The 128,525-nt window shown below is 57.6% G+C and overlaps 1 protein-coding gene across 1 annotated transcript; it reads left to right on the top strand.

Annotated features, from left to right (window-relative positions):
• Positions 1 to 21,700: 21,700 nt before the first annotated feature.
• On the top strand, positions 21,701 to 118,907 carry COL7A1 (collagen type VII alpha 1 chain). The gene is made up of 108 exons (XM_065408257.1): positions 21,701 to 21,755; positions 22,802 to 23,038; positions 25,136 to 25,316; positions 25,918 to 26,077; positions 26,562 to 26,655; positions 27,198 to 27,353; positions 28,000 to 28,163; positions 28,553 to 28,682; positions 29,519 to 29,638; positions 31,318 to 31,467; positions 31,829 to 31,948; positions 33,695 to 33,841; positions 36,502 to 36,618; positions 36,898 to 37,047; positions 37,629 to 37,761; positions 39,185 to 39,324; positions 39,816 to 39,938; positions 40,567 to 40,713; positions 40,991 to 41,116; positions 41,820 to 41,963; positions 42,070 to 42,195; positions 42,596 to 42,742; positions 43,203 to 43,331; positions 43,410 to 43,556; positions 43,970 to 44,089; positions 44,687 to 44,833; positions 45,320 to 45,456; positions 45,698 to 45,824; positions 46,202 to 46,345; positions 47,467 to 47,639; positions 49,360 to 49,386; positions 50,387 to 50,479; positions 50,683 to 50,786; positions 51,883 to 51,954; positions 52,351 to 52,386; positions 54,220 to 54,333; positions 55,429 to 55,455; positions 56,178 to 56,249; positions 56,588 to 56,647; positions 58,172 to 58,216; positions 58,917 to 58,952; positions 59,509 to 59,553; positions 61,327 to 61,362; positions 61,831 to 61,863; positions 62,972 to 63,043; positions 63,673 to 63,732; positions 64,763 to 64,781; positions 65,564 to 65,599; positions 65,700 to 65,744; positions 66,344 to 66,415; positions 66,509 to 66,553; positions 67,553 to 67,597; positions 67,982 to 68,062; positions 68,562 to 68,597; positions 68,734 to 68,769; positions 69,228 to 69,308; positions 70,209 to 70,244; positions 70,707 to 70,778; positions 71,802 to 71,846; positions 72,496 to 72,531; positions 72,963 to 72,998; positions 73,876 to 73,980; positions 75,103 to 75,138; positions 75,785 to 75,820; positions 76,988 to 77,035; positions 77,271 to 77,306; positions 78,076 to 78,207; positions 79,398 to 79,607; positions 80,091 to 80,126; positions 80,918 to 80,962; positions 82,029 to 82,100; positions 83,039 to 83,083; positions 83,958 to 84,020; positions 86,017 to 86,061; positions 86,818 to 86,853; positions 88,422 to 88,466; positions 90,157 to 90,189; positions 90,481 to 90,543; positions 91,087 to 91,167; positions 92,506 to 92,541; positions 93,040 to 93,081; positions 93,170 to 93,214; positions 93,359 to 93,403; positions 93,811 to 93,846; positions 94,644 to 94,703; positions 95,842 to 95,967; positions 97,813 to 97,848; positions 98,857 to 98,916; positions 99,439 to 99,483; positions 99,578 to 99,613; positions 100,160 to 100,195; positions 100,762 to 100,818; positions 101,574 to 101,645; positions 102,340 to 102,411; positions 102,598 to 102,633; positions 102,719 to 102,799; positions 103,220 to 103,273; positions 104,103 to 104,156; positions 104,242 to 104,304; positions 105,091 to 105,153; positions 106,170 to 106,286; positions 107,477 to 107,554; positions 107,774 to 107,827; positions 108,163 to 108,211; positions 108,563 to 108,595; positions 112,792 to 112,908; positions 118,487 to 118,666; positions 118,858 to 118,907. The coding sequence occupies exons 1-108, from the start codon at positions 21,701 to 21,703 to the stop codon at positions 118,905 to 118,907; spliced, it is 8,844 nt and encodes a 2,947-aa protein (XP_065264329.1).
• The last annotated feature ends 9,618 nt before the right edge of the window (positions 118,908 to 128,525 follow it).

The raw sequence follows: 128,525 nt of genomic DNA on the forward strand, positions 1-128,525 counted from the left end.
ACATCCACAAACAAACAAGCACGAGAACCAAAGACACGTGCATTTTCATAGAAGAGCACGGCCGCCCCACGTGTGCGCTCCAACCCATCTGTGCTCTAAATCTGGGCTGAGGAGGGGCCAGTCTCCAGACCCCACTGTTGCAGTGGAAGGGTGCAGCTTGGTTGGCAGAAACAGAGCAGTGCCAGGCCTGGATGTTTCCAGTGAAGATGGCTTGTTACCTAGGAGACCCAAACATCTGCCTGAGAACAGCCCCCAAGTCCCTATGCTGTGCTGGCTGCAGTCAGGCCAGGACGGAGGAAGGAGCATTTCCAGGCTCAAGGGAAGGAGAAGGGAGGCTCCCGACAAGGGAGAGGGAGGCCTGGCAGCACCCATCACAGGTATGTGAGTCCACCCTCCGTTCCCTCCCCCCGCGTGCTCTGAGGGGCTGGCAAGCTCTGGCCACAGGACTGGGGTGAGGTTCACAGCCGGGGCAGGAGAGGGTACTGGCTGCTGGAGCCTGCTAAATGGGAGGTGCCCAGAGCCAGGCACAAACCCTGCCTTGCACAGGCCTTTAGTGGGGTTGTCACTTGGATTCTGTGGAATGGAGTTTTGGGAAACGCCTGCCCAAACAATCCCTGTTTCTATTCTTGCTCTGCCAGGCCTTTGCCAAGCGCTGGCTCCTCTCCCCCTTGCTGGCTGGCAGAGCTTCTGAGGGATCTGAAAAACTGCAGTGAGCAGCCCAGCTGTTCTGAGCTGGGACCCCAGCCTCAAGCACTTGCCAGGTCCTCGATAGACTCCCAACTGACTCACTCAAGAGCTGTCACCTGGCACGGGGAGGATGTGTGCTCTTCTTGGGGGGTGGGGAGACCCTCATTTGCACGCCCCCTCTCTGTCGCCCATGATTCAGCGGTAGCGGTCAGTGATGGATTGTGTCTGCCCACCCAGCTGGCAAAGGGTCAGTATTTCCCAGGAACACACTGGCAGCAGCTTGCAGCACCCCTGCGGTGCTGTCGCCTGAGTTCATTCCCTGCATGCGGATTCCTGGCAGTGGATAGGGCTCGGAAGACTCCTGCAGCAGCATTTCTCTTCTTATTGTTCCTTTCAAGTGCCCGCCACAGTGTAAGCGCTTGCAGCGGGAATCTAGTAGCTAATGCTTAAGTGGGCCTGTGCTCCTGGCAGTCCCAGGTTTGCTGACCTCAAACAGCAGTTGATGTACCCTGGGAAATGTCGGCTCCCAAAGAGCTGGGTTTTCACTGTGCTTCTCCACCTGACCTGTAGCTACCCACCCTCACTGGTAGTGCAGCCCAGAGGGTTGTAGGCCTGCTTAGCCCCGCCTGGCACCCGGTTTAGGCAGGGTGGGTGTAAAACATGCCCAGATCAGCACGGCAGCATCCAGCCCTCACTCTGCACAGGTGGGAATGACTCCAGCGGCTGCACGGCCGTGGAACCAGGCCCACGATTCCTGGTCCTGGCTCCCATTTCCATCATGACAGGCAGTGACAGATCGAGGCCTGAAGCACCCTCCAACGCACAGAAGCAGCCCCCTAACTATTGCCATCAGTACTGACCCTCCTGCTGCTCTTTCCTCCCCAGAGAGCGGGGGGGGGGGAGGGGCTGCGTCTTTGGCCAACCCAGGCCCACATTGAACTTGAGCTGGCTTGTCTGACTGAGGTTGGGCTAGGTTCCTCAGCCTTGTTTTATAGCTCTCAGTGCTGAGCTCAGTAAACATCTTCTGGGGGAGAGGAGGGCCTGGGCAGTGAGGCCTGGAGGAGGTTCTTTAGGTGTCCAGGGAGAAGCCGGTCTGGAGCCACAGGCCAATGTTTTGCCTGTCTGGGATGTCAGTTTGGCTGCCTTTGGAACTCCAGACTCAACCGTTGATGAGAGGAAAAGCTGCTTTGCAGCAGCTTCCAGCCCCCTGGGAAGTGTGGGCTGGTGAGGGAATGTCCAAGGGCCCCTGGCGGGCTGGGCCTGCCAGGAAATGCCCCAGTGGGCTTAAAACTCCCCCAGCCCTGAACGGAGCACTGAGCCCTCTTACCCAGCACGGGCCCCAGGCACAGAAATGCATCAGCAGAGCGCTGGCCTTGATTCTCAGAGGGAGAGAGCTCCTAGCATGTTGCATTGACCTGGTTAGTCGCTGAAATAGACCAGACAGGCTTCTTGGGAGAAGGTGAGTGGGAAAATGCCAGTTCAGGCCCCCAGATGCTTGGCAACAGGCTGCGGACAGTGCCAGGTGCCTCACTTCCAATGGGCGGTGTGCCATGTGCTAGAATGCACCCTCTGTGGCTGCTTCCTGGCAGTAGCGTTTATTGCCTTATGGGATGTCTCTTTCCCTGGCTTAGATCATGATGCACTCGTGGCCGGAGAGGAGACTGCCTGTGCTCCAGCTGGGCTGAGGCACACTGCTGGGGAACGACACACGGCAGCCATGCAGTTTCCCCGCCATGCTTCAGGGATAGGAGAGGGTTCTGCCTGCGGGGCACTTGGCCCAGCTGGCAATTCTTAGCGTGGGAGCTTTACCAGTGGAGCAGGGAAGAGCTATGACCCTGAGGCTGGTTGCAGGCCCTTTGCTTTGTCCTACAGCCCAGTGCACGGAGCGACCCTTAGGGATGTCTAGGGGATTCTTCCCTTCCCACTGGGCGCAGCTCCGAGCCCTTGGGCCCGCAGCCTGTGCCCTCACTGCCAGGCCCTGGGCACATGACTTGCATTCTCTCGCTCTCCACCAGCGTACTGCAGGCTGCTTGGGGAGCGCCCGGTTTGTGAATCCAGGGTCTTTTCTGGAGTGGCTCCCCCGCATTCTAAGCTGGCTGCAGCTGGAGTGACTCCTTCATTCTGGGAGAGTGTGACTCTCCTGCGGGGCCTGCTCTGAGCAGAGCAAGCGAGTGAGGTAGCCCTGCTGGGGAAGCTCCAGGGGCTGGGAAGCGCTCTGGAGACATTCCTGGAGCATGTCCCAACGAGCCCCTGAGGCAAAGCAGAGATTCCGCAGCTCCCTTCTCGGCCATCTCTGTCCCGGCCCAGCGGCTCGCTTCACTTCCTCCGCTCCCTGAGCTTTGACGAGGTCACTTTGTTTCCCCTCTGATAGACTCTGCTGCCAAGGGGCATCTAAGCCCAGCCAGGAAGATGTGAGGTGCCGTGTCAGAGCAGGTCACTGGCCCATCAGCCCGGTCTCCTGTCGGAGCCAATACCATCTGCTTCAGAGCATCAGAGAGAGCAGGGAATAGCCTCCCTATTGGATTTTCCCACCTGCCCCAGGGTCTCGAACGCCCCTGCTGGAGCACTTCCCCTTTCATCCACAGCCTCTCCGTTATGGTCACCATCCTTCTGGAACAGGCAGATGAGACAAGATTCAGGGGCTGCCCACCCCCTGTTCTGGAGAAGCTGCAGTGCTGGGAAGTTCTGCCCTGCTCTGTACCAGGCAATGCTGGAGCTGCCCCACCCGGGAGCTCAAGGAGTCCAGGACCCTCCTGTGCTAGGGCTGGGGTTCCTAGATCGCTGGCTCTGCCCCACTGCCCCCACACCTGCAAACCTGGCATGCAGGGTAGCTCCAGGCCCCTTTGTCTCAGGTGTGCGGCCTCACAGTGTGCTGGGGACTGCCTGAAGGGCGGGCAGGCAGGGAGAGCACTGTGGGGGCTCCCTGCTTTGTTCTGTCCCATAGCATTACTGCCATCAGGGGCACCCTAGTGATGGGAGGGGAAAGGAGGCACTTCCCCCTGCACTCCCACTCCCCACAGCTCTGACAGCTGGTCTCTATCTTCACTGCAGCTGGCCAGCTGGGGGAAGGGATCTCAAGGTAATAGAGCATGTGGAACTAGGGGCTGAGTAAGGGCTCTCTGGGTATCATAACAGAGCTGCAGCATGGGGCTGGGCACTGGCTCCGAGCGTCCAGGGGCTTGTTTCCCATTCAGCCTGTGCCAGTCAGGCCATAGTTTCCCAGGTGCTATTGAGCCCAGAGCTATTTCTGTGGCTGCTTTTGGTTCCTCCCATATGCAGTGTCAGCCATTGGCAAGGCTTGGAGCCCTGCTGGGGGTTAACGAGGCTGTTCCCAGCCTGGGGCTCAGCAGCTGCGTCTGTGTTTGCCCGACAGTGGGAATCCCAAGCCGAGGGCTGCCCTGGCGCAGTGTCCGAACATGATCCCCACTGCCTGGCGTGAGTCATTGTCTGGGCCTCCCTCATACCAGCCTTGGTGAGTCTCTTGGAATCAGTGCAAGCTCCAAGGGGGCGCGGCTGCCTGGCAAGGGGCTAGCTGCCTTCCCCGCCCGCCGCAGTCGGCGTGCAGCTGCTAGCTGTGCCAAGCTGCAGCTGGGGGGGCTGGGCTAAGGGCAGCAGGGGGCTGGGCCTGGGGAGAGCTCCATGGTGGTGAGGCAAAGAGGAGCCCGGGGGGGCTGGACAGTAAGTGTGTTTGTAGTGCTAATGCCCAGGCCAGGGAAAGGGAAATGAAGAGCCCAGGGGAACTCTGGGCTGCAGGTGAGAGCCCAAAGTGTTAACACCACCCACCAGCTCAGCTCGCACCAAGCCAGTGTCTGGGGTTGTACCTGTTGCTGAGGTGACCCTGCCGCCCCTCCTCTGAGCCAGCAGTAGGAAGGCAAGGACCCAGGATGCCGTTACATTCACTGGCAAGGATTCATCTCAGCCAGCCTGGCCCTAACTGTCCCAGCTTGGCCTGGGCCGCCATTGTTCTGGGTGCTGTACACACAGGGCACCTCGCCTGGACAGCCCCCTGGTCGTGCAGTAGGGTGACCAGACAGCAAATGTGAAAAATCGGGATGGGGGTGGGGGGTAATAGGAGCCTATATAAGAAAAAGTCCCAAAAATCGGGACATCTGGTCACCCTATCGTGGAGGTGGAAGGTGACCACTCTACCCACTGAGCTCCTCCACCTGGAGACAGATGTTCTCACTGTGAAGATCACAGCTCAGCTCAGGCATGGCTGGGGCGAGCAGGAGCATTGCTGCTGTCCCTTCCCTCTCGCTGCACAGATGCCATTATTGCCACTTGTTGCTGTAGGGCCAGCATCTTTGCATCCTGCCAGTCTGGACCCCCCGAGTCCCACCAGCCAGCCCCAAGAGGCTCCCCCGCTCCCCCACGGAGAGCTGGGCCTAAGGTGCAGACACGTGTGACAGGCTCTCGCTCTCTCTCTCTCGCTGGTGCTCTGGGTGCAGAGGGAAAACTCCGATTGGTTTCAGTGAGGGCAGAGATCAGCCAGCGCTGTGCACTTTAGAAAGTCCCCCCTCCTCGCAAGGGAGCCCTCTGGTACAGGCCATAAGGACTCTCCTTCGTGGGGGCTGTTAGCCCTCCTGAGAGAGGCAGGACACTGTGTGACCTGTAGTGGGAATGTGGTCAGCTCTGTGCTTTGGGGCTGAGGGGATCTGAGCTGACTGTTATCTGCCTGTCTGAAATAGGGGCAAAGTTTTGCTGCAGGCTGGATATGAGGAAGGAGCAAAGGACCCAGTATCTGAGGTCAGACCAAACCCATGTCCTGCTATTGTCCCCACTCTAGCTCTGAGCAAGCTCCCACTTCCCCGCTGGGAACCATTCCGCTGTAGGTCGCTAGCCACCTTCCCTGTAGAAAATTGGGCCTCTTGCCTGATTTTGCTCAACCCTGGGTGGGAGGGGGGGTCTTTTCTCTGGGGGGTGAGTGGGTGGGAAGGTTGGCTGCTGCTGCAGGAAGAATGTGCTGGAAAGCTGGGGCATGACTGCACACGACCTCTGGCGCTGTTTGTAAAGGCCAGTGCTAGGGAAATTGCATGGCGTTAACCCCGTAGGCTTTGTTCTGTAAGCACCCTAAGGGCAGTGTGGGGAGGGGTTTGTCCTGGAATTATCCTCCCTGGCATTTCTACCAGGAGCCCTCTACCCTTATAGCGAGGTGGGGGAAAGAGGAGCTTTTCCCTCTGTCCTCTTCTGTCCTGTCCTCTCCAGTGTCCCCAGGGCGGGGAGCAGTCCCCTGACCTCCAAGAGCACTGGTGGCGAGACACAGGAAGTGGGCCTGATTTGTCTTATCAGTGTGCATGTGCCTGATGGGCACATGTGGTTATTGTCATTGCACACACAATCTTAGAAATTGCAACTAGTTATGTCTCAATGGCCATTTGTAGATGCAATTACTAGGGCTGTAGGCCCGATTTCCAAAACCAGGTGTGCAATAATGTGCCCAAATCAGGTAGCTGTGTGTACAAATGGCCCTAATTAACCAGCTGTAAGTGCAAGGGCATGATTTGCATGTGCAGTTACAGTAATTGCTCATGCACATGGGGCGCAGACATTTGATGATCTGGCCTGTTACCACCAGTTCTTTGGAGCAGATATACAGACCCTCATTGAGACTTTAATGGCTGTGTCACAGACAAGTTGGAAGGCAGCAGACCTGCCCGGCAGAAAGTAACTGGTAGGTAGTTATTTTTTTAGTACCTGTCTGGTTGCTGCTGGATTTTCCTACCTAGCTTTGGCTCCTGCCCCGCCAGGGAGGCTGTTAGCAGGGAAGGGGACTCGCCCAGCCTGTTCACAGCTGTGGGTAAAGCTGGTAATGTGTCTAACTCACAACAGGGTTGGCAGGACCCCCAGCCTTACTGGCCCTGCGGAGCCACCACTGCCTACCCTCTTCTCCGCTGCAGGATGGAGAGATCCCATCAGCAGCCTGAATATGGTAGGGGTCCCTGCCTGCTGCTGCGCTGCAAACTGGGGCAGGTTTGGACCAAACGAGCTGGGGGTGGTGGAGGGTGAGGCCTGTGGATTCTAAGCAGAGGTGCAATTAGGTGAGCAGCCCCTGCAGAAAGGGAGGTGGCATCTCTGCTGTGCCCTTTAATTTTCTCACCTTGTTCCTCGCTCTGCGGTAATTACCACTGCAGAAGCTTTCTGGCACCGGCGTGAGCTGAGCTGTGGGCCCCTTTCCACCTGGCACATTCTGTGCACCCTCCTCCTCCTGTGTCCCACTCTGGCAGTGTAGCGCCTTCCTGTCATTGCTTGTGTGAGAGAATTAGTGTCCCTCCTGCCCTGCCCGGAGCTGCTCCTGCGTAGTTCCCAGAGCAACTGCAGCCTGCACAGCCTTGCTTGGAGGGTGCAACGTGGCTCAGCTGAGCCCACCCCCAGCCAGGAGGCCTTAACCCTGGCCTAGAAGGGGCTGTCTGAAACCTCCCTTCCCCAAGGCTCTGGGCCCACAGGCACAGCATGGAAACCAGTCCAGTCCACTCAGTGAGCGTGGCCAGCCCAGGATCCTCACCCAGCCCAGCCCTCACCTCACCTCACGCCCATTACTGCGATACCCAAGGGTCTGAGTGTACGGCCTTAGGCCGAGCCCCACATTTGCAGTGCCCAGGCCGTGCCAGGTGCTACCCCTCTAATTAGAGAAGTGACACAGTGGGGGGAGGGATAAAATCCAGCAGTTCAAGCCCCCAGGCCTGGCGTAGGCACCTGCATGGCTCGATTCTATCTGCTAGCCCACTGGTGGTTGGGGACTCGAGGGACTGCAGTGGGGAGGAGCTAACTGTAGGCATGGCGGGAAGCGGGACTGCCTGGCCCAGCCATCGGTGGTGGCCCCGCGGGCACAGTCCTGGGTTTGCTCTGTTCCCCTGGGCAGGGGAATAGACAGAAGAATTGCGAGAGGGAACCGCCGGGTGAACAGAAGGAAACAAGGTGTTGAAGGGAAGCAGCAGGGCCAGGCTGGGGTTGGTGAAGTGAGCAGGCGGACGCAGACTGACGGAGAAGGGCCCTTTTCTGACTAAACTGAGCATGAGAGTCACGCCCCCCCCCCCCCGATCTCAGACAGCCGCATGGAACGCCTTAGCCCCCCTGCTCCCTGTGTGAGGGTCCTGCAGCCAAGGCTTACCCCTGGCTCTTCATGAGGGCTATGGGCAGCCGCTGGGCCAGACAGGAGCCCCTGCTTTGTAACGGGGGGGGTCTCTGGATAATAGATGGTGCAGTGGGTGAGCTAGCTATGCATCTCTGGGAGCTCTGCATGGCTGCTCTCTGGGGGGGCTGCTGCCCTGCCTGCCCCGAGGCCTTTCCCAGCTCAGATGTGGGGAACGTAGACTGGAGCCCGGGGGAAGTTGTTGCCTTGAGGCCTGAGCAGGGGGCACATCAGGGGCTTTTCCTTCCACTTGATATTAGCAGGGAAAGGCTAATCCTGTGCAGCAGGCAGTACCCCTGGGCTAGTGGGAGGTAGCTTGGGTGAGTTCCTTCCAAAGACGATACAGGCCAAAGGCCTCAGGTCCCCCACAGCTGAGAGCTTCCATCTCAGCCACTGCCCAGCTGGCTTCCCTGCTCTGCTCAGTGACACGCCAAGGGGGATGGGGGGGAGCACATGCCATGCTCAGCTCCTTGGGACACAGCAGCTGGAGTCCAGCTCACCCTCCTGCCCCCTATCCAGTAGAACTTTGACCAGCATTCCCTGAGCATGCGCCAGTCCCCGTCCAGCCCCATGTGCATGGGATAGGAGGGTCAGAACCGACAGAGCTGCATGGCAAGATTGGGGCTGGGATAGCCAGGGGCATGCTGTGGGTGTGGACAGAGAGGCACTGGCAGACCTGAGTGGGGTTCCAGGGCTAGAATAACTGGGGGGGGGGAGCTGGCAGAGCTGTGTGAGGTCCCAGGGCTAGAATAACTGGGGGTGTGAATGGAGGGGCACTGGCAGAACTGTGTGAGGTCCCAGGGCTAGAATAGCTGGGGGGTGGGGGGGAGCTGGCAGAGCTGTGTGAGGTCCCAGGGCTAGAATAGCTGGGGGTGTGAATGGAGGGGCACTGGCAGAACTGTGTGAGGTCCCAGGGCTAGAATAGCTGGGGGTGTGAATGGAGGGGCACTGGCAGAACTGTGTGAGGTCCCAGGGCTAGAATAGCTGGGGGGGGGGGTTGAGGGTGTGAATGGAGGGATACTGGGCACTGGCAGAGCTGTGTGGGGTCCCAGGGCTAGAATAGCTGGGGGGGGGCGTTGGGGGTGTGATGGAGGGGCACTAGGCACTGGCAGAGCTGTGTGAGGTCCCAGGGCTAGAATAGTGGGGCGGGTGGGGGCTGACCTAACCCAAAGGAGCTCCAAGGGCTGATGAAGGGAGGGTCTGATGCCAGCGCCACCTGCCCAGTAGTCGCCCTGCTCCGCCGGGCCCATTGCTGAGTGCCTATGGAGCAGGGAGGAGTGCAAGCTGCCTGCAGGCAGATTCCTCGAGTTCCTCTCCCGGTGAGGTATCCGGGCCCCAGAGCAACTGCGCCTCAACTGACACTCCTGGCAGGAGGGGAGGATGTGGAGGGGCAAAGGGGAGAGACGGGGCAAGTTGATGATGACGCATACCCTTCCCTTCATGGCTTTGGCAGTTGGAGGAACGCTAGGCATAGGAGGGGGGCAGGGAAAGGAGGAGCCTGGTGAGTCATTCACACCTGGTGCTCTCCCTCTGCAGAAGGGAGCCATTGGGCCTGGAGGCCACATGCAGGATTCCTTTCCTGGCACCTCGGGGGGGCATGAAGCATCTGAGCTGGTGACTAGGAAAGCAGCACGGGCTGCCTGTTACAGCCCCCCATCTCCTGTGGCCCTGATGGAGCTGGACAGGGTGGGGGCACTCAGCTCTCTGGGGTTTGCCCTGTGATCCTCACAGCTCAGAGCCCTGCTATCCCCCTTCTGACTTTCTGTCGTCAGCCCCTGCTGCTAGCAGAGATGGCTCCCCAGTCTGTCCTAGCACTGCAGGACACTGGCCAGAGGGGCTGCTGGGCTGCTCCCGCACTGAAACTGGGATGCCACTGGCACAGAGCGGCTGCTGGGGCGATGTGTCCTGGGCTGGGGGCCTCTGTCCACTCTGCATGGGGTCTGAGTCAGTCGTGATGCAGCACCTGTGCAGGCCCATGCCCCTTCTCTTTTAGGCTGTGTGGCTTGTGCTGCGCTCTGCAGTGATGCCATCCAGATGCTGCGAGGCCTCTTCCCTCTCTACAAAGCCCCTGCTGTTCGTGGGCGCCTGGCCATGCCTTGCCATGACAGCAGGTTTCTTGGAGCCCATGGCGGCTGGCAGAGCCCAGGGTGACTCTGAGAGCAGCCAGGAGCAGCGCTTCCACAGTGGCAGGCCCTCAGCCAGGGCTCCCTTCCACTGGGAGCTGGGATGCCCTTGGCTCTGGGCAGCTTCTGAGAAGAGCATGAGGCCCATCTCTTGGCACACACCTTCCCCCAGCCGCGGCGCCACATTTCCCAGCAGTGCTTCTCCTGAGCCTGCAGGCTCCGTGTCTCCAAGCGGGCCCGTGAGGACACGGGTAAATGCCATGCTGTGGAGATGCGCACTGCTGCCAGGTGCTGAACCCTTTACTGCGGCTGCCCCATGGACGTTGACGATGGGGGGGTGTCAAATTCTGAGCTGTTTCAGCCATCGCATCCAGGCAATCCTCCTCTCAAAGAATCTGCCACTCCTGCTCTGGGCCTGGGGCCAGCTACAGAGCTCTTGGCAGCCGCCTCTGCTCCTTGTTTAATGAAGCCCCTCTTCTAATTGGGACAGGCTGCCCTGCCTTCATTGGACAGGCTGCTGAATGGATGGCAGATGGGAGGAGGGCACAGGGGTCACCCCGATTACAGAGCATGGTGCAGTGTATGTGTATGTGCAGTTAGCCACCTCAACACCCAGAGCCAGGCCCACCAAGAGCTTAGTCAACAAGGGAAGCTAAAGGCCACCAGCCCTGGAGCTACTGACTGTCTAGGGGAGGGGACTGAACACAGGTCTATATGCAAAGAAATGCTAATGAGGTGGCATGGGATGCTCTTGATGCTGTGCCTTTAAGAGGGAGCTGGGAGATGGCAGCCTCTCCCCTGCCTTTGAAACTGTGTGTCTGGAAAAGTGCTTCAGGAGCCCAGGGCAGCCTGCATCTCTGTGGGGGATCTACGTGGGCAGAAGGCCCCAAGTGGGTGGCACCGATCCATGGACACAGCTTTGAAGGTGCATTGGGTGTGGGGTTGTGTGGTGCTGCTCAGGGCAAGGGGCCTCCACTCCCTGCTGGAAGATGCACCTGGACCTGCTTATCACTCTTGAAGGAGTGGAAAGGGGAGCTCCTGAGCCTGCAGGATCTGTCTCTCCAAGTGAGGAGGCAAGGACACAGATATACCAAATACCTGGAGAAGGAGGAGGGAGGTGGCTCGGTACCTGCTGGGATTGGGAAGGTGTGGCACCAATGCAGCTGTTTCTGAGGTGCAGCCTACCCTGAGCTGCCGTAGTGTGGAGAGAAGCCACTGGGTTCTTGCCATGCTGGGGTGGGACCCACGATAGAGGAGACGAGCAACTAAGACAGAGAGAAGCCATGGGGAGGGGGAGGTAACAGGACTGGGAACATGACGTGGCATTTGGGGGTGCCCTGAAACCCACTGTGAGGGGAGGGAGATTGACTAGAGGGATACCCTTTGGGGTGGGGAGGATCCCCAAAAGGAACTGACATTTATCAGGCGATGAGAATGTTCCCAGTTATGCTAGAGAAGAGATGCAAGCCCTCCTGCCCCAGGGCACAGCCCAGCCACTAACTGCCTGGTGCTGGGAAGAGACTGCCCTGTGGGCAGGGTGTCCCAGAGCTGCCTGCTGCTGGGTTCTTGCACCTATTTCTGGAGCAGACAGTGCTGGCACTGTAGGAGGCAGGATACATGCTCACTGGATCACTAGTCCAGCCTAGTAGGGAATTCCATAGCCATCTCCTCTCAGTTTGGCTCCCTATGAGACTAACACAAGCCCAACAGCCAGGAAAACTGAGCATGCCCTCTGGGGTCCCAAGGTCAGTGATGTTCCCCATAACAGCTCCACAATGCCCCTCGTCATGGGCTAATCTCGATCATTGGTCTCCCTCCACACCTGGCCTTTCCGAAAGCTAAGATTCCTGGACTCGCATGTCTATGGCTGGTTGCAGAGTAACCCAGCACCATTCTCCATAGGAGTCGCCATGTGGGAACCATCTAGTCTATCTTTCTCCACCCTGCCATACAGAACCATGGGTAGCCTGTCTCTGATAGTGTTCAATCCTGTTTTGAAATGTACTCTGTGGTGTTCTGTAATATCCTGCAGCAGTGAGTTCCATAGGTTAACCACAAGTTACATAAGAAGCTGTTCCTTTGATCAGGTGTGTGACTCTTTGTCCCAGTGTTGAGGGATGCGGGGAAGAGATGGCTCTGGCTTCCCACACTGGTGGGAACTGAGCAGCTTGGGAGCCCCAGCACCTCCTGTTTGTTTTCTTTCCGGTGGTCATTCTGGATAATCTAATTAAATGCTGGAGCCGGTCCACCGTCTGTTTGTTTGTTGAAGACATTTCTCTGGTGACTCTAGTGGCTGAACCGATCTGAGCATGGGAGTGGGGCTGCAGCCGAGGTTCCCGGAACTCCCCAGACTCCCTTGACAGGATGGGAACAGCAAAGCCACTTGGGCCAATGCCACTCAGCCCAGCATGGCTGTTGTCTCTAGCTCCTGCTGGACTTTGCCAGGCTCGCAAAGTCACAGCTAGGACCAGCGCAGGAGGATGGGACTTACCCAGTCCAGCCCTTCTGTTTCTCCAGTCCCTCTTGCAGCCTGGTTCAGCCCTGCCCAGACTGCCCTCTGGAGCATGCCAGGCTCAGGAGAGGGCTCTTAGGCCTTGTCTACACCCAGCCGCTAGTTCGGCGGCTGGGAATCGAAGTTCCGGGTTCGATTTATCGCGTCTGGTCTGGACGCGATAAATCGATCCCGGAAGCGCTCGCCGTCGACTGCGGTACTCCAGCTCGGCAAGAGGAGTACCGCGGAGTCGACGGGGAGCCTGCCTGCTGCGTGTGGACCGCGTCTGAACCGCGGTAAGTTCGAACTAAGGTATGTCGACTTCAGCTACGTTATTCACGTAGCTGAAGTTGCGTACCTTAGTTCGAAGTTGGGGGTTAGTGTAGACCAGGCCTTAGTCACGCAGTGCTCTCTGTACAGAGAGCCCTGCAGAATGGGAGCAGTCAGGGGTTAGTCAAATGGTCCAATGAAAGTTCAGTGGAGAATTAACCTTCAGTGCTGCTGGAGTGATCGAAGTAGCCTGTCCTGTCTGGTGGGGTCCTGGGCCCTTTAGTCGCCTTCGTGGAAACTCCCAAGGCAGAGGTGCTTTAAAAGGGACCATGGGAATTGCTTTGAAACCAAGTGGGGCCTTTCTAGCCTTCTCATGAACTGGACACAGAGCCCCTACGGGAGCCCTGGGGGGCAGGGAATGGCCTCTTGGCCAGGTTCCTTGTAGCGTAATGGGCTCCTAGTCTTGGCCGGAGCCTCTACATAATGAATGCCAGCCCAGCAGTGTGGGCTTGGAGCCGAGTGCTGATCTCCAGCTGGTAGGGGCTGGGGGTCTGCTAATTCTCCATGTTAGGTGGTGGCTGGTGGCTGGGGAGGCGGAGCGCGAACTGACTGGGGGCCCAGAGTCAGGTGACTGGTAATTCTCTGCTTGTGAGGAGAGCAGGATGATACCTGGTCACCTCATGCTGCAGTGAGATGTCACACACCGGTGTCTGTGTGAGCCCCGTCGCTTTCTGCTGGTTAGCCTGCCTCAAACCTGCCTGTTTGTGGGTCAGTCCCCTCTCCCACAGCTGAGCTTCCCTCTAGTTCACCAGGCAGAAGCTGAGAGTGCTGGAGTCAAAGGGCAACGTGCATGGAGTGTGCCTGCTGCCCTAGAGAGCCATGGGTGGGGGAGCTAGCATTGGGATGTCTCAGGTTGAATCATGCCTTACAGCAATAGTTTTGAAAAGTGCCTTATTCCTTATAGGACTGGTCATGTGGAACTGTGATGGACAGACAAACCAATGCAAAATCACCAGGGGCGCAAAGTGAACTGGCTTTAAAAGCAGATAATGCACATTCCCCAGACAGCTCCCAGTCCCCTGCCTGGCTCAGAGCATTAGCTGACCACACTCTCCGGTCTCCCTGTAGGAAAGGATAGTACATATAGTGGCATTGTATGGATTCTTGCACCTTCCTCTGAAGCATCTGGTACTGGCTTTTGCTGGAGACAGAAAGCTGGCCTAGGTGGGCTAATCAGTCTGATCTAACATGCCCAGGAGCATAGAATACTTGATGCTCCTAGTTGTGAGTACCTGAAGTGCTTAAGTGCTGCGGGAGTGGGAGCACCATGGAAGTACCTAGTGAAGTAGATGCTGGTCTGGACAAACTGTTGTTCTGACTGGGTATGGGAGGGAGGGAGAGACAGGATTGTTCTGGTGGGGTAACTTTGATTACATTTTATTTTAGCATTAGCCCAAGAGGCCCCAGGCTGGGTTAGCTCCTGAGAGCCAGGGATTTACACCAGGAGCAGAACGGATTCAGTCTCTCTTGTTGGGAGCTGTCTTAGAAAAGTTGCTGGTTGTGTCTCACTGAGTGACTTCCCTGTGCCTGGATTGAAAATGCAGCTGGATAATGTAATCGTCATACACAAGATTTGTAACTAAAATGAGAGAAGAATCAATCTTCATGCTCTAAGACATAAACTGCTGATAGCAGGGGTCAGGAAGACCCCCCTCCCCACCCCCACCCCCACCCCCATGTACAGCTTTACACAATTAGCCAGCTGCATAATGGGCAGGTTACACATTCCTCAGGAACATCAGCTACTGGCTTCTTCCAGGCAGGGCACAGAGCTGATGGAGCCAGTGGCCTCTGGTTTCTCAGTCTGTTGTTTCAAATGTGGCCAGTGTCGATTCTGTCGGTTAACTCCATTTGTGTGGCCAAATGGGCTGGCTTCTCTGGACAGACAGAACTATCCCGTTATCCTTAGTGAGGTTATATGGTGGGGGTGGGCCCATGCCATACCACACAGCCCTCCTGCCCAACACTGGAACACTCCCCCCCAATTTCCTATGGCCAGAGCCCCCCCAGACCTGCTGTGCCCAGGACCCCCCCCCCAGGACAGTGCCACAAATGCACAGTGCCCTGCTCTCAACCACACCTGCCCAGCCCCCCCTGCCCACAGCCCCCTCCCACTCCCTAGTGCCCCAACACACAGAGATCTTCCCCGTCCCCTCACAGCCCAAAACACACACACACCCCGGCCCTCCAGAGACCCACTCCCCCAAACCCTGCCTCCTGGCTGCACTCACCAGCCCTGCTGGGAGGTGACTGTGTCTGCCGGGCTGAGGCAGCAGTGCAGCCAGGGCTGGTCCTGGGGTGGGGAATCGCTCCAGCCCCTCGGGAGTGGCACAAGCAGCCAGGCCAGGACCTGCCCCAGCCAGGCTCCCTCAGGACCCACTTGCCTGGAGGGGCTCAGCCAAGCCCCCCACACTGTCCCCCCACCCCAACTGGCTGAGACTGGCCAGGCTTCTGCACCAGTCCCAGGCGGTTCAGCTCCAGGGAGACAGGTGGGGTTCCACAGGTGGTAGGAAGCAGAGACTGCCCGGAGCTGGAGGTGCACTGGGGTCCGGCCAGGAGGCAGAGAGAAGCTGGCGAAAGGAGGTGGAGAGGAGCCCTCCTGAGAGGAGCAAGAGTGTGTGTGTGTGGGGGGGAAGCCAGCAGGCTGGTGGGGTCTTAGGGCACAGTGCAAGCAGAGCAGGCCTGGGCCCCTTCTGAGCATGGGCCCGGCTCCATGGTACCACTGGTGCCATTGTAAACCCGGTGGGGTGAAGTGGGATTTGAAAGCCTGGAGAACTCTTCCCAACTGACTATCCTAGGTCTTTGCTCTGGGATGGGGAGGAGAGGCCAGTACTGCTTAAGCACTGGAATAAATTGCCCAGGGAGGGTGTGGAATCTCCATCATTGGGGATGTTTAAGAGCAGGTTGGACAAACACCTGTCAGGGATGGTCTAGATAATACTTGGTCCTGCCATGAGTGCAGAGGACTGGACTAGATGACCTCTGGAGTACTATGATTCTATGAATCTCACCCTATCCAGATTAAAGGGGGGAGGGGGATGGACAGTGCACCTCTGCCCTGACCTGGGGGACCCTCTAGATAAAGCTGGCCCCAAATGCCAATTTTTGGTGGGAAATTTGAACAAAAAAAACCACTTTTTTTTCCAGAATTTCTAGTGAATTTTTCCAGTTATTCAACAAAAACTGAACCCAAACGCCTACATTTTTCAATTGTCAAAAACCTTTCTGGGAAGAGATGCTCAGCTGTGAAAAACCCAACCCCCCAAGTGTTACCAGAACCTGGATAGTTTGACTAAAAAAGTTGGATGCTGATTTTTCATTGAGAAATCGAAACATTTCGAGCCAAGGGAAAGTTCTCTGGAAAATGTTCATTTTGTCAACCAGCCTTTTGGGGTTGGGTGGGAGGACTAGTCTATGTGGACCAGCCCTGCCTGTTGGGGGCCCGAGGTGGGTTCAGTCTCCGCAGCCCCCTGACGCACAAGGAGCCCAGCTGTGGGCTGGCTTTCCTGGTCTGGCCAAAGAAGGATCTGAGCTGAGACCCATCCGCGCTTCCCAGGGGGCTCGCCCCACGGAGGTGACCTTCGGTCTCCGCCAACGTGGGCCAGGACCCGGCCTCCAGTGGCCACCAGCTGCCCCATTCACCGCCCTGCCTCAGTTGCTCTGCTAGATCGAAGGCCACCGCTGTCCCTCAAAGGCACCTCCCCGGGGATGTCTCGTTTTCCTCGGCAGGGCAGGCCCGGTGTCCCGGTTGGAGCTGGAGGCTCCCGTCCCGGGTGTGGCCGGCTGAGCTCCACTCCCAGAGCCCTGACACGCGAGCAGGGGAGCAGCCCCTTGCACCTGGGAGGGCCGGGTGGCCATTGGCTGCCGCGGGAGCAGGGGCTGGGCCGGGGGTGCAGCCTGCAGCGCTTTGCCCAAAAGCTGGGGCCCCGGCTTAGTGGTGGAGGGGCTCTGGGGGCACGGAGGAGAGAGGCAGGAGCCGGAAGGAGGCAGGGACTAGCCCCCCCCGCAGCAGCTTCTCCTGGACTCTCTCCAGCCTCCCTCTCCGCTGCTCGGGGAGCCTCGGGAGGTTCCTCCCCAATGCGCGGCGGGGAAGGAGCGCGGCGATCTCGCTGAGGGGCCGGAGCCGAGCACTCGCCGGGTCCCAGCCCGACTTCCAGGGGCGCGAGAGGCGGGATTTGCGGAGTATGCTGGCGGGCAGCAGGTAACCCCGCGCCGCGCCGCTCCCTGGGGGAGCCCGGCCGGGCCCCGCGCGCACCGGGGGCCGGGCAGGGGCAGCAGCTGCAGGGCTGCGATGGTAACCAGGTGGCTGGGGGGCCCCGGGGAATCCCAAGGCCTCTCTGTGCAGCCGGGCTGGTCTCTCGTGCGCCTCTGGAACAGCCCCAGCAGGAGCTTGCCCAGTCCCGGAGCGCTGGACACACGGGTCCCTCTTCACCGGCGCTGGGAACTTTCCAGGGGAAACCCCTGGTCTGGTCAGTTTCATCCGCTGCGGCTGCCCCTTAACTCCAGCTACAGCTCCCCTCCCACGCGCTGCTCCTGTTGCCCATTCCCCCGCCCCCCGCGCTCGGTGAGCTCTTTGGATGCACCCAGCAGAAGGGTGGTCTTGGGTCCGAACAGAGTCCCCCCGACAAGGCCTCCCGGGCAGGAGACCAGTTCCGAGGGGAGATCGGGGGAGGTGCCCTGAGTGGGGGGCTTAGCCAGTGGGCATCGGTGCTGAGGTCCCGTCCTGTTGGAGCTCCCTGTATAAAGCTTGTCCCGGGGTATGTCAGGGGAACTGCTTAACTGGGACTGGTGAGGGAGAGGGGCCAAAAGATGGGGATGGGGAGACAGGAAGGGGCAATGCATCCTGGAACTGCTGAGCTGACTCTCCACTGTGGAGCTGGCAGGGCTTTGGGGAAAGAGGACCGGTTACAGAGCTCTTTGGAGCATCTCTCTCTCTGGGTTTGCTTTGACTTTCATTGGGGCCCCAGTACATGCGAGGCGAGAGGGATGTCAACCAGGCAACCGTTAACAAACAGCTACAGGGAGCAAAGGGGAGAAGTAAGATCGGAAGGAATCCCGGCCAAGTATTCCCACTCCTAGCAGTGCACACTACTGCACGCTCACACCGCTGTGCGTGCTTGCGCTCTCAGCTATGCACAATCACACACTTGCATTGCAACCACAACCATCCACTCATCCGCTGAGGGTCAGAACAGCACACGCACACACTGTCGCATGCTCACGGCTGCACATGTACACAGCCTGATTGGAGACAGCTGGGAATTGCTGCTGGGAAGCAGGAAGGCCTGAGGTTGGCAGGCCGGAGTGGGGCTGTTAGCTCGCTGCCTTGGTGTGAGTGTGTGCAGTGACACCTCTGCCAGGGGAACCTGCCCTGCCCATTCCCCTCTCCCTGGCGCTGGGGCATCCGTGTCCTGCTGAAATTTGGCTTCTCTCCTTCCCAGGGGGACAGAGTTGTGCCATGCTGGAGAGGTGGCCCCTCCTCATTGGGTCTGGAATCAGGGATGCTGGCTTTGCTGATTAAAAGCTCCAACAGGGGAACTGTGCCTCTACCCCTGCCACCTGTCCTTTGCCCCTCACTTTCTCTGTCCTCTTCTCCTGCATTCCTTGCCCCCCTTCCCCCCAGCTCCTGTTGGTGTCAATGGGAATACTGGGGAGACAGATCCCAGGGCTGTAAGTGAGCCTGGACTCTCTCCTGTTTGGAATCATTGGGATTGTCTCAGCTCAGTGAGGAGGAGGCATCTGATCTCCTGCCCTGGCTGTGCTGGGCAGGGTTAGTAGGTGCCCCAGAAGCTCTTACTTCCAGGTGTCTCTAGTTTGATCTGCTCTACTAGTCACTAGACCCTGCTTGGATCTGCTTGTTCTGTGGTGGCAAAGTCATGGGGGGAAGCGCCTGCTTGGTGTCGCCTAGGAGCAGAAGGGGCGTGGGGCTCCTGTGCAGCTGAAGTGAGTGAGAGGTGGAAGGTGATGGCTAGCATGTGTGGGCCCTCAGCCCTGGCAGTGCCTCTGTCCCCATTGGAAAGCTGGACTCTGCGCTGCTGAGGGTGCAGTGTGCCTCCTTAGCTGTCTCAGGGCTGCACTGCTCCAGCTACATGTTAGAGGGAGAAGCAAGAGCCCCACTCACATTGCTTGAGAGCCCTTGATTCCTCAAGCTTCTGCCAGTGCAGATTTGTGAAGTTCCCATTACTCCTGGCCTGCAGCACTGACAGCTCTTCTGCCCCAGCCATGGACCGTGGGGTAGGATCTGGTGTTCATCAGCTGTGGGGGCGAGAGGAGCGGTGCCCCCCATGGTTAATGCATGTGAGCCTGTTCGAGCTGCAGAGTTTTGATGGGCCTGGATTCCAGGCACGTGTTCAGCCCGTGTTGGAAGGGAGCCCCTAGCAGATCTGGCTGAGAGGAGTTTCCCCTTCTCTTTGGCTGGCTCTGCCAATACCTGTCCTCCCTGTTCTGGTTGGCACCATGTGTGCAGCACTCCAGGCTACTCACCAAACCACTGCAACGTGCAATACGCAGCCCAGGTACATCTGACTCATTCCCTGGGCCCTGCCAAGCAGGGCCGGCTCTAGGCACCAGCAAAACAAGCTGGTGCTTGGGGCGGCACATTTTTAGGGGCGGCATGGCCGGCACCAGAATGCCGCCCCTAAAAATGTGCCCCGGCCGCCCTAGCTCACCTCCACTGCTGCCGCTCGCGCGCCGCTGCTCGCCCTCCCTCCCAGGCTCTCAAACCTGGGAGGGAGGGGGAGATCCCGAGTGGCCGCAGCGCGCGAAACAGCTGATTCGCACGCCGCTGCTCGCCCTCCCTCCCAGGCTCTCAAACCTGGGAGGGAGGGGGAGATCCCGAGTGGCCGCGGCACGCGAAACAGCTGATTCGCGCGCCGCTGCTCACCCTCCCTCCCAGGTTTGAGAGACTGGGAGGGAGGGGGAGACTCTGAGTGGCCGCGGCGCGCGTGCCGCTTCTCCCCCTCCCTCCCTCCCTCCTAGGCTTGAGAGCCTGGGGGGAGGAGGCAGGGCTGGGGATTTGGGGAAGGGGCGGAGTTGAGGCAGGGCCGGGGGTGGGGTAAGAAAAAAACGGGGGGGGGTGGCCAAAATTGTTTTTGCTTGGGGCGGCAAAAATCCTAGAGCCGGCCCTGCTGCCAAGGCATCTCCAGAACAGCCCAAGCTGCTCCAGAGGGAAGGATCCCAGAGCCCAGGGCTGTGATGCAGAGAACAACCTCCCCTCTGCCCCCTCGAGCGGATCCCTGCATGACATGGCTGAGGCTGGGGGGGGGGAGGGAGAGTGTTGGGTAAAGCTTGCACCGCTGCTGGCTGCTCTGCGGGGAGGCAGCACAGTCCCATGGGTAGAGCACCGGGCAGTGGGAGGCCTGGGTTCCATTCCCAGCACTGCCATTGATTCGCTGTGTGTCCTTCCCCTCTGTACAATGGAGCTAACAACGCCGCTGACCCTCCGCTTGAGAGCTAGCAGTGGAAAAGTGCAGTGTGAGGCCCAAGGCTGCCAGTCAGGCCGTTCGCCAGCTCTGAACTCAAGGCGAATGAGAGAAACTACGTGCGGGGGAGAGTTTCCTCCCCAGATGGGCTGGGCTCTTGCTGCCTTCTGCGGGCCCGTGGGCAGGGCTGGCTCCAGGTACCAGCTTGCCAAGCAGGTGTGTGAGGCGGCCAGTCCGGAGAGGGGCGGCACGTCCAGCTATTCGGCGGCAATTCAGCGGACGGTCCCTCACTCCCGCTCCGAGCGAAGGACCTCCCGCCGAAGTGCCGCCGCAGATCGCAATCGCGGCTTTTTTTTTTTTGCGCCGCTTGGGGCAGCAAAAACCCTGGAGCCGGCCCTGACCCTGGGACAATTTAAACTGGGGAAGCTTTGGATGTGGCTTTCAATCTATCTGAGGTTAAATCTGGCTCAAATCAGTTAATAACGGGCTACGCCAATGGGAGTGTGTCCACACGGGGCTGCACCGGTTTATCTAAATCAGTGCAACATCCCACATTAGTCAAACCAGTGCAACACTGTGTGCAGAGCAAGCCTCAGTATCCCCTTTATGGGCATTAGTGGATGCCTGAAGCCCGAGGTGGGGGTAGGGGAGAGGATTGGTACATGCTGGGGGGGGGGGGGGTTAGCTTGCAGCTACTCTCTGCCTTTAATGATGGTTACTGCAGCCTTTCTCTATTCTCTATCTTGGGGTGAAGTGCTGGGGGAAATGGGAGCTCTTACAAACTGCCACCAAAGTTCCAGGTGTCATCCTCTCTCGCCCCTCTGTGAGTTCCCCCAGTCCGTGCGCTGCTGCCAATCGCTCTGCTCTGTTGCGGAGTCGGTTGGGTACGGGCTGTGACACGGAAGAGCTCAAACAGAGAGAAATAAGTGAAAGGGCCATAAAAACAAGCCAATTCTGGGGTGGGTCGGGCTCTTTCCTATGTTGCCATAGGGGTATGGGGAATGTTATACCAGACTGGGCCCAACAGCCTGTCGTGTCCGGTGTCTGACTGCAGGAGGGATTGAGGGTCTAGACCATTACCTGCTCTTCTCTAGAGGCCAATGGGGGATGGTGCTTTTGTAAGAAAAGAAATTGTCCCTCCCACACCCAGGCCCATGCATAAGTGCACAGCATTATCCTGGGATATAGATTTCTTCACTCGCCTACTCCAGCTGGTGATTACTCTATTTCCTGAAGCATCAGGATCAGTGGCCCTTGGGGTAGTCTTTGTCCCAGCTGGTGTCACTGCAGATGCTATTCTTATTCAGATAAATGTCTAACCCTTGGTGGAATCTTCCTAAGCTACTTTCCTCTGTAATATCCTGCATCAGCAAGTTCCACAGATTAACAGTGTATTTATTTGCAGTTAAATTTGTTACCCTTCAGCTTGAGTGAATTAATGCACACTGGAGGGAATTATTTGGATGAATCACACCTGTTGCTGGGTTCTAAATGAACTGTGATAGCTCAGGGAAAAACCATGTACGTCACTGTGGACAGCCCTGAGACGTCTATCAGAAAAAGCAAACCGAATGGTAAGGTGCATAAGGAGTGGGCTAGGAGACAATAGTGAATAATAATAATGCTGCAAGGACTAGGATGCCTCCATGTAAATGAGTACTAATGCGTCAGCTGGAATGTGTTTTCAGTTCTGGTAACCTCAGAAAGGATCCAGCAATGGGGAGAGCCTGCCCACTGAGAGGTGACATGACGGGGACACTGTAGTTCAGAGAACAGGGACGCTCTCCCCTGGTGTTTCACAGCCTTCTGAGCCGGTGACCCCATACCTGAAGTAAAAACTGTTGGTGATCCCCTTCCATCACTTACTCTTCCTTCTGTAGCCAAGGTATCAAAGGTAGCAACGCTGAGCTGCCTCAGTGTGTGCGTGTGGTCAGAGGCTGCCAGAGAAAACTTGACCATGAAGGGTCTGGATGTGCCAGGCATGGGGGAGTTTCAGACTGTAATGAAATTGGCAGCGCTGTGTGACACCCCTGCCCCCAGGGGGTCATGACCCATGGGTTGAAAAACACTGCTCTAGATGTATGCAAAATAGTGACTGGTTTAGAGATGGCAGATGAAGTATACCTGCCTCCTGGCACAAGAACATGGGGCCGGCCAATGGAAACTGAATGCCAGCTCGTTTAGAACTGACCAAAGGAAACACTTTTCAACCCACTGAACCTAGAGAACTTGCTGCCACGAGGGGTTGTTGAGGCCCAGAACTCAGCACAATTCAAACCCAGATTAGATCTTTATATAGACAATAAGAGCATCCACGGTTACTCAGACAGCTTAAAAATGCCTGCTTCAGGCCCTGAACCAACCACCTGGGGTTAGGTAGGCGCTTCCCTTGGGGGAGGTGTTCCATAAGTGTCCACTAGGGGGTTTCTTGCATCTGGCCACTGATCAGAGACAGGCCACTGGTCTAATGTGACACCCGCTGCTGTGGGGTGAGGTGCCTGGGAGGGTCCGGTGGGCTTTATCCATGAAACTCAGCTGTGTCTTTGCCCCCTTCCCCCACCCCATTGGTTTTCCTGTTCCCTGGCTGGCATCAGCTCCTCCCTCTTGTTATGTCTTGCAGGCTCCCATGATGAGAGGGTGGATCCTGCTTCTCGCTGTGCTCCTAGCTCCGGCACCAGTTACGGCACAAAAAAGAAACCAAGGTTGGTGCTGCCTGAGCTCTCCAAGGGGCAGTATGTGAGGCAAGGGCTGCGGGCTGGGCCCACTCATGGCACCATCGCTGGGTTTGCTGGAAACACCGCGTGGTCCCAGAAAAGCTGGGGGAGGGAAGATGAGGGCATTTGGCCCACAGAGCTGGGTGGGTGAATTCAGGCTGGTCCCAGCTCCTTCCCTCAAACCAGCCTGTGCCCTGTAGTCGGATACCTGGTGTCTCCTCCCAGCACAGACTCGCTGGCAGGCTGCCCAGGCAGTTCTGAGCTGTGACCACGCTGAATTGTACAGGGACTGGAGGGTGGGGTGTATGTGGGGGAGGGGATGGGACACAGACTTTGTTGAATGTTTCATGGTTCCCCAAGTCCCCACATGCCTGAAACGAGGACTGCTAGGGTTGCCAATCCTCGATCTCTCAGAGGCTATTGAAGCCAATCCGGGAGATTTTAGGCCGCTAAAAGTCTGGCGGCACAGCGGGGCTAAGGCAGGCTCCCTGCCTGCCATGGCTCTGCGCGGCTCTCGGAGTGAACGGCATGTCCAGCTCGTAGGCACAGGGGCATCCAGGGGGTCTCTGCACGCTGCCCCCAACCCAAACGCTGACTCTGCAGCTCCCATTGGCCGGGAAACGCGGCCAATGGGAGCTGCAGAGCCGGCGCTTGGGGTGGAACAGAGCAGGAAGTCGCCTGGCTGCCCCTGAGCCTAGGAGCTGGACATGCTGTCCGCTTCCTGGGAGCCGCCCAAGGTAAGCACCACCCGGACAGAGCCTGCACCCCGCACCCCCTCCTGCATGCATCCCAACCCCCTGCCCCAGCCCTGAACCCTCTCCCGCACCCAAACTCTCTCCCAGAGCTCACACCCCCTCCTGCACTCCAACCCTCTACCCCAGGCTCAGCCCAGAGCCCCCTCCCACACACCGAATCCCTCAGACCAACCCCCAGCCCAGAGCCTGCACCCCCTCCTGCACTCCAATCCCCTGCCCCAGCCTAGTGAGGGTGGGGAAGAGTGAGCAACAGGGGGTGGGGGTGGTGGAATGAGTGGGGGCAGGGCCTCAGAGAAGGGGCGGGGCAGCGGTGGAGCCTCGGGGAAGGGGCGGGGCAGGGGCAGGACAAGGGTGTTTGGGTTTGTGTGATTATTAGACAGTTGGCAACCCTCAGGACTGCGAGTGGGGGGAGTGCGGCATCTCCCTTGCTGACTTGCTGCTGCCCCTGTGCTCCTGGGATGGACCAGAGGGCTCCCTGCAGCCTTGTTCTGCTCCAGGGTGTAGACTGTGCTTCCCTGAGGCTCAGCCTGGGAGTTGCTGTCTCTCCCTTCCCCCACAGGCTTGATGATTGCCCCCTCCCCTGGGCTGGGGCATGAAGGAGCCCAGGGATTTTATCCTGGGGGAGGCTGGGAGTTGCCCTGTGCTGACACTCAGAGGAGGCTTGTGGCCAGGGACGCTGGAACAATGTGTACAGTGGGGGTGCTGAGAGCCATTGAACCAAACTGTAAACCCTGGATAGAATGGAAACCACTTCAAGCCAGGGTGTGCGGCAGCACCCCTACTTCCAGCACCTATGCTTGTGGCATGAGGGGAGGAGGAGGAAGGATCCATGGGCCAGGGTGATGGAGCTGCCTCTCTCAGCCTATGTAGGACCTGCAGCCCCAGCCGCCTCTTGGCAGGGACTTATCCCTGAAGGGATGTGGGATGTCGGGGGGCTGGAGTGATTCCCAGGGGAGGGGCAGCTGCTGCCTCGCTGGTGAGTCCCTGGCCCCTTTGCAAGGCCTGTGGTTGGCAGGGAGGAACGTGGTACTAGTCTGAGAAAATCCAGCGTGTTCTCTGCTAAGGGGGCTCCTGGTCAGTGGGCCCTGGGGGAGCTGTCAGCCCACAAGCCCTGGCTGCTGGCAGTGCTCATCCCCTGCGTATTCATGGGATATCCCCGCCCCTGCCTGGGTGCCCCTGTCTGCTCCACATCCGCTCAGCCCTGGAACTCCTTGTATTAGAGGGACAGGCGGTCATGGCCTCTGGCACTGAACCTATCTCCTTGCTGGAGAATGTGGCCCTGAGGTCTGGGCTTCCTTGCCCTGACTCATGGATTCTGGCTGTCTTGGATCTCTCTGTGGGAGGAGTGCGGGCTCCTGAGGTAAGAAGCTGGAAGGGCTAAGCCAGCGGAGGGAGCCTCCATGGCAGGGCTAGGACAGTTCCCTCTGGCCCTTGCATGCTGGAGAAAAGGGAGTTAGCCCTGAGCTGCTGATGGTTGCTTTGCAGGGACGTGCATCAATGTCTATGCGGCAGACATCGTGTTCCTGGTGGATGGATCCTCCAGTATCGGGAGGACCAACTTCCGCATGATCCGAGCCTTCATGGAGGACCTGGTTAGGCCCTTTGTCCATGTGGTCGGTGAGAGCGCGGTGCGATTCGGGGCAGTGCAGTACAGCGACGACCCCAGGTGAGTCCTGATGGTCCTGTCCCCCCATGCCAGACACACGGTGCGGGAGGCTCCTGCAGCCCTGTCCCCGGTGTAGCCACCTCTCTGTGCTCCTGGGGGTGGCTCTCAGGGTTCCAGTCGCCAAGGGAGCTCGGGGTGCTCGGTGTGGCCCCAGAGCTATCTGCTGGGGAGGGAGTGCTGCGGGTGCCTGACACCTGCTACTGACAGAGGAGGCCCAGCCTCTGCTCATGGCCGCTGTTCTCAGCGCCCCGTGGTAGCCAGTGAATCTCCTTAATTGTCCCAGGCTGGGCAGGAGTAGGGTGAGAATAAAATATCTAATTACCCCTATTGCCCCTGCAGCCCCTAGCGCACTTTCTATGGAGCCCCATTACAGAGAACCCCCTGACCACCTCTGTAGTGTCATTGCCTTGCTTCCATGGAGCTGCACCCTAGCGATCCATGGGAAATGACCCACCCCCTATAGAAACCCTGTGGGTGCCCTGGTAGCTTCCCCTAAGGAAGCATGTGGGCCATGCGGTTACTGTGTAGGGATCTTGCTCAGGCTGGAAGCTGGCTATGTTGTGGTTTCCCCCCATCCCCCTGGGATTGCGTTTGTCCCCAGGCTCGAGTTCACGTTCTCCCAGCATCCCAACGGGACGGAGGTGAAGAGGGCCATCCAGCAGCTGAGCTACAAAGGCGGGAACACACGCACAGGCGCCGGTCTCCGGTACATCGCTGACAACTTCTTTGGGCCCACTCAGATCCGGGCCGGGGTCCCAAAGGTACCTCTAGAGAGACCCTGCTTATGCCACGGCCAGGGAATGTGAGAGCAAAACGCTGGCCTGTCGGCTCTCCTCCAGTGGGGCCAGAGCGTGCTGATGGCTAGGACGGTCACTCGGATCTCTCCATGCTGGAGGGGGAGCAGAGCTGGGTGCTTGGCAGGAGCGGGTGGGTCGCTACATCCCCTTTCCTTCGAACCCCTGGGTAACATCTGTCCAGTTCCAACTCTTTCTCTGTAACGGGGAGACCGTGGGGAGGCAACACACCCCAGCCCAGTGGGACTGTCTGACTTCTGCTCCTCTTCTTCCCGCCATGGGCCCCTTCAAACTCAGCATCTGGGGGTCCCTGTCTCACATCTGATATGCTTTGGCTGAGCCGGCTGGGGGCACTAGCCTTGGGGCCCCTCCCGCCTGAGGTGGGCCCCACGGCTCGTGTTGAGTCTGATGGCCAGCCCCCTCCTGACACGCCATTGCCCCTTCCTGGCAGGTCTGCATCCTCATCACAGATGGCAAGTCTCAAGATGACACTGAGCAGCCCTCTGTGAAGCTGAAGGCTCAGGGCACTAAGGTCTTTTCTGTGGGTAAGTGATTCCAGTGCCTGACAAGAGCCCGGGGGTCTCTCCGCCTTCACCAGGCTGCTCAGGACTCCCACCCACCGCTGGCCACGGTGTCCCTTTGGTCCAGGGGAGCTCTAGGAGGAAGGCAGAGCCGGGCATCCATCCTCTGATCTTGGCCAGTGCAGCTGCTGGATGAGAGTGGAAGCACCTGGCCGGGCTTGGAATGAGCCTGATCCTCTAGCATGAGTGGGGGGAAGTGGATGGTACAGGGTGTGAGGCTAGGGAGCTCTGACTTGCAGTCCCTGTAACATCTTGCAGTGGCCAGCAAGGGGAGGTGGGAGAGGCCGAGGGGACGGGCCAAGGGCCCTGGGAACCCAGCACACCTATAATGTGCTGCAGCTAGCCATGAACGTCTGACGCTGTAGCAGTCAGCTAGGGCGAGTAAGAATGGGGGGTGCCACTGTGCCAACCGATGGGTGGAGGGGGACATGGCTCAGGGCATAGCTGGGGATTATTCCTAGGAGAGAGAACCCGGTGCCCACTCACCGGCTCTCCACCCCCTACAGGGATCAAGAACGCAGACCGCGCGGAGCTCATGCGTGTGGCCTCCACTCCCACAGAGGACTACTTCTTCTACGTCAATGACTTTAAGATCCTGGGCACCCTGCTGCCGCTGGTGTCTCAGAGGGTGTGTGCCAGCACCGGAGGGGTCCTGCAGACGGGTAAGGGGCGTGTTGCAGCTAGCGCTCTCGGCCTCCCGCTGCGATGGCTCAGCCCTGGACGTGCTTTGGAATGCTGTGTTTGATCTCCTGTTTGCAGTGCCCGTCTAACCCATGAGACAATTACAGCCGAGGGATTTTAGCAGTCCCTCCACTGGGACAATTTGGGCCCTTTCTGCACTTGGCTCTGCCTGGCAAGATACTTCTCTTTCTGAGTCTCAGGCACTGGCTGTCGCAGCTGTTTCTGGTGCTGCAATGGAAGGTTTAAATTCCACCTTCCCCTGTGTTCCTGGAGATGAGCCCCATCCTGGAAGTGCCTCTCGCTGTCTAGGGCTCAGTGCCAGTGTCACGCTGCGGCACTGTTTTGTGGTGATGGGACGCTGACTGGGGCCCTGTGTCGGTTCGCTTTGGCCCCACAGGTGCTGCCCTGCCCAGTTGATTCCCCTCCACCCAGGAAGTTTGAGTGAGAACGTTTTAATGATTCTTTTCTGATAACATTCTTTGGTGTGGCAGAGGCCATCCGTCCCCGAGCGGGCTCCCTGCCTTGGGCAGCTGGGAGTTAGAGTACGCGCCGCGGTTCTGTGCGTGTCAACCCTGGGGAAGGTGTGGTGCCATCAGGGAGCCTGACTGCTGCTTCCCTTCCCCTAAGGTCCGCGGGTGTACAGTGGCCCATCCAACCTGGTCTTCGTGGAGCAGGCGGTCGACATGCTGAGGATCCGCTGGACTGCAGCGGGCGGCCCGGTCACAGGCTACAAAGTCCACTACGTGCCGCTCACGGGCTTGGGGCAGCAAGTGACAGCAGAGATGCAAGAGGTGAGAGCTTCCCTTTCCAGCTATAGTCTGGAGATCCACCTGCTGGGCAGGCTCAGCAGAGAGGCCAGTGGGACGGAGCTGTCCTCCTTGCTGGGAAAGGGGGGCTTCTCTGGCTGAGGCACACTGGGAAGGGTGTGCGTGCAGCCTGCAGCCTGCCCTGTGGGTGAATGGAGCCTGTTGGCTTCTCGTGGCGGCAGCTCTGATCCCTGCTCCAGCACCAAACCCCTTAGGGAAGTGAATGTTGCAAAATCCCATCTGGAGCCCACCCGCTCCATGGGGCCTGGCTCAGTGGGCCGTGCCACCTGGACAGCAGGAGGAGGCTGGCAAGCAGGCAGGATGTTCGATCTCTCTGGCTGAAGAGGGGAATGCCTTTGGGTGCCTTTGAACAGGTCAGCCTGAGTCCCGGGGAGACGAGCGCCGTGCTGAGCCAGCTGACAGGAGGGACGGATTATCTGGTCACCGTCATGGCCCAGTACGCCAACAGCATCGGCGAGTCGGTCTCTGGCAAAGGACGCACTGGTGAGTAACCCGCCCAGCTCCCCATCCATGCAGCGCATTTTCCCCTGCCCCCATGCCCTGTCCGCCTGCCCAGATGCAGGAGCCAGCTTGCGCTCCCAGGCTCCCCGGTGCCCTCTGAGCCAGGGGGATTCCTGATGGAAGAGCCTGGTGAGCTTGAAGTCCAGCCTGGGGCTAGAAAGGTTGGCTACCATGTCCATGCACCATTGTCTGAGGATGGGCCCCATTACAGGGCTAGGGCCTGGTTTCTCAGGGCAGTGGCTAGAGAATGGGCTGGCTGCGAGCCCACCCAAGGATGGGACAGGGCTGCTGGACCCGCTTCCGGCTCAGTTTGGGGTGAGTGGGACTCCTCATGCTTGTGACCGTGGCAGGCTTCCCATGGGAATGGGCGACTCCCTGTGGCCCCACCATGTGCTCACTCCATCATTGCCGCCATCTTGGATTCTGTGGCTGGGATCACTAGGGTGTGAGTGCCGCTGCCAAGCCAGGCACCGGGCTCTCGTGCTGATGGTTTTTGGTGGGTCCCACAATAATGTTAGCTCTGGACATTGGTGGGCTTGGCAGGGGAGAGAGGAACAGTATATGGGGAGTCTTTGAGTCAATGTTTAGAATCCCCAGGACGCTGCCCAGTGGAGTGTAACAGTCTTAGGGCTGCTCCGCCACATGCTGGGTCTTGGCCCCAGACTGGCTAATGACCACCCCTGCCCCCTCCCGCATCGCCCCAGAGCAGCTTGCTTTCCTCCTGGCACCAAGGCACCTCTTGACCCTGCCCAAAGGGCTGGGTGCTCTCTGGGGCAGGAGTGTGTGAGGGTGATGGCCTTGCCCCCATTCTCTTTCAGGGGCCCTGTCTGGAGTGTCGAATTTCCGAGTGGTGGAGGCTGGGCCGTCCTTCCTCAGACTGGCCTGGGGAGCTGCTTTGGAGAACTTGCAGGGCTACCGGCTCACCTACGTGGCCCGAGGTGAGGGCGGAGTGCGGGCGATTGGGCCGGGGAGGCGCTGCCTCTCCTGTGGCTCTGCAATGTGGGAACGTCTCCCTGGGCTGTGTTCTCTTCCACAGGAGAACTGCCAGCCAGCCTGGCTCCAGACCCTCATCCCTCATGTGTAGGGTGTGGAGCCTGGATCCATTCCAGGAGGGCAGGGGAATTCAAGCCTGGGCAGGCCTTTCTCCACTGCCCTAGGACTCAGCTGGGTGGGAGGGTTGGAGGAGAAGCAGCTAGCCTGGATCTCTGCTCTCTGCACTCTTTGGCTGCATGACCTCCTTTCCCCCCACCCTCGGTCTGTCCAGCAACTTTATTCGCTACAAACCTCAAGAAGCAGACAGACGTGTGGACTCCCTCCGAGGCAGGCAGACACAGAGCCTGTTGAATGGCCTCTTGTTCCCTTGGGAGGCTGTGCTGTGCTGGGGTCAGTGCAGGGCAGCCGCTGTGCCTGAAGGGGCTGGGCGGTGCCACCAGGATCTCTGTGATACAGTGTGTGGCATTCATGTGCCAGAGTGACGCCCAGGCACCCCGTAGGTGAGAGCGGGTTCCTGCCCCAGCTCCCCTCTTGCTGCAGCTGTATGTGTTGTGGGGGGAATGTGTGGGCCCAGGTGCTTCTGTATATCCAGCGTGTACGTGTGTGGGGCGGTTTGGAAGGGGGTTGGGTGTGTGGGTGCTGGGGTGTGGGTGTACAGGACTGGTTTGTGTGTACGGGAGGAGGTCAGTACATGTGCTGAGGGTGTACATGTGGAGGTATGTACATAGCGGTGCAGTGTGTGCTCAGAAGAGGTTCAGTGTGTGTGTGTGTGTGTGTGTATGTACAGGGGCTCTCTGTCCATGCTGGGGTTCGGGCAGGGGTGAAGATGATTTCAAGCCCCCCCCACCCCCCGTGCTGTTTTCTGTAGGAAGCTGCACCTGGAACTGCCCCTCCCCAGCCTGCAGCCATCCCAGTGCATGTGGCCCTGGCAGCACTCCCAGCGTGCCTCGCCCTGCATGCTGCCACGCCCGGCTACCACGGCCATGCATCTCCCCAGCAGAGAATGCTGGCCCCGAAGGCACAAAAACACCGCTGAGCTCATCAGAACCACCCGTGTGCCCTGCCCAGACCAAGTGCCTGGCTGAGGGGGCCAGCTTAGAACTGAGTGTGGAGCTTTCCTTGCCATCTTCCCCTCCTTTCATGGCATCTGCAAGGCCTGGGGTGCCAGGACTTGCCTACAGCTCCCTGCCAGGGCGTGCAAGCAGGGCCCTTGCTCCCTTTGCCCAGCCCTGCCTGGTTGGCTTGAGCCCCTGATCTTTGTTTAGCTTCTTGCACTGGCTGAGCTCTGCTGCTGGGAATGGGGGCACAGAGCTGGGCTGAGCGCACATAGCGTGTCTGCTCATGCTGCTAGCCATGTGCTTGCACATGTGGGAGGGCAAGTGTGTTCTGTGCTGCATGTACCTGGGGCTCCCCCTCGCCACCCCACCTGGGCACCAGAGTGTTCCAGTCCTGACCTACTGCATGCAGGAAAGGCCTGTCTGAAGCCCCACACAGCTTGTGTTCTGCAGTCTGCCCAAGGCCAGGGGTGGTGTCCTGCAGTGCCAGAGCCCCCTGCTTTCCAATGGATAGTCCCCCCACCAGGTGCTGGGCCTCACTCATGCTTCGCTGTCTGTGCCCATCCCAGGTGAAGCTCAAGCGGAGGAGATGAGCCTGGGAGCCAACGCCGTGTCCGTCACGCTCAGCAACCTGCGCCCCAACACTGACTACGTGGTCACGCTTCAGCCTATCTCCCAGCGGCAGACGGCAGCACCGGCCCAGCTAACCGGCCGAACCCGTAAGTACCATCTGCTCAGACAGCCAGAGTCTGGGGCTGCACAGAAGGCATCTGACTGGGTTTTCTTCCTGCCCCAAATGACTTTTTTTTTCTTTTTAAAAAGGTGTACTTTTCTGAAGAGTTTGGTGGTGTATTTATATTTTGAGATTACTAGTGAAGGAACTGTGCTTATTTAGGGGCAGAGTTAAGGTTATTGTTCTTGTGTCTCTATGTGAGCTGGCAGTGCAGTGGGGGGGCTGGGCTGGGCTGGGCTGGACTCTGCAGTATCCTTTGGCTGCCTTGCGGGTTGCATGAAGGCTGATCTCTCTGGGTCTCACATTTGTGCCATGGTTGTGTTTTGTTTGATTCCCTCTCCCTCCAGTGCGTTTGGAAGGGGTGCAGCAGCTGTCAGTTCAGAACATCTCCCAGCAGAGCATGCTGGTGACCTGGCGGGGTGTGAGTGGAGCTACTGGATACCGGGTCTCCTGGGGGCTCCCCTCAGGTAGGTCTGCCTGACTCACTACAGTTCTCTCCCCTTCCCAAAAAACAGTGGCAGGGTGCTGTAGACTGAACGATGGACACGGTTCCCCAGACCTCCTGGCTGGATGGTGGGGGCCCCAGTGTGCTGAGCTGTGGTGCAGGCTCTAAGGAATGGGTGGGTGGGGGTGGGGGACTGGCATGCCTTCCAGCAGAGCAGATACACCTCTCCCATGGGATAGGACTCTTCTGTAGTCAGGTGCATTATGGGGCAGAGGGTCCCAAACCGTGTTCTCTGGAGCACCTGCTGCTGAAATGTGAAGAGACTGGAGCTTCCAGAGTGGCTGGAGGACAGGCGAGTGAGGCAGCATGCTGAGGGGAGAAGGGGACCAAGGGGCTGGGCAGGAAGCCCAAGACAGAAGGGAACCAAGTGGCAGACAAGCACGTACAGGGGGAGAAGAGGAGGGCAGGTGGCAGAGCTGGTTGAGCAGTTGGGGGTGAGAGGAAGAAAGTTGTGGGGGGAGGGATGGAATGAGCAAAGGGGGCCGGGGCGATGAACTTCTATCAAGAGGATCTTTATGACACAGAAGGCAATTCAGATCCATACCTGCTCTCCTGCTGGGCCTTGTGCCAGTCCCAGGGTCTGTGAGGCCCTGTTCTGCTGGTACTGGGGATCTCTCCTTCTGCCCCTGAGACACATGGAGAATCAGGCCCAGTCACACCAGACTGAAAGGTGTCCGTGTGTTCCTGGAAATGACCTCTCCAAGTGCTTTGGGGTTTGCGCAGCTTCTCGGCCGGGTCAGCCGTGTCGTCTGTACAGAGCCCATAGGTGCTGACTCTGTGGGTGCTCCGGGGCTGGAGCACCCACAGGGAAAAATTGGTGGGTACTGAGCACCCATCAGCAGCTCCCCGTGGCCCCACCCCCCTGCTCCAGCTCGCCTCCGCCTCTGCCTCCTCCGCGAGTGTGCCGCCGCATCCTGCTTTTCCCCCCTCCCTCCCAGCGCTTGCGCCGCCAAACAGCTGATTCGCGCAAGCCTGGGAGGGAGTGGGGAGGAGGAGGAATGCGGCGCGCTGGGGGAAGAGACGGGGCCAGGGTGGGGATTTGGGGAGAGATCCAATGGGGCAGGGAGGGGCGGAGTCAGGGTGGGGCTGGGGGGCGGGGATTTGGGGAGGGGGCGGAGTTGGGGGGGGCGCAAGCACCCACCGGCGCCAACAGAGCCCATTGCTGAATCCCTCCAGGAAGGCCCACACATCTGGGTCACAGGTGCAGGGCCCAGGCCTGCAAACCTCTGGGCATAGAACTGTGGGAGTCCTGCTTGTGGAGGATGGGTAGGATCAGGCCCTGTATGTTAGTCACCTATGTCTGAGGTGGGGTGGGGGGAGCTCTCTTGTTCAATCATCCCCCAGCTTCTCTATTAACATGAACAGTTTTTACTGACAAAGCCACATGTGGCTGGGTGTGGGAGTGGTGTCAGGATATTTGCTGGCCTTTGGCAGCCCAGAATCCAAATCCTGATGAGATGGGCCTGGGGTGTGGCCTGCTGTATGGGGGGAGGCTGGATGCCAGACTAGACTTGATCTACTGTGTCGTGGAGGCAGGGATACTGGATTAGCAGCGCAGCTCTGGCCCTGTGCAATCAGGAGATGGGATAGCAGACTGGAACGGCGGTTGGTCTGGTCTGATGTGGAGACCCTGGTGTTGCATGGGGCTGTCATTTGAACAGACGGCCTGGAATTGTGCCTTAAGCCTTTTTGCTCTGGATTATCTCAGGCCAGGACATTCGGAAATTTGATGTGGATGCCAGCAAGAATTCCTACCTGCTGACAGGGCTGCAGCCAGACACAGATTACCTGCTGACGGTCACTTCACTCTACGGGCAAGTGGAGGGGCCCCCAGCCTCCATTAGGAGAAGAACAGGTGTGTGCATGGCCATGGGAGAGGCTTCCCACTGCTGAGGGGTGGGGGGCAGGGTCTGTGCCAAGAAGCTGGTCTCTCTTTGGGATAAGTGTAGTATTTGTACTATGGTAGCACCCAGAGGCCCCAGACCGGGCTCCATTGTGCCAAGCCCTGTATAGATTGTGACACTCCCCAGGAGCGAGGCACCTCACCACCACCTGTCCTTAGCATGAGGAGGTCACGTCTGTGCGTGCTGTGGATCAGCTCCCGGCAGCCACTGGCAGCCCAAGCACTGCCTTCCAGCTCCCCCCAGGCCTTGCTCTCTGAACAGGTAGCAATCGGTGCACGCCAGTCCCTGAGTCCTCAGAGCATGCAGTGCAACGTCCAGCCCCTGATCCACCAGCCACTCCTAGAATTACCAGGCCTGCTGTTCCCAAAGGAACCGTATGCACCAGCTTGTCAGATTGAGCTCAGGAGCAGCACTTTGCTTAACACACAGCACTGAGATATATTGATAGTGAAAACTAGAATAGGTTTATCATCAAAGAACAGAGATTCCTGTGATAGTGAGTAAGGGTATCGGAAATAAATGGTTACATACAAAACAAAATCATCACCAGCTTTCTAGATAACTTCATTAACAAGGATAACTTCTCCTCCTGTCTGAAGAAGCAGATCTCGCCCAACGTGCTTACCAGTGTTTTCAGCCAAGCCTGATGGAGACCCCTCTTTCATGAAGTAATCTCACAGTCCGTTTGTTTCCTAGGTGAACGATGCCAGGGTGTCTTCTTTGCCCCCAAATATATTAGAGCAAATCTTTGATGTGCACGTCAAGTATTGTTCTCCCTGCCCACTGTTTGCTTCTTCCTATTACTTTTTCCTCTCTGAAGCCTTTGCAAAACTTTGTTAGCATTCAGTTCAGCCTGCTGAGAGGAGACCCATTGTGAAGCAGACAATACTTCATTTCCATGTAAGCAGTCAGATAGAGAAACATTTCTTGACTGGCAGAAAACCTGTTTTTTCACCTTTGCTGGTGACCAGTTCCCTAGACTTTACCTAGAAAACATAATTTTCAGTGTATGCACATAACTCCTTATGAAACCTCTGTACATGCGTTTCCCGATACTGATGATGAGTCTTTTGTTTGTGACCTTGCACGGCACTCTTTGGTGAACTAGAACATACGTACCAGATCCAGGAGATCCCAATAAGCCCTGTGCACTCCCTCTGTGCTCCTTGCCAGTTGGCAAGAAGAGATTCTTGTGTCACAGATGAACACCCATGCACATGTAATGAAGAGAGCGGTCAAGCCCCCAAGAGCTTACGCTCTGAGTATGTCCAGAGGGCCAATAGGACAAACAGCTGGGGCAGCACAAAGTACTAGCAATGCACGTGGCCCCAGGCTTGGCTGGTGTCCCTCTCATGGGAGAGTGATGCACAGGGGGACACAGCAGCTCTGCATCCTGGTCTGGTTGGGGGGGTATTGATATGGTACTGAAGGGATCCTGGCTGAGAGAGCCGTTTGTAATGTCCAGAAAGCGGGATGAGGTGGCACCTACAGTTGAGTGGGGAGGAGGCTGGGGCTGCTCCTGCAGAAACAGTCCTGACAGTACCGCTGCTGGTTGCCCCCAGCAGTACCATCCCTGGTGCCCTTGGCTGGGTCTCCAGGGGTTTAATGCTATTCTCCAGGCCAGGGCACAGTAGCCTTTCCTTTCCCACAGGTCCCTGGGGAGGGAGGCCCCTATTGTAAGGGGGGGGCTCAGCCCTGGGGGTGCCCCCATGGCACAGACATTTCTGGAGACGTTCAAAAGCAGAGGGAGATGGGGAGTTAATGTTGCCATGTCTTTTTCTGGATGGAAGCGTCAGTTGTTCCAGGCCTGGCCCGGGGCTGCTCTGTCTGGTGCCCCACCATGGTGTAGGCAGGAGGAAGAAGGAGCCCTCTGTAGGGGGCTCACGGGAGCCCTGCCGGAGCTCCTGGGCCTTTCTGGGCCTTTCCAGGCCATTGGGCTTGCGAGCCAAGAATGGTACTACAGATATTGGATACAGGCCATTTTTGTTTGATTCAAGCTCATGAAAGGCCCAGAGAGGTGGAGAACCCCAGGGGCAGAGATGCTAGGAGTGGGGAGATCACAGCACGAGGGGAGGGAGGGGGAGCAGGAGGTGGCTAGCCCAGGGCAAAGGGTCACCACTACCCACCCAGACAGGACACCAGCATGCATGTGCCGATGTCAGCCCCAGTGCGGCCTGCGGGAGGGAGTGGAGTGGCCGTCTCCCCAGCCCTGCTGTTCCTCCCTTCTCATCCCCTCTCTTGGCATAGTGGCTCTCTCGCCAGTGCAGCCCCCGGCTTGCCAGCCCTGCAGACTGAATCCCTACCCAAAGCAGGCCCCGCCGAGGCAGTGCCAGAGCTGGCTTCCCCCACGAGCTGCCAGGGAAGGACCCTCCATTGGGGGAGGGTATGCAGCCCAGCTGGGGGGTAATTAGCGACAGCTGTGGTGGTGGGCACTGGACTGAGGCCCACCACCTCACTTCCCAGAGGGCTTCTCTGGCAGGAGCCCAGCTATCGGCTCAGCTTGGGAGATGGATTTGGAAGCCTAAGTGTTTCCCTTCAGTGGGCTCCAGGCTCTGTCGAGAGCCTTCATGCTGCTGAGCTCAACCTGGCCGTCTGTCTGTCCTTCCTCTAGAAACGGGCATAGTCCAGTCCCTGAGGACCGTCATTCTGGGCCCAACATCCATCCAGGTGGCCTGGAACATCATCCGCGATGCCCGTGGCTACCGGCTGGAGTGGAGAAGAGCAACAGGTAGGCTGGCCAGGTCCCCAGGGCACGGGGCGGGGAAGGCTACTGGAGAGGCTGAAATGCCATGTCTGGTCAGGGTAGGGTGATAGATCCTCACCCTTGGTCTCCTCAGGCTCAGCTGGGCTCCAGGTCTGGCTCACAGACCGGCCAAGCGGTTCAGGGGGATCCAGCTGCCGGTGCTGGGGTCTCTGGGAGGACTAAGGGGAGGGGAGGTGCTGAGATTCGGGGCTGGGAAGCAGCAAGTGACTGCCTCATCCCTCCCCACCCCATTCTGGTTCTCAGGTGCTGAGCCCCCACAGACTGTGTCCCTGCCCACCAACATCAACAGCTACCAGCTCACCGGCCTGCAGCCGGCCACGGAATATCGCATCACCCTCTACACACTGTACGACGGGAGGGAGATGGCCACACCTGTAACCATCTCCCAGACAGGTGAGTGAAAGCCTCTGGGGCCCGCATGGGTGGAGTGGGCAGAGGAGAGGGATCCCAGAGCCTGGAGGTGCCCAGTGCACAATGCAAGTGGCTCTGTGACATCCTACCAGCCTTTTTTGGGGTGGGTGGCCCTCCAAGTGAGTGACGTCCCCAGCACAGGGCCCCTGCTCTGCTCCCAACTCACCCCGCTAGGCTCTGGCCTGGCAGCATGGGTGGGGTCATTGCTGAATGCTGGGCCCCCTGCCAGGCCCAGACTGCATGGGGATGACCAACCCGCCCCCTTCCCTGGAGCTCCTTGACTGTAGGTTTTCAAAGGTAGCAACTTGGGTGCTGGGCAAACCGTGATCAAACCGATCCCTGCCCTGCCCTTTCCCCTGCACTGGAGCCTCCGTCCAGGCAGCAGCGAGGGTGCCAGGAACCCCATGGACTGGGCGAGGGCAGGATCTCCTGGCCCTGCCAGGCCTGTTCTGACTGTGCCATAGGTCTGTGGTGCCCTGCCCTCTCCTTCCAGTGTTGCATGATGTCCCAGGCTCTGCCTGCCCAGCTCCGAGCCATGGCCCTAGCGCTGTCTTGTCTTGCAGGAGTGGAGCCCCCAGTGGGCCGCATTTCTGACCTGCGGGTCATTGATACCGTGGGGAAGAGGATTCGGCTGGCCTGGACTGGGGTCCCGGGTGCCACCGAGTACAAGATTGTGCTGCGCAACTCCCAGGGTGAGTCTCCAGCGGGCAGCCAGCGCTTGGGGGGCCGCAGGGGAGTTGTGGCTGCAGACTGGAGCTCCAGACCCATCCAGAGCTGACTCTCTGGAGTGCCACCTGCCTCCTGACCGGCATCTGAGGCCCAGTGGTGGGGGGACTGGGACAGGCCAAAGCCCTGGAGAACTCACCGTGGTGTCTAGATACCCAGTGGAGGCTAACTGCAGTCATGGGAATGACCCCCGCACACACAGTTAGAGGTCCACCCCACATCAGTGCTTCTGCAAAGCAGCCCTTCAGTCCTCCATCTCCCGATCCTGCTGAGAGGACGGGTCGGGGCTTGTTCACTGTTTAGTTGGCTGGCACTAGCCCTGTGCTGAGTGCTTGGCTGAGATTCTGAGGTAGATGCTAAATCTGAGACCGCAGGTTTTGATGGCATTAAGTCTGTGAGTGACTAAAGCCCACAGTGCAGTGCCCCCTGGCTGCCCCACTTTCTCCTCTGTGCTGTGATTTGGATATTCACTGCAGTGCATTCTGCGCTGTCCCTCTTTGTGTGCTGCACAGCCTTGTGTTGAAGCTGTGATGGGGAAGCTGGGTAGGGGCCAGCTGGGGCTTTTGGCTCTTGGGGAATTGCAGGAGGCAGCTTGGATTAGTGGCATAAACCCGTTAGCTGGATACTTTTGCCAAAATGGGCAGCACTGAAATAGTTAAGAGTTAGCATTTATGCTGTAATCATTAGGTTCCAGAGTCAACATTCCATGCTCATGTGAATAGAGCAGTTCCCACCTCTGAAATACTGTTTCAGGCTGCTGGCAGACTCAGGCAGGCACTGCTGTGTCTTGTACACTGGGGTCACATTTTGAAGGTTTGCCTTGCACTTGTCAGGCCACAGCTGAATTGTGTGACACAGAGCTGATGCCACGAACTGGGGAGCATGTGTTCACAAACTCATGCTCAGTAGGGGGGGGGGGGGGTCCCAGTTCCCAGGTCCCAGTCCCCAGTCCCCAGTCCAGCAGCTCCAGCTGCTCTAGCCACCCCAGGCCTGGCATTCCTCCAGAGCACAGTGGCCACCCTCTGCTGCGTGATCTGGGTGATCTGAAATAGCATGTGTGCTTCCAGGCCCCCCCGGCCATGCAAGTGGGCTCTGAGGGAAGTGCGCTCACCCTGCCCATCGGACCAGACATGCGCATGTGGTGGGGAAGGAGTGGTACCTGCTCCCCCTCCGCTCTCCAGCCCTGTCAGCTCCCCAGGCAAGAGATCTGTGCCCAAAGGCCGAGGAGGCAGCTGGGGTCAGCGTGGCTTGGCCTGTGGGTGAGGGTGCAGTGCTTTGTACCTGGGTCTGAGGGTAGCAGGGATGTCACATCAGCTATGTCAGAGTCCCTTGTGACATCAGAGCTGGAGGGAGCCCTGAGCCTCTTCATTCCTGTCACCCCTGCAGATGGCAGTGACAAGACCAGGCAGATCCCAGGCACCCAGACCACGCTGGAGCTCGAGGACCTGAGAGAGGAGGTCACCTATGTAGTGCGTGTGTCAGCCCTGATTGGCAGGCGCGAGGGCAGCGCTGTCCCCATCAGTGTCCGCATTGGTGAGTGCCAGCTAGCCCCGGTGGGTGGGTGGGAGCTGAGATCGGCCTGCGTCAGCCCCAGGGAGGAAAGGCTGGACTGAGTGTTCTCCTCTCGTGGAGATGGTCCCAGGCACAGTCAGATGGGATTTCATCCCAGCAACCCCGGGAGCTCTGACTGGGGCATGGGTGGGAGATGGGTTCTTGTCACTTCACACAGGGGTCAGTCCCTCTTTTTTCCTAGCTCCTTTCCCATGCTCCCTCCCCCAGCAGCAGGCTCAACTGGCAGTGTCTCTCTAGAACAGACACCCAGGGGTGCTCATGAGCCCTGAACACTGCACCCAGCCCCACTCTACGAGCCGTGCGTGCTATGTCCGGTATTACCCCCACTCCGCGGGCCTGGTCGCTGCACCTTTCCCCTGGGGTAGTCATGTCTGCTCCCCCAGCAGGCTTTGGGCCAGGCCCCTTGGGCTCGCTCTGTCTGACTGGGGGGTTCCCTTGTGTCTCTATGGCAGAGCCGTCAGTGAGCAGCGTGTCCAACCTGCAAGTGGTGCCTGTGGGCGTGGGCCGTGTGCGGCTTCTGTGGAGTGCCATACCCAGGGCCACTGAGTACAAGCTGGTGATCACCAACCGGCAGGGTAAGAGCTGGCCTGCAGAGCGTGGGCATGGGCGTTGGATAGGCTGTGGTAAGGGGGCCATGCCTGCTGGTACCCACTTCTCTGCCTGGCAGAGTTCTGCCGTGCAGGGGTGTCTGCTGAGGCACATGGAGGGATGTCAGTGGAACATGGATAAAAGGTGGGCAGAATGGGGGGCTGGGATGGGGCAGGGCAGAGGGCCTGGGTCCTGTGGGGGGAACAGGGTGGAGGGCTCGGATCTTGTGGTGGGGAGGGGGGGCTGGGTCCCATGGGGGGCAGTGGGATGGAGGGGCTGGGTCCTGTGGGGCGGTGCAGGGTGGGGCTCGTGCAGCTGTGACTGAGCAGGGGCCTGTGGGAGGCAAGGCAGGGCCTGTAGGCAGCTGTGACTGGGAAAGCGGAGGGGTTGGGAGTTATGAGGGGAGCAGGACATGGCTGTGTGTGGCTGTGACAGGGGCTTTTGTGCTGGGCGAGCCTGGCATGCACCAGTACATTAGGGCCTTCTCCCCTGGGAGCGTCGGAGTGTCTGAGAGCCCTTCCCCCAGCCGCCCCGTGCCGCAGTAGCCATGCTGTGGGAGCCTCGCTCCCTGCTGGGGCACAGAGGCCGACTCTTCTGTGCTCTCCCTTGCTGCAGATGGCTCAGAGGAGACCAGGCGCATCCCCGGCAACCGGAATTTCTTTGAGCTGCAAGATTTGAAGGAGGGAGTCACATACCTGGTGCAGGTGACAACCCTGATGGGCAGCCAGGAAAGTGACCCTGCCACTATCTCTGTCCAGCTGGGTACGTCTGCGTGGGGACCCGCGCAGGGGCACGGCTAGCCCTTGGGGGGCAGCAAGCTGGCTCAGCACTTGGGCTGAACGGTCCAGCTCTCCCAGCAAGCCTGCGGGGCTGGGTGTTACCACTGCGGGGCGTCCGGCTCTCCCAGTGAAGGCTCTGGGTATGCAGCCCTTGGTTAGCACCAGCGTCTGTTCCTGCCCTCTGGCTGGGCTGATTGCGGGGACCGGGCATGACAGACGAGTCTCTGGGGTCCGGACTGACGCTGTCTCCGGCCCTGCAGATCCCCTGTCTGTGGGCAGCGTCACCAACCTGCGGGTGGCTGAGATGAGACCCAACCAGCTGAGGGTCGCATGGAGTGGGCTTCCTGGGGCGACTGGCTACAAGTTGACGTGGCAGGCGAGTGATGGTAGGTGTACTGAATGCGTGTGCGCTGAAGTGAGACTATCCAGACTGGCTCCTTGCCTTGGGGGATGCCCCCGTTAGCCATCTGCCTCTGCTAGGAGGCACCCAACTGCAGCATGGTCTAGTGGTTAGAGCAGGGGACTGGTGTCTGTGCCTGGCTTCTTGCTTAGAGCCAGTGACAGGACCCCCTTTGCTCACTGGCAGCCCAGAGCTTGCAGTGCCTTTGGCCTGGGGTACGTTGCTGCCCCAACCTATTCTAGGGCCAGCTGGGCTGGCTGTGCCATAGCTGGGAATAAGCTGCAGCCTCACAGAGCAGATCCTGCTGCCCGAGGTTTGCAGGCCAGTGCCAGCTGCAGGCAGAGTGGGGCTTGGTTTGGCCATTCCATGCTCAATGGCCTGTGCTTGGCTAACCCATCATTCATTGTTTGAGGAGACCCCGACCCGCTGCTCCCTGGGGAGAGCACAGACTGGAATCCTGGCCCCTGCTGTTCCCAGATTGGTGGGTCACATCCAAATGGCAGCTTCTGTTGCCATTTCCTCCCCGCTGGATGGGGTGCGGCCATGACATGCTGGCCGTGGTTCTCCCTGGTTGTCACAGCATCTTGGCCTGGGGTGTCCCTCCCGCAGCAGCTTAGCCCGCCCCCGCCCTCCCAGACCTGCCCTGCCTATGAAATCCAACCCCTGCAGCTTGTGCTTCTCTTCCCCAGGCCAGGCGATCTCCCGGGTCCTGCCAGCCGACAGGACCTCCTTCAGCATCGAGGAGCTGCAGGCCGGGGCCATCTATCTTATTGGGGTCTCGGCCCTGGTTGGCAGCAGGGAAGGCAGCCCCATCACCATCACGGCTAGAACAGGTGAGGCCTCGCCTGGCCCCAGGGTGCAGCTCCTCCCTGCCCCTTGTGGCTCTGTGCGATACTGATCTCTTAGTAACCCAGGCGTCCTGTCTGCCCTCTGTCACAGCTCCGGAGCAGGTGGGGACAGTCTCCAGCCTCAAGGTCCTCTCGTCCAGGAGCAACGTTGTCCGGGTCACCTGGGTTGGAGTGCCTGGGGCGACAGCCTACAAGGTGGTGTGGAGCCGGCGAGACGGTAATGTACCCAGCCAGGCCAACACACTGCCTGTGGTGCCCACGTCCCCAAATCTCTGCCCAGCTCTGTCCTGGCTGTGCCCGTGGTTGCCCTGGCCTGCAGATCCCATCACTCCACTCCACTCCACTCCTCTCGCGCTCGAAGGACAGAGGCCCTTTGCCTCCAGCCCTGGAGTCTCCTCTCTGCTATTATCTGACTGGCACAAACCTTGGAGCTGGGCATTATGAGATGAATCTCTCCCTCCCCTGATGAGACGGGATCACTCGCCATCACCAGCTAGTGGAGGGCCTGGCTCTACCTCCCCGCCCCCCCCCCCCACTCCGGGCACCAGGAACGAGGCTGGCATCCCTGCCGGCTCTGCCCCTTCCGGGCACCATGTTAACCCTCTGTTCCTTTGCAGGAGGCTCCGAGTCGAGCAAGGTGGTTTCTGGTGACACCAGCTCCTTTGACATTCTCAACCTGGAGGGTGGGGTCAGCTACACCGTGAAGGTCACAGCACTGATTGGCAACCGCGAGGGTGACCCTGTCTCCATCGTTGTCACCACACGTAGGTGCTGATGCCTGGCCATGGGAGGCCTGGATCCCTGCTGGGCCTAGTCTGGGCTGTGGGTGGAGTTGGTGACTGCCATTGTCCAGGGTGCCCTGGGCCGGGTAGTGCCCTCCCAGTGGGGTGTGTGCAGGGAACTGGAACTCCCATCTGCTCCTTGCTCTAAGATCTGTGGCCTGAGCTGGTGGGCAGTGCCGGTGGGAGCTGGAGGTGGCGATGCCTGTGCCAGGGAATTAGCAGCAAGTCTGCCCCAGCAAGAGTCGCCCACGCAGCCCAGAGAGCTCTTCCCAGGCCTCGTGGCACAGCTCCGGCCCTGCCAGGACCTCTCCGAACCCTGACAGGAAGCTGAGGAACCCAGCCCAGTGCTCCCCAGTGGGGAGCCTCTCTGCGCACCCAGCCTGGCAGCTGCAGCAAGGACTCTACTCCCCTGACCCCATCCCTTTGTGTTGCTGATCCCCAGCGGCAGAGGTGGCCCCCCAGCCTGTGGGGAACCTGCGGGTGATTGACTCCTCGGACCAGCGCATTCGCCTCACCTGGAGCCCGGCGCCGGGCAGCACCGGGTACCGCCTGAGCTGGAGGCCAGCAGATGGTGAGCTCCTTCCCCTCCTCCCTTACATCTCTCCTGGCACGCCCTGCCCCATTTAACCCTGTCTCTCCCCTGGGGCAGGGGGGCCGGAGAGGAGCCAGCTGCTCGCCCCCAACATCAACTCCTACGACATCGAAGGCCTGGAGGCGGGAGAGCGCTACGAGATCCGGATCACCAGCCTGGTGGGCAGCCAGGAGAGCGAGACTGTGGGCATCGCTGCCAACACTGGTACGGGTGACCCTCTTGCAGGCCGGCTCTGTCCTTCCCAGCCCAGGGTCTGAGGACCTGGAAGGAAACCTCCGACCATGGCTGTTCGCTGGCATGTCATCGGGGAGCGGGATGGGACAGGTTTTGCCCTCTCTGGAGTCTGAGCCAACCTAGCAGGCTTAGAAGCCGGCTCTCTTAAGGGGAACCCAATTCTGCCCCCTAGAGACCCTGTCTGGCTGAGCCGTGTCTGGAGCCAGGGGGCCACCCTGTGGCGAAATGCAGAACTGTGCTTCCCCGACCCCTTCTCCCTTGCCTGGTGGGCTGGGTTTGCTCCCCGTGCCCCCACCATCTGTTGGTGAGGGTTGGGGTGGCACCAGGCCCTTGGGCTGGAGTGGGAGGCACACTCTACACCCTATTCTTTCCTGCCCTTCCAGCACCTCTGGGCCGAGTCACCAATTTCCGGGTGACGGAGACCCGAGACAATTCTGTGACCTTGGCCTGGACTCCAGCTCCCAGAGCCACCGGCTACCTCCTCACCTGGAAGCTGCCCAGAGGTAATGAACAGCTTTCCAGCACGGCTGCCTCTGGAGCTGCAGAGCTACAGCAGGGACCCCTAGAGCCTGCATGGAGCTGCGCCCCATGGCTGCCTGAAGAAAGGGCCCTCCTGAAGGGATAGGAACCCTGCTTCCATGCTGGGCCACAGCTAGCTCCCAACTCTGGGACCCCCTCGCTTGCCCAGAACCAGCTCTGCAGAAGTCCTGGCTAAGGCTGTGCAAAGTCCTAGAGGAAACCCAGGCTCGGGGCTAGCTCACTGAAGTGAGATTGGGGCTCAGCCCCCCCTTAATGGGCAGGAGCCCAACTCCCCCAGCTGGTAGCCTGCTCCAGACAGGCCAGGTCACTGCTGGGAATGGGGACCTGCCGGGGGGTCGCTCTGGGGCAGGGTGGATGGGGTGGAGCTGAGCCCAGTCTGGGGTTCTGGAAAAAGGGTCTCTGTTTCCGTTGCTGTGGGATCCTTGACCATCCCCTGTTCAAATACCCCTTCAAAGGGAGACAGCACTGGGCAGAGAGATGGGGGAAGAGGGGATGGGTAGCAGGGCCCACCTCCCTCGGACCCTGTCTATGCTGAGGTCCCTTGTCCCTGTTCGGGTTAGAGGGAGGCGAGACGCAGAGTACACTGCCCGGGTCAGCAACTTCCCACCAGGTGTCGGGGCTGCGGCTGGGGCACAGATACCTCTTCACCATCCGGCCGCTGTTCGGGAGCGCCAGGGGCGCGGAGTCCACCCTCACCGACCGCACAGGTAAGGGACAGCCTGGATGGCTCCCAGGGCCAGTCCGGCTCCTTTTCGGATGTGAGGGGGTGGGGACTGGGCTGTGGGGCCTTGCCCCATTGGGGCACTTAGAAGTTTGGGGCTCAGCCTGGTTGCTGCTGGGACAGGGGCTCTCGCTAGTCAGCTGGCAGCTCAGAACAGCAGTGAGGCGTCACCTGGAGCCTGACCTCTCTGCTACCGCTTGGTAGGGGCACCGTGTGGGGAAGTTCGTCTGCCACTGCCCAGGCTGGGTCTGTTTGATGGCTGTGGAGGCTTCTCCAGCACCAGCTGCCCCTGATCCTGAGCTGCGGGGCAGCAGGTGGGAGCCTGGCCTGCACACAGGGGAGTGGCCCTCCAGAGCAGAGGTGCTGGGAGCAGCTCCTTTGTCAGGCCCACCCCCAGGAGCTAAGCTGGGCTGGGCTTTTCTTCCTGTCCCACCACCCCTCAGGGGCTCCCTCATCACCTTCTCCTGTGCAGTTTGCAGGGACGCTCGCGGTGACATCATCTTCCTAGTGCATGGCACGCGGGACAGTGCCTACAGCGCCGAGACCGTCCGTGCCCTGCTCTCCAACACCGTCTCAGCGCTGGGCCCGCTGGGCCCCGATGCCTCCCAGGTACTGGGGGGCAGGGCTGGCCTGGGGGCTGGGCTCTGGTTCTCCCCATTGATGCGGGGGGTGAGGGGGAGGAACGTGCACCCTGCACACGTACCCCTTGTTCCTCTACCTGCCCTGGGGGCTGCCTCGGGCCATTTTGTGTTTCCCCTTCCCCTGCCCTTGGGCTGGTCCCACCCCGTCCTGGGACCGCATCATGGCTGTGATCTCAGTAGCCTGGCTGACCTCTTGCCTTCTTCCCCAGGTGGGCCTAGTGATCTACAGCTACCGCAGCGTCCCGTGGGTCCTGCTGAATCACTCCAGTGATCTGGGCACTGTCCTGGAGCGGATCCGCACCATGCGCTACGAGGAGCCCAGCGGCAATGCCCTGGGTAAGGGGCACTGGGCCTGCAGCCTGGGCTCCCCCGGGGTGCCCCACAGTGCCTGCTATGGGTGGGAGTGGTGCAACCTTTGGATGCCGTGTTTCTTAGATGCCATGGTGCCAGGGGATAAGGACAGAACACAGTATGGGGGAGGGGCAGGAAGGGAGGTGGTCCTGTACTCTGAGAGTCCTGTGCAGTGGCGGGTTGGACTCTGCACCCCCAGGCCATGGGAACACCTTCCCAGTTGGCTAAGGTCCCGCTCTAGAGTTAACCTTGGGTGGGGGTGAGTGGTGATGGGGGAGGGGACGGAGGTGGCGGGGCCCTATGGGGGGTGAGATGGGGGTGGCATCAAACCTGCTTTGTAGTGATACCCTTTCTCTCTGCAGGAGCTGCCATCAACTTTGCCAGGACCTACATGCTGAGCCCCAGTGCAGGGCGCCGGCCTGGTGTGCCAGGGGTGCTGGTGGTGCTGGCAGACAGCCCCTCTGGTGACGATGCCATTGGGCCGGCCAGGGAGATCAAGGCAGCAGGTGAGAGCTGGATCCCTGGAGCTGGGATGTGGCGTTTGAGCCAGGTGGAGAGGGTGGGATGGGTGTCGCAGACCCACATGATCGGTGCTACACCCCCAGCTTTGGAACCCCTTCAGCATGCCAGTCCCCCTCCGGGTCTCGCGCTTTCTCCAGGGTAAACCACTCGGCTTCACCGCCTCCTTTGACTGGTCCTCAGTACCTGCAGCTTTCCTGTTTCACACTGTTCAGCAAGTCCAGCTGAGACAGACCCCGAGGGAGACTTGCCCGCTCTTGGGGGGGATCAATGCACCTCGCCGAGCGTTTGCAGTGACACTTCCACAGTCAGGTTAATTCGCTAACTGGAGCAGGGCGTAGGAAGGCCTTAGGGTAGTCTAGAGAACTGAAGGTTAAAGCACAGACCATTCTGGTTAGTAGAGCCCAGCCAAGCTGTAGTGACCCCTTGGTTCAAGCTGTGTCTGTCTCCCTCCGTCTGATCTTCTCCATCAGACTCCAGGTGAGAGCCCAGACGCCTTCCAGTAGCTAGCTCTGATCCCCCCCACCTCACCCTTTTCCAGTCCTTTGTTCTCGCCCTGGGGAAATGCTGTTCAGCCTCCCTCTGGGTCATTGAGTGCTAAGTGCCAATGTCTGAGCAATTGGATTTGCCGTTGTCTTCTCCGATGCTCCACTGATATAGGGCATAAGTCCCAGACAGCTAGGCCTGTCCCGAGCCTGCCCCGAGAACAAACAGTCCTTTTCCACCCACTAGGTAACAATTCAGCATATGGGGGAAACCGAGGCACCAACCAGACTCATAAAAGTATTACAAAATGTTCCCACTTTGTCACATCAGGCAATAGTTGGGGGGGCTGAGGAAGGAGGAAGAGGGCAGGAGGGTAGGAAAGGAGTGGACAATGGTGGGAAAGGAGGGGTGTGTGGGGGAGGGGTGGTAAGTAGCAGGAAGGAAGGGGATTGTGGGGGCACCTTCTCCCTCTCCCCTTTACTGCTGGGTTGGTCAAAACCCCTGCTCAGGGCAGTAGTGCCGGAGCCTCTAACCCCTTTCCCTTCACTCCCCTGAGTAGTGGGTCCAGGGGGGTTAGTGCCAGGCTGGTCCCCCTGAGGCTCCTGTCTGCTGCTCTGTGCAGGGATCCAGGTGCTGGCGGTGGGCATGGACGGGGCAGATCGTGAGCAGCTGCGCCGCATTGTCACCAATGAAGACCCACGCCATGTTTTCTATGCCAAGGATTCGAGGGCCGGTCTGTCAGAGCTGGAGGACAGGCTCGCCAGCACCCTCTGCAGGGTGACTGTCACAGACAGGGTAAGAGGGGGGAGTGGCCTGCCAGGGGGAAGCTGCCTTCTGCCCCGGTAGGATTGCCAACCCTCCCGGTTTTGCCAGGAGTCTCCCAGAATTGGTCTCTAGCTCCTGGAGGCTACTGAAGCCAAACTGGGAGATTTTAGGCCGCTAAAAGTCCGGTGGCACAGCAGGACTAAGGCAGGATCTCCACGTGCTGCCCCTGCCCCGAGCATTGACTCCGCAGCAGCTGGGAACTGCGGCCAATGGGAGCTGCAGGGGCAGTGCCTGCAGGCAATGGCAGCATGCGGAGCCCCCTGCCCACCCACCCAGGGGCCGCAGGGACATGCCAGCAGGGCAGGCAGAGAGCCTGCCTTAGCCCCACTGCGCCGCCAACTGGGAGCTGCCTGAGGTAAGTGCCACCCAGCTGTAGCCTGCACCCCTCCTGCACCCCAACCCCCTGCCCCAGCCCTGAGCCCTCTCCTGCACCCAAACTCCCTCCCAGAGCCTGCACCCCTCACCCCCCCACACACTCCAACCCCCTGTCCCAGCCCTGAGTCCCCTCCTGCACCCAAATTCCTTCCCAGAGCCTGTACCCTGAGCCCCCTCCTGCATCCAAACTCCCTCCCAGAGCCTGCAACCTGAGCCCCCTCCCACACTCCAAACCCGTGCCCCATCTCTGAGTCCACTCCGGAGCCCACAGCCCGTACCAACTCCCGCACCCCAGCCCCAGCCCGGTGAAAGTGAGTGAAGGTGTGGGAGAGCAAGCGATGGAGGGAGGGGGAATGGAATGAGCGGGATATGGCCTCAGAGAAGGGGTGGGGCCTTAGGGAAGGGGCGGGGAAGGGGCAAGGGTGTCTGGGTTTGTGTGATTAGACAGTTGGCAACCCTGGCCCCGGCACTGCCCCCAACTGCAGGCCTGGGAGCTATCCCAGAGCCAGGTTGGAGCTGCTGTTGGGTGGGGGGATAGGAAGCTGCAGGTGACTGAAGCCGTGGGGCTGGGGGCAGCTCTCCCTTCCCCCTGCCCATGCAGCATCTCTGTGGCCCACGTGTATAATGTCCCCCTGCAGGTGGGGGGTGCTGCTCCCTGCCCCAGGGGCTTGGCACGGGGTCGAGCTGACTTGGCTGCCCAGGGCACTCTTTAATGCAGAACTTTTCCCCCTCAGCTGGAGCCCTGCACAGTTCAGTGTCCCAAGGTGAGTCCCACGCCAGTCAGCACCTCTGCAGCTTCCTCCCACGAGGAAGCCGGCCCTAGACGGGGCTGCAGGAGAGCGACTGCAGATAGCCGGACCCCTCCTGGAGCTGGGGGGGATGGGCCAGCATGGAGTTATTGTGGGGGATCAGTGCAGTGGGAGGGGAGGCAGCGTGAAAGGGCTGGTTGGGTTGGGGCAGCGTACTGGAGAGGGGGTGGGCGAGAGGACTCCAGGCTCTGGTAAAGTGGGGAGTCAGGAGATAGCGAGGTGCCCTTGGGAGGTGAGGGCGCTCCACCCCCAGGGGTATCTGCCACGGTGGTGGGTGTGAGAGCACGAGGCCCCGGGCCAGGAAGGTGGGGAGAGGCGGGTGGGGTGATGGCTTTTCCCTGCCAGCTCTGTGCTGACTCCTGGTGCAGCCTGGCCAGCCCCATCGCTGTCTGAGCTGCCCTGGGGAATGGCTGGGCCTAGGTGCAGGAGGTGGAGCTGCCCACGGGTGGCTCTTCCGCCTGTGGCTGCGCTGCCCACTAACTGGCCTCTTTGCTGTTTTGCTGCAGGGTGAGAAGGGGGAGCCCGGCCAGACTGTGAGTATTACAGGATTTGCTGGAGGGGTGCCGGGGTGCAGGGCGGGGGAGGGTCTGCTCCCCTCCCAGGGCCTGCGAAATCGCGTTGGTTTAGTGGCTTAGCTGATGGATTTAGAAGCTCTGACTGCTGATCAGCCTGCGTCCTGGGAGCAGGAACGGCCATTCATTCCTGTCTTTGTCTCTCTGTGCAGGGGCAGAAAGGACGTGTGGGGCAGCCTGGCCCCCCTGGAGACCCGGTAACACCCCCCTCTGTGTGTGGGCCCCTGGGTTGTGGGGTTGTGGTGCTGAGCTCTCCCTGCACTCAGTGTGGGTCGGGTGCAGACCCCGTGTTAGTGTCAGGGCCTCGCCAAGGCACCAGGCATGCCTGGAAATGGGCTGGGACTGAGCTCAGCTGAGGGGTGATGCCGCTGACAGCCCCAGAGCCTCTGCGCAGTGAGGGCTCATGTGAGGAGTAGCGTGGGGGCTTTTAGGGGGCCTTATTACAAATCCCCAGTAAGCAGGCAGGGGGAGATCAAGGGACCCCTCCCTGGGCCTCCTGCTGCGCTGAGCTCCTCGGGGGCCCTCACTGGCCTGGCCTGGGAAAGCTTCTTGTGGCAGCTAATCGTCCTGCCTCTTCTTTGGAGAGGCGCAGAGAGCAGGAGAAGGAGGTGCTGCAGGGTGATGGGCACAGAGGGGCCTCTGTGACGTTATTAATATAATCTGGGACCATATAGATCATTGTTGCAACCAAGGTCCTGTAGTGGCACCAAATCTGGTATAAAGGAGGTCAAATCAGGTGTCTAAGACAAGGTTTGGTTTGCATAGAAACCCTAGCCTTGGGCTGTAACTGCCCTGCTTTAAGCAGTTTGTCCTAAATTAATACTCTCAGTTGGGTCCCACCAGAACCAGCATCGTTACAGCCTCCCAAGGCCCCGAGCCTGCCCTTACCACTGGGGGCGCATCCCCACGTAATAACCCCGTGTCATTTCTCCATGGCTGTTTTCTCTCCTCTCCTTTCTAGGGGCTCAATGGGCTTCCGGGCCCCCCAGGACCAATGGGGCCACGGGGTGCCCCAGGCGAGATCATCGAGCGGCCAGGCCAGAAGGGGGAAAGAGTGAGTGAGTGCCCTTCACATCCCGTGCCGTGGGGGAGGGGCCAGGGCTGGATGGCTGCATTGTAGGGGCAGAACATCCACTTTGTTCAACTCTGATCTCCTTCCGAGCCGGAGCCCTGGGGTCCCTCTGGGTGCATCCCCCAGGCCCATGTCCACTATGGAGCCCCTTGGTGTCCCTATTGGTGGCACGCATGCCCTTGAAGCCCATTGGCAGTGCTGGGCACAAGGGGCATGAACAGCACCGAGTACAAGGCACTAGGCCCATTGGCGGTGCTGGGTACCAGGGCACGGACAGGCTGGGTCAGAGGTACGGGGGCCATTGGCAGTTCTGGGTACCAGGGGTACGGACAGGCTGGGTAAGAGGTACTAGAGCCATTGGCAGTGCTGGGTTCCAGGGGTACGGACAGGCTGGGTAAGAGGTACCGGGGCCATTGGCGGTTCTGGGTACCAGGGGTACGGACAGGCTGGGTAAGAGGTACCGGGGCCATTGGCGGTTCTGGGTACCAGGGATATGGACAGGCTGGGTAAGAGGTACTAGAGCCATTGGCGGTGCTGGGTTCCAGGGGTATGGACAGGCTGGGTAAGAGGTACCGGGGCCATTGGCAGTGCTGGGTACCAGGGCACAGACAACGCTGGGTCAGAGGTACTGGGGCCATTGGTGGTGCTGGGTACCAGGGCACAGACAACACTGGGTAAAAGGTACTGGGGCCATTGGCGGTGCTGGGTACCAGGGCATGGACAGGCTGAGTCAGAGGTACCGGGGCCATTGGTGGTACTGGGTGCCAGGGGCACGGATAGCGCTGGATCAGAGGTGCTAGGGCCAGTGGCGGTGCTGAGTACCAGGGGCATGGACAGGCTGGGTCAGAGGTACCGGGGCCATTGGCAGTGCTGGGTACCAGGGGCATGGACAGGCTGGGTCAGAGGTACCGGGGCCATTGGCAGTGCTGGGTACCAGGGGCATGGACAGGCTGGGTCAGAGGTACCGGGGCCATTGGCAGTGCTGGGTACCAGGGGCATGGACAGGCTGGGTCAGAGGTACCAGGGCCATTGGCAGTGCTGGGGATGCAACTAACTTTCACAACCCCCTTTCTTCTGGGGTTTCTCTGGCACTGGGACCCAGGAGAGATTCTATCCCCATGGAATCGCTTGGGGAGCTACAAGCAAGTCCAAATGGGGTTCTGCAGTAAGAGCTTTGGCCAAATCCCAGCTGATGGGACCCTCTAAGCTGAGATGCCCTGTCCCAAAAGTAGCCCCCGTGGCTGCCCCGGCATGGCTCAGCACTCTGGGATGGCTTTGAATGTAAATGGCTTTTCACTCTGGGGCGTGAATCTGCCTGGGAATGGTGGGGGCAGTGGCCAGAGCAGAGCCAGGACCTGCTGGTTTATTCCCTTCTCCATTCCCAGGGATTCCCAGGAGCGGATGGGATCCCAGGAAGCCCTGGTCGCCCTGGCAACTCTGGCTCTCCTGGCCAGCCGGTAAGTAGTTCCTCCTAGTTCCTCCTCTTGGGCCATATTTACCATTGTTCTTTGCCCCCCAGGTGATTTGCATCCCCCTTCCCGTGATACTTTGCAGCACTGGCTATTACTTGACTTCATCCCATGTAACGAGGGCTGTAGAAGTCCAGATTAAATGGGTCTCTGACCCTGTCATCTCCCGTGTCGATCCCCTTCCAGGCCCTACCTCCTGCCTGTGGTGACTGTAACTTCAGTGCCATGGACTGTAGTGATTACCCTGCTCTATTGCTTCTGTGTCTGCGTCCTGCTCCGTGCATGGCCACGTGCATACCTGATCTCTCGGCTTCAGTCGCCTGCTCCCTTGGCCGGAGGACACTCCTCATCTTGTTGTTTGATTTTTTTTTATTTTTTTTCCAGGGTAGACAAGGCATTCCCGGCCTCCGAGGGCTCCCGGTAGGTAGAGCTCCCGCTTCCCCGTTAGCCTTGCTCCCTGTTCTGGAGCACCCCTGCTCACTGTTGCCTTTGCCTTCCAGGGGGAGCAGGGCCCAGTGGGGCCTCCCGGGCAGCGGGGAGAGAAAGGCGAGCCGGTAGGTAGAAGTGCATCCCGTCCAGTGCCACCTAACGTGGCCACCATCTTGGATTCCCCACCAAGCAGGGCAATCCCAAAGGCTCCGCTTGGAAACAGCGAGCGAGTTCTGTCTGCAGCAGCCTCTGCTGGCACCTAGCCGTGGGGGGGGGGTGTGTGTCCCACAGGCCCCTCCCACCTTATGTAACCCCTAATCCCTCCAAGCTCTGTGTCCCGCAGCCCTACCAGGCAGTGCTGCCAGGAGCAGGTTCTGGCGTTGGCAAGAGGGAGGCTCTCCACCTTAGATCCAGTTAGACACCTCCCTGTAAATTACACACACTTCATACTGGGGTCACAGCAGCACTCCCAAGCTGAGCAGGGTGGAACCAGCTCAATGCTTGGAGTGGAGACGCCATTGGCTCTGGAGTGCTGTGAACAACTCAGTAGGGATTGCTCTCCTTTGATCTCGGTGCCATCTCCTGGTGCCAGGGATGCTGTGCTGCTGGATAAGTCATAAAACTGAGTTCCTGGCCACTAATGGTCCCCTGGCCCATTGCCCAAGAGTCACCTCCACGTCCTGGCCAGAGTCCAGCTCTGGTAACTCTGGGCAGCCTTCCCCGATTCCTTCTTCACTGCCCGTCCTGAACTGTGGTGCAATGTTGCTGGTACAGCTGCCATGTCTTCTCCCAGAGAAGCTGAGGCACTTGTATACGGGGCTGGGCTGGTGCGCTGAGGTTTGGACTTCTGTTTTGTGTAGGGAGATCCAGGAGTGATTGTGAACGGAGGAGGGAGGCTGCCTGGCCGGAAAGGGGAGCCTGGGAGTCCGGTACGTAGTAGAAAGCAGGTTTGGACTGTGCGGTCATTGGGGTACAGGAACGAAAGGAGAGGTCCTGTAGCCCAGGGCCCTGGCACCCCCAGTGAGACTGTGTGTGTGGGGGGCGGCTTTGTATCTCTCCACCCCATGGTGTGAACCTCTGGCATCCGTTCAGTGGCACCGAGAGCGTTCCGATGAATCTCCGATTGCACGAGGATTGGTGTCCCCAGGGCACTTCTGCTCTGAATAGATCTGTGCTCAGCTCTTATTCTATGGACCCTGCCCTCTCAGGCCTCCTCAACATGGGCATAGTTTGGGAGGGTGGTGGGGCATTGCCCCCCCGAAGTGCAAGCCTCAGGCAGGTGCGGAATTTGCCCCTGCACATGCAGTCCCGTTAGCCTGACTGGAGCTGCCCCCTCAGATATAGAAGTTATACTACACCAGTGCTTCTCAGTGCTGTCCCTGCCCTGTGGCTGGAGGTTTGAGGGACTCGCAGGCTTGCCCAGTGCCAGATGAGCAGGGATCCAGCCCTCCCAGCAGCCCTGCCTGGATCTGTCACCCTCTAGGCCTCGCACTGAGGTTCTTAGACTCCTTGCTGCTGGGCCACCAACTCTGGGGCTGCCAGCACATGGAGTGAGGAGGCCTTCTGCCATCACCCTGTTCCACAGAGACTGAGGGCCCTGCATCTAGGGCAAAGCTGTGCCAGGCTACAGCAGAGTCTGCACACAGACATGCTGGGCAGTGTGGGCAGCATATGAGCACTGGCTGGACAACACTTGGGTTTGATGGCTGCGCTGCAGACCTGCATGGCTGGCTGCAGGGGCTCATCCCAAAATCCAGGGTCCTCAGTCCGTGGTGCACTTGCTCCCCAGCACAGAGCACTGATGGAGCCTCTCTGATTCTCTAGGGAAATCCTGGCCTCCCTGGGAACCCTGGGCCTAGAGGAGCAGTCGGTGATCCAGGACCTCCTGGGCCCATTGGACCTCCAGGGCCAGCAGGACCTGCCGGAGAGTTTGTCAAGGTGCGTTCCCCCTCCTGCTTGGGAGGAGCTGTTCAGAGGCCTTGCCCCGGGCAGCTAGATGAAGAGACACATCGTGCCCCCTCCCCTGTGCATGCAAGCAAACAGCCTCCTCCACAACACCGTGCACCCGCACGGCAGCCCCCGCGCAACCCCTCCACAGCTCCTTCCATGCACGCAGGCCCTGCCATGCCTTGCCTCCCCAGGCATGCAGCTCCCCCCCACCCCGTGCATACAGCAGCCTGCCCCAGCACCTTCCACACAGCCAGGCCCTGCCTGTGGGAAGCTCGCCTGGCCTGGGGGGGCTGAGGTTTCGGGTTGGGGTGTGCACCCAGGAGCCTGGGCTGCAGAAGAAGCTCAGGCAGTGCCTGGGGCTCGGGCAGCAGCGGGGCTGGGGAAAGGTGGTGGGGCAGGCCCTCACCTGGGCGTCGGAGGCACACAGCAGGCTGAGGAAGCGGTACGGTTAGGGCAGCTGCGCTGGCACGGAATCCCTGCTCCCCTGTCCCGGGCGCCCAGAGCAGCCACCCGCCTGGCTCCTTCCTCCCCTTCCTGGCTGCTGCTCTTATGCAACTGCTAGGGGGTCCTGTCCTCGAAGGGAAACAGCCCTTCTCTGTCCCCTAAACGATGTGGCTCTGCCTAGCCGTCCTTTCCCCGCCCAGCTCGGCTCCAGCCCCCGCATCCAGGCGTTCCCCCTCCCCAGGCTGCTCCATCTTGCACCCTCCCTGGCTACAGGGGTGGAAACAGATCAACCCCCACAATGGAAATTAGCCCCCATTGCCCCCCTGATTCTGCTGCCTCCTGCTGTACGTGCATTATCCCCCCCCCATGTGTGCGCACTGTGTGTTCCCGTGGGTCTCTCACCCATGCACACGTGGCCCCTGGCCAGGTGTGCGCACACGAGCCAGATACTCATGTGGCTGCTTCTGGTGGGTGGGCATCATGCTGAGCTGTATCTTTGCTTGTGGTTTCCCCGCCAGGTGCCTTGGGCTGTGACTGCACCAAACCCACTGAGCATTGCGTGCCCAGGGCTGCCCAGGGGGCGCTAGGATGCCAGGTGCAGGGAGCTCTCCCTTTAACCCTGTGTATTTCCTCTTGCAGGGGGCGAAAGGCGAGCGAGGGGAGCGGGTAAGTGACCTGCCTCTTCCCCTGCGTGCTGCGCTCTGGCCTGGGAGAGGCTGACAGGCTGTGATGCTCGGCAGCACTTGCCCCTTCACGCCAGCGGGTGGGGTCCCGCAATGCTGTGACAGGACAGGAGTGGGCTCTGCTCCCTGCATTGTGGAGCTGGCCTGTGGGAGCTGCAGCCAGTTAGCCACAGGGCTGAGCCAAGACACGCTCCCCTGGGTGGGTGGGCTGTGTTTGGGTGCAGAGCGAGCTCGTGGGGCCGTCAGGGCATAGCCGGGTGAGAGGGGTAGGAGGAGTGTGACGTGATATCTGAGCTCCCTGTGATTGTCTCCCTAGGGCCCCCCCGGGCTGATTGATGGGGTATCTCCCGGAGGAGAGCCAGGCATCCCGGTGAGTACCTCCCCCTGCCATGCCAGGGCCAGGAGTGGAGATGCATGGCAGGTGGGGATGGGGGGAGGGTGACTCTGTTGGGAGGGTGTGTGGGGGGGAAGTTGGGTGAGGAGGACTGGGATGGGGGGGGTATGAGTTAGGGAAGGGGCAGAATAAGGCTCCATAGAAAGGGAAATTCCCCTTGCTAGATGTGGGCAGTGTTAACCTTGTGCTGAGGCTGGCTTCCCATCAACGCCGTGGCTGGGCTGAGGAGGCCGCTGCCCCCGTGTCACTCAGGGCTGGTCTCTGTGCTGCTCAGGTTGGTCTCAGCTCTTTCTTTCTCTCTTGTTCCTCAGGGCTTGCCTGGCGACCCTGGTTCCCCTGGGCCCCGGGGACCTGCTGGGCCCCCAGGACAGAAAGGAGACAAGGTAAGAGGAGGGGCTGTGGTGAGAGGCAGGGGCCGCAGGAAAGCCCAAGTTGTGCTAGTGCAGGATCTGCTGCCGTCCCTCGCCCCCCCAATCCACCGTGGGATTGTGCTCTGGTCTCCCTTCTGCACAAAGGCATTTGATGCCATGACCGGGGCAATGCACACATGGTAGGAGGCTTTGCTGTGGCTTGTAGTGGCCTCGTTTCCCTGGATCCCACCCTGCTAACCTGGAGGAGCAGGGGCTCAAAGAGCCGACCTTGTTGGCTCCTGTCCCCTCGAGTTCCCTGAGATATGTTGCCTTTGTCTTTTCTGGGCACTTCCTTTGCTCTTTGTCCCCAGGGTGATGGGGAAGAAGGTTTTCCAGGACCGCCGGGTCGCCAAGGGGACCCAGGAGATCGGGTGAGTCCCATAAGAGGAGGTAAGCCATGCCCTGGTGGAATGAACCCAGCTGGCGTGGAGCACCCTGCAGGCCTGTGGAGCCTTGAACAGCAGGTCCCCTGAGTGGGGAACAGCGAACCGCTCTAGGGCTCTGTGGTCAGAGCTGGGAAAGGCCAATTAGACCCGTGAGCCCATGCCCCAAGCAGGGCAGGAGAAAGCCTCTGGATCAGAGGCTGCATGAGACCCACTGGGCCAGCGCTCTGCTGGTGGTCTCCCTAGAGCCAGCCCTGCCTCTCCCCAGCTGGATGGCAGCTTGGCAAGCCCTGCCCCAGGGGTGGAGGAGCTCATGTACTTGGCTGGCTGCTCTTGGGGCAGCCGGATGGCAGTCCTAAAAGCCACCTCAGCCAGGAGCCTCCCCACTCTCCGCTCTGGTAAAGCAGCCTTCCAACTGGGGTCTGCACAGAGCAGGCGCAGTGCTGGGGGGCTGCTCATGCCCTGGCTCAGACCGCGGGCAATGAGGCCTGCGCAGGAGCAAGAAATAGCCCTGTGTTCACAGGTATCCTGAGGAAGTCGGAGGCTGAGCCTGCAGGAGTGGGTCCTGGATTCCAACCTCCTCAGCCACTGACCCACCGGGCTGCCCCCTGGACAACCCAGCTCACGCTTCGCTCTGATCAAGTGGGGAGATAGGTCCAGGCTTCCCTGAAAACACACCTCAGCAGGCTTTGCCAGGGATTCCCTGGTGGAGAGATGTAACATTCTTGCTTTGCTTTCCTAGGGCCCGAGAGGACCTCCAGGTGAACAGGGAAGCAAGGTGGGTCTTGGAAGACCTCCCTGCTGGCAGGCTGTTCCAGGTGGAGACAGGGAGTTGGGATTCGTGGGTGGTGTACCCAGTTCTGCGAGTCCTGTGCTCTGTGACCTTGGGACGGCCCCTTCTCCTCCCTTCTGCACCTGTTTCCTCATCTGTAAATGGGGGGAGGCTGTCTGTGTCCCTGGAGCCGTGGGGATAACATGCCTTGAGATCCCCAGAAGGAGGTGCTGAGTGTGAATTGTTATTACGCAGGTGGCCTGCCTGCTGTACTGGGTCACTGCCCTGTAACAGGGACGCCTGTCTGAGCCTTTCCCCACTGGACTCTCTGGGGAAGCTGGGTGTGATGGGGCACCGCCCCCAGGCCCTGCTCTTTGGTGCGTGGGCTTCTGGCCAGAAACCTTCTGCCTGTGATGGCCAAGGGACAGTCTGAGACAGCACTGCAGCCTCAAGTGGGGAAAGTCAGCGGGAGCCATGAGCCTGTTCTGTGTTCCTGTGCCGGGGTGCGAAGGCAGGGCCACGCAGATGGGGAGTTGCTACAGTCCACTCTGCTCATGGGATCCCCCCAGGAGGCATCTGCTGGCCACTCGCCCAGTGGTGCCTGCCTCTTGGAAACTCTGCAGGATGAAATGGGCCGAAGGCCTCCGCTGTTGCCCCAGGGGCTCCTCCCAGCTAGGTCCTATCCCCAGGCGTGGTCCCTGTGCCCTCCAGCACTGATGCACTTGTCTCTTTTGTGACAGGGAGACCGTGGGCAGCCGGGAGAACTTGGAGAAGCAGGGGAGAAGGTGAGAGTTTGCTGGAGCACAGGGTTACGCTGTGGGGACCGGGAGTATCGGGCACTGGCTCACCTCTGCCCTTGGGACAGTGCTGTTGAGTCACGACATCCCGTCCAACCAAGAGGAGAGTTTGGGACCAAGCAGGTGACCTGTCACTATTGGAGCAGGCACCACACTCAGGGCTGCTGATCTGAGGCTGAGTGCTGTTGGCTGCTGCTCTCACCTCCCGAGGGTATGCCCTTTGCACAGGGAACAGGGGTCTCCACTTACACCCCTGGGACTTTCCACCCCCTGCCTGTTACTGCTGCTCCAAACCAAAGCTCTGCCCCAGAAGTGATGGAGAAAACCGGAGCCTTGAACAGGGGAGAGGCTGGGATTTCCCTGTGACCATCCCTGTCTGCCGGCAGTCTCCCCAGTGACAGACTGGCTCACAGTCTGCAGGTGTGCTAGAGACATGGACAAACTGGATGTGGATTTCTGGGCCCCCGGATGGGCATGACCATGCTCCGTGCTATGGCTGTGTAGCTTGGAACCCCTGCAGGAGACTGTATAGAAGATGGATGCTCTGCCCTAGTCTGTTTCGACTGGGTCTCCAAAGAGGCTGCCTGTTGGCTGCTAGGGAGCTGCTGCAGGGGGCAGGGTTATCTGAGGGGCCCTGGCGAGTATGAGCCCGGTTGAAATTCCCTTTCTCTTTCCATTTCCTCTGCAGGGCGATCGCGGACCCCCTGGGCTGGAAGGGAAGAAGGTAGGTTCACTCTGGGTTAACCTTTCCCAGCCAAGGGCCTGCGATTGCTGGGGGTGGGTAGTAGGCAGGACAGCTCTTGCCAGGGAAGCTGGGTCAGTCCCGTCCCTGGCCCTGGGTCATTCTGTTCAGCCTTGTGGCCCCCTCTGTGGCCCTGATCAGAACATGAGGGACAGCAGCTGGTTGGGGAGAGTGGCTCTTCTATTGTGCCAATGCAGCGGGTCAGTGCGCCTGCTCTCTGTGCTTCCCTCATGACGCCGGGAGCTTCTGCACAACCAAAAGGTCCCCTTCCCCCAAACCCACCCTCGTCCTGCAGCTCAGGAGAGCAGGAGCGCTGGCCAGAGGCTTAGATCAAGCAGTGCTGTGTGATCCCAGCCGGGGAATGGTTGGGGGAGGAGCAGAGAACTGGGTGAGGTGGGGAGGCTGAGCAACGAGTGTGCTCTGGGTGGAGGTTGGCTCCTGCTGGGCTGTGGGGGTGTGATGGTCCTTCCTCACTTCTAAATGCCAAGTGTGCACCGATCCTGTCCTGCTTCCACTCACGCCTTCTCTCCTGTTTCAGGGGGAGCTGGGAGCTCCAGGCCGCCTGGGCCCAGCAGGCAGAGAGGTGAGTGTGGGAGTGTGCCTAGCCCAGGTGGAACGTGGCAGTGCCAGCCCCACACTGTTGCACAGCCTGGGCAGGAATGCTCCTGTGCTGAGATGTGTCTGCTGCGGCGCCCCCTGCTGATCTGGCACCGTGTTTTTTCTCCCCAACCCCTCCGCTGAGCTTGACGGGCCCAGGGGATGCATGGAAGGGACATGACTATTGGAACCTCCTGTAACTGCCCTGCCTAGGCCTTGGCTTAGTACACTGAGTCAGTGGGAGAGTTCGGCAGGCGGGGATCCTCCCTCCAGCTTCTAAGCAATGGGCCCCAGCACAAATTGGGCTGGAGTCTCCATCCATGGTTTTTGGGCAGTCTGGCTCTGGCCTGGGGTGTGAGTCTCTGGGGCGGCTGGTATTCCCTGCATGGATAAACGAATGTACCGCCAGTTCTCTCATGGGCTTCTCTTGTCTCTCTAATCTCTGGAACAGGGATTGCCAGGACCGTCCGGCCCCCGAGGGGAAAAGGTAGGGACCCTTCGGTATGGCCTGTGTCCGTCCTGCTTGCTGGGCCCCTCAGCCAGCTCTTGGGGTGAGCAGAGCATTTGTGGGGCATCCATGAAGTGAGAGATGACAGCGCCCGCCCCTGAGCTGCACTGATTTTCCACCCATGTCCCCAACATTGCTCCTAACGTGGAGAGTTCTCTTCCTCCGCGTGTCTTCTCTGGGCCGGCGCACCCCTAGTGTTGCCTTCGTCAATGTCCCTCCCACAGGTCTGGGCCTCAGGGGCCAGGAACCCTGGGCCTAAGTGCAGAAAATACTCAGACTGTCCTTAATGCAACAGACAAGGGGTCAGCTGCCACACTGCTGCCCCTTTGCATTCATCACTGACATTTGGTGGGTGCCTGGAGACTAAGTGAGGAGTGGAGGAGGAGTCCAGGTAGGAAGGGCAGGGCTCTAGGTCTCTGGGGAGAGAAGCGCTGGGAATCCCCCTTGATAGGTGAGACTTGTGGGCAGGGCTGTTGGACCTTGGAGAAGCTCTTAGAAGAAATAAAATTCCCCAGGTGGCTCTTTCTAGAGAGGAGGTGTCTCCCCTGTGCTGGGATTGCCCTGCAGAGGGAGGTGGCACCATGTGCAGTCCGCTTGGCTTATCACATCAATGCCAGCCTGTCATCTCCAGCCAGGGGTGCTGGTAGGGCAGAAAGCAGGTGTCCTCCCTTTGTGACTTGTGCCATCTGTGCTCACTGGGTACAGAGAATGGGACCACTGATGCTCTGTCACTCAGCTGGGGCAGTAGCACTCTGCTGGCCGAGTCACTGTCTGGGTCTCTGGCACTAGCCCCAGTGCCCCTGGGCTTGGGTTCCGAGCACTGCAGGGGAAGGGGAATCCTTGCGCTCTTTGGATCTGTGCGTTTAAAGTCTGTGGTGTGGGGGAATAGCGAGATCAATAACGCAATCTTCCGGTCTGGCCCCAAGCCCCACAGGAATCTCCTTGTCGATAAGTAACGCCCAAGGAATGGCAGCTGGGTCCCTTACTGTCCGATGGGGACCTTGGCCTGCAGCGCTCAGCCAGGTGCAGAGGGCTGGCGTGCTCACCACCAGCGGGAGTGAGCCACGCTGGCAGATAAGCTGATGGGCCGTGGCTCTCAAAGGAAATCGAACTAGTCCTGAGACCCTCGGCACGTGGAGCTCTCTGGTGGCTTCCTCACGCTCCCAGGGCAGGGTGGGCTGCTGCCCCTCGGGAAGGCTCTGCCCCCTGGGCGGGGTGCTGACCCCTGGCCTTTGTCATTCTCTCCCTTAGGGGGATCAAGGTGCTCCTGGGGAACCTGGAAAGCCGGTAAGTGGCCGCCTCTCTGCCAGGCAGGAACTGCATTCTCGAGGGCCGGGAAGGGTGTTACTGGGCTCCCAGCACCCAGGGTGGGAACTGACCCTCAAAGGGGCAGGAGAGGCACCACGGGACCATGTTCTGCTGGGACAGTGGCCCCCAGCGTTGGTGCTGGGGGGAAGGTCGGTGCAGAGATAACTCACTGCAGGAGTAGGGCGTTGCCTATGGGGTCTTACTGCACCCCCAGCAGTTGAGGTTCTTCCTTTGTACCCCATCACTCTTCTCTTGAGTGCTGACCTTAGTCAGGGATAGGAAGAAGGCTGCTACTGTGGATACCCGGCCAAGGAGAAGTGCTCTCCCTGGTGGCTGTGAGAGGTAGCAATTCCCATGAAGGGTAGGCAGAGCTCTCTCCAGGTGGCCTTGCCAGCAGGGAGCAGTGCACGGATTTCAGCAGTTTCTCTCCTTGTGTTTCTCCTCCAGGCTTCCAGCGTCTCCGGGATCAAAGGAGAGAAGGTAACTGAAAATGATCCTGTCCCCAGAAGTGGGGCGCTGGCGTGGGAGGGGCCTCTCTTAGTTCTTTTGCAAATGTACAGTTTGTAAGATGCACTCCGAGCTGGCACTGTGTGTTAGGGTAGGGCAGAATGCAGCCATGGGGCTTGGGCCTGCGGCGTAGTGATGGCTGATGTGACCCAGGAAGGGGGCAGTTACCCAGCAGGGCTAGCGAGCTCAACTACATGTTGATTCTGCTCCGTGGGCCAGGGTTTCTGGTTAGGATGGCACACTGCCACAGTGCCCAGGAGATGCCCCCAGAGGTTGAGGGGAGAGGCCAGTCTCTGTGTAGTAGCTTAGGGTTGGTCCGTTATCTGCTCATTGCCTTATTGCTGCGGTCCGCCCTGGGTGAGAGAACACACCTCCTTTAGGCCGCCATATTCCTGCCCTGTGTTCCCCTCCTTCAGCCACTCTGTTCTGTGTCTCTCTTCTTCCCACTGCCTTGCCTGTCCTGCAGCAACTCTCAGGACCCGAGGGTGTCACTCCTACTCCCGTCCCCTTCTGTCTGTTCAAATCAGCAGCAGTGAAAGAGTTAGAGTTGACACTCACGTGAGGACATTGGGCTTGAGAGTTGCTGCTCCAGTCGGATCGGCAGGGGCGCTCACCCCACTGGGTCATCGCATCAGGCTCTCTGCAGACGCGGGCAGCCATCGCTGCAGTGGCTATGCTCAGCTCCTAACTGGAAGGCTCTCTGCAGCTGGGAGGGCTGGAAACATATTTCTTGTAATGAAAGCTGAGGCCAAGCAGGCTGGAGTCCCCATGCTTGGGAGCAGGGGGGCTTTGGCTTCGCTGGGGGCAGCGTGGAAACGTCACCTGCACAGAGGCAGCTTTGGCGCTGCTCGCACCAGCATCCCATGCACATTCCTTCCACCCCCTGCCACTCCCGGCTCCATGTCACCTGGGGTCAGTCCAGCCGGCTCCTTTCAGTGTCATCCTATCCTGAGCCCAGCCTGCCCCCGTTGCCTTGGGAAGCAAGTGAGCGGCTCTGTCTCACCTGTGGGGGGAGGGCCAGTGTTGGGGTCCAGAGGGGATCAGCTCAGTGTGGCTGATGGTGCTGTTTCCTCCGTTCCAGGGTGACAGAGGCCCTGCAGGAGCAGAGGGGGCCCCGGGTTCCAGGGGAGACGCAGGAGATAAAGGAGACCGCGTGAGTATCATTTGGGCCGTCAGAGGCATCGCTCCAGCGCCCAGCACAGCCAGGAGCTCTGGCAGAGGCAGGCAGCTCAGCGGGGGCCCAGGGCCTAAAGCCATCTCTCCTGTCCCCTCTGAGACCCGGGCCCAGGGCCAGCTTGCTGAAGTGAGTTTGGGACTCAGCTCCCCGCTTAGTGGGCAGGAGCCCAAGTCCCACAGCCAGCAGCCTGCTCAGGACGGGCAGGGATGTTGCTGGGAGTGGAGACCGGAGTAGCTCTTGGTGCTGGAGAGGGTGATCGCTCTGGGACAGGGGCGTACAGCTCTGGTAGCTGGGTAGGAAAGAGGGTCTCTGCCTCCGGTGCTGCATCCCACAAGGTGGCTCCTCAGTGCACCGTGGCTTAGGGGCTCTTCAGGAGTGAGTCTGAAATCTGGGCCTGTGCTTGGGGCTCCCCGACACACCTGTGTAGCTCCCTGCCCTGGGAGTTGGAATCCATCCCTCCCTGAGGGCAGGCCAGGCTCCACCATCTTCTCTGGGTGTAATGTCGCTAGGGGGAGGCAGTGAGGACCACAGCTTGGCCAGGTGAGGAGCCTGGAAAGGGCTTGTCCTGCCCGCCTTGCTCTGACCTGCTTTTCTTTTTGTTGCAGGGCCCCCCTGGATTCAGTGTCGCTGGCCCACCTGGCCCCAAAGGAGAACAGGGCGACAGGGTGAGGCTTGCCTGCCTGCCTTGTGGCTGGCATCCCCCAGCTGGCTGTGCCCTGCATCCCAGGCCAGGTGCCATCAGGGCCATGGGGCCGTGCTCCCACTCGTGTCTGTCCCTGGGATTATGTCTGACTCTGAGCTCTCTCTGAGGAGGGAGTTGCTCAGTCTGTGCCCTTTGGGCCAGGGTGGCATCGATCAGCCTGGGGCTGTGCCCCTCTCTCCCTCATAGTGGTGGGTAAAGGGCCAGAGAGCCAAAAGCAGCTGGTGTGAGCACAAGTGGGAGCCCATCTATGCACACGTGGGGGGCCCTGGCTCACCTGCATTTGGGGTGGGGGAAGGATTTGGGGACTTGCACCCCCACCCCCCATGTGCAAGAAGGGCTCTATCAGGCGTCTGGCTGGAGGGGCCCTGGGGCCACTCCTATTGCCCTGGCCTATGGGAAGGCCCAGGAGCAGTCCCCAAGGCCCTGCGAGTGCTGCTCCATGTCCTGCAGCCTCCCCTGAGACCACATCCAGTGGGGGCGGCACAGACTCTGCAGGAAGCCAGGTCACCAATAACAGCCTCTCTCTTTCAGGGGATTGTCGGCCTCACTGGCAAGAGTGGCCCAAAGGTAATGGCTCCGTGGGGTGAGGGGGGTGTGGGGAGGGCTCCTCTGCCTGGCTGCCCTGGGGGCTGGGTTGTGTGTGTGCACTGGACTCCTCTCCGCAGGTGCTGTCCTGTGGGGGGAGGGGTTCCTTTCTTCTTGTGCCATTTGCATGGATGCTCTGTTTGGGGGACGGGGGGACTCTCCCTACCCTGCATGTGTGGGTGCTGTGTTGTGTGAGGGGGAGGGAAGGTGCCTCTGGGTATTCACTGTTTATGTGGGGGGGGGCTCACTGGTTGCTGTTGGCTGTGTTGGGGGGGCTCCTCTTGTTCTACACTGTTCACATGGGTGCTGTGGGTTGGGTCTCTCTTAGCTGGGTGCTGGGTTGTAACCAACTGGCTGTACATTGACCCAGCCTCTCCTCTCTCTGCTATGATTTTTCTCTTGTCTAGGGTGACCCAGGGGAACCCGGTGAGAAGGGGGAGCTGGGGAGACCAGGAGCTGCGGGGCAGATGGGCCTGCGAGGGAAGGAGGTAATGTAGAGGTGCTCTGGATGAGGAGGGCATGACCTGGGTGCATTCCAGGGTGCCCATGAGCAGGCAGATGGGGCTCTTGGTCCTACAGTTCTGACTGTTGCCTCAGACAGTTCCTGCTGGTGGAGAGCCTGTTTCTGGCCACAGTGATTATACAACATCCTGGAGTTTCCATGGAGACCCTGTGCCAGATTGTCATGACAACATCAACAGGCTATTTTTAACAGGGGATCCAAGAGGTATTTGAGGGGGCTGTGTGGAGTGGAGGTGTATCCAGTGGAGGTTCGTTTGAGGGACTGGTGGGGGTGGGTTATGTGGAGGCATATGCCTGGGGAGGAAGCTGTGTGGAGTGGAGGAGTGTTCAGGGTGATGGCAGGGGCTGTGTGGAGTGGAGGCGTGTTCCTGGGGGTGTATCCAGGGGAGTGTAGAGAGTAGAGGTCTGTTCAGGGTGATGGTGGGGGCAGTGTGGAGTGGAAGCATGTTCCTGGGGATTTATCGAGTGGAGGCATGTTCCTGGGGGTGTATCGAGGGGAGGTGTGTTCCGGGTGATGGTGGGGGCTGTGTGGAGTGGAGGTATGTTCCAGGGAGGTGGGGGACTTGTGGATCTGGAGGTATTTAGGGTGCTGAGTTTGCACACAGGGTGCACTGAATGGGTGGCTCTATGTTTTGTTGGTCAGGGAAGATTACTGGTGACTTTTTTTTCTCTTGTGTGTGCTGCAGGGTGAACGTGGTGAGAAGGGTGACGAGGGGACCCAAGTAAGTGATCACTCTGTTGCTTTGTGGCAATGCCCCTCCCCCGCTTGACCACACTTGGCTTTTCCCACCATTCTCTTACTTCCCTCTCTTTCCCTCTCAGGGAGAGTCGGGTCAGCCCGGAAAACCTGGCGACCGGGGCCCCCGGGTAAGTGAGGGGGATGTGAGGGGTGTATGCCGTGGGGTGGCGGGGGGAGGAGATCATGGGATGGCTGCATGTGGGATGCACAGGGGGCCGGAGTTGCTGGGACCAAATGGGGACATGGGGATGGACAAAGTGCTGCCCCCCCATGGGACTCCGTGCTGTCACGCTCCCCTGAGCTCATGTGAGTGGGGAGCTGCAGAATGGGCCCAGCTGAGCCCTGTGTGCTGCCTGGGGGCGAGACAGCAGCCGAGATACTGGCTGGGGTGAGCTCCAGAAGGCGGAGCCTGGGAGAATGATGTTACAGTGGGGTTTGGAAAGGCGACTGTCCCTTTTCCCCACCCTGGCAGCTGGGTACCCTCCACTCTTGGGGAGCCTGGTGAATTCCAGCTTCTGTAGGGGCAGCAGCAGCACCATCGCTGCGTGTCCCATGGGCCTCTTGGAGGGGCTTCTGCCTGGCCCCTGCTCCATAACTGCTTGGACCTGAGTGCCCGTGCTCCTCCCCAGCCCTGTTCCTTGGGTCTGGGCTCCCCAGCCTCTCACTCCAGCATGGGGGTCACCATGGTGCTGTGGACCCGCTGCCTCACCTGCTGTCTCTCCACCAGGGCCTACCAGGAAACCGTGGTCTCCCCGGGGAGAAGGGTGACCAGGGAGACTCTGGCGATGATGGCAGAAATGTAAGTTCCCGACTTGCAGCCCACCCCCTCCTTCCCCAGCAGCCAGCTCCCTGACTCTCCCCTCCCCTCACTGTGCCCCTTCTCTCCTTGCAGGGCAGTCCTGGAGTACCAGGGGCCAAGGGCGACCGCGGGGAACCGGTGAGTAGCTGCACCCCCTTCAGCCACGCTTGGAATGAAGCGTTTAGTGCCCAACCTTGGGGTGCTCCACCCCCATAGGGACCCTTCTCCTTGGGGCACTGCAGTAGAGTGAGGCTGGGGCCCCCAGTGTCACACCTAGAGAGCTGCAGACAGGGCACGGGGCACCACCATGACCCACGCACAATGGAAATCCTCTGAGAGGAGCCGCTGCAGGCTCAGGGTGTCCATTGCATGCACTGTGCACACACCCCTGCTCCTGTTGCACGCTCACCCCACAGAGACACAGGCTTAGTTGTACACTTGCTGATTTGCCCTGGCCCATGTGATGCTGCCCGGGCCTGCACGTGTCCTCCCTCATGCTCGCCCAGGCCCTGCACAAGTATCCCAAGCTCAGGCGATGGCAGCTGGGTTTGATGATCTTTCCCTTCCACGTCTCTGGTTTGGAGCCAGCCCAGGATAGCAGTGCTGGCAGCTAAGCCAATGTGCTAAGCCTGATGTCTTGCCCAGTCTCTAGTTGGCAATCTCAGCAGAGTACCCAAAGGCTAGCTGGTCCCCAGAGATGGGCCAGATCCGGGCAAGGGGGCAGCGTGGAGAAGCTTGCACCAGTGGCCATCCCTGAGCAGCTGCCCTGGCCATGGGAACCCCCCAGTGCAGCTTCTTGACTCAGGGCAAGGTTTGGAGCTCGGGCTCCATTCGGGCTCTGTGCCGGGTGGGGGCCCCCGAAGCTCTTGTTCAGTGGTATATCTAAGGTGGTTTGGAGCCCTGCAGAGCTTGTTTAGGGGGCTTCCCCCCCCTCCCCGGGTGCTGCTGTGTCTTGGGCTGTGTCTATGCAGATGTCCTGGAGGCCTCCACTAATGCTGGGCTCTCTCTCCTTCTCTGCAGGGGCTGCCTGGACCCCCAGGACGAATTGTAAGCTCAGCATTTCTTTGCCCCTGCCCTGGTTGTGTTGGGTTTGTGCTCTGGGCCCCATAGCATGTGACCCCTCTCTCTGCCCCACAGATCGATTCGGGACCTGGAGGAGGAATTGGAGAGAAAGGCGAGAAGGTAACGCTGCTACTACCTCCTGGGGGCTGCTGAGGGATGGGAGCTGTGGAGCTGCCCTCTCTCTGCAGGAGTGGGACAGCCCAGCTGAGGGCCCCAGGCCTGAGGCTGGGCTGTAGCCTACAGCGCTGCGTGTTCTGGTACCACTCAGGACTCTGCAGTATGGACCACACCTGCCCTGCAGAGAGACTGTCCTGGAGTGGAACCGCTCCCTCCCTGCCTGGCAGGGGCATGGCTCACCTGGGCTTGGCTCTGGGGGGTGCACCTGGAGGAGGATACAGTACAATCTGGTTCCAGGGGAGCGACACAGCTGGTCCACCTGCCTGAAAACACTGAACATCTGTGGTCCCGTGTCTAATCTGTTCTGATTGGCTGTTTCCATTTCAGGGAGAGCCAGGGGACCCCGGAGAGGATGGGATGAAGGGTGCGAAGGGCGAGGCTGGGGTACCTGGCCTGCTTGGAGAGAGGGTAGGTGCCAGTGCCTGGGAGTATCTGTCTCAGGAGGTGCCACTTGGAACTGAAATGCCCTTGGATTGAAAGCCTCTGCAAGCCGAGCTCTAAGGGAGGGACGGGGGGCGTGGCAGAGGGAGCTGGGGGGCTGGGTGTAGCTCCTGGGAGCATAATAAGGGCGCTGTCTCGCAGGGAAGGGATGCCCATATTGCGGGGGGTGGAAGGTGCCTGCCAGGGGAGCAGTGAGTGTGGGGAGGCTGCATGGGGGGGGTGTATTGCAGGGGTTGGGGAGTCTGTAGCACTGGGTTTGGGGCATAGGTGCACATAAGAATGGAGCATGCTGGGGGCTGGTACCTCTGGGGAACATGCACATGTGGGGAGAGCCTGCACAGGGAACTGGTTCATCTCTCAGGTATTCATGTGGTGAGGGGCAGGGTGATGAGTATATGGGGGAAAGTGGGCCCCAGCCATTTCCTCCTGACACTCCTGGAGCAGAACCATCTCCTTCCTCTTGCAGGGGATCGAAGGTCCCAGAGGCCCCCCCGGAGCTCGGGTGAGTCCCTGTTCCCTTTCCTCTCTGCTGCTTTGGATGCAGCACTTACTGCTCCTCACCCAGGTGCTGGGGAGCTTTGGCTGGCTCTGCCCCTCACCTTGTGACCAGCCGTTCTCTTCTGTTTCCTACCCTACAGGGTGACCCTGGAGACCGAGGCCAATCAGGAGACAAGGTAAGAGCCTCACTTTCATGTAACATGCCAAGTCTGCCTGGGCCCAGCATGGGGTGGGCAGGAGGGTGTAGCTGGGGTGTGTTTGAGGGGCCCCATTGGGCCGTACCATGTCTATAAGTGGAGCTCTCACCAGGACGCGCAGCCGGCAGGGCCTCTTTGCCTTGTTCGTGGGGGAGGAGGGATGCATCCCTACTGCTTGGCCTGTGCTCGCAGTCCCAAGTGAGGGGTGCAGAGTGCAGCATGCCCGTCTGCATGGGGCAGGGTGGGGGCATTCAGTCTGAGTGCCGAAGGACTGGCCTGCATCACTGTTGCAGGAAGGTCCTTCCTTCCACTGCATCCTGTGCTGCACCATCTGTTCTCCCAGCTAATGTGGCTGCCTGCCCCACTGGTGGACTCTCGGGGGAGGTAGGAATGGGGGAGCCTTGGTGCAAAGCCATCACTGCCTGGTTCTCTTTCAGGGAGACCGAGGCCCTCCGGGGCTGGATGGCCGGAACGGTTTGGATGGCAAACCTGGGCAAATGGGCCCTGCGGGGCAAAGGGTAAGTGTTGCCTGGCTGGGGGAATCCCATCCCCCTTGCGTGAGGCTGCCCCTCGGAGGGGGTCTAGGAGAGGCTCTGCTCCTTGCAAGGAGAGCCACTAACCGGAGTATCGGTGTATCGCCAGGTCCTGCTAGCCATGTAACATACGCCCGGCAGCGTGACCTGCCCCTGATAGCGCCGCCACCCGACAGCAGGGTGTGCAGGTGCCCGGGAGACCCCTTCCCCAGGCTCCAGGACCCCGCTGTAGCTGAAGGAGCTGCCTCGATATTGAGGGTTGCGGTAGGAAGGCAGGTGAAGGCGTTGCCTAGCAGGGCTGTGTGGGGCTCTCCACGTACAGGCCGACAGCTGCCCCAATGCACCAGTGCACCCTGAAGTAACACCCCCAGGGTGGAAGGGAAGTACAGTCTCTAGGGTGACCCACCCAATCCTTGACCTCTCTCTGCTGAGATGCCAACATGGGCGCCAGATAGTGCCAGCTGTAATGGTGGCTCAGTAGTGCCGGCACCTGCCCTTGAGGATGGATGGAGACCATCAGCTCGTTCACTTCAGCCATGGAGCCTGAGCTGGGTTTGAGTCGGTGCCTAGAGGGAGGCTCTGTGTCCCTGAGCCGTGCAGTGCCCTGTGCTCATTTGTGTCCGTGCTCCCTGAGTGCCTGCTGCCGGGCTAGCTCAGGGGTGCTGCTGGCTTTCCCTGGGTGGTTGCTGCTCCCTTCCAGTGAGTCTAGGGGCCCTGTTAGCAGAGGTGCCTGTATGGTGGTGACCTCTCCTGCTTTCATGCCGTGAGGTGAGCCAGGCCTCTCTGGAGCCCCCAGGGCAGCACCCTGACATGGGGTGGCCAGGCCCTAGAGTCAGGCCTGAGCCCATCCCCAATGATCACCGCCATGTTCTCTTGTTTTTCTAGGGTGACCCAGGCAAGCAGGGTGACCCCGGCCGAGATGTAAGTACAGAGCTCCTGATTCTGAGGGGTGGCGGGTCACACGAGGCAGGGGGCTTACCCACTCCCCGCTTTCCCTGGGGCACCCCGAAGTCTCATGCACAAGGCCAGTATCTGAATAACACTGCAGCAATGGGACCAGGCATCACCAGAGCAAAGCACTGGTTCAGCTTACTCTGCGCCCCACCTCCCTGACACAGGGGTCCATCCATTCCAGTATCCTTCCTCTGATCAGCAACTGATGCTTTACCCTGAGGGCCCAAGGCCTGGAGCTGTGTGTTGAAATCCTGAGCATGGTGGAGCTGTCCTGGGGGCCATCTGACCGTGCAGAGTCCCTGGCCCGAGGGCACTGCTTACCCCTGCAGTCACCACTCCTCCTCTCCCTTTGGTGCTGAGCTGCTGCCCCTCGTGTCTACCTGTGACCCAGCTGGGATCTGCCTCTCACCTGATCTTTTATTGTTGCAGGGGCTGCCAGGCCAGCGAGGGGAGCAAGGTCCTCCAGGAGCCATCGGCCCCCCGGGACCACCAGGCTTGGCTGTAAGTAGTTTGGTTGGCTGTTGTGGGCCATCCCTGCTGGCTGTTCCCTGCACCTCCTCTGGCATTGCCCTGCACTGGCAGGGCCCCAGATAACCCACCCCCTGACTTGCCTCCCTACCAGGGGTTTCCTTAGAATCATAGAATATGAGGGTTGGAAGGGACCTCAGGAGGTCATCTAGTCCAATCCCCTGCTCAAAGCAGGACCAATCCCCAACTAAATCATCCCAGCCAGGGCTTTGTCAAGCCTGACCTTCAAAACCTCTAAGGAAGGAGATTCCACCACCTCCCTAGGTAACCCATTCCAGTGCTTCACCACCCTCCTAGTGAAAAAGTTTTTCCTAATATCCAACCTAAACCTCCCCCACTGCAACTTGAGACCATTACTCCTTGTTCTGTCATTTGGTACCACTGAGAACAGCCTAGATCCATCCTCTTTGGAACCCCCTTATGAGGTCACTCCTGCTCTCCGGCTGCCTCTCATCCATGGTCTCCATTCACCCTTATGTGCTTGCCCTGTGGGGTGTGACCCTGCCTCACACCATGTCCCACATGCTCTGGGAGGCCTGTTCCCAGGACTCATGCTGCCCCCTTGGGCCATCCTTTTGCCCTGAGCAGCCTAACCCAAGTCTGATGTGAGGCCTGCTCGGGCCTGGGGCTGCTTGCCCAGAACTTCCTGATCTGTCAGGCAGGTTTGGGGCAGCCCTTTGCTCCCAGCAGCTCCATTTGGCTGGTTGCTCTGTTGGCTCGGCCCATGCTGTTACCTGGGTCTAGCTCTCTCCAGTCAGCTGCCTGCTCCTGTTGGCTGTCATGCCCTTGCTAATCACTCTCTGGGCAGGGCTCACAGCCTGGGCAGGTAGCCTGACCCAGCCTCCCCTGGGAGCTGCTGCCCTGTGGTATGACAGCATTGGACTCCAGCCACCCTGCCGGTCGGGGTGAGCCCAGAGGGGCCTGTGGAGGGGCCTGCTGCTGTCTCAGGCACGTGGAAGGCCCTTCACTCTGCTAACAACCTGCGCTTCCTTCCAGGGCAAACCCGGCGACGACGGCAAACCCGGCCTGAATGGGAAGAACGTGAGTAAGGGAGCCAGCCTCTGCTGGAGAAGGACAGCTCCTGGCTGTGGCAGGCAGGGTCTCTAGGCCTGATGTGCAAGGACCTGCCTGGGCAAGAGGGAGCTGCCCTGGCAATGGGGTGGGACAGAGGAAGAGACAGCTGCCTATAAAGCTATAGGGTCCCAGAGACTGTACTGAATGCAGGCAGAGGGCTCCCTGAGCATGGGGCAGGGAAGGGGGGGTTTCCCTTACCAGACTCTGGTGCCCCTCCTGACAGGCCAAATATTGACAACCCCTGTAGCAGGTCCTCAGCTTGCCAGGACCTTCCACTGATGGGTTGTCAAAGGGGCATAGCAAAGGGCTTCCCAAGCCCAGAGTGTGGGCCCCCCATGTGGGGCACCCACTGTGCCATGGGTAACCACCAGTGCCTGCCATCTCCCTGCTGCCCACCATTCCTCAGCTCCACTAGCCCTGAGGGAGCCTGGCTCATCTAAGGGCTGTGTGGCAGATGTCAGGAGGCCTGGGGGACCCAAGGGGATGTATTGTGCTCCCCAGTGTGGAGGTGACAGTCTGATCTGGGACCTCTCCCCCCACCTGCCCAGGGCCCAGCCCCCTAGTGTGCAGGGCCTATGTGGAACAGGGCTTTGACTAGTGGTTTCTATCCTCCTAGGGAGAAGATGGGACTCCAGGAGAAGATGGGAGGAAGGTAATGAGCTAAAGGGCCCCTCTCCCCTGGACTAGCCACCCCCCTTTGATAGCCAGGCCTGTGAGCAGCCTAGCAGGTGGCGTTCCCCTGGGGGACAGACTCCCCTGCTGCTCCATTGTCTCTGCCAGGCACCTCTTACCATGTACTTCCTATGGGAGCAGGAGCTGCCTCCTGGTGCCAGCATGCAGCTCTGGGCTGCTGCAGCTTTGCTTACCCAGCAGGAGGGGTGGGTGAGGTTACTTCCTCCCCACTAAGTAGCAGTCCTAGACCTTGCTGGCTACAGGAGAGGGGCCACTGGGAAGACAGACCCAGGCTCTGGGTGAGGGTTCCTGCCCCAGTGGCTGGGCCCTGCCCGAGTCCCCTTGGCTGTCTCATTTGGAAATGGAATGAGGCTGTAAGGTAGCCATTTTCTCTTGGCTTTTCCTGATTAGGGGGACAAAGGAGAAGCTGGCGCCCCTGGCAGAGACGTAAGTACCTGTGATTCTTCCCTACCCCCCCTTTCCTCCACCTGCCCTGGATTTACCTCAGTCACAAATTGCCCCCCAGCCTAGGGGCTCGGCGCAGGGTCTGTCTGTGTTTGGTGGCTCCACATGTGACTCTTCCATGTGCTGCCTACACAGTCACTACGGCCCCCTCTCTCTGCTCCGATAATCCATCACACTGGGGGCTGCACCGGCTGGGTGGTGCCAGTGGCAGAGACCCCATCTAGCAAACCTGGGGGTCACTCTGATGGGTCTCCCCGGCTTGCTGCCCATAGGCAGGCAGGGGTGGTCGGTAGTGATCCTCGCTCTCCAGTGCATCGGGACCTTTCCCTCCGGCAGGGGAGGGGAGTGCAGGCGGCGTCCTGAGGCCTCCCCCCACCACACACTGTATGAGGGGAGCTGCGCCCTCTGGCCTCTGCTCCCCGGCTCATAGAGGCTTGGGTTTAGATGGCAGGCTCTGCTTAGCTGGAAAGGGCAGAGGAGGCCCCAGCTCTGGCTAATGAGATGCTGATGGGGGGTGGGACTGGGGCCTCAGTGACTCCATTGCTTACAGGCCCTAGTTGTTTCTTGGGCTCCCTTTTTGGCACCTCCATTAAAGCATCACTAAAAGATGCTGGTCTGCTCCCAGTTGGTGCTCCCACCCACAGCAAGTGGTGATAGTGCCAGGGGGAGGTACATGCCTTCTGCTGGCACCCCAGGGTGCTAGCACTCTTTGACAGTGACAGGCCTTTCAGCAGTCATCTGGCTGTAGTACCTGTCTGTAGGCCCTCCCAGCTGGAAGGAGGTGAGGGTAAGAGGGTTTGGGGGGTGATGCCAAGGGGAAACAGCACCAGATGGTGATGCATCTGTTCTTCTTTGGCAGGGTCAAGAAGGCCCCAAGGGCGAGCGAGGAGACCGTGGGGTGCCAGGCCCCTTGGGACCTCCTGGTGTCCCCGGTGTACCTGGGCAGGTTGGACCCCCAGGCCAGGTGCGTAACCTCCAGAATAATACTTCTAATACCAGCTGCTTGGCACGGCTTGCTGTGCCCACGGTCATTTGGGAGTGGAGCCCCATAGCCTGCACGAGAGCTGGGGGCGGGGAGAGCACTAGTGCTGTTTACAGCTGGGAGAGTGCAGGGCCGGCTCCAGGCACCAGCTGAGCAAGCTGGTGCTTGGGGCGGCAGATTGTTGGAGGCGGCATTCCGCCCAATCCTAGGGCGGCAAGGCCGCTTTTTTGTTTTTTTTGTTTTTTGTTCTTGTTCCGCTCCGGCCGCCCTGTAGGGGGCGGTGGCGCGGAGAACCAGGGCAGTCCTCTTCCTTCCCTCCCCGCCGACCGGAGCGGAGCCCTTGCAGCAGGCGGCAGGAGGCGGCGCAGCGGGAGGGGCCACGTGGCAGCGCCCCTGCTGTAGCCCTGGCCGCCCCCTTCTCTCTCTCTCCCCCCCCCCCCCCCCTCCAGCCGGTCCCCCTGCACCCGCGCTCCGGCTGCGCCGCAGGTGGTTTTTTTTTTTTTTTTTTTTGCTTTGCCATTCTGGCCGCCCCGTTTTTTTGTTTTGCTTGGGGCGGCCAAAAAGCCAGAGCCGGCCCTGGGAGAGTGGAGAGAGAAGAGGAGACTGGCCCAAGATCACACTGAGCTCAGAGCCTAGGACTCTGGTCTCCCAGACCCTGCTCTAGACATGAGATGATCTGCCCATGGCTGAGGTGGGAGTACAGACCTGGTCAAGTCCAGCACCACCAGGGACTGAACAGCAGAGTAATGGCTCATTGTGCCATGGCATGGATACCCTGGGTCCCTCTCTGATTCCCTGGGGAAATCCTGTTCTTCTCCAGCTGCAGCTACAAGCTCCTTCCAGCCCTGCAGGACCACTTGGGATTGGACTGCTGACCATACAGCCTGCTCCCTGCCTCAGGGGGCAGACCCCAGGGCAGGGGAAGTACCCCAGCTTGAGTGGGCTCCTCCTCCCAGACTCAGTGCTCACAGACACCCCAAGCTGCGTGGCCTCCTCTCCCCAGCCCTGGGAGTGCCTGCGGACCCCACCCATTGGCAGAGAAGCTGCTCTCTCCCCTTGTTCGCAGTTCCAGGGTCTGCTCACATTCCTTCTATACCTTTTCAGGGTGCTCCAGGCCTCGCTGGGGCTGCCGGACAAAAGGTGAGTGTTTTCCCAGCCCCCATCAGGCCACTGGAAAACGAACCGAGCAGAACAGCCTCTCCTGTCAGACCCCACTGGCTTGCTGTGCCAGAGCACAGACCTCTGGGCCCTCGAGGGTTACTCCTGTGAGTTCCCTGAGCCCTGCTCCCCACTGTGCCCAGCTGGTGGGTGTGGCTTAGTGTCCTCCTGTGAGCTGTCTTCTTTGGAGGAGCTGCGGGCTAGGAGGGACTAAGGTGCTTCCTGGGGGGCCTGCGTGGAGAGCAGTGGGGCCCAGGTGTGAATGGCAAGGGAGCTCTGCCCACATTCTCTGGGGTGCCATAGGCTTTGCAATAGGCCAGTGGGGGTTCCAGCGGGTCTGGCCCAGACTTGATTCCAGGTAGAAGTTCTCAGAGGCTGCAGAGCCCATGTACTGGGCTAGCTGGGGGTGGAGCACTGGTTCATGTGTTCACCTGCCTGTCTGGGGAGGGAACTTGGGTATCCGCCCTTCCCTCAGCACCTTGGCACTGTTCCTCCCCAAGCTGTATCACTTCAGCCTAGGCGTAAGCAGGGGCTCCTCCAGAGGAGGCGAGGCTGAACTCTTCCTCCAGGGCTCTACTCTCCAATCGCTGGGCTGGAGGGGATCCTGACTCCTCTTGCTCTGTTTCAGGGCGACCGAGGAGAGGCTGGATCCAAAGGAGAACAGGTGAGTATCCAGCACCACCTGGGGCGATCCGCCAGCGCTGAGTCCTCTCCTCCCCCCAATGCAGTGCCCTTTGGGTGTGTGTGTGTGGGGGGGGGAACCCAGAGCTTGGTCAGCCCCACTGTATTCCCTCTGAATGTAGCTCCTGGGGGACCGGAGCAGCTCCATCAGCTGAGATAAACAGACCCTTGCCAGTCACTGCCACTTGGGAGCAGGAAGACCACGGTGATTCTAGGCCTACTGAGTCCACCCCTGCAGCAGAACAGTGCCCTGCAATGTTCGTTCTCATTGCCAAGGGAGCCTCCTCCTAGCCCTGGTGGCTGTGAAGAAATGCTTGGGAGTGTGACCCGAGCGTAGCTGATGCAGCAATGCCAGCCTGAAAGAACTCTGCCCCATTCATGTCAATCCTGTGTTAACTCTGGAACTTAATGAGGCCAATTTAATAGCAACATAGTAACTCTTTCCCTGCTGATCATTTTAGCAGCAAAACCTGTCTGAAGCTCTTTCTATTTCACAATTCCAGACCACCTCCTATGGTGCTAACCGCCCCAGCTGTCCCAACCTCCAACTTCCCCGACGGCTTCGCTTAGGTGGTTCTGCATTAATACAGATGCCTGCAGCCCAGTGAAAATGGGGGCAGTGTAAAATGGACTTTGGTATCCAAATAGCGAACTCAATGTGCTGTGGGCTCCCATGTGTCCCTGGGATAGAAGTCACTACTGTGCCTTTCCTCTGGCTGATGGGCTAATCCAGTCCCCTGGGTAGTTCAGGCAAGCGCTCGCTTTCTGAGTGTAAGTGACGCGGCTGCAGAATTAGCAGACTCTGGCTGCAGCAGGTAGGTCCTGCTTGCTGCAAGATATGAAGAGTTAATGCAAGTGACTGGCTACATTACAAAGGCAGTTGACCGGGGCCTGTGTGAGACCTGCAGTCCCAGGGAGAGCGCAGTAGTGACCTGTGAGTGGCGTCATCGCACTAACTGATGGGTGAGATCTCAGCCCCGTCCTCCCAGATGGGGAGGATTCTCTCTCCCCCATATTCACCAGGTCCGCCCTCCCTCCCCCCAAGCTCCTGCTGCGTCCTTCCCAGGGGTTTCCATGTGACATGGCCAGGTGGGCAGTGAGCAGAACTGTTCTAATCTGGTGTCGTTCTGCTTCTTCTCATGGTGACTAGGGCAGACCTGGGGATCCTGGACAACGTGGTGAGCCTGGGACAGTCTCGGTAAGTCACTGCATGGGGCCAGTCATATCCATCTCAGAGGGGGCGACCTACTTACACCTGCAAAATAACCTGGGCATCTGCTGGTGCAACCAGTTCAGCCCTGGCAGATGCGGGGAGGGCTAAGGCCCTGGGGTCTCACAGCTGGCAGTGATGGAGGTTGGGGTTATGCCTCGGCAACCCTGGCTGGGGGCTGCCCCTGTTTTTGTTCTCATTGTCTTTCCCTTGCTGTTCGTAGAATGTTGAACGTGCCCTGGAAGCCTATGGGATTAAGGTACGAAGCAAAGCAACAGCCAACTCTGCTCACGAGGCATCTGTTAAGAGGGAGGGGAAACATGGGACTTGGGGTGGGGATACTGTCCCTGGCCATTGGGAAACCAGCAGGAGGGAGGCCTGAGGCTGGTAAGGGTGGGTGAGGAACAAGGGGAGACTGAGATGTAGGGGGGATGCCAGAGCCCAGACTAATAGGCTCTTGGGTGGAGGAGACCAGGGCCCGGGGAGTGCACAACCGAGAGGGAAGCCAGAGCCATTGAGCATGTGATGTGGAGAAGGTTGGGATACTGGCTGGTGCACCTGGTAAGGGAGTGAAGGCCTGGGGTCCCTAGCCACTGGGCCATGGGTAATGGTGGGGAAGGCCAGGGGCTCTAGCCAGCATCTGCCTGGTATATCAGCAGCTCTGTTGCTGGCAGGCTTTTGGCAGTGGTAGGCCATGGCTGCAGGGTGTTACGATGGGATTGTTCCCATGTGTGCCGGGGGAGAAGTCATCTGAGTGTGAAGGTCAGACCTACCATTCTCTGTCCCTGCCACTGACCTTCCCCCAGCAAATCCTGGGATCCCAGCATGTCTGCCTGCATTCATCAGGAGACCCTGTTCTTGTGCAGTGGTGGGATCGAGAAGCACTTGCTCAGGGATGTGTGGACTCTCCGGGGTTGTCCCTCTGTCAGGGGGCTCAGGGCCTGGATAGATTATCCCTCCCCCAATCCAGCATCTGGGACTTCCCTCCTTTGCCCGCTGTTGTGATGACCGCGCTCTGTCTCTCTCAGATTGCCTCGCTCAGAGAGATCACTGGAGCCTATGACGGCAGCACTGATCCATTCCTGCCCTACCCTGACCGCCGGAGAGGCCCAAAGGGTGATAGGGGAGACTCAGGGGAGAGGGGACCTCCAGGCAAAGAGGTGAGGTGAAGCCACCAACAGAGGGTTGGGGCAGGTACAGAGGGGAGGGAAGAGTTCCTCTGGGGCCTCTCTGCTGCCCCTTGTGGGTGAGGGGTCCTTCAGCCAGCACCCAGGGAAATAAAACACTCCCCGTTTTAGGGGTTGCTCTGAACCTGGTCCCAATGGGCCCCACTTCAGGCCTGGGTTAAATCAAGCCTCTCTGAGTCCCTCGGTGCTCAGGGCCAAGCAAACAGCTCCCCAGGTTCGTCCTTTCCTCAGGAGAGGAGGTGTGTTGAGTCCCCAGCCCCTTCTCCTCAGGACTCTCAGGCTTGGTCTACACTTACCCCCCAATTCGAACTAAGGTACGCAACTTCAGCTACGTGAATAACATAGCTGAAGTTCGAAGTACCTTAGTTCGAACTTACCTCGGTCCACACGCGGCAGGCAGGCTCCCCCGTCGACTCCGCGGTACTCCTCTCGTCTAGCTGGAGTACCGCAGTCGACGGCGAGCACTTCCTGGTTCGACTTATCGCGTCCAGAGAAGACGCGATAAGTCGAACCCAGAACTTCGATTCCCAGCCGCCGAACTAGCGGCTGGGTGTAGACATACCCTCACACACACGGCTTTGGAGTCCCCTGTCTCCAGGGGAAGATGAAGGGGGGAAATCCCAATGGCTCCCTGGTTCTCTCTGCCTCACAGCTCAGAGATGCAATGAATCTCAGCAACATCTCCTCTGGGGAGCTGCCTCCCTCACTAGGGCTGTCCAGTTCCTGCCAATTCATAGATCTGCTCCATGCTGCTTTCCTGGGAAGGCAGTGGACTCCAGCTGCTTCTGGGCCCTGCTGGTTAACCCTTGTCTCCCCATGCACAGTCCTGCCATCACACTCCATTAGCAAGTGCAGCCCTACCCTGCCCAAGGCCGAGCGAGACTTACCTGCCTCCTGTGCCCAGTGCTCCACAGGCAGCCAGCCCTGACTTGGTCTCTCGCTGGCTAGAGACTGAACTCCCCGCTGGCCCCAAAGGGCTCCCTCCAAGCCAGGGCTGAAACCCGTTGACAGGGGCAACACATGAAGGAAGCCTGCCCATCCACTAGCAGCACTCTGTCTCCAGTGCTGTCCATCCAGCCCCAAAGCATGAGCTTCCCCATCATGTCCCCTCACCTGCTGGCGCCAGCCCTGGGACTAGCTGAGTTGTGGTGTGTTTCTTGCAGGGTGTGATGGGCTTTCCTGGAGAGAAAGGGCCCAAGGGCGACAAAGGAGACCAAGGCCCTGCTGGCCCCCAAGGCCCCATGGGACGTGCTATCGGAGAGCGAGGTCCAGAGGGGCTGCCTGGCCAGGCAGGGGAACCTGGCAAGCCTGGAATCCCAGGGGTGCCGGGGCGGGCCGGGGAGCTCGGAGAGGCTGGCAGGCATGGCGAGAAGGTGAGTGAGACCTGGGGAAGAGGGAACAAGGATTGGAAGGTCAGTGGTGGCCAGTTGTGCAGCTGGCCTAGTGCGTGAAGCTGCTAGGGGATGGGACAGGAATGGAGGGGGCTTCCCTCCCCCCTGACCCTAGGATGTGGTGACGCCTGCCTGCCATGGCTGTTCTCTCAGGCGCAACGGGTGCCTGTGTGGGTGGGAGCAGCCCATGGATTTAGGGGCCTTTTTGAGGAGGTTGTGCAGGGGGAAACGATCCTTTTGGGAGGACTCTGTGCTACACGGTGACCAGACTCTTGGTTCCCAGGCAAGGACCTCAGCTGCTTGAGGGCCCCAAGTCCTGTCTCAGGCTCCCAGTGAGACTGCTCCGAAAGCTGTCAGCTGGGGCCCTCCTGGCATTTACTGACCCTTGCTTGGGAGGGGAGGAGGGAACAGAACCAAACCCCTGAGACAGCTCTGCTGACCTGCCCCCCCCCCTTTGCTTTGCAGGGCGATCGGGGCGAGAAGGGCGATCGGGGAGAGCCGGTGAGTGAGGCCTGGACCCACCAGGCATGCAGCCTGCTGCACCTTTCCATATCATGCACTCTCCATAACTGGCAAACGTGCCATGATCTGTATCTCCGTGGGATCAGAGGCAGCTATTACTGCCCGTGTCTGCACATGCATCGAGATTGCCAATAGGGGAAACTGACCCTCTGATTTAGGGGGCTCAGGATCATTCCATGGGGGTGCAGGGGCCATCGGTTGCATGTAGCCTGTGGCCATGGGGCTAGATTCCAAATACCAGGGACAGGGGTGCTGTCTTCTGTGCCCCCCAGGCATGTCACTGATGATTCAAAGTCCAGTGGCTCCTCATGTAGCCCTATCCTAAATCCAGCAGGAATCCGCAGGGCACTCGGAGAAGCCCCCAGCTGGCTGGCACATGCACCAGCAGGGGAAGGTTTTTGACAGTGCTGCAGTACCATCGTCCACCTGTGTTGTGCTCTGGGCTTGCAGGTGGAGCCTCGGAGGGCTGGGATCAGAGATGGTGCCCACAGCCCTGCAGGGAGCACTGAATGTGGGGCACAGAATGGAAGGTCCCTGGGATCTGGGGCCCAAACTAGGGTGGGGAGAATGGGCCAAGAAGTGCATAAAGGACAGTCCTTCACCTTCTCCCCAGTCCTTCGCTCTGCCCCCTTGGGGTGTTGCTGCAGGGTCAGTGTACAGGGGCTGCCTTCTCCTGGGGTGTGGGGCTGTTTACCCCGGGGATGGCTTCTGCTCTGCCCTCTGAGGGATCATCTGGGTCTTTGATCCATGTCCTGTTTGTCTTGTCTCAGGGCAGAGACGGCGTGCAGGGTCCTCCAGGGCCCCCGGGACCCAAGGTGAGTGAGTCCCCACCTGGCAATGTTGTCCAGGTCTGCCCACTGGGACCAGAGGGTGTTTGGCTCTGGGCCATCTGCAAAGGACCTGACTCCCCTGCTCCTTGGAGTGACAGGGACTGGATAGCTGTGAAGGCCATGTGCTGAGCTGTTGGGGAAGGGAGAGCCCCATGCTTCCCCACAGCCTCCCACTTCTTGGAGATGCTTGGGTCTAGACAGCCTTGTCCATCGCTCTTTGGCCAGGACTAAGAAAGAGCCAGCAGGACACAGGGCAGATCCTATACAACCCCCACCCTCCCCAGGCCTTGGGCCTTTGAGTCCCTATTGTCCAGTGTTATCATGGGGTCCTGCTCTTCAGGCAGCTCAGACACAGGTGTCGGGAAGCCGCTGCAGGCAGCAGCCAGGTGACTAACATCACTCTGTTTAGCAGGGGCCTCACCATTGTGCAGCCCCAGTTGAACTAGGAGACAGCAGCTGGGGCAAGTTGCCCCAGGACCTGTCCTTTTAACTAGCAGGCGCCATGGGAAGACCCCTGAGGCCTGGCAGGGTTAGTCCCCCTCAGCCTGTCTAACAGGATCAGCACAGCTCTGCAGGGTCCCAGGGGAGGCCACCAGTGACACTCAGCTCTGAACTCTGGGTGTGGCCCCGAAAGGGACGTTCGAGACCCAGTGGGCCCAAGGGACACCCAGCTTCATTAGATCTAGTACAGAACATAGAGGAGATACGAGCCCTGCTGCTTCACAGCGTCAGCCAGACACTCCATGCCCATGGCTGGAAGAGGCTGGGTAGGTTCTTCCAGAGATGCCCGTTATGGGGTTTCTTGTACCTTCCTCTGAAGCAGCTGGGTCTGGCCATTGGCCCCTGGGCAAGAGGGACCCATTAGTCAGATCTGGTCTGGCAGTTCCTATGGCTCCAGGGGACAAACAGGAATCTTACGCAGGGCATGTGGGGAGAGGGGTCGGCGGGTGCCCTGTAGGAGACCAGATTCCCATGGAGGGTTCCCAGTGTTGTTGGCGGCAGAGTTGCTGGCCCTGGGCTGCTGCCTCTCACTGCGCTCTTGTGTCTCCAGGCAGATGTGGTGGAAGGGAGCCTCTCGGGTCTTCCGGGGGAGCGTGGACCCACAGGACCCAAGGGAGCCAAGGTTAGTGCCGAGGAGGAGAGGAGCCCTGTCTGTACCCCATGTCTCAGTCAGAGTTTAAGGCCCAAAGGGACCATGAGAGCATAGTCTGACCTCCTGTCTGTCACCACCACCAACTCCACCCAGCACCGCACATTAAACCCATCTCACCAGATCTCCCAGGGTGCTGCAGGAAATGGAGCTGGTAACTCTTTCCTCTCCCTGAATTTGGCCCAATGCCCCAGCGTGGTGCTAAGAGGTGCTGTGCTGCTGCGTTTCAGATGGGATGTTCGAGGTCCTTTGTGGTCATCACAGAGCTAATGGCGCTTACCACACAAGCGTGGGTTTTAATCGTTGTGTCCTGGCCAGATTCCTGAGTGGAGCAGGACATCCCTAGATTCCTCCTGTACTTCCAGTTGGCTAAGAGATTCTCCTTCATAGACTCTTGTTAGTGTGCTGTATGATATTCAGCAGCCCCCCAGCCCAGAAGTGGCTGCATTTCAGCAGTGGGTAAAATGATTCCTGCCTGTAATGTTATAGGAATCACCCTGTAAGCTCCTTATTTCCTAAACCAGGGTCTTCCTTCACCCCAGTCTGGAAACTGACACTGGTACTGTGAGCTCAGCCCACTCTGGTGACATCATTGTTGCCACAACAATCAGTGTACTTTCAAGGGGACAAAGCAGCAGGAGACTGAATGAAACACTAAGTGGGAACAAGGGTGGGGCTTAGAGCAGAGGCAGCAATGCTGTCTACTGGATTGGGGAAGGTGGTGGTGGCAGCTGCCACTCAGGAGAGATGTAAGGAGAGAGTGGTCTGGAGGTTATAGCCAGGACTCCTGGGTTCTATTCCCTGCTCTATGAGGGCGTGTCCCCGATGGTTAGAGCAGAGTGACTGTCTGGCTATGGTTTGAGCCAGGGGTTTCTGACACTAACTTCCATTTTCTTCTCCCTCTTGTGCAGGGAGAGCCTGCTGTGGATGGCGAGAGAGGACCCAAAGGAGATAAGGTCTGAGTGTAGTAAGTCTTCTGGCACCTGCACTTCACCAGCTTCCTCTCTGACTCTGTCTCGCTCACATCCGGGGATCTCCTCTGCCTGGGGCACTTGACTCTGTCTTTGATCCCTCAGCCTCTCTCTCGCTATCCTTCTGTCTGGCTGCACTGCTGCTCAGCAGGCCCAGGGCTCTGGGGCTGGCCCTCCTGTGTTGGAATCCGGGCGCCGGTGCCCTGCCAAGGCACTACTGGTGGCTCATCACCCCATTGGAATGGTTCTTTCCTGGCAATGGCAGCTCCTCAGGCTAAGTCTGAGTGGTCCATGGAGAGAGAACTTGCATCCCCCAAGGGGGGCCCTCCAGGGCAAGTGTGAAGCATGTCAGCAGGTGATGGTGTGTGGGGGAAGCTGGCCTGGCCGCTGCCTGTTCGGCTTATAAACAGGAGACCTCAGCCCCAGGGCTGTCAAGCCAGCAGCTTCCACACACAGTCACTCTGAATTTATTCTTTTAAAAAAGAAGGAAAAGTCCACATTATACCGTAGGCCCTACATATAAACAAAGCAGCACGAGCACACCCGCTCCCTGCGCTTTACTATGGCATGAGCCCTGCTTCCTGTGCAGCCATGGGAGTCCGTTCCCCTGCCGATTTCCAATAAATGCCCAAGGCTGTGCTGTGCTGAGACCTTATGTCCCCATGTGATGTCTCCCTCCCCAAAGAGCTGGGCAGCACTAGGGAGATGGGGGGACTCTGGCCTCCCCTCATGGAGCAAACAGATCAATATCCCAGCGGGTGAGCCTCCCCCTGCCCTGGACAGGAGAGGGTCTCAGGTTGGGATGGGTCACAGTGATTTCCTGCTGGTCTTTGTGACGTGCTGCATGTCCCGATTGCAGGGTGAACCTGGGCAGAAGGGGGAGAGAGGAGAAGCTGGCGAGAAAGGCAGGGATGGCAGCCCGGTGAGTACTGCTAGTGGGACCAGAACTACTGGAACAGCAGCAGGGTGTGGGTTGGGACTGAGGTTCACTGGCAGAGCTGGGAGACAAGGCTGCACTGACAGGGGCAGGGGTGCGTTGGCAGAGCTGGGGGGTGAGGCTGGACGGACGGGGGGCTGGGGTGGGTTGGCAGAGCTGGGGGGCGAGGCTGGACGGACGGGGGATGGGGTGCGTTGGCAGAGCTGGGGGCGAGGCTGCACTGACAGGGGGCTGGGGTGCGTTGGCAGAGCTGGGGGGCGAGGCTGGATGGATGGGGGGCTGGGGTGGGTTGGCAGAGCTGGGGGGCGAGGCTGGACGGATGGGGGGCTGGGGTGGGTTGGCAGAGCTGGGGGGTGAGGCTGGACGGATGGGGGGCTGGGGTGGGTTGGCAGAGCTGGGGGGGCGAGGCTGGACGGACGGGGGCTGGGGTGGGTTGGCAGAGCTGGGGGGTGAGGCTGGACGGACGGGGGGCTGGGGTGCGGTGGCAGAGCTGGGGGGGCGAGGCTGGACGGACAGGGGGCTGGGGTGCGTTGGCAGAGCTGGGGGGGCGAGGCTGGACGGACAGGGGGCTGGGGTGCGTTGGCAGAGCTGGGGGGGCGAGGCTGGACGGACGGGGGGCTGGGGTGCGTTGGCAGAGCTGGGGGGGCGAGGCTGGACGGACGGGGGGGCTGGGGTGCGTTGGCAGAGCTGGGGGGCGAGGCTGGACGGACGGGGGATGGGGTGGGTTGGCAGAGCTGAGGGGTGAGGCTGGACGGACTGGGGGCTGGGGTGGGTTGCCAGAGCTGGGTGGGGTGAGGCTGGACGGATGGGGGATGGGGTGGGTTGGCAGAGCTGGGGGGACGAGGCTGGACGGACGGGGGATGGGGTGCGTTGGCAGAGCTGAGGGGGCGAGGCTGGACGGACGGGGGATGGGGTGGGTTGCCAGAGCTGGGTGGGGTGAGGCTGGACGGATGGGGGGCTGGGGTGGGTTGGCAGAGCTGGGGGGCGAGGCTGGACGGATGGGGGGCTGGGGTGGGTTGGCAGAGCTGGGGGGCGAGGCTGGACGGATGGGGGGCTGGGGTGGGTTGGCAGAGCTGGGGGGTGAGGCTGGACGGATGGGGGGCTGGGGTGGGTTGGCAGAGCTGGGGGGGCGAGGCTGGACGGACGGGGGCTGGGGTGGGTTGGCAGAGCTGGGGGGTGAGGCTGGACGGACGGGGGGCTGGGGTGCGTTGGCAGAGCTGGGGGGGCGAGGCTGGACGGACAGGGGGCTGGGGTGCGTTGGCAGAGCTGGGGGGGCGAGGCTGGACGGACGGGGGGGCTGGGGTGCGTTGGCAGAGCTGGGGGGGCGAGGCTGGACGGACGGGGGGGCTGGGGTGCGTTGGCAGAGCTGGGGGGCGAGGCTGGACGGACGGGGGATGGGGTGGGTTGGCAGAGCTGAGGGGTGAGGCTGGACGGACGGGGGGCTGGGGTGGGTTGCCAGAGCTGGGTGGGGTGAGGCTGGACGGATGGGGGATGGGGTGGGTTGGCAGAGCTGGGGGGACGAGGCTGGACGGACGGGGGATGGGGTGCGTTGGCAGAGCTGAGGGGGCGAGGCTGGACGGACGGGGGATGGGGTGGGTTGCCAGAGCTGGGTGGGGTGAGGCTGGACGGACGGGGGATGGGGTGCGTTGGCAGAGCTGGGGGGGCGAGGCTGGACGGACGGGGGATGGGGTGGGTTGGCAGAGCTGAGGGGTGAGGCTGGACGGACGGGGGATGGGGTGGGTTGGCAGAGCTGGGGGGCGAGGATGCACTGACGGGGGCTGGGGTGGGTTAGGGTTAGGGTTGAGCTAGCACTGGGGGGTTAATGTGTATTGGCAGGGCTGGGGGTGGGATGGGGTCAAGGCTGGACCAGCAAGTGCTAGAGTGAGGTGCTTCAGCAGAGCTGGGGGCTCGGTGCTTCAAAGAGTTGTTAACCCCTTGGTGTCTGTTTTTTACTGTCTTTCCCTTGCCTTGTTTGCTTTAGGGCCTCCCAGGAGAAAGAGGCCTTGCTGGGCCGGAAGGGAAACCGGTGAGTAAAGGCGGGGAGCATCAGCCTGGGAGTGCAGGGTGCGGGAGGGGGCGCATGGAAATGGGGTGGCCGGAGGAGTGTGTGACAGGCTGGCTTGGAGGTTGCTCGGAGAGGAGTGAGCTGGTCACTTGGGGTTTTCTCAGGAGCCAGAGTCTCTGTGTTGGGGTTTAGCTGAGGTTGTCATTCCCAGCTGCAGAGACAGGGCAGCTCCCGCGAGACATGCCAGCACCCCAGTACACTGCCTGTTCCCCAATACCACCGCTGGGCTCTCTGGAATGTTTGCGGGACAATTCCCTGGGCCGGCAGGGATTCAGGACACTGAGTGGGCATGGCTGAGACCATCGCTGGCCCCCGTGCAGGCGGGTGAGGTGCCCCCAGCACAGGGGACAGGGTGTGATTCAGGCAGGGAGGAGAGACTAGGGCTCAGCATATGGCTAAGAGCCCCCAAACCAGCTGCCTTTGTTCTGTTTGTCGTGCTGTATCTGTGCTCTCGGTGCCGGGAGGGTTTGGAACAGGTACCCAGTGCTGACTGTGATCGAGCTGGTGGGGGATCCCCAGACAGCCCCCAGTTTGTTCTTGGGAACACGTCCGTCTGCATTAACCAGCGGGAGACATTAGCTGTGCAGGAAACCCTCCCGCACAAGGTGCCAGCATCGCTGTTCCAGCCCCTTCACACCCCCGTGAGCAGCATTCCCCACTGCGACATTGTGCTGCCAGCTCACGTGTTGTCGTTTTGTGTCCTTCCCTTCCATCCAGGGCCCGCAGGGCTTTAGAGGGCCTCCCGGCCCAGCTGTAAGTAACCCTTCGTGGTAGGCCTTGGTTCTGGGCCCTGGCTGAGGTTGGCTTCCCCAGCTCTCTATCTGTCCTGTGCAGCAGCTCTGTCTTGGCATCATATTGTATAGGAGGCCAGGCCTGAACTGGGGCTGCTTCAGGGGCTGCTGTGGTTTCGCTAATTCTCCGGCTTTGAATTGCCTCTTTGCAGGGTATGCCAGGCTTTCCCGGAGTTCTAGGCCGACCGGTAGGTGATTGCCTTCCCCTCCTGTCTTGCGCCCTTTCTGCATGTAGCAAGTACATCCTTCTCCTGCAGAGTCTGGGGCGTTTCTGCTTTCAGGAGCAGTCTGCATTGTAAACTTTTCACAGGGAGGCAGAGATCATGCATCTGGAGTTGAGAGCAGGGACCGGGATTCCAGAGATATGTGTTCTAGTCCTGGTTCTGACTCACAACTTTGGACAAGTCACTTACTGTCTCCTGGCCCTCAGTTTCCCCATCTGTAAAATGGGGCTAGTGACTCCTCTGAAGCTCCTCACAGGTGTAAAGAGCTCAGAGATCCTTGGATAATGGTGCTAGAGCAAGGCCCACAATGACTGTAGCGCACAGCTGGTTAATAAGTGCTGACAGCACATAAAGTGAGAGGATTAAAATCCTGTCTGTCTGTGCCTGGCCCCTGTTGTAAATCCTGTAAAGCAGGTTGGGTTTGCACTGCTGCCCCTATTGTCCCAGACACAGTGTGACATGCACAACAGCGTGTGGAGAGTATGGGTGCAACCCTGTCGCCCATTGAGTGCGACTTCCCTCCCTCTGCAGGGCCATGAGAGGGGGCTATGGTATGGTGGCAGGGACACTTCACATGAGGAGAACTCAGAGTCCAGAGCTCAGCCCTTTTTCAAGAATATTGATCCAACCAAAACTCAGTTAAACCCAAAAGCCAGTCGGCCCATCTGACCTCTGCGGTGGCAAGAGGTGATCAGTCTCCCAGAGTCCCCATCCAGCACTGACAACCTCTCTCCTGTCCTGCAGGGCAACCAGGGAGATCCAGGGCCACCAGGCTCAGCTGTAAGTAACACCAGCCTCCTGTACCTTCTGTTGTCCATGGCTGTGCGTGTATCAGAGCCACATCTCCGGTGGCATGGGGGAATCTGCTACTGCCTGAACCCCAACATTCACAGTAGTGTCCAGATGGTTCCTGGAGGCTGAAACCTGCTGGCATGAGATGTCAGCCCAGCACAGAGCTTATGCTGGGAAAGGGGAACAGAAAATGACATCCATTGGAGCTGCCAGATGCACACAAAGCATTTCCGTTCAGCATTCACCTCCCTGCCAGCCCTCCCCATGGGGCCTGCAAGAGATGATGTCCTGCACAGCTGGAGGCACAGCCCCCTGTGTTATTAGTAGGGCCAGGGCGATGCGGAGCCCTGAGCCCAGGATGGTAAACGGGGCTTTTGAGGGTGCGGCAGATTCCAAGTCAGCGAACCAAACAGGAAGCACGTCAGCGCTGTCCATGCTGTGCTCCAGAACCGGCTCAGTTGCACTGCTGGGCTCTAGCTGTACCCGGGGATAACCATCTCCTCTTTCCTTGCAGGGGCTTGTTGGACCACCAGGCGCTCAGGGCCCACCTGGAATAAAGGTGCGTCCCAGACAGCAGCTTCTTCCAACCTGCTGGAGGCTGGAACCTCTGGCCAGAGGAAGCTGGAGTCCTACTGCCTTTGCTGGGCTTAGGGACTCCAGGAGGCTGCGTTAGCTGGAGGAAGCACTGCAGATCAATGAATCGATATGGAACCCACAGGCACGGCTCATGCATCCACTGGGGGAGGCCTCCAGCTCCCGGGAGGACCAGGCTCCAGGCAGAGCCGCATGTGGGCTGAGAGAGGGCCATGCATGAGGCTTGGGTGATGGGCACATCCCTGAGCAAGCCAGAGGGTGTGGAGCTGCAGAGCATGCAGAACCCTGTGCTAGCTGGAGGGCTTTGCTGCCCCACTTAGACCCGGGATTGCAAGGGTCCGATTCCAGGTCAAGTACTGCACACCTATGGGTTACACTGTCCCCTGGCCACTGTGGTCCCAGTGTGCGTGACATGCAGGCTGTGTCCTTAAAAGGTGCCACCTGTTTGGAAGGCCCACATGGCGTTGTCCCATACTATGGAAAGAGTGAGGGGGAGGCTTGCTGGGAGACTGGCTGGAGCCTTTGGGCACCCCATAGCACAGGGGACACGGGGAAGGGGTGACAGCAGGGGAGGCTCCACTTCTCCAGCCAAGTAGGTGAGGGGAGCGTGAGTCACAGTAATGGACCAAATTCACCCCGGGACACGTCCCTGGAGTCAGCGCAGTGAGCCCAGGGCTGAGTGTAGGAAAGGAATGGCGAGGACAAAGTCCATGGAGGGGAAAGAGCAGCAACCCAGCGCTGGGAGACACTGAGTGTATCTTTGCAGAGAGCACCCTGGGGGGTACCTGTCCCCATCCGTGGGTGGACGTCTACCCTGCTCTGCCTCACTTAACCACACGCCAGTGCACACGCAGGACCCAGGCTGGTCCTCCTCTGCCAAGCATCCTCAGGCTGCGTTAGCTGTAGGAGGCCTGACGAGCTCCTACCATTGTGGTCTCTGCTTTGGTTAGTTTCCTGGAAATGTTCCAGTGAGCGAGCTGCTGAGTGGGATGAGTCGGGGAGCACTCACTGTAGTAACAGACCCCGTGTGGAGCTGGCGGTGTCAGAGCCCCGAGTGTGAAGCTCTGGCATCTCCTGGGAACTTGGGTCAGCTCAGTTCCCAGTTGCAGCTGGAATCCCCCTTGTGTGGCTGCTGGATCACTCCTGCAGGTCTGAACAGCTGGAACTCCCAGGGCTGAAACAGGAATTGGAGAGAGAACAGCACAAATACCACGTTGAACTCTCTCGTACACAGCTCCCAAATCCACCCCTCCTTTCTCCGTAGCCAGGCAGCCAGAACTTTAGGAGAGAACACCGAGCTGCAAAGGGTTAACGGAACAGGCCTGAGCCAGATCTGGTTGGCATTCCTTGGTCTGTCACCAGACCTGTGCCCTGGCACCTGTCTGGCAGGAACAATCCCCGGCACACAATCTCGAGAGGCCCATGAGTATTTGCTGTGGTCAGTCGCTGTAGAAGCTGGTATTGGAGGTCCTGTCTCTGCTGAAGTCTTGTGTAGGCTCCTGAGCTGCCAAGGGCTGGCGTGGTCATCTGAGTGGGGGGTCTGGTTCCTGATAATGTCTGGAGAGGCTGGCTTGAGGCCTCATGGACACCAGCAGCTGGATCTGGGATTGTTGTACCTGCCGTGTGGGGGTTTGTAACAGACTCTCTTATTGCAGGGAGATTCGGGTGAGCCTGGCTCCAGCATTCGGGTGAGTAGCTCTGCCATGCCCTGCCATCTGTGCCCCGTCCCTACTCAGGCTGGCTCTGGCCTGAACTTAGGCACTTGCGGGACCTTACCCAGTGGGTACACACCTGCCCTAAAGGGGGTGCTGGGCCCTTTCCTTCGGGGACAGCTGGTGTGTCCTGATTCCGTGACAGGCCAAGGCCTGGGAGCCTGCAGAGTGACTCTGCCTGGGGGGAGATGCTGTCAGTGTGGGACCCACTATCCTAGGGAGAGGCTTCCCCTGCTCTCTAACACATGCCTCTTTGTTCCGTTGCAGGGCTTGCCCGGGCCCCAGGGGAGCGTTGGCCTCCCAGGCCCCTCAGGCCCCCCCGGCCTTGTGGTAAGTAGTTGGTGTGATTTTTCTCTCATTTGGGTGCCATCAGGGAGTGGAGTTTGAATGGTCTCTGTGGTGCTGCCCAGGGTGGAAGATTAGCAGTTCCTCCTTCGTTGCCTTTGATTTCTGACTGTGTTTGTTTTCCATCAGGGACCGCAGGGCGCCCCAGGATTGCCAGGACCAGTGGTGAGCATTGCTTGTGCACAGTGACCGATAGCCCCCTTGCTGCTATGGGGGGTATGAATTGCCAAATTCCCAACTGGCCTGGCTTTGCTGATGGCCCTTCCAATGTCCTGCCACTGGCCTTTCTTCTCTTGGCAACCTTTGCCTTTGTGTACGCGTCCATTTGGCAAAGCTGGGCCTTCCTTGGCTGAGAGAGCAGGATCCAGGTGGCCCATTGCGCAGCTGATGCTCTTGTTTCCCTTCTCCGAGGCCTGGAAGTGGCGGGAGGCGTCCGATGGAGATGCTAGCTGTGGAGTGGATTGTCAGCAGTGCTGTCTACTTCTCCCTCCCCCTGATAATTCCAGCTGTTCCATTCCCGTTTTCTAGGGCGAGACTGGAAAGCCTGGAGTGCCGGGGAGAGATGGAGTGCCGGGAAAGGAGGGAGAATCAGGGCTGCCTGGGAAAATGGTATGTCCCACACAGGTGCTGGCAGTGAGCTCCAGCGGAAAGGGGAATGGCAGCATTCTCCAGATACTCGGGTGACGGAGGAGTTAGAAATGCCACAGTCCTGCTGCACTGAGCCTCTCCGGCCTTCCCTCCCATTGTGTGTCTGGCACTGGAGACCATGTGGATCAGGAGTTGTTCTACGTCTGTCTGTGCAGCTGGCTGCCCTTGTGACTCTAGCCCAGTTTGGATGACACGGGAGGTCTCATCAAACCACAAATTCCAGGGGATGTGGCACCGCTAATCGGCACTGAAAGCTTGGCTTTGAATTCAGCGTGGTTTAGATTTTCCATGGCAGCGTGGTGTGTGGAAGAGTACATTGAATTCAACCACTGGGAGTGTGTTATGCAAGAGAGCTAAGTCAGCAGCCGTGTATGATTGGCCAGGTTACCTCCGTGGTGGCCCCACCTCCTGAGAGGGAGCTGGTAGTGGCAGAACAGCCAAGGGTGCCTGGATGGGAGCATGGAGTTGGGGCACAGCAGCACCCATCATGCCCATCTCAGGCCAAGGCTAACAGTTGTGTTGATTGCATGACAGGGTGTGCCAGGACCCACAGGCCCTGCCGGACCTAAAGGAGCGCCAGGGGACGCCGGGCTCCCAGGACAGGTGTGTATGACGTTCTCCTATCTCGCTTGGCTCATTTTCTGAGCCAACTGTGGTAGGTTACTAGCTCCCTTCAGTGGATTTTCCTTCTGAAGATGGGAGTAACTCATCCAAAGCCCAGTCCTGCTGGGTGGGGTGGGCTGAGCTGGCCCCTCTCCTGGGCTGTGGAGTGAGTGTCTCCCTCATGGCCCCTGCCTCTGGGTAATAACTCTCTCTCCCTGCCACCTGGGCCCAGCTCTGATGGAGGCGGGACCCTTCAGCCTGCACTGTAAGGTTGCTCTCCTCCCATCTCAGGGTGTGTGGGGTGACCTAGGATTGACTTGTGTGGGTTGGAGGGGGGTCGTTACATCCCCTCCCCACCACCAGCCCAACATTCCCTGCTGCAGGAATTCTGAATGCGGGTCCCATACGGGGATGGTGTCGGGGCCTTTAATCACTTTATAGCTTGCCCAGTGAGGAAATGGTGACAGTAGCCAGGGTTCAGCTGGGCTGGACAGCCCTTCCACATGGGGGTAGGGAGTTAGTAGCCCCCTGCCTAAGCCATGGACCAAGCAATGGTGCTTAGCATTGTGCTCTCTTGCTGTCCTCCTTTGTGTGATTCACTCACTTCCTACCCCGGCCCTTGAAGTGAGAAACCTCCCCCCGTCCCTTGTGTCACTCATCTGTTAAATGTCCATATTTCCCCCTGCCTGTCTCTAGACGATTGTCGGTCCTCCTGGGATGAAAGGCGAGAAGGTAAGAGGCTTGGGGGTTAGCTCAAAAATCTGCACAGAAAGCTTCAGAGGGGGAGTGTGGGGACTGGGAGCCAGGACTCCTGGGTTCTTTTTCCAACTCTGGCCCAGAAATTGTATTAATAATAATGTTGTTAGAGCCCAGTAAAAACCAGAGCGGGAGAGGGTGGTGCTGGAACAGCCTGGAGTGAGTGACCAGCCCTTTGGTGCGGGGCTTTCTCAGTGCCACGCTGCCCATGTGCCTGTGTCCGTTCTGATGTCATGAGCTGCATCTGCTCTGGCTTGCCCACTGCCAGCTTCCCCGGTGTCTCTTCAGCCACTCCAGCGTCTGAGCAGGAGCCCAGGGGTCCCAGGCTGCACCAGGAGTGATGGTTTGTGGTGACCAGGATCAGTGGAAGAAGGTAGCCCAGATGTCAGCTCAGGGTGGGGAGGGGGTGGGGAGGCCTGGTGCTCGCTTTGTGGGGATGCCTGACGTGCTGAGCCTTTGTGTGTTGCTGTCTAGGGCGAATCCGGAGGGATTGAAGGGAACCTGCTGGGTGAACCGGTAAATTGGCCTTTCATGTCCCTTCCCACTGTTTTTATCTCAAACTCTGTGCCCAAAACCAAGCACTAACTCTGCTCTCTACCTGCAGGGTGCCAAGGGCGAGCGAGGCTTACCAGGCCCCAGGGGAGAGAAGGTGAGGAACTTCCCCACACCCCATTGCAGGGAGGGGCTTCCCCTCTCTGCTCTTAGTCACCTCCCTGTGATGGCTCATGGTGCCTTTGTGACCTGACCCATTTCACTCCCCATTGGTGAGTCTCACTCTCTTTCTTCCTGCCAGGGGGATCCTGGAAGACAGGGGGAACCTGGAGACCCTGGGGAAGATGTAAGTACCACATAGATGGGGTGCTGGGAATGGCTGGGATCCCCACTGTAGGAATGCTGAGTCCAGACCCAGTGTTAGAGGCTGGGGGAGGCTCTCCCCTGCCCACCTGCTCAACCCCCCATTCAGGTTCTTGTCCTGGGCCCAGCGCTGGAGTATGTGAGCGGTTTTGATTTGTTTCATTGCCCCACCTGAATGGGAAGCCCTGGCCTTTGCCATAGTAAACATCTGAGCACGGGCAGCTCCAGCGTGTCTGAGATCTGGCTCCAGGGGGAAGGCTTCCTTGGTGCGTTGTAATCTAGTTCTGAAAAATGGTATACAGCACGTGTGCATGCCCTCAAATGTGTGTGTGCAGTGAGTGTGCACAGCATGGTTTGTCCTCATTGTTTCCTGTGCTTGTATTTTAACAGGGAGCCAAAGGATCCCCTGGAGTCAAAGGGGAAAAGGTACGTAGCAGCCCCGGTACTTGGGCTCCAGTGTACTGAGCCTAGAACCTCACCGGCATGGCCTGTCAGTCACAGAACAGGATGCATTTAGCAGCACTTGGTGGCTCAAACACCCACCTGTCACTTGTTACCTTCCATATTGCACTCGGGCTCATGTCCCTGAGGTATCTCGCTTGCAGTTTGATTGTCATGTGCTGGTGGCTGAGGAGCGGGGAGGATTGTGGCAGCAGTGAGAAGGGAAGGTCTCTGAGTCAGCACGAGACAGAGAGAGCCCTTGGAAGCCGGAGCAGCTGCCAGCTGTGTGTTCAGGGTTACTGGGACGAGCTGGCCTGCTCTGATTGGTGTTTGGCTGGGTGAAAGGCTGATGTGAATGGGCTAATCAGGGCCCTTCTTGCATTGTTTAACGGTGACTGGGGTGTTCATGGCTGTGGAAATGGCTGTCACAGTGTCTGTGCCTCATTCCTGTCCTGGTGGGACCCCCCCTGGGGCTAAGAGGGGAGTTTATTCTCCAGGGACCACAAGCAGGGCCAGCTGAATGCACCCCGTTCTGTGACTGACAGGGCATGCTGGTCAGGTTCTTGTGATGTGGCCGCTTTCCCACTAGAGACTGACTGAGGCCTGCTAGTGAACAGCCATAGATTGCAACCATGCTCAGTCACCAGCTGGGGCATAGCTTACTGGAGGACAGGTCTGTCCCATTCCCATCCACTCCTAACCCCTGTATATCCCTATGTATCCAGGCCTCTGCCCCTCCATGTGGCGTGACTTACCATTTCTATTCCATCTGCACCATTCAGGGTTCGGTTGGCATTGGCCTGCAGGGACCCCCTGGACAAGATGGGCCTCAAGGTTTGAAGGTAACGTCTCCTAAGACTTTATTAGCACAGAGAACCTCTCCTTAGTCATACGGGGAGTCTGGGAATCAGAACTCCTGGGTTCTCTTCCCGCCTCTGCCTCTGGCTTGCTGAGTGACTTGGGCCAAGCCTCTTCCCTGGCTCTGTGCTTGTCTCCCTGTTTGTATAATGGGGTTAATGACACTTGGCCTCTGTTGTTAAACACCTGCTTGGAAGGTGCATATTATTATTGTTATCAACTTAAAACATGGAGTGAAACGCCACGTGCTGGCCTTGGCACTGCTCCCTGTTCAGCGTTGCTGTCTCCTGCTGTACGGGACCTGTCCAGCCCGCGGACTTACTGTCAAGCCAGGAAATACTGTGAATTTTTACAACACGAGCAAGATTCCCATAATCTCCCCCTTCATGGGAAATTGGTTATTTGGTAGATTCTCGAGGCCCTTTGAGTGAGTCACAGGACAGCTCTAGATGGGGAGGTGGCAGGAGCCACTCTAGAAGCAGGACAGAAAGGGCTGGATGCCCCCCCCCCCTCCACACCCTGCCTACCCTGCCCCTCACAGCTTCCAGGCTGAGAGAGACTGGTGCTTACAGAGCTCATGTGGCATCAGCACCACTGGTGCTGGACAGCTCCTGCTGGAGGCCCTGAAGAGCTGGGACACTCTACTCCTGGTTCCAAACCAATCCCCCAGCAGAGATCTTCAGCGCCCAGTTACCAATGAAAATTACCCCCCTCTCCCTCCGCCATGCACACCCAGGGAAAGCTACCTACTCCAGTGTTACCGCAGAGCGGGCAAGTGCTGGGATCAGGATATCTCCACTCCAATGCCAGCCATCCTCCATATACAGGCCTGACGCCCTCTCTTCTGTGCTGCCTACTTGTACAGGCCTGAGATCCTTTGCCCTGCTTCTGCCCACCCTCAGCGTGTGGGTGTTTGGCTGAGCTCACCTCCATTTCACTCCTCCCCCCGGGGCTGAGTGCTCTGCCCTGCTGGAGTACAGCATTTCCCTCCAGACTGACATTGAAGTCCCCTGAGGAGTGTGCAGCGCCACCCCACTGCTCCTCTCTCAGCAGTCTGGCATCAGGGGAGTCCTTCCCCAGCAGCAGGCTCAGCAGCACTGGCTCCTTCTGTCTCCCCTCCAGGGTGACACTGGCTTACCTGGCCCACCAGGATCCCCGGGCTTGCCAGGCATCGCAGGGACCCCCGGCCAGCCAGGTCTGAGGGCAGAAAATGGACAGCCAGGCCCATCAGGACCTCCAGGAGAGAGGGTAAGAGGTGCAGTTACCATCTGGCCCTGAGCTCTGGCCCATCTCACCCCTGCTAAAGCACAGCCACTTGGACCACATGCCCCAACCGCACATACTGCTCAGCACCAAGGGCCAGTTCAGCAGCACGACTGCCCAGCTTCTGCCCTGGGCCTGGCCCTGCAGGTGCATGCAGGGGAGCCAGATTACAAAGGGAGGCCACTGGGTCCATGAGACGTTCCAGAGCCCTGAGGCTGCCTGTCCATGGACTCCTTGGTGCCGGCAGGCAGGGCCTCCTGCTGTGGGAGTGCAAGGGGTCGATGAAAGAAGCAAGGGAAAAGACCAGGAAGGACCTTCCGGCCGCCCCCAGACCAGACTTTTCCCTGCAGCGCTTTCTCCAACCCAATGTGAAGTGTGCTCCAGCAAAGCAGCTTCCATCAGCTCCCTCCTGCGACGTGCAGAGAGTCTGCAGCGCCCCCTCAAAGGGTTAAACGTCCTTTCTCCACTCACTCCTCCCTGGTCACGTGTGGTAGTGCCTGCCCGCACTGAACAGGGCTCTCCTTCCTGGCAGGACCCAGGCGTTCACCCCGAGCTGCACAGTCCCCCTCCCACGAGAACACTTGCACTTGCCTCCGCCTGGTGCCCTGAGTGTGAGCTCTGCCATGGGGGAGCTCGGTGAAGAGAGATGCCCCAGGGCCATGGGGCTTGGCCTCTGCCCTGGAGAGGCCTTAACTGTGCTCCCTTTACAGCGAAGGCCACTCCTGGGCCTTCACTAGCTGTGAAGTGGGGCCTCACCATGGCCAAGGCCTCTCTTGATTGATGTATTTTTCCTGCTAGGGTTTGATTGGCTTCCCTGGAAGAGATGGCACCTCTGGCTCACCAGGGCCACCGGGGCCCCCAGGGCCAGCGGTGAGTGTTGGGCATCTGGGGCCAAGAGTGCTGGGTGTGTAGCCAGGAGGAGGAAGATGGTTTCAAGGGGGTGCAGCTATTGCTCCCCCTAACTCAGCGTCTCCCTGTGTCTCTCAGTAGGTGCCCTGCACAGCCTCGGGGAGGGAGAACTGGGCAGGGTGCTGGAAAGAGCCTGCTGCCCTGACAAGAGAAGTCAAACTGCCAAGCTCTCTGGGGAGCAAACGAACAGTGCAGGGGGTGACAGGCAGCTGCCCTGGGCCAGGAAAGAGGCCATTAAAACCCAAGTCAACGCCACTTTGCACAGCTCCAAAGGGAGGGATTTCAAAGGTCAAGTGCCCAAAAGCAGGCGGGCTGGGTGTCTAACGCACTTGGGCCATTGCCACAGCAGGGGCACGTTGTCTGCTTGCACACACAGCTGTGACTCTTGCTCATCACTTGCACACACAGTCCCAAGGATTGTGTGAGATCTTCCAGCCCCCACCCCCAAGCATGGGGTTCACCTTTGGGTGACAGAAAAATCTCTTGCTTATGCCAGTGCAGGCACCCTTAGGGGTTTCCCTGTGGACTGGAGCCAGAGCAGCTTTGCATCCAGATTCAGAGCTGGGTGAGAGGCTTACATGAGTATCATTGAACTACTCCCTTGAGTGGGTTGGGGTCGGGGAGGGATGGCTGGACAGATGAATATCTGCATTTCTTCAACTAAAACTCCCTCCGCCTGCTTGTTCGCTTGTGTTACCCCCCTGTTGCCACTAGTGCTGCCCAAGGCCAGACAAATGAAAGGGAAGCGAGTAGTACGAGTGACATGGCCGAGGTCTGACCCCTCTCCCTGGTGTAATTGTGGTTGGCACCTGGACCAGGGCAGCACTGATCTCTGTATCCTGTGATATAGTAAACCCCCGGGGATCGCTTCAGAGGCCCCCAGGCTGGGCCTGGTACACTGATCTGTCTCTCTGGTTTCAGGGGGCACAAGGCGTCCCAGGACTGAAGGGTGACAAGGTAGGCTCTGGTTTCACCCTTATTGCACCAGCCTCCTGCGGCTCCTGGAGTGGGGGAGAAGAGCATGTATTCTCCAAGGGCCCCAGCTAGAGTGGTTTTTTTTTTTCTTGCTTGGTGGATGTTCCGTGTTGCCTTCGAATAACACCTGTCTCCTTTGGGGGATGGGTCACTGGAGGAACCCAGACTTTTCTCTCCCAGTGCGGCTTCGGGGCTAGTGATGTTGATAGACAGAGGTACAGGGACATCTCAGAGCTACCTACAGGTGGAGCCCTTGGGGTCAAGTGCATCTCTGACCCATTTGCAAAGGCCGCTCTTTCCCTTCCTCTTGCCTCTGGTGCAGTCGCTTGTCTCTGAAGAAGCCTGTTGTGGGGAGTGACCGTGGAGCCAGGCCCCATAGGTTGATTCTGGGGCTGGCAATGCTGTTACAGTACAGGTACCGAGGAGCAAGTGAGCTCCTGCCCTGTTCGAGGGCATGTGCAAGCAGAGCCAGGCAGCCAACAGACAGCAGCACCCCTGGGGTGCAGGTGACATGAGGCTCCTGCCCCCTACATGGAAACCTCTGAGCACCAAGGGAGCAGCGAGGAGAGGCCATGGCTTTCCGGTTTTGACACATGTCTGGTTGTCAAGCCATGCAATCTCATGTATGTGCAGGGTAGGGCTGCCAGTTTTGGTTGGATGTATTCCTGGAGGTTTTATCACATGACATAATCTTTCATTAAAGATTAATCTTTATTTCCTGGAGACTCCCGGCCAATCCTGGAGGGTTGGCAACCCTAGTGCAGGGTAGTGTCCCATGGAGCATGATGCTAGAGATTCCCAGAGCTGGGACAAAGTGAGCAGCAGAGGGCGTGGAAAGGGGCAGCCAGTGGCTGGCTCCAGCAGGGCCCGGGTAGTGCCCGACTCAGGCAGCTTGGGCAAGATGTGCAGGATTGCCGTTTACCTCGGCTCATTCAGAGAATGCTGCCATTAGCTACAGGGTCACTAACATTCTGTCTCTCTGCCCTGTAGGGGAACGTGGGGGTTGGACAGCCGGGCCCTAGAGGCGAGCGAGGAGACCCAGGGTCACGGGTACGTATCTCCCCTATTGCCTCCCCCAGCTGTGAGTGCAGACCCTGCTAACCCACCCCTCTCCCCAGTACAGCACATCGATCCCACCGGGCCTGAAAGGCTTTCCAGCCTGCAGTACAGCGTTGGGGAGCATGGCATGTGCCCCTCTGCGGCACTGGGGACTCTACCAGGCCTTGTGGCTTTGGGATACTGGCACGGCTCTGCATGGGCAGGGGGTATGTGGAGCAGTCTTGGAGATTAGAGATGGAGAAGACACATTCGGACCTTTCGAGCCCATCTCCCTGAGGAGAGCCCCTCCTTGGCACACACCCTGGCTGGGGCTGAGGAAAGCCCACACGTGGGTACCCTGGAGGCATCCCATGCCCAGGACCCTCCCCAAGGCCGACGTCACTGCCCTGGGGCTTTGCCTCTCACCCCCCTCACCATGGATCAGGATGGCAGGATATGGAATTGACCCTCGGGGCCCAGCTCTCCTGTCCCTGGCCCTGTGCTCTGTCTCACTGTCCTTTTCCTCCTCGCCAGGGTGAAGATGGGCGCCCAGGGCTGGAGGGAGATCGTGGGCCTGCGGTAAATACCTTCCCCCTCCCCTTGCCTTGCCCTTTAACCAGGGGTTGGGATTGGCTCCCACTCGCCAGTGACTCCCCTTCTCTTTTCCCTTTAGGGGCCTCCCGGAAACCGAGGGGAGCGTGGCGACAAAGTAAGCAACCTACTGGGGGGGGGGGGGGAGGGGAGTCTTCTCCCACCTACCCCTCCATCAGGCCGCTATTGACGTACAAGTACCTGCCCATGGGGTACAATCCCACTCTGATGGGGTGGGGTCAGGGTATTGCCCAGAGCTGCCCCTGAATTTCACCCCGCAGCCTGCTTGGGCTGCTGCCTGACCAGGGCTGTCTCCTCTCCAGGGGAGCTCATGGCTTGTTCTCCCTCTTGCTCTCATTTCTCCCAGTTCTAATAAAGTCAGGTGTGAACCCGTTTCCCTCTGATCCTGCGCCCCCCACTCATGCCTCTCAGGACCCCATGAACTTCCCTAGGTTTGGGGTCCCCTAGGCTCTTGGGGCTCCTTCCAATCACTCTCCTCCCCTCTGAGTGTCACGGTTCTGGCTGGTCTCTTTGCTGCTCTGAGGGAGGCCCTCGGGTTTGGTAGTGGCCTGACGGGCTGTAGTGGGAATGGGGCCTGACAGTCATGAGACCCACGTGCCCCTGTGCGAGGCATGTTTCTCACCCATGCTCTCTTCCCTTCTAGGGAGACTTTGGAGCTATGGGACCCAAAGGAGACAAGGTGAGTTCCCTATTTACCCGCTGCTAGGGGCTCATTGGCTGACCACTAGCCCCAACTGCCACACCAGAAAGGCCTATTTGCCTTCAGACCTGGGAGTGTCTGGGCCACCGTCCCCAAAGGCAGGTGGGAGAGTAATTCTGCACTGGCACAGAGCGTTTCCATCTGCCATCTGCACACCAGCCGCTTGTGCCCAATTGCAACCTCGCCAAATGCTGCCACAGCACGTCCACCCCACGTGAACCTTTCCAGTGCTAGTGGCCAGCTTTGGCTATGCCCCGACCGGACTCTCCTCAGCCCTGGGGCTGCTCCAGTAACCTCTGCCTGTGTCCCTGGGTGGCAGCCCCCAGGGTTCTTGCCACTGGGCTGTATAATCCTTGGACCTCCCTTGCTGCGGTGAGACCCCCGGCGGGGTGGGAAGCTGGACTCTTGACTGGCTTGATGGCCAGCAGATGGTCCTTGGGCACATGACCCTGTTTAAACCCATAGGATTGCAAACTGCAGCATGGGTAAGTGATTTATTTTAAGCTCTCATTGGCTGCTGTGTGGTTTTTTCCCCCCGTGTGCAGGGTGATACCGTCATTGTGGAGGGGCCGGCTGGAGTCCGGGGGAGCAAGGGGGAGCCGGTAAGAGCCCTACCCCATAGAGCAGAGGTTTTCAAATTGTGGGGTGCACTCCCTAGGGGGGTGTGGAGGAACGTTTGGGAGGGTGAGCATCGACACCAGGCCAGCCCTGCACAGTGGGGCTCAAGCCAGCCCCACACCATCTCCACCCCCTCACTCACCTCAGCGGGTCACCCAGCCTGCAGGTCAGTGTCAACATCCACCGTGGCTGTGCTGATTTCTGCTCCAAGCAGCCTCTGCGCCCAGTGCTGGCTCCGCCCCCAGAGACCATCACACGCGCCTTCCCCCACCCTGAAAACCCTAGTGGGGAGGGGCATGTATTGTGTCTATTTTTGTCTGGGTTGGCAACCAAAAATTATAACTCAAAATGGGGTGGGAGGGCTCGGCTCAGAAAGTTTGAAAACTGCTGCAAGGGCCCGTTGCCCAGGGGCCAGAGTGGGCTGCTCCCAGGATGCTTTGAGATTTATCAGCCTGGAGGTGTTTCCTGCTATTGAACCTGTAGCTGCTAGGTCCGCCCCGCCCGCGACCCCCTCTTGCCTTGGGGTTCACACCCCAGATCTCATCAGACACTTCTCCTGTGTATCCCCTCACCCCAGTCCCCACGTCCCTTTAGCCAGACAGACCAGACTCCACCCCAGGAATCTCCCCTCCAGTCCCAATTCGTGCCTTGCTCTTCTCTGAATCCCAGCCCATGGGTCATCCTCCTTGTGCTGTCAGGGGACTGACACTCTGCACCCTCCGCTCTTTCCCCTGCCCAGGGAGACCGCGGTCTGAAGGGGATGGAAGGGGACAAAGGCGACAAGGGTGACCCGGGCCTCCCAGGAGAGAAGGTACGTGAGTGAGCAGCTGGAGGACAGGCAGGTGGGTATGGGAGCATGCCTGTCTGAAAGCTGTCCCAGAGGCTTGGGAGAAGCCACAGAGCACTGGAGGCTTGGCAGGACCGAGAGCAGGCGCTGTAATGACTGGGCACTGTGGAGCACAGCCAGCCCAAGGAGCTAGGAGCTGGATGTTTTGTGCCCTTTGCTTGCTGTGAGCGCAGCCATTGAGAGAGGAGGGGCTTTAGGCTGGCGTCAGTGGGAGCTGCAGGGCCCGGTTATGGAACAGAGACCGGCAAGGAGGAGGATGAGAGAGGGGCGGGTCACTGGACACTGCAAGGGAACAGGCCGAGATGTGATGGAACAGGCTCTGTCCCAGCATGCGTTATACTCTGCTGATGGCTCAGGGGCACCCCGTCCTGGCCAGTGCCAGCCCCCCTATGCCACTGGCAGTGGTGGGGGTGCTCAGCAGAGAGTGGCCCCTGGACACCTCCTTTCCCGGAGGTGCATCAGTCTGACGTGGAGGGGAGTTGGCTAGTGAGTCACTGCTGTGGGGGAAGCAAATCAGGGACATTTTGTTTCTCTCATTTGGGGAACTTTTGTTAGAACCTAATATAATTTCAGAGGCTGGTTCTGTCCCTCCAGCTGCCTGCTGGGAGCAGGGGGCGCTTTCCTCAGGCTGTGCACTGATGTGTGCTTTCACCCGCAGGGAGGCAGGGGCGAGCAAGGGGAGAAGGGCTCCACAGGCTTCCCAGGAGCACGCGGCCCCGGAGGGCAGAAGGTAAGAATAGCCACAGGTGCGCCCAGCCCTGCACGAGCTACTCGTGCTCAGATGTAGGTGTGCCTGCAGGTGCGTGTGCACACAGGCCTGCTAGACCATCTGCTGTCCCAATCCTGGCATGTACCTGTGGGCATCACTCCGGCACCCAGCCCCTCCGGCCCTGACCCAGTGTCTTTTCCTTTCCAGGGTGAAGTTGGAGAATCGGGAGACCCCGGAGAGTCGGTGAGGAACTTTCCTTTGCTGCTGTTTCTCGCCCATTGCCTGGGAGCAAAGCCCGAGAGTCACTCTGTATTTCCTCTTTCTCCAGGGCCTGCCAGGAAAGGATGGAATCCCAGGATCCAGAGGGGAGAAAGGGGACATAGGGCCACTGGGAATGCGAGGCCCTAAGGTGGGCATTTCCTTAGTCTGTCTGTCTGTCCTCCTGTGATCCTGAGAGAGCCTGCCTGTCTGGGCCAGACGTAGCCTTAGGGCAGACCAGAGGGAAGCTGAGCCCACTCACGGCAGTGTCTTGGGGCCAAGCACCTTGGGGAGAGAGGAACCCCCCCGCCCGTGTGCATTCAGGATCAGTGTCAGGGAACCCCCAAGCCACCAATTAGCCGCTGGGAATGGGCTTGGATGCAGTGTACCCTCCCAGGAATGGGTTCGGTGGCATCAGCTGCAAGACATTGGTGGCCTTGATAGCCTGAATTTCTCCCCCTTGATAACTGATACCCAGCATAGACCCTGCCTGCAAAACCAGCCCCCTGCCCCAGGGAATAGTGGCGAAGCGGGTCACAGAGCTGTGTTGTGACTTCTCTCTTCACTGCAGGGGGATCGGGGAACGAAAGGTGCCTGTGGCCAGGATGGAGATAAGGGGGAGAAGGTGAGTGTTCATGGGTGTGCACAGTTGACCCCCCTTCTCCAGCCAGTCAGCAGAGGTGGGGACACTTGGATCCAGAGGCGGCAGAGCCACCACGCTAACGGAAGGTGGGACTGCAGTCCGTTGGGATGTGCCAGTGGAGCCGCCCAAGAGCCCTGTGCTCCCCGCAGAGCTGAACGGATCCCTGGGAAAATGCCTGATGCTTAAGGGCTTCTAAGGGAATAAAGGCTGCCCTGGGGGCCAAGAGGCTTATGGGAAGTGGAGACAGTTCAGTCCCCATCTGGTAGAACCCAGTGGGGCTAACTCTGGGCCCAGTCTCGCCCCCAGGGCAGCCTGGTCACGTCACTTGGCTGGGGTGCTATGGAACTAAGCTCCGTTAGACCAGCACTGGCCCTCTGAGCCACCAGCGAGGTCTGTGTAGCGGACGAGGGAGGGGCCTTTGAGAAGCCCCAAGTATCAGCCCTGTGGCACTGGAGGGCCCCAGGGATGCTGTGGAGGCTACTGAGGAGTTTGAGAAGGCAGGGGGGACCCTCAACCCCACCCCTTTGGAGCCCTAGTGTTGTACGACGCAGCAACCCCCAACCGGAACTGAACCCCAGGAGGGGTGAGTCCATGGGCGGGCGGAGCTGTGTGGCATCGCCCCGAGCACTGCTCAGTGGACTGGCTTCCCTTGGAGTGGAGGAGGAAGCCACGGGCTAGATATAACTCCATCAGTGAAGCAGTCTGTGCTGTAGGCACGAGCCCAGCATGGAGGGGCCAGGGCATTGTCCGGGCTGGTTCCCCATTACCCTGCTGTCTCCCACTGACCCGTGTCTCCTTCTGCCTCCTCTAGGGGGAGCCGGGGATTCCAGGCCGAATGGGACTTCCAGGAAGGAAGGGCGAGCTGGTAAGTGCAGTCAGCTGGCTCCAAGGGCAATGTGACGTGAGCACACCTGGACTGGCCAGAATGAACATCTGGTTTGTTTTCCTAGGGAGAGCTGGGCATGCCTGGAACCCCAGGAATCCCGGGGAAAGAAGGTCTCATGGGACCCAAGGTAGGGATTAAGGAGCAATAATGTTTGGGGGGGTGGAGCGAAGCCTGTGGATGAGGGGCTGCTGAGGGGCTTGCTGATCGCCCTCTTCAGACCCTGGCCTTCCTTGGCCGGAGCTGCCTCGCTGACTGTTAGTTGATAGTGTGCCACGGCACGTGCCCACGATATGTGCAGACAGTGGGATTTCTCCAGTGCTGCTAATAGAGGCACCAAAGCTGCCAGTGGCTCCTCATTAAGATGACGCTACAGACCTTTCCAGTGCACTCAGTCCTGAGCGCTGGGAAGTAATTAGATGCTGGGACATGATGTTTCCGATCTAACTGCTGTTAGACTCTATACAAACCTGAAATTTGGGGCCTAAGCTCACCTGACAATGGCACCTCTACCCAGTCACAGATTAGCTACTGGGCCAACGGGGCCTGTTCCCAGGGACCCTGGTCAATTGGGGGGGGCCCTGGAAAATGGGCGACCCCGTGCCCTGACCGGCTCCTCCCGCCCAGCGCTCCTGCAGAGTGGGGCAAGCCCCCGCACCCCAACAGCACTCCCCGGCTGGGGCACCAGGCCGGCGGAGCGGGGCAAGTCCCTGAGCCCACTCCCTGGCTGGAGCGTCGGGCTGGCGGAGTGGGGCAAGCCCCTGTGCCCCAACCCTGCTCCCTGGCAGGAGCGCCGGGGCGGGGCAGGGACTGCAGGCAGAAGGGGTGGCCTGCTCTGGCTCCACAAAACTGTAATCCCCCAGTGTCCCTACCCCAAATCTCCCTAGAAAAACCACCTTGTTCTTTGCCTTCCCAGGGTGACAGGGGATTTGATGGTCAGCAGGGAGCCAAAGGAGACCAGGGAGAGAAAGGAGACCGGGTGAGTTCTGCTTCACTAAGGGCCAAACTTGAAGCTCGTGTTATTGGGATCAGGGCTTATCCCTAAGTGCTTAGGAGTTTGGTAACTTCCCCACAGGAGCCTTCTGCTGCTGCTATGGCAAACCCCAGCATGATGGCAGAGCTCTGGTGCCCCGACTTGCTAATTGCTGGACAGTTTTCAGACACTGACAGTAGCTTGTTGCCTGTTAACCAGAACCGGACACTGATGTGTCCTGTAGGGTGTAAGGATATGCCCGGCCAACTGGAGAACTGTGATTTTCTAGCCAAGACAAGGGTCCCAGCACTGACTTGAAACTCCTCAGCATCCTCCCTTCCAGAGGATTCTGGCATGGCAGAACCGGTGCGTCAGGCTGTAGCAAAAGTGGAACTAGAGCAGGGTCAGTTCACTGTTAGAACTCCCAGCTGGTGAGAGCAGTCACAGCCCTGCAGGCCTGGTGGAGAATATCTGCGATTCTCCCACTGACAACTGGTACCGTCTGGCATCTTCCCACAGATCCACTGCTGTCCTGCACCTTGGGGGGGAGAGGGGATCTATGCCGTATTGCCAACCCCAAGTGTTCACAAATCAGGAGTCAAGCCCTAAAAAAAATCCCAAGATTGGCTGAAAATTTGACTTTTTTTAAACGACTAAATGTTGGGTTCTTTACCTTCTGGTTTGGGGGCCTTAAGGATGCACTCGGGACACATTTTTCAGCTTCTCTCTGCGACCAGGAGGGTGAGACGCTCATTCTTTTAAAATGCAAGTTGAAATTCTCACGTAATCACAGAATTTCAGGAGCTGGGGTTCTAAGAAAACCCTCAGATATGCTACTGTGATGAAATTGTGAGAGTTGGCCACATGTCTGTCAATAGACGACGCCTATCTCAAATGGTACAGAGCGGGTCAGTGCTGCGGGAGATTGACTCGGTGTGGGCCAAGGTGCCAGTCTGTCACACTCCCAGTTTGTACTGCCCTGTGTGGGTCGTGCCCTTCCTAACCCCTGCCTCTTTTCTCAGGGTACTCCAGGCATTATTGGCTCCCCAGGCCCTAGGGGCAATGATGGAGCACCTGGCCCACCTGGCCCCCCAGGTAGTGTTGGCCCTAAGGGCCCTGAGGGGATTCAAGGGCAGAAGGTAAGAACCTCTTCCCTGTGCATGGCCATTTCCCTACAGCTTCTACCTACCCCTCCCGACCAAGGCAATGTTGCCCTCTGAATGGCCAGTAGGTGGCGAGCTCCTGTCTCTTGCTGCCTCTGGAATTCCACAAGGAAACAAAAACTGGACCCCAAACCCCAGTGCACTCCCAGCCCTGGCAACAAAGGGACCAGTGTCTGAGGGGGAGCAGCAGCCCCTTTTCTGTGCAGCACTCAGGAGCAAGAGACCACCTGAAGGGAGAGAGTGAGCTTGCAGGGGTCCCTTGGCAGGCGCAGGGTGGAGAAAGCAGTTCCCCTTCCCCTCCCATCTGTTTCAGTTCTGCCTGGTCATATCCCCATCCCAGGGCAGTGAGGAGGGCCCCGGACCTGGCTGCAGTTAGCAGGCAGCGAGGAGATGGTAGTTAGACTCTGTTTAAGCAGGATCGGCTCCATCCACCTTCTGAATCTATGAACGGTGCCGTGCGAGTGATGTGCAGAGGCTGTTGGAGTGACAGGCAGTGTTGCTCACTGGTTAGAGCAGGGAGCTGGGCGTCAGACTCCTGAGGCCTATTCCCAGCTCTGTCACTGGCTCACGCTTTGACTTGGGTCAGTCTCGTAACCTCTCTCTGTATCTCTGGGATCATTTCCTCGCCCTAAAGGGGCGGTGGGCTTCATTAATGAATGCTGCAGCATGCCTCTGGCCCTGAACTGGCAGGCACCCCGCAGGAGTGCAGTGTGTTCATTCTGGCTCTGTTCTGGATTACTGCTATTTCATGACCTCCCATTCACGCACAAGATCAGCTTCAGGGCTGCCCTGAACCCAGCCCGAGGGCACCGTGTGTGGTGTCTTCCCCCCAGTGCTGCATCTTTGGTCAGATCGGATTGCTCCCCTAGGGGACAGTTCTCGCCTACAAGGGCACAAGGACCCACGTTTGAGAACTTCTCACTGGGGATAGGGAGATGAAAGCAGAAGAGTCTAATGTTTTGGAAGCGGCTGAGAAATCTCTCTCGAAATAAGTGAGACTGTCAGGCGTACCAGCTCGTTTAGAGCCGCGTCTAGGGAACAGCCCCATTCCCTACAAGAGGGAGCTCTGGGGCATGGGGAGGATGGTAGATCCGGTTCTGGGATGCTGCCCAATCCTAGAACTCCCCTTGCCGGCCAGTGTCTCAGTGTGTATGTTCCTGCTGCAGGGTGAAAGAGGCCCCCCAGGGGAGTCGACTGTAGGGACCCGAGGCGTCCCTGGGATTCCAGGAGAGAGAGGAGATCAGGTTTGTAAGCATGTTTCTGACCCATTGGATGTGCATTGCCTGGTCGAATGCTTGGCTCTGCCTGTACGTATTCGCTGTACCTTGAACCCCACCCCCGTCAGGCGAAGAGGAGAGCTTTCTAGGGGGCTGCCAGGGTTCTGCGGAGGGTGGCTGTCTCCTGGCTCAGGGGTTGCTGACCCGGTAGCATGCCTCTTGATTTCCTATTTGGCTTGTTTTCAGGGGAATCCGGGACTCGAAGGCTCGAGAGGAGAGAAGGGGGACCCTGGCATGACGGTGAGAAGAGAGCTCCCTGAGGTCTTGGAGCAAAGCCCTGACCCACAATGACAACACATCAGTGCTACTGCGCAGTCAGTCAGAGCAGTGGGATACTTCCCCCTCCCAGGGGCTGGGACTGGCCCCTGAGTCCTGCCTTCCTGCATGGCAGGCTCGAGGCCTTTTCCCCTTTACAGTTTCCCTCCAGGTCTGGCTCAAGTGTTGGATTGCTGGAGTGGGGGGAGACTGCTCTTTTCCCAGTGATTCCCAGAGCAGCTGAGGCAGGCTCATGGTGGGCTGGGGGGCCCGGAAGGCATCTCTTCCCTCTCTCTTCATTCCCTTGGTTTTCTCTGCAGGAACAAGAGATCCGCGCATTTGTCAGGCAGGAAATGAGTCAGCACTGCGGTAAGTGAGGCTTCACCTTCCACTTGGGGCTGACTGACTTCTCAGCAGCACCACAGCTCTGATCGCTTATCGCTACAGAATCGTCCCCTTCGCGGTCTCCTCCTCCGCCCTCTGTCCCTTCCTCTCCCCTTCTTTTGGTGACGTTGCATGTGCCATGACTCCCACATCTGGAGGTGTTCAGAGTACAATGGGCCAACCCCATGCGAGCGTTAGGGGCCTATCAGTCTAGTCTGGCTCTCTGTCCCTTTCCTGGTACCTGGTGGCGGGGCAGGTCTGTGCCAAGTGCCAGGATGCTGGAGAAGGCTTTCCCCATGGATTAACCTCCTCTTTTCTCTCTTTCTCTCCACACAGCTTGCGGAGGGCAGCTCTCCTCTTCTGAACCACGTAAGCACTGATTTCTTGTGCACCCTGTAATCCCAGTTTGCAGTGCTGAGCAGCAGCAGCCCTGTCATTGACGAGCAGGTCCGTTCTCCCAGATATGTAGCAGGTTTCACGAAAGGGGCATGGCCCCTGCTGGAAGGTCACATGCAGCTAGCTCAGCCCTGTAGGACTGGCCAGGTTGGCAGATTGCCAACAGAAGAGGCAGCCCTGTGGAGATGCTGGCTTGGCAATGAGCCCTTGGAGACTTGGCAAGAGTGGCTGGGTTGGTAGGGGAGCTGTCACTGAGGGTGACTGGCTAAGCCAGGAGCAGGAGATAATGGAAGCTGGAGTAGCAAGGGCAGAAGAGGTGATGAGTGACATGCTGCAGTTTGAAACATTCCTCAGCAAGGTCTCAAGTCTGGCAGCACTCGGGGTGGCAGTGAGTGCAGTGGGGATTCTGAGGGGGTAGCACCAGGGAGAGAATCCCTGTAGGCAAGGAGCACTCAGTAGACGCCAAGCTTAGAACTGCCAATAGGGCAGAGGCCGGACAGGAATGCATGGCCAGGCATCTGACAGCAAAAGGCGAGTGCTGCACTGGGCGTCCCCAACCTGAGACAGCATCGGACATGCTACACCAAGATTAGCAAAGAGAGTCACAGCAGCCATCCCTTCTCTGGACCCAGCGTCCAATGCGGCTCTCCCCGACTCACTTTGGACAGACTGCCAGTGGGCACAGTAACTTATGGGTAGTCGTGCCTGGAGAAGCCAATACTTGTCATACCAAGGCACCAAATACATGGTAACAAGCTTGTAAAAGAACAGTTATTGTGCAAGCCAGGACTGAGAAATCACTGTAGCCAATACACTAGAGTAAGGAGAATAAGATGGCACAAGGACATTGACAGACTCATCCAGGGTGAGATCCGTTCCTGCACAAGGGCTAAGCCTGGTATGGATCAGGGGAGGAAGAGAGAGGTGAGTGGAGGAAGGGAAGGAAAGAGAGGGCTGGTGAGGAAAGCAAAGGGGAAGAAGGAAGGAGAGTTTCATAGCAGGTTCCCAGAAATGGTCAAAGAACAGCTGAAGATTGTAGGGAAGAGGAGGCCAGCGGGGCAGCCAGCAGCATAAGCCTGGCAAGGAGGAGCTATGACGCAGAGGTAGGTAATGTTTGGGCAAACATGAAATGAATTATTTGCCTGATTGTTCTCAAAGGAGGATGGGGGACACATGCAAGGAACAGACATAAATCTTCCAGGAGAGGAAGAAGAAATACCAGAGGAAATCAGGATCACGGCAGAACAGGTGATCGAGAAAGCAGAGCATCTTTCTAAACCACCCATGCCAAACCCGCCCAGAGCAGAGCCAAGCAGACTCCATCCTTGAATGGCGAGAGAGTGTGAGAGAGATTATCTTCTAGTAGATAATTCCACACTGTTTCCAGCCAGACCCAGCAGGCTGTACCAAGCTGGGAAAAGGCTGAGTTTAGTATCAGAGGCGTCATTCGTACAGGGCACAGTATTCAGGGGCTTCTCAGCATTCCTGTAGTACCTGCCTATTTGTGTGTAGAATCTGTGACCACATGCCTCATCCAGAGCTGTGAGTGAGCCTGCCTCATATCTGGGAAGACCTGTGCTGTGCTCGTCTGTGTCTTGTCTTGTCCTCCATTGGTGTTTGACTAGCAGCTGCCTCGTTGTTTTTGTATATCGTTCAAACTCTAACCCACCAAGGACTGTGTTCAAGAGCATGTCTGCCAGCCCCGGGAAGCCCAGTTCTACTGAGGGGATGGGGTGGATTAGGATGAAGGGAATCTGAAGAGAATATATCTCCCTTTGTGCAAGCACCCTGCCTTCAGGTCTCTTTCTGCTGGTATTTCCAGCATCTATATTGCCATCTCCTTGCAGTGGAGTAGGTAGGGTGAATTTTTCTGTATAGCTCATGTCCCAGGAGGTCCTGTCCCATCAGAGGCAGGAGGATACAACTGCAATGATTATGCCACAAGCCAGGGCTGATGCAGACAAAGTGCTGTTGTGCAGTGTCCAATGGCGGGCTGCAAGAGGTGGTCCAGACCTGCCAGTCTATGGTGCTTCTCTTCGTAATGGCTATTTCCTCCCATAGGTCTCCAACGCAATGCTAGTTTTGCACCATGTCTGACTGGCTGTTAGCAGCCCTAGAAGTGGACAGTGCTGATGCTGCTCTTGAGCATTGGCCTGTGGCTTGTCGGGGGGAGGGGAGCCATGTCAGTCATTTTCACGTCCTGTTTGATGTCTGTGCTGTGTCCTTGCCTCTCTTAGGTCTTCTCCCCAACTATCCATCCACCCAACCATTCCCATCTGTTAATGCTCATCTAGTCCCTGTGCTTAAGTTGTCACACGCTGAAGAAGAGGAGGGTGAGTCTTGTCTCTTTGTGCCCTGTCATAATACTCATTCTCCGGTGCTGTCTTTGTGAGTCCTGCATGGAAGCTTTGCCATTACAGTGTCCTTCACTTGCAGGTACCAAGTGATTGCAATACCCGCCTTCTGTAACAGTAACTCAGAGAACCTAAGGCAGCTGCAGGCCATTTAAAAGTAGAGTTCTAGCTATTTGTTACTACCTTAATGCTAAGATGCACCTAGGTATGGGCCATTGTATTATGACTTAATGAAAGGCATCTGCGTTCTCGCAATGATGTCTTTGCTATGTCTTCAACCCCCAACCACCTTTGGATCAACTGATCAGAAGGACAGGCGAGTGAGAGTGATGTGCAGAATGAAAGGAGTGTTGTTTATTGAACAGCTGGAGTGCACGAGGTGCTCAGGATGAGTGGGTAGGTTCATGGAAAGATAAACAGTGACTGAGTAGAGGAGTAAGTGTATGGGTTGGATAGATACTGCAGGATGGTCGCATGGTTTATGGAAGGGTATGTGATGTAATGGATGTGTGAATGTCCGGGACGATCGGGGCATGGATGAGTGACTATGGATGGAGAGTAGATGAATGGATGGGTTCATAGGTTGAGGGGGTAAAACGTATGGGAAGAGGGTATGTCTGAAGAATGATGGGAATGTGAAGGCAAATGTGTAGAATGACTGGAAGGATTGATTGGCCGGATGCTACAGCACAGCTGGTTGAAAGTGAACTGTAAAGCAGCATAGGTTGGTGGGTAAACATCTAAACCTGAATTGCATCCAGTAGTAAGTGAAGGTGGCACAAATCCTCCCTCTAGCTCAGGGGTGGCCAACCTGTGACTCCGGAGCCACATGCGTCTCTTCAGACGTTAATATGAGGCTCCTTGTATAGGCACCGACTCTGGGGCTGGAGCTACAGGTGCCAACTTTCCAATGTGCCAGGGGGTGCTCACTGCTCTGCCACAGGTCCTGCCCCCACTCCACCCCTTTCCCTGAGCCTGCCATGCCCTCGCTTCTCCCCCTCCGAGCCTCCTGCACGCCACGAAACAGCTGATCGGGAGGTGTGGGGAGGGAGGGGGAGGCACTGATTGGCGGGGCTGCCGGTGGGCGGGAGGCACTGGGAGCGTGTGGGGGAGCTGAGCGGGGGCTGCTGATGTATTACTGTGGCTCTTTGGCAATGTACATTGGTAAATTCTGGCTCCTTCTCAGGCTCAGGTTGGCCACCCCTGCTCTAGCTCCTTTTCCAGCTTCTCTGTTGTCCCATTGAGGTAGGGCACAGAGAGATTTGCAGAGATAAGGCTCCAGGGAGTGTGTTCATTCCCCATTTATTTAATTGTTAGCATTTTTGGTGACAACCTCTTTGCTTCTCCTGTGCCCTGCCCCCACACACCCCTTGTCTGCTCTAGAACATTTTGTATCCGTTTTCCAGCCATAGTGACCATTCCAGTAAAATGAGCACAACATTTTCTAGTGTAGCTTTAGCCACACAGTTCCCTGTGCTGTGACACTGCACCTTCAGGCAAGTGACCCCTGTGGTACAGTTAGTCACTGGGCAGTGCAGCCAACTCATCTCCCCCCGGCTACCTTTGTGCAAACAAGCCAATGCACCAGCCGGGCAATTCAGTGGCATGTTGACCAAGCCTGTTATTGAATCTGCCATTTTCAGCAGCCGCTCCCAGAATCAAAGCTGAAGGCCAATTGTCGTCATCCTAGGAAAGATGAGGGATGAATTCCCACATGGCTCGCCCAACAAGCCCAGTGACCCCATCCACCTGCCCTTCCCACCCTGCACTTCCCTGTCCCGTGGCGCTTCTCATATGGCCGGTGTTATTTTCCAGGGCACGAGGTGCGTGTTGTGAACACAAATGACCCTGAGTATGAGCATGTCTACGCAATGGAGTACTACGAAGAGGGCCTGGAAGCTGATGGGACAGAGAGCACCATGCTGAGCGATGGTGAGTTTCCTTAACCTTCCGACAGCTCTGAGGAAAATGAGACCTGCCGTGAGACTCTCGGGGGTGGAGGGGAGCGAGAAAAATCAGCAGCCTTGGTTTTATAGGGACAGTCCAGATTTTTGGGTCTTTTTCTTATATAGGCTCCTATTACCCCCACCACCACCCCCGTCCCGATTTTTCACACTTGCTCTCTGGTCCCCCTACCCACAAGTATCAGGATTGAAAGGTGGAAGATGCTGGCTCCCCTGAACTGTAACAAAGCCCTCTCCCTGGCCACACCATGCACAGGTCACCTGCCCTTTCAACTCAAGATCGGAAGTCACAAAAATGGGGTCCCAACTTGCATGGGGAGAAATGGCAACACGAAAGTAGCAGAGTTGCTTGAAAATCCTTCAGAACTTAACTATTGTACATCATTGCTATGCTATCTCCTCTCCTGGTGGCAACCTTGTGGTCCTCCTTTTTGCTGGAGCTTTCTGTTGGGATCTACTTTTTATGAGACAGGGAAGGCCAGCAATGTCTTGGAACCCTTGTGAAATACCTCCAAGGACCACTGGTTCCAAATTTCCACACCCAAATAGCCTTATAGAAAATCAGCAGCTTCAGACTTTAGAGAGAAGTCTTTTCTCTCCTGATTATCCAACACCATTCAGTGAGGTCACCATAAATGGCAATTTCAAAGTCATCATGCTTCCCATTGGATGTGGCATCTACTGTCCGTGCCAACATTATGGCTAAGTTCTGGGCTCATCTACAAGAATCTAGGCAACTAGCTCTTAAATCATATTTCTTACATTTCTCAAAGCAGGGCATAAAAGCTTCCTTTCTACCTCTTTAAGGTTACAAGGAGTTACTTTCTGCCCCATTGATACTGGAGGTGTCCACCTTGTTGCTGTATTACAAGAGTTGATTTTACTAAATAGCAATTACAATGCACATGATTTTTGAATTTTAAATGCAGGCTACGTAAGCTGAGGTTTCACATAAAATACTATCACCAAGCATATATAACAGGAGGATCCCGCCTTTTTTCCTGGAGAGGCCACTTTTGTTGTGCCTGAGAAGGAGTTCAGACTCCATAGCCCAACGAGCCGTTGGCTTCTCGGTCACAAGTGAGATCAAGTAGGGAAATGTTTGCCAGCTGTGCTGTGATTCTGTTTTGTGGGTGCTTGTCCACTAAGAACTGGACAGAGACCCACCCACTTGTTTCACATAGGCCGCCAAACAACCTTCAGATGGTAACAACTTCCACTGGGCCAGGCTGGGCACAGTGAGTGAGAGGTGAAAGGCTCCGTATCCTGTTCCCACCTCACATGCCAGGCAGCCTCACTGCAGGAAGCAGTCACGCACATTGACTTTACCAACTCCTAATGACAATGCTTCAGCCACCAATCCAGTACAAGGTTTGAAGCATATGGATGGATCACATAGGCCTTCAAGAGCTGATGGTTTATCCAGCAGATGCAAATCTTAGTATCAGGGTTCAGGACTGACAACGCTATCTAAAGTGCTGCCATAGTGCCAGCATAGGATCCAGGTACTGACCTTCAGGTTTGGGTGAGACGGTATTGTGACATACAGGGATACAATTCAGACCAGTGGGGGCCTTTGTCACCCTTGTGTGCCTTACAATGCCTTGCTGAAGTAGCTCCCACCTGGGCTGCTCACAAACAGCCAAACAGCATGCAAGCCACACCTTGCCCGTTACATCCTGGCTCTCACCAGCTTTGGTTCTACTGCAGAGTGACCCCAACTTGCCCTCAGTCCTGGATTTCCCCCCATAAATGTATGTCCTGTACTGCCCAGCCCTCTCCTGGACTGTACAAATATTTTAAGTCCGTTATTCCTTTAAGGGAATAATATATCGGCTTATTATCTTAAATAGAGTTACCCAGACACTTCAATTTAAACACACTGGATTAGATAAAACAGTAAATCAAGATTATAAACTACAAAGGGATAGATTTTAAGTGAGTACAAGTAATGAGTCATAAAAGTCAGAAACGGTTACCAGAGAAATAAAGATAAAACGCCTACTAGTGCCTAACTTAACAAACTATATTAAATTCAAGCAAAATTTCTCACCACATGCTTCCAGCAATGTTAACATGCCCCACCCCCAGAGTCCAACAGCTGTTTTTCTTTGTCATCTTAGGTGCAATGCTTGAGACAGACGGAGGGAGAGAGAAAGAGTGGGGGTGTCCTGGGGTGTTTTCCCCTTCTTTTTATAGTTTGTTCTTCTCTTGAAAAACATTTTCCAGCTGAGAAGTAGGAGACAGAGTCTGTGTGACAGGATGTTCCCTGCTGTTTTTCCTGCATGTTTGAGCTTTCTTTGTTTTCCCTTCCTGCTCGATGACTCTGTTTACTGCTTAAATGCAAATTAAGGCAAACATACACTTCTTTGTTCCAAACAGACCAGTTTGGTGCTACATGGGTCTTGAACATGCACTCTTAACGTGATACAGGGGAACCTTATTGTGATGGGTTCCCCCTGGAGTGCCACCTGGAACTGGGGTACCACTGAGCCCTCTGACTGACCAGCCTGGGCTCCCTCTCACACTTGACAAGCTCTAGACCACTCCCGGTTTACACTTCCACCAGCATTTACACAGGCAGGGACACGCCAAGCTGCAGTTACATGCAGGCTTTGACCAGCCATTGCATGAACCAACAATAGCCAAGATTACTCCCAGCCTAGAACCAAGGAGCTGTACCATCCTGCCCGGATCAAAATCCCGACCAGTATGAATTTATTACTCAGTTCGCCTCTCCCTCCGTATGGAGAGGAATATGCACACTTGTGGTAACTAAGCTGAGATTTTCCCCAGACACTTAAAGGCACCCTGGTTTAGGTTCAAATATAAAACAAGATTATTACCTACAAAAAGATAGATTTTAAGTGATAGCAAACAGATCAAAGCAGATGATCTAGTAAATTTAAAAAAAACACAAACTACGCTTAACATATGGGAAGGATAGGATTTGAATTAACAATTTCTCAGCCTGGCTGATGATACAAGCAGGCTTGCAGATTCTCAAGGCACAGGCTGCACTTGCTTTGCAGCTTGGGATCCCCACCCCCGTTCCAAGTCCTTTTCTTTCGGAGCTTCTCTCAGGTGTTGAGTTGTGGGGGAGTGAAGAACAACAGATGATGTCGCTCCCTGCCTTATATAGCATTTCCATATGGCAGGAACCATTTGTGCCAAAAACAGTTCCCAGCCCAGTTTGTGGAAAAATACAGGAACCCAAAATGGAGTCCAGAGAAATGTGGTCTGGTCACATGCCCTTGCAGAGTCATAGAAGCCATTACTTACAGGCTGGCTGAAACATCCCCAGGAAGGCTTAGCTATGCCACAGCCCATTGTCTTTGCTGACAAGCCATTAACTGTCAGGTTTCTTCATTGTTGTACCCGAAAGGCCGGCTGGGGGTGTTTTCCAGAGTAAGCCCATTTGAAATACAGATCCATAATCAATATTCATCACTTCAGATACAAAAATGATACATGCATACAAATAGGATAATCATATCCAGCAAATTATAACTTTTCCAATGACCCCTTACATGACCCATCTTGTACAAAATGCATCATAATTATGCCATAATCATATCATGATAATATTACTAGGACAAATATGGGGTGTAGTGTCACACTTACAACTTCACATACAGTATTGCCACACATATTTTATCTGGACAGTACTGACCAGCAAATTGAGTTTTGAAATGATACTTTACAAGGCATACCTTATACAAAGATTATTACAATAGTGCATAGGGTGTAAATGCAGGGGTATATTCCATCAGACCTCCACCCTTACAAACCTGCAGTAGGGTTAGCCACTGGCTGACCTGGAGGCAGCAGGTCAGGGCCCTCTTTCCTGGTCAGGGCATCTGCCACCATATTTTCTTCTCCCTTGGTTTGCACAATCTCCATATCAAGTTCTTGTAGTATAAATCTCCAGTGCAGAAGCTTGGAATTTGAGCCATAATTTTGTTTAACCAGATCAATGGATAATGATTCCTTAAAACTCTGAACTTCCTGTTAAAAAGATAGGGCCTAAACTGCTTGACTGTCCACACAATTGCATAACATTCTTTCTTTATGACAGAATAATTTTGTTCCATGTGTGTCAATTTCTTGCTTAAGAAAGCAATGGGGTGTTTCTTGTTGTTTTCCCCTGTCTGCATCAGGATAGCCCTTAACCCAGGGTCTGATGCATCTGTGCACAGTTCAAACATTTTATCAAAATCTGGACCAGCTAGAAGAGGCTTTTTCAGACAAGACTTTCTTTAGCTTATCAAAACTCTCTTATCATGCCTTGTCCATACAACTTCGTTAGGCTTTGTCTTTTTACATAGACCTGTGATTGCAGATACACAAACCTTCTGTAATAGTTTACCAGACCTATGAAAGATTGAACCTGTTTTTTGGTTTGAGGTATAGACCAATTTACTGTGCTTTCAACTTTCAAGGGTTATGGGGATATTTGACCTCTCCCTACCCAGTGTCCCAAAAAAGGAACTCTGGCTGCTCCAATTTGACACTTAAGAGGCTTTTATGGGTAGGCCTCCCTTTTTGAGCTTTGACAGCACCATTTGTAAGTGTTTTTTTGTGATCAGCACAAATGTTGCCAAACATTGCAATGTCATTGACATAGGCCCTTGCAAACCTCTGTGAACCATTTAACACTTGGCTGACCAGCCTCTGAAAGGTGGCCCCTGCATTAATTAACCCAAACGGTAACATTGTGAACTCAGAGAGCCAGGTCGGTGATAAAAGCGGCATCATTCTGTGTAGCCTCATCTAAGGGAATCTTTCAATAACCTCTACCAAATCAAAAAAGCTGAGATATTTAGCTTTGCTTAAGATATCTAGCATATCCTCTCTTTTAGACATAGGATAAGCATCTGGTACTGTGACACATTGAGTTATCTGTAATCAACACAAAACCTTACAGTGATATCTTTCTTAGGGACCAAGACCACAGGTAATGCCCAAAAGCTGTCAGACTCTTTAATTACTCCCAGGTCTAACATGCTTTGTATTTCTGTACAAATTTGTTCCTGCACCTTGCCAGTAGCCCTGTAGATCTGCTGGGAGGTGGCTGTGGTCTTTCTTTAATGATTTTGAGTCAGCCAAGTGTGTCTGCCCTAGCTTGTTAGAAAATATGTTGTGGTTTTGCAGCACAGACAACACATCTTCCCTTTCAGCTGGTATGAACGTGCTGCAGATATCAGTGCCTTCCAGAGTTGAATCAGTTTGGCATTCAGCCATTAAATCAATGAGGTGGTATGCCTCAGTTTCCCCTTCCACAGAGGTATGACCAATGCAAAATGTTTGTGTCTTCCATTCACATATAAACTGCCAACCCCATCTGGCTCCTTTCCATTTCTCTCTAGCTGTACCTTACTGGGGGTTTGCCTTGGGTTCTGAAGGGCAAGAGGCATCCTAATGTCTTCTGATGATGATGATTTCCTAGGTATGATGTCAGAGGAGATTTTTAAGCATTGATCTCTTTTCTCTCTCAGCCCCAGGGAACGTAACCAGCAAGTCTGTTCACTTTTTTCCCCTCCCAGCTGACCTATGCAGCTTGCCCCTGGACGAGGGAGATTGCAGCAGATTCACACTCAGGTGGTATTATAACCAAAAAGTGGCAGAGTGCCGGCCTTTCGTCTACAGCGGCTGCAGGGGGAACCTCAACCGTTTCTACACCAAGGAGGACTGTGATCTCCAATGCAGGCACCAGGCAGATTCAGGTAGGGGACCAGCAGTGCTGCTCCTCTCCATTGCCAATAGATCTAGGACAATAAATGTCCCTTTGTGCTGATTCAGCCCAGAATGTAGGTGAAAACGGGCAGGCTGTAACACCAGTGTGTTTAGATGCTGGGGTGTAGCGGTCCTGATTCCTAGTCGTCTGCTTTTACCGCTCTTTCCTCTTTCTCTGCAGATGCCCAAATTGCTGCTGACAACACATCAGATACGAAGAGGAATGCGTGAACTGCCCTGTTTTAGTGGGGTTTCCCTGTCCAAGGGGGAACTGACCAAAGGGAGAGAAGACCCCACCTGCCCTCTGAGTGAAAGACTCTTACAGGCTCCTACAGGGGAACCTACCCTGGGCCTGCCCCAGGTCCCAGCCACACATGGTGCGTTTGGTCTGAGACTCTCCTTGTTGCCATCTCTGCTCCCTGCAGCGCTGCCCCACATGCCAGCTTGCTGGAGCAGAGACTTGGTGCTATTTCGTAATGAGTGTTTGTGCTGCTCTTGGTTTTACTTTTTATTATTATTTTTAAATTAAGGTGAAATTTTTATCAAATGGAAAAAAATATCTGTAACCTCTTTAAAAAGCCAACAGTTCTGAATTCGAGCTTTTTAACTTATTTGATGCTGATTAAGAACACACAGAATGCGTTAGCCGGTCCAAACCTGTTCATATTGCCACTTGCTTTATTTCTGGTTCAAAGGCCTGTGGGCCCCTGCTTGTGAAATGGACTAGCCAGCTTGAATGTCTCCTCGCCAAACTGCTCCTGTGGAATTGGCGAACCACTCGCTCAGTGAGCAGAGCTGTGAATGGCAGCATTGCACAAAGCCCCTGGGTTCAGTGCCAAAGTTTGCATGATGTTAATTCTCCAAAGGGTAAAATCATCTTGGTTTCTGCGTGGAAGCTGCCCCCTTCCATCCCCCAGGCACTGGAAATGCTCCTTCGTGGCTTGTAATGCTGTGCTTTCTTTTCTCTTGCTGTTTGTCTTTTGGGGGGCTCGTTGGGCTGTTGGCAATTCCACCCTTGGGGCTGCCAAAGGAATAGAACATACAGGCTGCCTTCCTCTCCTGGCATATCCCAGGCATTTGGACTGTATCAGAGAGGAGGAAACACAACCCAGTTGGGCAGCCCTTGAATCTTAGAGATGTGATCTCACGGCTTGGAAGAGACTGGCCAGGTGTCAGTTCTCCTCAAGCCCCAGCAAGGGCCAGAGCCCAGGGACCTTCTCTATAGGCAATTCCACCATTCTCAGCCTAACTCTTCTCTTAGCTCCATGCTCAGAAGCCCTCGCAGACAAGCATGTTGCAAATAGCAAAATACGGTTTACTGCTTAGCAGTGGAGATCAGCCTCTCTCTCATGGTCCGTGCATTTCCCTCTGGATCCCCAAGCAATCTGTTCTGCTCCAAAACAGCATTTCCCTCTGGAGCCCCAAGAAACCTGTTCTGCTCCAGAACAGGATTTGCCAAAGGACCGGACCTGGTTGGTGTCTCAAACCTCCATGCTCCGGCGGGACCAGACTGTTTGCACGCTCCATTCGCCATCATCTCTGCCTTTTTTTCAAACAAACCATTTTATAGTAACTAAGGGTGGTGGGTGGGGCTTGTTAAAGGCACTTTCCTGTTGGCCTCCACCAAATCCTGGATGTTAGCTACATCTCCCATGTGCTGCTCCCCTGCACTGTGTGCTGCTTGATGTCTGCAAACATTCAGTTGGGATAAAACAGCTGGGAAATTCAATTCACACCTGACTGGACCTCCGGTGCAATTTTGTGCCCAGGCAAAGGTGATTTTACAGAGGTCCCTGGGAATATCCAAGACCTCCGATTAAAGAAAAGAAATCAGGATGTTGTAAAAATTAATTTTGGATTCCAGATAAACTCTAGTCAGGACCATTTGCAAATTTCACACCATGTAGAGACTTGGGATTTGGAAAATCATGATTTTTATTTAATTACTAATTGAATTAACCTCTCAGGTTCCAGGCGGGGGCTTCACAGGGGTTAAGGCTGTAACATCTGTGCTTGTTATGCCACTGGGGGAGGCATAGGCAGCTGTGAAAGAGCAACAAATCTGTCAAAGGAGACATTCCCCACCTCCTCCAAAATCAATTTCATTTGAAGAAGTTTCACCTTAATCCTGAACAGTAACCAACATTCTCAAGCAAGAGTGACAGTATTGGAAGAAACCCAAACAAAGGCCAGAGCGTGTTTGTGTACGTGTGTGTGTGCGCGCATGTGGATTTGTCTGTATGATGCACATTGATCCACACCCATTTTAACAATGCTTTTCTTTAACCTAGTGGTGCTGAACCATGTTATGAGAATAATCAGGGAAACACTGAGGATGGTGCTATGCTATTGTAAGTTCCTGCCATCATACGGCATTTTAAAAAGCTTTGTAAAAACTGTTTGCAACCCCGGTTTTATACCATCACCCTTTTCCCCACCCAAAACGCTGTGCCCCCGGTTGGACATGCTCGCACTCTCTTTCAGTTCTGTAAAGTGTCAATACAAACCTCCCATCTTTACACAGCTGTTCTGAAAAGGGAAACAAGTGTAACCGTCAGCTCTGAAACCATTCCAATGGGTGGGTGTATATATGATATCTATATATTGCTGCACTGTGTGTGTATATATGTATACAACATGTGTCTGTGTGTCTGAATGCAAGGGAGGTGTCATTTAAAGCTGCAGTAATTGGAATCTGATGCAGTTATTGTAATGATCGCTAACGAGGGAACACCCTGGGCTAAGACACAGGCACAGACAGATTTCACTGGCTGAACAGACGTTAGGGAGCCACAGTGTGACTTTAAAAGATTGTTTCTGTAGTCATCGGGTCATGTTCCTGTGGAGTGGCTTGAAACAGGTGTAGTTGAGGGAAATGTGACTGGTGTTTCGAGTCTAGGTACAAAGTGCCTGGCTTCGTGTGGTGGGGCAGTCTCTTGCTATTGAAAGACTGCCTGGCTGAACAGTACAGAGTAAGAACTATGTCTGGGAGGACATGCGTATGCAGCACTGTTGTGATCTCAGTGCATTTACTGTGGATCTCCATTTTGATTACAGTTCAGATCCTTACTAAAGACTACTAGTACTACTACTACTGTGTTTTCTGGTAATGGCCCAATTCTGAGGTCTTGGCTCCTGACACAGTCCTAAGTAACCAGCAATATCTTAGAGTTGCTGATGTGTCATGTCACCTGCCCAGCTGGAATTGTGCTGTGATGCTTTCAGCAACCTCCTCTGAATTTGTCAGGCTTAGATCTTCAAAGAATGGGTGTGAGTGAGAAGCCCCCTGTTACAGTAATGGGCACTAAAACATCTGACTCGGTTGAGGACAGACCTTCTCCCTGCCTGCATGGATTGCCCACTCCCGTGGGATGCCTGGGTCAGTGCCAGTGCTTTCACAGGTATCCAGCACTGTGCGATGTGCAAGAATGACAATGGAAACAATCTTTCAGCTTTTTCCATAAAGGTCTCCTGGAAATTGAGAACCACCATCCTCCTTACATCTGGGCCCATGTGACCTTGCTGTAGATCATTACTAAAGATAAACTTAACTTATCAGCATGTTCCCTGCATCTTTTGGGGGGAAGTGTTTGTCAGCATCCAGTGGTGAGTTTCACTTCAGTGTCACCTGGCAACAGCTGACAGAGGCAAAAATACCACCCTGCCTGGCAGTGACTTTAGAAGATTTGTCTGGATAGATTCAGAGACGGGTGACTACGATCCCAGCCTCTGTTGCTTTTGTAGCTGCTTGATCTGCTTGCCATGAAAGCAAAGCAGGCAGCTGGCAGCACCATCCAGAGCGTGTTACTTTGTGTCACTCCAGTTGCTCAGGTACACACTGTACAAGGCTTGTTACTACTCCTGATGTTGAACTGCTCCTGCAGAATCTAGATTCAAGTCATGTTGGGTTGTTGTTGTTTTTTCTGTCAAGTGCCTTTCATGACATATGGTGCAAAAACTCAAAATCTGGCAAATAAAAGTTTGTGATACCTCATTTCTGTTGGGCTTACCAGTCTGTCTGTTAATGCTGTGTCTCTCCCTACCCACTACAGAACCTCTTGCTCATCGCTACCTCACAGTGTTTCTTCACTCTTCACTTGCTGGAATTTGGGGGCCTTTAGAAATGTGTGTCTGTCTCTCCATCACTTTATCCAGCCCTTTTGCTTCTTGGCCTGTAATAGAGAGGAGCAAGTTGGTGCCAAGACTCGCAGCTGCCATTAAAGAGCCCCATAGAGAGTGAAACCTGTATGAGGATTGTTCCCAATTTGATGCACAAGCCTGAACTTGCTACTGCGACTGGCTGAAAAGTAGCGAGAGCCATCTGTCTGGGTCAGGAATATACACTTGTCATCAGTCAGCTGCAGTGAAATGACCGACTTAGCCTGTCATCCCTCAGAGTTCAATGGAGTATGCCCAGGCCAGGGAGTGGTAGTTACAGCACCAGACTCAATTGCCAATTGTCCCTTTTGCTGGTGAGATCCCCATTTTAAGTTAACTAAATGGGAGAGGATCTGCTTTCTTTCAAGGCCTTTCACCAAGGCTGAAATAATTATTTTTGAAAGGGTAACCATTGAAGTTTTGTTGGCCCAAAATACACCTAATCTTTGTTCTTAAGTCGGTTTACAAAGTCCATCTAATCTTTGTTGCTGTTTTTATTTCTTTGAAAAACACATTTGTTTTTTTTCCTTGTCATATAAAAAGCCATGACTCATGAGTGACCTGAGGATAGCAAACCAACATGAGTGCCTGGTGCTCACATGCAACTCTACTAAGATGATCCAACTCTTGGCAATTTGCCCTTCAATAACTAACCAGTACATGCAGTCTAGCATCTAGCAACCCTACAATAACAACCCCCTCTCATTTTCTGGTGCCCAGGGTGCAGTCAGTATTGCACCAGAAAATGTCTTCTCTTCTGAGCAAAAGCAGGGTCTTTCCCTGCCACTCCAAGAAGGCTGCATTTGGTAACCTCCTCCCTGGTGCCCACACTTTGGCCCCAAGGCTGTGAGGACATGACCCTTGTCATCTGGGGTTTATTGCTGAGGAATCCAGAGCGGGTGCCATGCCAACGGAAATTCACCCAGCAAACTGTCAAGTGGATGTGGTCATTTCTGCCCGTTTGGTGTGTCTTTACAGGTGCAGACAGCTAATTACAGAAACTAGCCCGCTAAGGTGAGTATTGTGCTCTGGCCCCACTCAGCAGTGCTGCACGCCTCACTCACATGACCAAGCATGTGACTTCTTGGGTGACACTCTGTCCACGTCAGCAACTTAGTCATCAGCGAGGGCTAGGGCATGAGAGCTACAATGCTAATGTGTTCGGCACACACTGTGTCACTGCGACTGTGGCACTGTATAACGTGTCCGATGCTTTATATGAATCAGCGCCTTCAGTCTAATTTCAGCTGCTCTGCCGAGCTGGCAGGCAGATTTCACTCAATAAGGAAGGCCTCTGTTCCCTGCATTCTCCTTCTCCTGTCCGCTTTATGGCTTCAGCTAGCAAAGCAGGACAGGCTGTTGGTACATAAATGAACCCAGCCCTCACTGAAGGCCAACAATGGAAGCCCTCAGACCGTGACAGACCCTGTAAGCAACAACACAAGATTCTCTATTACCTGCAGAGATGAGAGGCATCAAGTAGGCACGTTTTTGTGTTGGGCTCAGCACTGAGAATGGGAGGAGAGCTGGAAGGCAGACTGTGCACTCAGCTCCTTCTGAGCAAAGGATGAAGGAGGGTCCCTAGCAGTTCCTGGACACACCAAGGAAGAATCCACCCCTTGCCCTGTGCTTCCAGCAGAGTCTTTAACCCATATGGGAGCAGAGTGAGGTTCTGGTCTCTTACCCTACAGGTCCCCCAGTCCAGCCACTCCTTGGCCTCTGTACAGTGCTTACTCTGTACCCAAATGGTTGAGTCTATGGTAGACGTAATCTTCAGAGCACTTTACAGACATGAACAAATTGCCCCAACACCCGACTGTGAGGCATCCACAGGTATCTGCTGTCCCTTGTTATAGAAGAGGAAACCGAGGCATAGAAAGGGAAAGTGGCTTGCCCAGAGCCACAGAAGGAGGCAGTATCAGAGCTGGCAGTATAACACAGGAGTCTCTGCTCCCTGTCCTGTGCTCAGAGCACTTTGCACTTGTTCACCAGTAAAGGGAGACTCCACAGGACCCGAGTTAGATCCTGCTGCTTTAGCACCCACTGTACCAAAGGACCTGCCTGTCCTATGCAGCCTCAACTCATTTGAGCAGCACTGTGCTCATTCGAGCAGCTGCCATCTCCCTACTCTGCTCCTGTGCCAGGCACAGCCCCCACTCAACAAAACACAAGCTAAACCGAAAATATCTAAAAATAACCCATCTCCGCCCAGCGTGGCCTAGTGCGTGACTCTGGCGGCTGGAAATCTGAGCTCGGCACACTTCCAGCCTGGCCTGAGCGAGAGCTGGCACAGCAAGGGGTATCCCAACACATGCGTCATTGCAACCACATCAACTCCACTCCAGTCAGCCTCTGAGTGGGGAGCCCCAGGGGCCGTTCAGTGGTCCCCTAACACAGCCCGAAGCCTTCCAGGCCTAAGCCGCAGAACACGGTTATTAATAGCATCAGACAAAGACCCCCAGTGTGCGTGTGGCAGGAGTAACTGGCCAGGCAAAGCAGATCTATTCATTCACAACTGGCTTTCTCCCATTGTGCGTGAGTGTGAGTGTGACTGTGACTGCTGTCACCAGCCTCATCCCATAATTAGGGCCCTACCAAATTCACGGCCGTGAAAAATGCATCATGGACCGTGAAATCTGGTCTCCCCATGAAATCTGGTCTTTTGTGTGCTTTTACCCTATACTATACAGATTTCATGGGGGAGACCAGCATTTCTCAAACTGGGGGCCCAACCCAAAAAAGGATTGGGGGGGTCACACGGTTATTGTGGGGGGTCGCGGTATTGCCACTCTTCCTTCTGCGCCGCCTTCAGAGCTGGGTGGCCGGAGAGCGGTGGCTGCTGGCCAGGCGCTAAGCTCTGAAGGCGGTGCCCCCTGTAGCAGCGCAGCATTACCAGACCATGCCATCCTTATGCGCTGCTGCCTTCAGAGTTGGGTCAGGACCCCCACAGTTACAACATTGTGAAATTTCAGATTTAAATATCTGAAATCATGAAATTTACGATTTTTAAAATCCTATGACCCTGAAATTGGCCAAAATGGACCGTGAATTTGGTAGGGCCCTACCCCTAATTGATGCCCTGGAGCTGGATTCACCCTCTGGTGGGCTCCTGATGTTCACTGGCTGACCTCAGAGGAGGCAGAGCTGCAGGCTGAAACAGGTTGGGGCCAGGGGAGGGGGGGAGGAGATGTGAATTTCTGCTGGTGGAGTGGATGGTGCTGGCTTGATGGCGAGACTCATTCCCATGTATCAAAAGAACAGCTTACGTCCTTTGGCGGCAGCAGCAGGGCAAGCTTCCCCCATCTACCCCACCCCTGTCTGTGCGTCTCAGCCTGAACCTCGACAGGGCCCGCTCTAGTGGTGAGAGGGGAGTTCAGTCACACTGGCTCTTTGGGGTCAGATGGTGGCTGAGCCTAACAGAGATGCCAGTTCATGCCAAGTTGATGGTGGTGGTTCTGCAACACCAGTCCACCCTAGGCTGAAGACCCACCAACTCATTTCACATAAGAAGCCAGGGGCTGGCATCTAGCCACTTTCTATCATTGTCAGACTGTGGTGGTATTATTTGTAAAGTGCCCTCCTAAAGCTCATTCAGTGACTGGCAGGGAGGATCCCAGTTGTCCGTTTCTCCCCCGCCCCCAAGTTCAGAAGTGAAAGAGGCTGGTCTGAGCCTTCCTCCTCACTAAAGCTGACAAAGAGCATTTCCTAGGAGGCTAAAGAACTCGCCTTGAACGTGGGCTGACCCAGAAGGCTGCCTAGGAAATACCAGGGCTTCAGCACGCAGCCTCCTCCCCACTAGGCATAAGGGCTAGATGAGGGCACATCATGCCCAAGCTCTATGATGGCTTCCAAGTCAATTTTGTGTCGGCTCCTGACCCTTCTCTCTGAAGCTCTGATGGGCTGTACCTTGACTCAGAGACCACCTCTCCCTACATATCCAACCGTGACTGCATTGGTCTCTGGGGATGATATGTGGCTGACCACGTGCAAGTCTCACCTCATGGGAGCTTGGCGTTTTTGGTACAGGCCCCTATCTGTGAGACACTGCATCACCAATAATCAAGCTAAGCATGAGTCTTGCAACCTTCACAGACTCATCTCTTTCAGAAGACCTCAGCCCGCCAAATAAGCTGCGGAAGGGCCCGAGCAACACTACTGCTGCAATTAACTATGCCAACTGAACGGCTCAGGAGCCAGTTGGTGCAATCTGTGGCGAGGGGACAGGAATTTGAATACCCTCCTTGAAGGCCCTGTTGTTGTTCTAAATGTACATACTGGTGCCGACATATTACAGTGATAGGTGTCTTAGAACTGTGCAAATAACCAGAGAAAAGCTAGAAAAGTCCTGTTGGGTTATCCAGTCCATCTCCTGCCCAGTGCTGTAATAATTTGACTTAATAATTATTAGACCAGGGAACTATGACTCCTGAGTCCTTATGCCCTACTCAGCAAGCCATGTCACCACTCTGGGCCTCAGTTTCCCCATCAGCAAATGAAGACGATACCCATGTAATGGGGGTGGGGCATGTTGTGTGGTTAAATTGATTAATGTTTGTAAAGTGCTTTAGATGCTGTAATGGAAGGGGCTATAGCCATGCGAAGTACTGTTACTTACAAGGGATAAGCACCCAGCGATGTGATATGTACCACTTACCAGCATATCACAATAACATCACCCCAGCCAGGAGGATCGAGGCGGCTGGCTCCAAAGCAGCACATTTAAAAGTCAGAAAACCTTTTATAGCATGATATATCTGATGTCTGAGAATGTCACTCATCCAGAAGTGTCACTGATACTTCCCTGAGGCTTTGGCATGTGTTTCCCCCCCTCCTCAGATGATTAAACAAGGGTGACAGGGGCAGGAGTGCTCAATTAAGTGGAAAAATCATCTTGATAGTCAAACATGAAATAATTAATACTCCGCTGCATCACATTCCCAGAATACCCTGAAACACTCTCATTGTGCTGCTGGGGAGCCAGGGAAGGGGGCAAGCATTCTCTCCTCACCCCTCTGAGATGATCTCATCTGTACTGAGGCAAAATTCTCATTAACACCCTCTTCACCCTGTGTCAGACTCAGCCTCAGGGCAGGAGGAGGAGGAGGAGACAGCGCTGGGGTGACAATAAGAGCCCAGGAGTCTGGCGCTGAATGAAGAGAGCGTGCTGCCCTTACTCAGAGACAGCAGTTGCAAGAGGCTCCTAACTCAGTCATTCTCTCTGCTAACTTCAGTGGAGTGTGACTAGTTTGTTGAAGTTGTACAAAGTTGTATTTGAAGGGGACGCGGCTGGCAGAAGGTTCTACTGGGAAAGGTGAGATTTCAAACTTTACCATAAATGAAGGGTCTAATTTAAGTGATAGATTATGATCCTCTGGGAGAGAACATATGCATTTAATTTGTGTCTCTGGCACCTGGCTCCTGCCATGTATTTAAAATGCTTAAGACTGAATTGAGAGAGAGAGAGAGAGATTATAAGAAGTTGGTTTTACACAATCAGCAAATGTGATTTTTAGCTCCTTCCCCTGGATCTTGGGCAAATGTACCCGTGCGACCATACAGAAAATGGAAATCTGAAATCTAACCACTTGTTCAAACCTGTCCTGGGGATCTAGGAATTCTTAACAGTCGAGCAAGTCATCTAGCTTCAGTAAAACAGTGCTGGGGCTTGAGTGTCTGACTGAGCAGGATACA

This window comes from Emys orbicularis, chromosome 7 (genome assembly GCF_028017835.1).
Source record: "Emys orbicularis isolate rEmyOrb1 chromosome 7, rEmyOrb1.hap1, whole genome shotgun sequence".
Taxonomy (NCBI): domain Eukaryota; kingdom Metazoa; phylum Chordata; order Testudines; family Emydidae; genus Emys; species Emys orbicularis.

Bases quoted from the DNA above. Each gene is read 5' to 3' on its own strand.
- COL7A1 (XM_065408257.1), top strand. From the start codon at position 21,701: ATGTACGTCACTGTGGACAGCCCTGAGACGTCTATCAGAAAAAGCAAA. The intron at 46,346-47,466 runs GTGAGAGCTGGA...TGCTCTGTGCAG, and splicing joins CAGGGAGATCAAGGCAGCAG to GGATCCAGGTGCTGGCGGTG. The intron at 58,217-58,916 runs GTGAGAGTTTGC...TTTCCTCTGCAG, and splicing joins TTGGAGAAGCAGGGGAGAAG to GGCGATCGCGGACCCCCTGG.